Source organism: Caloenas nicobarica, chromosome 2 (genome assembly GCF_036013445.1).
Source record: "Caloenas nicobarica isolate bCalNic1 chromosome 2, bCalNic1.hap1, whole genome shotgun sequence".
NCBI classification, from domain to species: Eukaryota; Metazoa; Chordata; class Aves; order Columbiformes; family Columbidae; genus Caloenas; species Caloenas nicobarica.
Window position 1 is genome coordinate 7,217,470 of NC_088246.1, and position 118,086 is coordinate 7,335,555.

The 118,086-nt window shown below is 41.5% G+C and overlaps 1 protein-coding gene across 1 annotated transcript; it reads right to left on the minus strand.

The window, feature by feature from the left end:
* Nucleotides 1-24,375: 24,375 nt before the first annotated feature.
* XYLB (xylulokinase) lies at nucleotides 24,376-108,662 on the minus strand. The gene is made up of 19 exons (XM_065629024.1): nucleotides 108,607-108,662; nucleotides 106,113-106,195; nucleotides 105,162-105,231; nucleotides 103,654-103,734; nucleotides 101,690-101,776; nucleotides 100,375-100,503; nucleotides 98,788-98,853; nucleotides 94,891-94,963; nucleotides 89,063-89,181; nucleotides 87,826-87,907; nucleotides 86,790-86,830; nucleotides 86,270-86,385; nucleotides 84,006-84,121; nucleotides 81,684-81,757; nucleotides 80,186-80,282; nucleotides 38,605-38,663; nucleotides 34,775-34,862; nucleotides 32,454-32,548; nucleotides 24,376-24,606 (listed from the first exon to the last, which is right to left on the minus strand). Exons 1-19 carry the CDS (start codon nucleotides 108,649-108,651, stop codon nucleotides 24,523-24,525), a joined length of 1,605 nt encoding a protein of 534 aa, XP_065485096.1. The 5' UTR covers nucleotides 108,652-108,662; the 3' UTR covers nucleotides 24,376-24,522.
* Nucleotides 108,663-118,086: the final 9,424 nt, after the last annotated feature.

Genomic DNA, 118,086 nt, shown 5'->3' on the forward strand with positions numbered 1-118,086 from the left:
ACAAGACAAAACAGCCTCAACTTGCACCAGGGGAGGTTCAGATTGGATATTAGGAAAAATTTCTTCCTGGAAAGGGCTGTCAGGCATTGGAATAGGCTGCCCAGGGCAGTGGTGGAGTCACCATCCCTGGAGGGGTTTAAAAGACACATATATGAGGTTCTTAGGGACATAGTTTAGCGACAGTGTTAGGTTAATAGTTGGACTCAATTATGTGAAAGGTCTCTTCCAACCAAAATGATTCTGTGATTTTTACATCTTCTGTTGAATGGTTTTGCCCACCCCAGCCAGTCTCTGTGTAGAGTCTGTACTTGCTTCTTGGGTATGAAACCTCAATCACTGCCTGATGTAGGAGATTTGATCTGATGGATTGGTGTCTCAGGTGATGCAATGTGCCAAAGCCCGCTAACCCACAAAATAAGGATCACAAACGTGCCCTTTACCAGGGCAAGCCAGAGAGCAGAAAAATAGTAAGGCAAGTACTTAGGTTTTAGAGTTCTCCAAGCAGAGGAGGACTCAGGCTGTAGAGATCCTCAACAAAATCCAGGGTAATGATTACAAAACCATCATTCCAGATCAGAGTCACCTCTATAAACAAGGGGCAAGAAAACGCAGTAAGAGGGTTTCTCCATCCAATGTGTATTGCAACCCTCCAGACTGAAACTCCAAGTTGGCATAAGGAATGACAAATTATGCAAATCATGCAACTGAACCACAGCCCAGGGGATGGAGATGCCTAGACATCATGCTACCAAGACCAAGAGTTACCTTATTTCTTGAATGAGAACCCAGAGCCAAGTTTAAATGATCCTTGCCAGGTTCCTGTAGCTCTCATTCATTGCCTGCTCATAAGTGCTGGCAGCCACCTCACTAATTTCACCTCCATTCTGCAACCCAAAGCAGTGGGCTACCATATTTATTGCCCCACCACAACCACTTCTGATTAGCTCAACTAATTACTGGGTGCTAGCAATTGTCCCCTGGCAGGCCTCCTCAGGCTCTGTAATAGCTGTTCCCTCAAGATCAAACAGGTGAAGGCCAAAAGAAGAAAGCAAAACAACTAAACAAGTGGGAAATGAGGGAAAGAATTAAGAAAACCCTGAACAGGCCCAGGTCCCTTGAGACCCAGAGTAGCAAACAGCCCAGCTAATTAGCATGCCTGTTGCCTTGCTGGGATGCATGGAAATTTTCCCTCCAGCTCTTTTTCTTGCAGAAGTTCGTGATGTGGGATTCCTCTACAATACATGTACAAGACAAGATGCATTTGCACATTCTCATTTCAACACTGCAATGGCCCTCCAAAGCACTACATAATGTTTAAGTAATTTTGTTTAGAGAGTGAATTTTGGATCCTAGTCCTGCAGGTGGAGGGATTTTCTTTGCAGCTGACTGAAGACCTCTGACTATGGGAGGGATTATGGGAGAATGGAAATGCTAACAAAAGAATAGCCTTAACTGATGGGGAACATGCTTCTTTTGTGGATCTCAGAGGCAAAAATCCGTAGGAGGATGCTCTACACATTGTAATCGCAACTGTACATTTTCTTTTTCAGATCCTGCCAACAGAACTGAAAAGAAAATAAATTGTTAAAGACATTCACAGCAGTGATCTTGATCCATATTAAATTCTATAGGATGCAGAAAAAAAAAATCACAGAATCGTATCTGATGCTTAGAGAATGCTCTTGCTCCTATTGTCGTCGCATTTTATGGAAAACTCTCAAACAGGAAAGCACCCAAACAGTATCCGTTTCCAGGTGTGCCTTTTTTGCACCTCTGGTGGGGTTTTCAGATGGCTTCAGATGGTGAAGGTCACCTGAGGTGCCAGCACCATCTTTACCTTTGGCTTAAGTCAGTCTAGTTTGAACTTACTTTTCCACAGTAGCTGTGATGTGTTTGCTTTCCCCAGCTCTGCACTCACTTGGCTAAAAGCAGGCCTGGTTACAGGCAAAGCATGAAAGTTTCTCAAGACTGAAACAGTTCATCCTCTTTTCTCTCCTCTTCTTCCTCCTGGCTCCCCGCCTGGCTGCATGTTTCACCTCTGTGGCTCCCAGGTGGCTTGTTAACCAGAAGCCAGCTAGCCACAGACAACACGGCCACAGGTCCTGAAGCATCTCAGCATCCCAGAACCAGCCTCCGAGCACAGCTGAGACCTTGCCAGGAGGACTCTAACCCTGGGGAAGCTGCTGGAGAACAGGCATTAAGCAGCTTGAAACACAAAAAGTTGGTTCAGTGCCTTATACCACCCTTGCTCCAAACATAATTTTCCAAAATTCTGAATGACAGTTTTGCAAATAGTGTTTTTGCATTAGAAACACACGTTGTTTCCTGATTTGCCTCTCTGGCATGGAAAGACTGCTGCCAACACAGGGGAATGTGTCCAACACTTGGAGCCGAGCTGTGTCACAGGCGGTGATGGGACAACTGGAAGGCTGCCATGGGACAGGTTGCCTGAAGGACACTGATGGAAAACAGGACCATCCCGTGGACATCAAGCTTCCTGAGCATAGAGCTTGTCCCTGGGGATGGGCATTGGGCTTGGGTATCTGTGTGGGGTGGGATTAATCCCTCTCAAAGCCAAGAAAGACAGGATCATCTGCAGACCACAGATGGAAGAAACACCTGTCTCACATGTACAGGACATTATTACCCAAGTGCACTCCCTGCTTGAGTGAGAAAGGACAGCACCCATGATCAGATCCCTCACACCCTGACAAACAGCACCAAAAATGTCCTTTCCCCTTTTGAAGAAAAACAAGGAGGGAAGAGGGGCAGGGTACAGCTACAGCTAAATTGTCCCATAAACCATTTTACTACAACAAACCGATTAACATTTGACTCTGCTATAGAACCCGAACAATGCTGAACGCTGCAAAATGCCTGCTTGAAAAGGTGAGGCAAAACAATACGGTCACACAAAGAGCCCTTGCCGAGGAGGGAAGGGCCCCCATTACAGCCCCCCTGCCCAGCCAATGGGTGCCTTCATGCTCGTGCAAAATGCCCATGCCAAAAAGGCACAGGAAAGGTGTTTTGTTTCAAAGTAAGATCTTTCTGGACAAAGCGTGTGCTGCAGAAAGGTGGGGCACACGATGGCATTCCCCTTTTACAGGAACGACAAGAGCCATTTGCTCTTGCAAATCAGAAATACTCCCAAGGTCCTACTTTCTACCCTCTCCACCCATGCAGGAACCCCAACAGGCTCAGCCGGGGGGTTTGCCCCCCATCCTGCTCACGTGGAGGTGGGGAGAACGTGGGGACAAGGAATGCAGCTGCGCAGCCACCCCCAAAACTCAGCCAATCTGTTGTACACGGTAGTTCTTCTCCATTTCTGCAGGTACTTTCAACTTCTGCAACTTACATTCTTCTACAGTACTGGATGAGTTTGCTAGACCTAATGGGATTATCATGTGAACTGGATTGGAGAAGACTGAGTTTCAACTCATAGCTTTTTGCTAATAAATTCAACGCTTGAAATCAGCTGAGATTCAAGCAGTCACAACCATCTCTAATGTTAGATTTGATACTTTTAGTCAGCCATAAGCAATATTTTTTCCTACAGACACACATGCACATGACGCACATTTTTCCTTTAAACTCTATTCATACTTTTTCACCTTTTTGTTGTTGTTGTTGTTTAATTTTCTGCTTGCTTTTTATGATCAGAACTGCCAGAACATCTCCTTGCAGGAGACCTCAGGAGCAATATCTCATGGGGCAGATCCCTGCACAGGCCTTGCAGGCACCTCCAGCAGCAGCAGCAGAGCTGCAGGTGGCCTCCAACGCTTGGGGACCCATCAGGAAAGCGAGAGGAGCTAATGCACTGCCATGTCACCCACCCTCCAAAGCACAGCAGGTTTCGGTGTCCCAGGCTCAAAGACGAGCAGGGCTGGCATCCAGGACCAGCAAGCCATGGCCTGAGGAAGGTGGGCACAGGAATTTCCAAGAGTGGCCGCTGCCAGAAAATCAATATCGGTAAGAAGCCTCCTGGGTGGGAAGATGTCAGACCAGCTTGTCAACCAGAGGGCAACAGCTGACAAAGGCAAGTTTCTCGCTACATCTTACAGGGGAATTTTTTATTTTTGCACCCACAAGCAGAAATTCTGGCTCTCCCACATTGACCTCGAGGCACCTCTTGCAAAGCATCCTCTGCGTCCCACCAGGCAGGGAGCGACACAACAGTGGTCAGGTTTGACCTACCACTCTGGGTGTCTCCAAAAGCAACAGCAGAACAAGCGGTGCCAGATGGGGACCCATTTCGAGGGCCCTGTGCCTGCAGGAGGGGAGTTCTGTCCTTCAGAAGGGACATGTGCCCAAGGGAAGCCCCCCTGCTCCTCTCCACCAGCCCTGAGGAACACATGGCCATAGCGCGAATATCCACGCTGGTCTGGGATGTTGAATATCAACCAGAGATGGAATTAAGGTGTTTGGGTCTGTGACTGCATTACAGGTTAACTCCGGACAGGATAAAAAAAAACGTAACCCGCTGGTTTTGCCTTTATAAGCAATACTTGGCTTATTCTGTTCCTGAGCTTGTCTCCTGTGCAGTGTATTTTTTTGCTGATAAATATTTATGCTCCATGATTTTGATTTATACAAGGGGCTTAAATATTGTAAAGCTGGACATAACCAGCATAAAACAACATAAAACAAAGCGCTAGTATCCAGAATGGGGCGGACTAAAAAGGCCTGGCTCCTGCAGCGGCCAAATTTTACCCCAGAAATGACCTCTTCTCCCCCTCAGGACTGGCACAAATCGGCAGCATCCCCCTCTCTGCTTTACAATTGAGATTCCCAAACTGTGTGTATCAAACAGGAGAGGTGTTTGCAGTATTGCCAAGGTTACTAGAGTGAAAACATTGCAAATGGCATTTGCATGATTGTACTTTCAAATCCTAACTTGTAGCAACAGTGCATTTTAAATGAAGGTGATTTATAACTCAAACCAGAACACTAATCATATTCTGGAGTAATAGGATTTATTTGTTGGTTGTTTGGTGGTTGTGGGTTTTTTTCAGCTTGGAGACAAGCTATGTACATGAAAAGGGAGCTGGCTGGGCTTAAACCCTACTCCAACAACATTTTGAAAGGATTAGGAAAAAAAACACGAATGTGCTCCATTTTCAATATGCAGTTCAGAGTCTGTGTAGTCTTTAATGCTTTCCTGCTATGAGAACATCCTAAATAGCTAAGCAAGTTCAGACAATTGCCGTTTTAAATGAAAAACTCGGATTAGCACAAAAAAGAAGGAGTTGTCTGGGGATCAAGAATAGATGTTTAACCGTGCCCAGCTGTTCTCCAGCTATGAAATTCCTCACCCAAAGCACACTGGGCACATTACGGAGCAATGCTCAGTCCTCCACCAAGACTAGGATTTACAGCCCAATATCTTGACCAACTAAAAGTGGAAGCGGTTGCCATGTTCCCCACGACATGGGATTTCTGGGATTGACTGTTAAGGTCCTGGGGCACCTAACTTAAAGTCATGCAATATTTATGGGGAGAAAGAGGTCGTTTAGGCTGTGATTTAGGAGGTGCACTAAATCTCATGGCCCGTATCCTTATGTGGAATAAATGGATCAAGTCAATATACACCCCGCCAAAGAGCTTGATTTTAACCTCCATGCCCTGTGCACACCAGACTTACGGGGACAAAGGTGCTCCATGGGGGATTGAAGGTAACCACAAACAGTTCCAACAAATTCCCTGGTTTTTTACAAACAAACACACACATACACAAGCAAAAAACAAACCCAAAAGCTTTTCCAGGAATTTTTAAAATATCTCCACAAAACACACAATAAAGCCACCTTCTAGGGCTTGTTTTGATATAATATTCACAGTGGGGGTCTGTTAAGTCAACCTGTCAGATGTGGGTAACCAGGAGTGCTCGTGTGGTCTGTTACTGCAGCCATCTGAAGAGATGATAAACTTCATCTGACCTGTGGGAACTTCAAATAACACACACTAACCTGGTCACTCAAGTTGAACGATCATATTCATATCGGTGACTGAGTCTGGTTTAGTTAAAGGAGTGTCAAGTTAGGCACCTAAAAACGGCACCTAAAGTCTCTAGCTGTGCTTGGAAATTTTGGCATTACGCATATTCATACACACACTGACTTTATACAGTGTGTATATATATGTTTAATTTCACACGCACATATACATACATCTATAAATGAAAAAAATTAATCTAAAATATGTCACCCTGCAATCTGTCAAATAAAGCTGATATAATAAATATGTCACTTTATTTAACAACTGATGCCGAAGAGAACTAGGCAGAATGAAAGAAATCAAGACAGGGCTTACTAAAAACACTGAGGAAGGCAGAAATTAAAGCAATCAATCACATTCTCATGGAACGTCTACATCACTCGAAATAATATTTTATTGTCTACTATTGATTGGATGCCACTGAACAAAATTGCAAACAATGAATTTGGTGTTATAAACAAGAATCACAATAAGAATAAGTTATTTCAAAGCCTCGGCGGCACAAAGGTTTGCACTCTGCAGAGCCATGCGTGGAGCACTGGGCATCTACTTGCTTTATCGCTGTAACCTAAGAAAACATCCCTGCTCATTAACAACAGAAAGGCTGGTGTGCAATGGTACCCAAAATAAAGACACATTCCCCTTTTGCCCTCCTTTGCATTTTAAGCGTGAATATTTAAAGCTTGCAAACTTTGGTAAGACTAGAGAGAAGGACCAGGATGCAAAAGAGAAGTGGCACTTTGGTTTTTTTAAAAAACAGTGAGATCTCAGTTCAGGAAGGAGGAGGAGAACATCTTGGATTTTAATCTCCCATTGCAATAATGAGAAAAATCAAGGGAATTATGCTAAATCAGAGAGCAAAGCATCGTTGTGGTGGGCAGCCAAAGCCAGGCAACTTTGGGGAAAATGAAAGGAAATTCCCACCACCCTCCAGCAGCCACTGTTCCCAAGTCTCTTCCCAGGTGCTTTGCCCTCATTGGGACGGGATGCTGCAACGTCAACTGGACAAACAAGTGAGACGGGTCGGAACCCAATCTGAGCCTGATGGAGAGAACTGGGTGCAGGACAAGTCACGAGAGGCTATGTCCTCTCACTGCTAACCAAACCACACATTAATTGTCAAACACCTCGTCTAACACCAGCAGGACAAGCTGGGAAGAACGGTGCTGCTCATGCTGGGCACTGGTCTGAAAGATTTGCCTCTAGGAAGGACGAGTTGCCTCAATACTTTACAGCAGGGAGGAGCAGGACCCACAGCTGGTTCCCAAAACCCTCTGTGCTTGGCTTGTTTTAAGGAGAGCAATTAATATGTGGCAGGGCTTTTTGTGCAACTGGGGGAAAGTTCTTGTTTCTTTACCCCTAAAGCTCAGAGGATGGTAAAACAGAGCACTAGGATGATAAAACAGAGCACTACAAACACTTCTAGAAAAACCAAATAGGACTGTGTTTAGATGAGCCAGCTGCTCCTCATAATACTCAGACTTTGAAAGTGGGCAACTATGAATGCAAAATGCTGGATGAAGGAACAGGCAGCCAGGATGGATTAGAGGACACGTCTCCTCTTCCTGAGTTGTCCTATGATGCCAAGGGTTGCCACACATTAGCCATTTACAGACACATGCAAATGGTATGAAAACACTGGGCCAAATCCATCCACAGCGCAAATTCATCAAGTTCCAGCAGATCTACACTGGGTGCTAATTTGGCTCATTATGTATAACTGAACATAATTCTAATTGACAGGTTTGATTACGCCTCGCATCACTTCTGCTCTAATTTACCCACACAGAACGAGAAAGAAGTAACACGCAGATTGAGGTCCGGCTCCACGGGTGGCAGTAACAGGAGGAAGAAGGAAAAACAGCCCGGACCTGTGCACGATGGCCAGGGATGGAGCTGGAGGCACTCCCCTGCCGAAGAAACATTTACACTGCTGGCACTCAAGAACCAAATCGATTCTATTTTGCCATTACACAGCTGTACCTACCCAACAGTTTGCTACCCACCCCTGTAATATTCAGTCTCTACTATTACTACAGATTTTAGGGAGTTGGAGTCCCTCTAGGAATTTGGGGCATAAAAAGCTCTGCTTGTATGTTAGAGACTGTTGGCGCATGGGCGGGATTACAGTTTGGGAGATTTGGAGTTTATAATTATTTTCTCCCATCTGTCTCATATAATCCCCTTTCTCTTACAGACTCTTCTTGTCTCACATTAGGAGACAATTTCCAGTCTACAGGGATCCGTGGTGCCAGTCCCACCTTTAAGGGGAGGAGAGGTACTTCCAAGGGCTTTCAGTTCACGTGGATGAGAGCCTAGTACATGGGATATACCCACCAACCAGTTTGGGAGGAAAAGCTCTTGTCCTAATGAATTAGAGTTATTTTAGAAAAGTCAGCCTAGACCCCAACCAGGATGGGAACATCCTCGCAGGGCTGGTAGTGTCCATGGGCACATCCATGGATCTTGGTGAATTCGTACTATGGTGAATTCATACTTTGGACCCAGAAAGCTCAGCTGATAGCCCCAGGCTGTAGGAAAAACTAAGAAGGAAAGAGCACAAGTGGTTGAAAGACAGCATGCAAAGTGGTTAGCAATGGCTCGCTCCCAAAGCTGCAGAGGCTTGCCTCAAATCTGGGTCTGGCCAACATCTTGATTGATGTCCTTGATGAAGGGTCGAGAATGTGCCTGTGAAATGTGTGGTGGGACTAAGCCCAAAAGGGGCGCGAGACTTGAGAGGAGCAGAATTCAGACAGACCACAACCTGAAACGTAATGATTCAAAATAAGCAATAAAAAATACAGAGAAGCAAGTTCAACCTCCTGCCCTTGGGAAGGACATCTCCAGGCACAACAAGAGGTGCTGGTTTATGGCCCCAGGGGCAGGCAAAATGGCCACAAGGAGCCAGCAAGGAGAGCAACATCCCATCACAGTTGTGGGGTGTGCTGACTGGGAGGGGTACACAGGAGGTACATGAACCTGCCACGGTACAGGGGTACAACCCCCAACCTTTCTGCTGGGGGGCCTGAGGGCAGCTGCTCTCATCCCAGCCTCAGGTCTCCCTGTCCAAGATCAGGGACACTTCATGCCACCAGGCCAAGGCACATCCCACAAACAACCCGATTTACTGCTCGATCTCTGCTGAATTTCAAGAAGCAGCTCTGGCTTTGGGACGGAGCCAGCCTGTGCAGAGGACACCACATGTCCATGGCACGGGTTTCGGGGTGGTCGGTGCCCTGCCGCGGGGTTATGCATGTACAAGAAGCATTTAAAGGGGTGGAAGGAGCTCATCCATACGTACATAGCCAAATCTGTCCAGACCTGTGCGAAGGAAGGCAGCGGCGCGGAGGAAAGCAATCTGGCACCCTCTAGTGTGATGCTCCGAGAAAAGCTCGTCCCTCCCACGCCCTTCACCGTACCTCAGCCGCAACTTTCCTCACAACCACACAGGCTGTCCATGCCCACAGGCTCGGTTTTCATCAGCCCCTCTTTAATTGCCATCCACTGTAGCAAGACACGAAACCCATCAGCATGAGCAGCAACGCATCACAGTGAGTCTGTCGGGCCATTTGCCTCCCAAGACTTGCACAAGCCTGATCTGCGGGACATGCGCAGCCCGGAGAGGCTTTACAAGAGATTTTCAAAGTTTCGGGGATGTGGCATGGCTGAGAGCGAGAAGGTGACCATGCCAGGGTGCCAGGGCCACCATCGCACGCAGCACCGCGTGTGCAGGGTTGAGCAGGAAGGCAGACGTGTCCCTGGGCATGCACTGGGAAATGAGGTACATCACTGTTTGACAGCATTAAGCCGGGAGAGAGCTGGTTCAAGCGACTGCATAACATCTGGGGTAGGACATTTGTATTAAGAGTCTCTGAATTACACAAAAAAAAAAAAAACAAGGATCACCCAGGGCCTCCCAGCCTGTCCCCAGTGGTGTGGGCACAGCTACAGCCACCCGAGAACATCTCGCCTTTTATGACTTGGCTCTCAAGCCATTGGAACAAAACCAACTTTCTTCCCTTCCTAATCACCTTCACCGTTCTCCAGTGAACTTTTGGGTAATGTACACTGTGTCATCAGAGCAGCACCGCTCCATGAATGGTAAACAGGTGCCTGTATATATTTCTCAGGATGACAGTTCACATTATCATTGAACCCAAGGAACCAACGCAGAGCACAGGCAGGAGGAAACAAAATACCCCCAAGCCAGAGAGCACCATTCTCTCCCAGGGACCAGGACTGCTTCCACAAATGCTATTGGGCAAAACCCACTCTTTTCCCAGTGTTTTGCAAGCAAAAGAGGTTTGGGGTCAGACCATGCAGCTGTGGGACAGTTGGTGGCCTGACCTTCAGCACCTGGGATGGTGCAGGTGGGACGGCTGTCCCAGCAGCAGCTGCCACCTCTGCCAGCCATTGGAGACAGGACAGGGCTAAGCCTCAAAAAACCACGGTAAATATTGCAACTGGTATTACAAACACATTATTGTGAGTGTCCCTGTCAGCCTTGGAGAGCTGGCATCTAACCAGCTTTCATGCCACTGAAGGTCACCCCTTCTTGTTATATCCTTGCTGGTGTTTTTACATGTCGGAGATTTCTATGATGTGCGTAGAGCTTTGTGTTTGGCTTAGGACAAGCTTATCATCACAAAACAGTCCTCTGTCCTCATCCCTTCTACCATGCTCTTGTTGTCCTGTTAGTCCGATACCGAAAGACCCTGCTCAGGCAAGGGGCAACCCAGGGCCACGTGTCTCCTGCATCACCTCTGACATCCCCCACTGCCCTCCTCCAGGTCCTGTGCTCCCCTGCATCAGCCAGGTATTTCCCACAGAAAACAGCTGCCGGTAACACAAGCCATGGATATGGCTCAGCTCTGGTTAAGGCTGGGTCCAATTTTGCAAAATCTATCTCACAAGCAAGTTCACTTCCTATAAATAAACGCAGAACCTGGGATGTTTGCCTGGCCCCTGAAACAAAAGGATTTTTGCTACACGGCTTAAAATTTTATTGCTAGTTAGGATGAGAGAGAAGAAAACACAAAAAATGCAGGCTGAGCCAGGATCTACACAAGCTTTTGCGGGCACATCAGCCAGTGTATCCCCCTTAATGACCTTTAAAATGCCTCTTGCCTGTCATGCTAAATTGCATGGTCATTTTGTGATGTGGACACATGTTCACAGAAGACTAAGCTGAGCCCATCCATGAGATAGATTGCTCTCAATTTATATACATATTCAAAAAGTGAGGTTTTTCTCCCTTAAAGATGTAAGAGTCCTTCTTAAAATCAACTTTTCAAACCATAGACTCACCAAAAATTAATATATTGAATTCAGCAGGCTAAATTTTTCAGAGAGGTGACTTAAGCCATGATGAAGACACTAGAGTTATGACCAGATCACCAGCCTCCATCAGAAGCAGCAACTTTTTTTGGAGGCAGGGCAGGAGGACAAACTCCCCGTACACCAGCCTTTCCACTTGCAAACCGCGGGTTCCTTGACAAATGTGATGCTTGAACCTTTTTGGAAAACCACAGAAAGATATGGCCCTGCCATAAAGACATTACAGGAGTAGTGCTTCATTGGACATCACTTTAAAAACAGGTCTTGATAAAATGCAATGAGGATAAGTACTGCCCTCCCCGCTGCACACCAGGCTGATGTTGTCACAGCAGATACCGAGGGAAGAGCAGCAAACAGACAGCTCTGAGAGTACAAAATTGGGTTGCATTTTCTAGTTATGCAGTAACAGAAGACACAAAAGGAAGATAAACAGAGGCCCAAGCAGGATACTTCATCTACATTTGTACAACAGCTCAACATCTCTCTTGTCCATGTCTACAGCTGTTCAGTGCTATCGCAGCAGGAAAACTAATACGATAAAACCCGAGTCAAATGAGACATCTTTCATTTTCCCCCTACCCTCCCTAAAAGTTTTGAACGAGAACCATTAAAGGAAAGCTGGAGGGCAGGTCATTGCTCAAGGTCAATCGATGCATCTCCCTCCTGGTCAGTGAAGTTGCATCTGGTGAGGTCTTGGCCACAGAATCTCAGGACGGTTTGGACAGGGGCTGTGTTGGTGAGAACAATGTGAAATCAGTGACAAGAGCCAAGAGCCTGAGCTCTTGTAAAACTGAGGAGCTGAAACCAACTATCAATTCATTGTCCCTGCTTCTCAGCTGGGAAAAGACAAAAGTGCGCGAGCAACAGCACATAGCTGTGTTTGTGCCATTAGGCTTTATGGTTAACACATTATTTCTTGGTTTCCAATGATTAATGAAACAGATAGATTTTTCTCAATATCCCTATTACCTTATTTTTCTTGCTTGTTCTTTAGCCATTACTTAGTTTGACTCAAACTTACTGCTAAATGTACTCCCATCAATGCTGGTCAACAAAGCATTCAGGCACGTGCTTAACTCAAAACAGATAACTAAGGCAACATTCAGCAAAACTCACCCATATGCCTCACTTTTTTTTTTTTTTTTCTCTGAATAGGAGTCCTGCGTCATTTTAAAAGCTGTATTTCTTTTCAGCATAAAGTAGTGCAGTCGCAAAAATCAATGCGCTATGCTCCATCAGCGTGCATTTGTCACTCGGCTCCCGGCTCAGGAAAAGGGAGAAGCGCACACAGAAAACGCTCACCCAGTCCCCTTCCTTTAAGAACAGCCAAGAGTAAAAAGATTCATAATTTAGTAGAATGGTTTTATTTGTGTATCGGGTTGTTTTAAATGTCAGCTAAGGTTATGCTCTTGTCTCCAGTTGCTGCTGGGTGTTGTTTCAAAGTCATTCTGAGTCACTGCTCTCCATCTTCATCTACTGATGGGCCCCCAGGTAGTGATGGAAACATAACTTCTCTTGACATGGATAACCTCCAATAAAGGAGCGACTTCTCTTTTGACGTACTAATTAAAATAAAAGAGGTGAGGGGGAAGGGAAGAGGAAGGGGACCGTAGCTCTTGAAAAGCAAAGAAAACGGGTCACATCCCACTCTCTGCTTCTGTGGCATCAGATTCACTCCAAGCTATTTGCAAAGCAGCAAGAAACTCATTAGACTGCTGCTAGGGCTATTGATGGAAATGCAAATCTTTACCTACAATACCTTATTCCACAGCAAATGAACAGCAGGCTGGGGAAAACCAGAAAGCTGCAGTCTCAGGTCCAGGAGTCTGGCAGACTGAAGTATCATCTCTGTTTTTCAGATCTCAGTCCAAAAAAACCTCAAGGTCTGACTTCACTCAAATTTTCCATTAGTTGCATCAACACTGACTTTAAAGAAATTCCTCCAGGTTTCCATGAGCCTGAATAAGGTGAGGATCAGAGGCTGAGCGTTCAGTAAATCAGCCTCAGCCTGGTGCAATATGGAAGGGCTGTGCTCAGAGGGATACAGCCTGGCCAGAGCTCTGCAAGACCAAGGGAAGTCTCCTCCAGAGTCGAGCTTTTGTTCTGGCCTGACACAAGACTTGCCAGAGCCAGTAATTCTTTCCATTATCTTCCATGGGCTTCGGATTATTAATAGGTTGCTTATAGTGAATTCAGCTTTGGCTGCCCAGTGATACTTCATGAGATCATCTCGCTCAGAAACCAGGTAGAAAGTTTCCAGAAAAATCCTGCCCTGGTCTTCCAAGGGATCCTGCTGAGACAACGACTAAGTCATTGCACTGGTCCCAGTAAGGCTACCTGCAACTGGATCACACGGCCAGGGGCTTCCAGTCTCTAAGAAAGAGCATTAACACCCCCCATCTCGACCCCTCAGTAGAGTCTGCACTCGCCGTCACATGCACATTTTCCGCAGAGCGCCAAACATTGTCATTTACACCCATAAAAAGCTGAATTCAGCACTCTTTCCATAAAACGGATCGTGAACCCTTAACACCACTTGCCTCTCCTTGGAATAATAAATTATGAGGACAAATGGCAGAATCATTATCAGTTTCAATATCCAGTCATAAATAGTCTTGTAAGAACACTCAAATGATGGTGTTTTATTGCATTAGATATCACTTGCCATTAATTACAGCATGAAACTTTTGTACTTTGATGAAAAGCATTTTAGCCAGCTCAGTTATAAATTTAAAACAATCTTAAAACAAAAGTCACCTCAAGTTGTTTGGGGTTTTTTTGGTTTGGTTTGGTTTTTGTTTTGTTTTGGGTTTTTTTTTCTCTCTATAGATCTGAACACAAAATAGCATTTTAAGCTTGGAATGACACAAAAGCAAGGTTTTATAAAAGCTATTTTATCGCATCCACATTCAGCTTTAATGCTTAGAGCAAAGTAACAGTACCCATGGCTATTTTTTAAAATCACATTGTTGGCAGCTGGATTTCACTGCTACAGAGACTTCATAGCTTGTTTGGTTTAGTAGAGGCTTTCTTACTAATGATGAAGTGCTCTTGTGAATCAGCGTGGTCTAGTTTACATTTCTGCCCTTTTTCTTTTGTTTGGATCTTCCTCCTTCTGTCACTGTAACTCACCAGGCAGGACAGAGAAGCCGCAAAGCAAGCCTGGTGTCAACAGGACCTGATGGGTTCAGCCCCTAGAAAACCTGGGATACCCAAAGGACCTCCCATACAGAAGTCAACTTCGGCCCAGCTTCAGTGGGACGACCCACGGGAGTGAAGCCAAGATCTACATTTTCAAACAATTGTGGGATCAGTTTTCAAATTTGCAGGTCAAAGGGATTCAGGCTGCAGGAATTTAAGTTGCTGTTCCTGTGGAACAGGGTGTCAGGCCATGGCATTCATCACATTTTATGTTCATTTGCAAAAGGGATTATTCCATCCTCGTTCTGGACATTGTAACCTTACAGCCACTGCAGTCAAATCCCCCAGAGACCAGGATTCAGAGCCTCTGCTCAGCTGAAGTCAGTACACCTATTATTAAACCCAGAGGGATTGCTAATGCCCCTATATCAACGTGCAGTCCCAAATCCAGAGGCGCAGCACCAGCTGTACTGGCTACCATAGATTTTTAAGTAGATTTGGAGAAGACATTTTGCTTTGCTTTCTCAACTCTCCAGGAAGAACTACGGGTGGCCAAGTTTTTCAATTACTCTCATGAGGCCAAGGTTGGGCTCTTGTTCTGCCAAAGGCTCTCACTTTGCCCAGGGCCACAGAAAAAACACCCAGCTTCTCAGAGGTACGGTGGATATCTGCTCAAGCTTAAGAGAGCCAAGTTTAGGAGTCAAATTCCCATGACAGTCAATGGAGATCAGGTCCCTGCATTCAGCGGTGACTTTTTGTCCTCACGTGCCTGGAAACAGCCCCTGGGAAGATGTGCTCTGTAACCTTCCTGGAAACAGAGGTGAAGCTGACCAGTTGGCAGTTTTCTTGGCTCCTTCTTACTCTTTTTGAAGATGACCCTAACATTAGCCTTTTCCCACCCATTGGGGACTTTCCACAATCATCACGACCTTTCAGAGATGATAGAGAGCAGTCTCACAATGACATCAACCAGCTTCCTTGGCACCCTCAAACACATCCCATGTATGCCCATCTTGCTTCAGGAGTCCCTAAATTGATCCTCCTCTACCACAGGTGGCACCTGTCTCCCCTAAATTCTGCCACTAGGCATAGAGATAAGGAACCTTGATGACAGACCTTGCCAGTAATAACAAAGGCAAAGAGCACCTCACCTTTTTCCATGCCCTTTGTCACTAGGCTGGCCAACCCATTCAGCAGCAAATCAATATGTTCCTGGTTTCCTTTTTTCTGGCCATTTACCTACAGAAATCCTTACTCTTGCCCATCACACCCCTCACCAGTTTCACCTCACTTTTGGCTTTTTAAATTTCATCCATGTTGGACCATATCTGAGATCCCAGGACAAGTGACATTCCCCAGGACTCATCAGCCTCTGTAAAAACAGATGTCATTGTCGCAACTCAACTGCTGCTTGAAATGGTGACCATTTGCTTTTTGACACAAAAGTGAGAAATTGAAGAAAAACAGTCTAATTGCTCATTTAAGGCAGCCTGTTCTTTCCCTTCTGCTTAGCCAGTTAAAACCTAATTTGACAATCTGAGAGTTTAGCTCCCAGTGCTCTTGCTTAAAATATAACAGATGGCCTCTAATAAGTAAATTGAAAAGTGCAAATAAGGTTAAAACAATTTTTCTTTATTGAATATCATTAACTTCAAGGCTGTCCACTTTAAAATGCTAATTAAACCTCACTTCCTTTTGCAGGGTTCTAGTGAAGAAAGATCGCTGTGGGGTAAATTCCTCTTGTTTGTAGAGGACCAGCCCAACAAACAGATAGAAAACTGGGCTATTACATGTCTCAGGCTTAAGAAGTAGAGTTGGAAGCTTTCCATTTATTTGTCCCTTCCGTACTAGTTCCTTCCCGCAAACCAAACACAGTCAAGAAGGAAATTCAAAAGAGGCCAAGTGTGAAACCCTGCTCTGTCCATGTGGCAAACAACAGTTTCTCTAAAGGTCACTACCAGTCCAAACCAAACGCAGTTTTCAGCACAGGATTTCTGACACCATGTTATAGCCCTGCAAAATGTCATGTGGCCAGTACTGGGCTCTATATTCCTGGCATGACACACAGAGTACAAGAGGTCCTTCAGCATCACGCACCCACCTCATTCCTAATTTCCAGTTCAAATTTATTCCCAATCAGTATGTGCCACTTGTTCGTGTGCCAAGACTGTGCTTTGGCTTGAATAGCTTTTCTCCTGCTCTTTACCTCCAACCTGAAGGATTTATACTGAGCAATGGTACCATCTCCCAGATTCCACTTGCTAGGCGAAGCAAGCTAAGCTTTTAACCTCCTCTCCTAGGACAGGCTTCCCTTCCCCTGTTTGATGTATGACCCATCTTCCTTAGCTCTTCCAGTTTTAATTCTTCTTTCCTGAACACAAGAGAGCAGATTAACGAAAGCCCTCCCCGACCAGATCTCACCAAAGCCTTGCACAAGGCAATGCTCCCATCTCAACTGGAAAGGCGCAGGGGTAAGCTCAAGGACAACATTCACCTTCTTCATGGTCAGGTCATACTCACGGTTTCTACCCACTGTGTAAAAAAAAAAGGGGTACGCTGAAATCTTTCACTTCCTCTACCTCTGCCAAAGGTTGAGTTTCCAGTCCAATACAGGTCCAAAAGGCACCACAACTCATCCCTGAAGACAGCCTCATGCTGAACTAAAAGCACTGGCTGTGAAGCAGCCAGCTGTTTGGCCAATGGCCTCAGGACATCATTGGGAGCAGAGAGCTCCCTCTGCCTGGTGGGTTCCCAGTTACCAGTTTGCAGGTCAGCATCCATAGGCTGGTGGAAACTCAAGGACGGGGCAGTTTCCATGTCTCCCATGATCCTGGGCTGTCGTGGAGGAAAAAACCAAGATGTATCAGGCCAGAAGAAGAGGAGCTGGAGTGATTACCTGGGTCCCCTCACCAAGAAATTCCCAAGTATGGATGTATTCTCCCTCCCCCTCTATAAACATGATTCTCACTCATCTGAGAAAGTTAATTTACTTTGTCCCATAAAGATTCAGAGTATACATTACAAAACACATAACTTGATATAAATTACCTGTCCAGTCTCACCTCAGTGATTTCTCACTGAGACAACGTGGCTGAACATCAACAACCCTTACCCCAAAATCGCGCTATGGACAATCCAACACCACCTGTCCAATGACTTGATGTTACAGTAATATTTCTGGGCCAAGAGAGAAGAAGAGGCTTCTTGACATTTACTCTGGTCTTTACAGAAAACACTTGCCCCATGGTGGCTCATCTCTTTTGCTGTGGAAGCCCAGGAACCATGAGGGTTCACTACCAACAGGCAGGGCAGTTGTTAGCCAAGCTTGTTTAACTGGTCCTTTTATAAACCACGCCAAAACTGCACACAACACAGATCAAAAAGAAAAATCTGCGTTCACTGGGCGAACAGCAAAATGAGTCTATGCTGAAAGGCTTTCGGGAGAGTCTGCCATGCTGCAAACCTGGTGAGATGGAATCAAACAAAACACCATGGCTGTATCTTCTAAGCCAAGAGTCACTCTGAGGAAAAAAACACTTTCACAGGAAGGGAGTCTTGAAATGCAGTTTATTTGCTTATTCGTTCAGTTGAACTGTCTGACTAGATCACATATTGGATTAGCTGCATTCAGTGTCTTCTCTTCCCTCTGCTTGAGTATGCATTTCTTCTAAGGGACAACAGTGGCAGGGACCAGAATAATTAGGCTGAGAAATGGAAACTGGGGAAAGGTATTGTTGCCTTTCAACAACATCTTTCTTGATCAGAAGGATATTTCTGCTCCATGCAACTGTCCACAAGTAGGGCAGGGATCTAGCAAAGAAATTACGGGAGGAGTGCCAGGGGAATGTCCCGTCCTACCCTAACACGCTATGGCAGCAGTGTGAAGAGATGCTCTCAGGAGGCGTGAGCCGTGATACCAAAGTTGTGTGAGAAACCTTTGCTTCTTATTTGTTTTCTGCAATGTTTTATTTTAAGGTAGAAGTTCCCAGCTAAGAAGGAGCTCTTTTTCTGCCCTATTTCTCTGTCCGAGCCCTTCTGTTATACAACTTAGACCATTTTTCAAGGAGAATTCAATCTTCCAATACACCAGTATTTATCAGATCTGGAACAGAGTTGAGGTTTCAGGAGGGCAGCGCGTATTTGTCAGTCAAAGAGTAAATATTGTCTCCAAACAGCAAGTTGAACAGACCTTTGTTTTCCTGTGCAATGCTTGTCTAAGTCTTAAGGGAGCTTGTCTTGCACTGCACTGTGGTACCAAGCTTGCGGGCATAACACAAATGTCTGAAAGAGTCCAGCTTGAAGGGTTAAACACAAGCAAGGGCTCCAACAGAAGGGCAAAAAGCAAGAATGTCAGTAAAAAAGCTCCTGACCTACAGCTGCTGGATATCTCCAGGCAGGTGTACGGAGAGGGCTGTCTGAAGGCAGTTGAGGAGGCCAATCTCATGGATTTGACAGTAAAAACAGAGCAGTCCTGGGACAGGAAAGCTTTATAGTTGTACAGTTGTAACTTGGAACAAATCCTGTCTCCAAAGTTGAGACCAGCTTTCAACCAAGTCTTCAGGATTTTTGGTGCAAGAAGAAATATGGGCTTTTTCTGTCCTCTTCTCCACACCACTGCCTTTCTACTCAGAAATGGCTCACTCAGGAGACATATCACCGGATCTGCTGCAGACATCTGCCGTAAGACAAGATGAACAACAGCCAGGAACTCCTCTCCCTTGTGGTCCTCTCCTTTGATTATAAAAGGAGCCCACATGAGAGCAGACACAGATGCCTACACTGGTCAGATGAATCCCGCACGTGAGTTACCAAAGATTTCTCTGTTTAGCTGATAAGAGGCTAAAAGAGAAATGACAACCACATGGGTGCATTACAGGGTACTAAGGCACAATATACCAAATCAAAGCAGAGCTAATCACAGCATCTTAACAACGAACATATAAAAAAATACCTGTCACCTAAAGAGCTTAGAGCAAGAAACATTGTATGTAATTAATAATATAATTAATAATATGCCCAGTTCTTCTAATGGGCAGGCCGACACAGCAATGGATGAGGCAACTTCGTAGAAGGCAGAAATCAGAGATCATAGCGGTGTCCATAAGCAGTGACAGCTGCTCCTTCACCCTTACCCCTCAGGGTATGTGCTTCAAGAACAATGAATAAAATCATTGGGTTCCCACAGTGGTCGAGATATTCCCATAAGTCTGGGATCACTGCAGAAGTATCATTCTGCCAAGGCCAACTTTAAGAAGCAACAGAGGAGCAGAAGAACGAGTACAGCAAAATGAGTCTTGTGGCTGGATCTCAGTTCACTCAGGAAAGTATCACATAAGAGAAGTTCTCAGCATCCCCTAGAAGTGGAAACAGCTAATAAGGGTGAGCAGGGGCTGCAACCATTCTGAATATCCCAGTCAGAGATGCCCTACTCACACACTATGAAAATATGCTCAGAAAAAAAACATAGTTATGAAAAAAATTCATCCTGAGTTCTTTTGCCTTGCACATCACTTTGTGATTTAGACCTGCACAAAATCCATGTAAAGTAATAACAAGGTAAGATCCTTTGGTGCAGATGTGATTTTGTTTTGTACCCAATTTGTACAAGTGAAAAACACCGTACTGAAATTTCAAGCCAAGTGGAATCAGGACCACAGCCACCTTCAGAGAAGCTTCTTAAGGAAATGCTCCTCATGGGATAGCGATCTCCTGATATCTGAAGGAACATCCACCCACCTGCCAATCATCCTTAGCCATATTTTTAACTTATTTGCCAATTTCAACCCAATTTTAACTGAGGGTTGAGACCTATCTAAAATCAAAATCCTAAAGTTCACATAAAAAGTCAGCAGCTGGGGAGAAGAAAAATCCAAATCAGAATCTTTCTGCTAGGGAAAGGAGTATAACTTGGCCCCACATTCACGACAAGAACCAACAGCAGACAGTTGAGTTCTCTTAAACGTTACCCTTTTTCTTCCCCCACCCCCTAACCTGCATGTGGCAGTCTGGAGACCAAGGTAATAGAAATACAGATAAAACAAATGATTTGTTGAAAGTTCTGCTTTGGCTTTTTGTGGCTTTAGATACACATCCTTCACTGCACTGCTCTGTGATCTGTGATGGTAGCCGCAACTCCAAAGGAAAAGAAAGCTGAAAAACAAAAAGGTCCCCCTGGGATCGCACATGGCGGTATTCAGCTCAATTACTTATTAAAGCACCGACAGAGCATAGACTTTTTTCAGTACATTACTTATTCAATCAGAGCTCCAGCTCTCTCAGACTGATCCCTTAAGAAAAAGTAAACATCTTTCCCTGTTTGTTTCCAGCTGCATCACAAAAGACTTTAAAGACTTCAGCCTGAAAAGAAAACTGTTTGTCTTTGGGTCATGGTACAGCAAGAGCTTGAGGATGAATCCAGTGCAGCTCTGACTAACTGGTGAGGGCACAGAGCCATCGAGCTAAGGAAGCTGCTTGGATTTTTCCATGTAACTCCATGACCCACCTCTAACCTCAAGTGGCTTTGCTTGTGCAGGACAGGAGCTGCAGGTCAGACAGTGATGAACTACCTCCTTGTGGCAATAAAGGCTTTGTTTGGGGCTTTGGGGTTGTTTGTTTGTTTGTTTGTTTGTTTTTCCCCCAGGAGTTGAGATCAATTTTCCAGCAGATTGGTCTAGACTGGGAATGGCTCAGCAGGTCTTTAAACAGAGAAGCGAACCTTTCATCTAGACAAGATGGGGATACCACATTGCTCACCTTGAAGAACAGGAAGGTCTCTCCATCAAATATGTTGAGATAGAAAATATTGGCTTGCCTTTAGATTTCTGTTAGCTAAGATGTTAATTAAGTCAGTAACCTCTCTACTCCAGACAACCAGATTAACACAAGGTAGACAAGCTGGCAAAGAAACACATGATTTTGGAAACCAAAGAGCACCAGATCCTTCCATCACTGTGCCTGGGAGACCAAGAAGCCTGTGGTTCCTTGGCAGGCTCAAGTGCATTCCTGGAAAAACAAAAAGAAAAGAGTGGTGGAAGTCTTACAGCAGCATTTCTTCAAGGGACCTTTCTAGGAGGAGATTTATTGAGTCTTATTCTATCTGACACTAGTCAGTGAACATGTGCAACTTTGGTGAGCTGGAAAGAAAAAAAAAAAGAGCTTGTCTATAAATTCTTATACTCCAGACACCATTCCTCAGAGGCCAGCCCTAATAAACCCATCACCACAGAAATACTATAATTCAGTGGTGCTCAACTCCTGGCCCTTCAGAGCTTCGTATCCGAGTCTTTTCTCAGGGACTCCTGCAGTGAGCACACACTGCATCAGCTAGCCCAGAAAACAGCATTTTAATGCTAACGTGGGACACATCGGAGAGCCCCAACACGGCCCAACAGAGAAGGAAATGTTTCCTTCTCCTTAGCCAGAGAAAAGCTCAGGCCCAGAAAGTAGTTAAACCATCTAGGCAATACCCTACCAGCACTACATAACATTTTGTTAGGAGGCAATGCATTATCTAGAAAGGTTCTAATATGTGCTATGAGCTGGGAAACGTGAGGAACACAAGAGGTTCCACTTAAATTTGAGAAGAAACTTCTTCTCAGTCAGGGTGACAGAACACTGGAACAGGCTGCCCAGGGAGGTTGTGGATTCTCCTTCTCTGGAGACGTTCAAAACCCGCCTGGACGCCTTCCTGTGTAACCTCACCTAGGTGTTCCTGCTCTGGCAGGGGGATTGGACTAGATGATCTTTTGAGGTCCCTTCCAATCCCTAACATTCTGTGATTCTGTGAGGCTTAACCTTCTTCAGCTGAGTAAGGAACTGACCCCGAGTTTCCCATTTCACAGGCAAACGAAGCCACAAAGCTGCAGGAGATGTCAGTCTCGTCACTCTGATAACTCAACTGGGCCACTCAAGAAATTGTCACCAAAACTGCACAAAAGTAAAACACCTCTCTCAATCCCTTCCCTGTGTGGTTTAACCTTTGTGTTAAACCAGTACCCAGGCAGAACTAAAGACTAATGATGATGGTGATACTGCTTGAACTAGAATCACAGAATCATTTTGGTTGGAAGAGACCCTCAGGATCACCAAGTCGAACCATAACCTAACTCTGGCACTAAACCATGTTCCTAAGAACCTTGTCTAAATGCCTTTTAAACTCCTCCAGGGATGGTGACTCCACCACTGCCCTGGGCAGCCTGTTCCAATGCTTGACAAACTACTAGGCATTGTTTAACTCACATTAATGAATCCTTCTGTATCCCTCTACAGCCTTGCTCAATGACAAAGCAAGTGCTGACAGCGAAGGCCTGTGAGAAGCATTATACATTTTAGCACTGTACCTTGGGACCCAGAATAATAAGCACATAAAAGAGATAGATGTGTATTTGTAATGCCACCTTTTAAAGCAATTGCTTAAAAGAAGCCTGCTTTAGAAACTCAGAAACGTAATTCTTGACCTTCCTGAGTAATCATGCTAATATCAAGAGAATTTATAATTATTCTGTTGTGATCATAAAAAAAAAGGCACTGTCCGTACTTGCAAATGAAGCGCTTACATATAAAAGGGAGAGCAAAGGAGGAACGTGCCCATTCCCCTGCCACTCCAGGGGTGAGTCACAGCAAGGGGGTCCCACCCTCGCTGCAGAGACAGGGATGGTGCTCCCAGGCCACTGTCATGTCAAGAATACAAATCTGAGTCACCCACCTCCAGTAGGGACATAATCAAGCTCGCAAATACTTAATAGAGAGATCCTCTTACTCCCAATTCCCTGGCTTGCTGCCTAGGCACATTACGGCTTCTACAAGAAAGGCTTCAGTCACTCTCATTAAACAAGTCTGCTTAATTCCCAAAAGAAATTGTATCCTAAGGGAAACATATTGGCACTACAGAATGGTGCAGTAAAGCGTTCCCACTTGCACAGGGTGATTTAGGATGTTCATTCAAATTCTGCGACTTCCAGATGTCTCTGTAGAAACATCTCCTGGCTTGTATTTTCTCCAAGATTTTCTCAGCCAGAGTCTACTTAATCTGGACTAAAACATTTGAAGTGGAAGAGCAGCAACAGAGCAAGACCAGTTCTGCTCAGGATCTCTGAGAAAGAAATGAGATATTGGTGGTATAAAAAACCCAGTGACCTTCATGCCTTCCTGGGAGCAGAGCCCTACTTCTGCAGTCACATTCAGCACGACACAATTTCATAGTCGTGACACCTGAAGGAGGAAAGGAAAATAGTATAACCTCAAAGCGGTGCACAAATAAACTGACTCTACTTTTTGAAACAGGAAACACGTAAAACTTCACGTTTGTTCCCTTCTTCTCTTTTTTACAAAGCTAATGACAAGTAAAGCATTGTGCAATGGTGTCTATCACGTAAGGCCTCTGTGCTTTCCACAATTTATAAAATCCAATCACATTCATGTTTTATCACACAACGGACTTTCCATAGTGTCATGGAACAAGAATTCCCCTTCTTTGAGGATCCCAGGGAGTCTTTAAAGACTTTAATCAGCCTTCACACCACAAATCTCCACATATTAAAGAAAAATGGGATTAAGTCAGTGTGCTTGCGCTTTCTGTTGGTTTCGTGTAGGCAAAGATATAAACATCGACAAGGTACAGATGTACAGAAAGATAGTTTCAAAAGATTTGAACATGAGAAGTTGTGGAATTAAGATACTGTGCTAGATAGGTATGCAGAGAGGCCGGCACGCTAAACACATGAAATCAAAGCTGATAGAGATGGGTAGAGTGATTTATATGAAACTGAACTTGATTCTGTCACCCAGCTATTCCAAAACAGCAAGCACCCGAAGTATCCAAGAAAAACTGAATTCACAAACACACAGAACAACATGATGCTTTTTTTAATCAGGTTTTCAATCACCATGTAATTTTTTCCACTGACACACTCAAACACAGAGATTTAAAAATTATTTGTCTGCAAAGAGGAACAAAATGATTTAAACAGCTCCGGTAAAGTCTGAGCAAATCTTTTCTGATCTTCTCCTTGGGAGTCCACTCTTCAGACAGCTTATAAATTTCATTTCCTTCTATTTCACAAGACAAGAAGAGGTTGGGCTGCAGACAACCTTCTGTTCAAGCTCAGCATATCTTTTCAGAAGTGGACGATAGAGCTAAAAAGGAAAAAGAAATAAATATGTCTAGGTTGAAAAATCAGACTTTTAAATCACACTGCTGTTAAAAAAGATCTTCAGATCTGAAAAATGCAGCATCTTCACAGGTACCTGAAGGTTTAGGATTTTTTCCCCAATTTGCTCAAGAAAATGTTGCAGAGTCTTCCTTCTTCAAATGTCACAGTCCTTTTTACCGTCTCCTTCACGGCTTAATTTTGTGACACATACACGTTTGTGCCAGTCAGGTGTGGTGACTGTGTTCTTGCTGTAAGTCATCGCTTCCAGGGGAAGCGGCTCTGCTGAAGTCACCTCTCCCTGTCTGACACGTCCCCTCGTCCCCTCGTAACAGCCGTCCTACCCGCCCAGGCAGAACTCCTGTCCTTGCCTCCCTCCGCTCCCTGGGGACAGATCATCGCCTCTGTCCCCTCCTCCTCTGCCCTGCTAATGAGCACAGTCAAACACCACCCTCAGAAAGGTCCCCCTTGGCCAATCTGCTGACCAGGCTTTCTGAAACACACTTCCCACTCCCTCTGCCGCCCCTCTCATATACTCCTTTATCTATTTAACTTCTTCGCGTCTTTCACAGCCACAACTTTTTCCCATCTACAGTCTGCTCCATGGCCAGGCTCCTCGCTCCTTCATCCCAGGCCCAGGGGGACAAACCCAACTTCTTTCCACAACCACGCTGAGTATCAGGGTTGCTTTTTTTTTGTATTTCCCTAGCTAGACTTCTGCAGGAATTTTTAGATCCAGAATTGTTACAACCATAAAAAGAAGAATCAAGACTCAAACGTATTTAAAACCCCAGATTCAAACACGCGCTATGCTTTTGGATATGGGAGAGATGTTGGGATTTGTTTCATTTGTTACTTTTCTTTTCCCCCCCCCCTCTGCTTCAAATTCATCGCAGGACATATCGCAGAAGATGAGCTGCTTGTACGTGACCAGGTTACACAGCAAAAACCCTGAACAGAGCCCAGCCCTACTGCTGGCTCCAACCCAAAACTGTACTTCATGTAGATCTTAGAGATGCGCTTTCTTCCTTATCTCCTCCCCCTGGTTTTAACTGCCCGTCTAATAAAATCAGCAGCTTGACAAGCCATACCAGGACAGCTTCACCCATTTGCTGGCTCGAGCACAAACAAGGGACCGCCAGGAGCCAGCGCGGGGTCTGGTGCAGGCTCGGGCCGTCGTTTGGAGGATGCCATAAGGTCGTATCTCTGCCGCAATGAATCCTCGGGGCCGCCAGTCTCGTCTACAAGCCCTCTGCACTGATGTTATTCATAATCAGGGCAGTCTCGCTCCTGGCTTCAGGTTCAGAGAGGTTATAGAGCCATAATGAATCATATCCAGTAAACTGAATTTCTGCTCTCATCAGTGAGATCCAGCATTTAAATGCATTTTATTCTTTTCCAGATTAAAGCCATGACCAACAACTGTACGTGCATGAGAAATTCAGGAGGAAGATGTTTCAAGTGTAAACTATGAGGCTGTAGGAAGAGATAGGGTGGTTGTTGCGCAGTTTTATGTACAGTCCTACAGTTGCCTTGGTGTTTCTAACAGCCATACTTTCTCAGATGAAAGAAAAAAAAATAGTAAGAGCTTGCAGTTTTCTCATCTAGGAAATAAAGAATTAGCATTGTTTGGTTCTTGTGTTTCAATTGTTAGCAAAATACCCAGTTTCTGTGTTTCCCTCTTCAGAACAAGAGTTTCAGTCTGAGCAGTGAAACCTGGATTTATCTCTTCATCCCCACTTCCACCATGGCAGGTGAGAGTGACTTAATGGACAAATTCTGCAGAAAGAGCCTGTTTTGATCAACTCTTCCTTTTTACCAACCAGGTGTTACAGAAGCTAAAGCACATTTCTTCAAGAGTTTAAGTACATTAAGGGGAAGAAGGGAAGGAGCACCTACAGCAAATGCAAACAGTTTGCTAGCCAGAGCCTCATCAGGACAGTTTTTAAATCCATCTCACAGTAATTAACTGAATCTTACTGATTAAAACAGAGAATTTACTCACTCCTATCTCTGCAACAGATTCATTCAGTGACCCTAGGCAAGTCATTTAACATTTAAGCACCCCAACTCCTCCTCTTCTCCACAGAACAGGGATACTGAGATCCATGGAGGTTTATGTGATTAGAAAATAAAATGCACCACTATTATGAAATGCTACATGACTCAGCATGGTATTTTTAACCGACTACATAAGGGGCCTTGAGGGTTCTGTAAAGTACATATATATACTTTTCATGTTCCCAAAGGGTACTATTGCTCTCATTTCTGCTAAATATGCACATCAGAGTAAACAAAATACTGAGCAGGCAACTATGGTTATACTTGGACTATCAGTATGTCAAACAAAAATGGCTCCTTCATTCACTGAAGCATCTACATTTAAACCTTGCTATTTCTTACTTTGCTATTCTGTAAATTTGGTAAACCCTAGGCACTTCTCAACAAAAAAATCAGCACAACAGAGCTGCTATGGTGAGCAAGCTCAGCCACTGAGAAAGCAGGCTCCATATTACTAACCCAGGAGTATTTTTACAAAATACACAACAGCGCATTTACTAGGAAGGCTGGGAAGTATTATTGTTAATACATCACCCTAAATTAAAATGTGTCAAAACAAATGAACAACCGTGTTTACTGGTACAGTTTCTTTTCCTGTTTATTTGACTTAAGCAGTTAGCTTGCTAATCGAGAAAATTCAGGCATTTGCAATAAGCTTCCCAGCCATTAGTGTAAACAAATGCTACATTATGGACCATTTGAAAAAAATGAAAAAAAAAAAAAAGGATATTCCTTGTATTCTATCCCTGTTCATTTCAGGCAAAGCCAAAGTCTTAAATTCCTCTTCCTCAGGGAATTTGGCTGTAATACCACCAGTACATCATGGCTGATACGCACAGCAGTAGCACGAGCTTTTCACAAGCAGTATTTTACATGCCAGCTTGACACCAGCTGAAATTTGGGGCCACAGCAGTGCAGCTCCTCTGAAGTGCAGAGAAGAAAAGCCGAACTGCGCTGATCGAGAACCCGGCCTGAGCACATGTGGCTGTGAAAGATGCTTCTCCACATCTGCCGTGACTGAACTGCCCCCGCAGAACCTCCAGCAGCTCCTCCTAAGCGATTCCAGGAGCCTTTTTCCTGAGGCAGTTATATAGATTTATTTTTATAATTGAGGCCCAAAGGGAATAAAGAACTCTCAATGATGCATAAAAACTCAGGAACATAAATTCCCTCTCCGTCATAGCCTCAAACGTAATATATCAAACCACGATATTTAACAAAAGTAATTACATGTATCACAACATGAACCTTATTATTGTCCATAATTTAATTGTCTTTGCTACATTATGGCCTTTTCTCCTGCTTATCTCTATAGCCTACTCCACAACATAAGCAGTAATCTGATGGCTTCATTTACAAACCCTGAACTTCTCCCCTGGGACAACTTGGCCACACTCCGACAGTCCCATGAATAACTAAGAAAATGCTAATGATAAATATAGCATTATAACAGAGAATAACTTAACCTGCCCTCCCTGGAAAATGCATTCAAAGAAATGTTACCTTGCTCTCTACTCCAAATCAAATATGTCATCCTCAGACTGTATCTCACCATCGTACCAGCCTATGAACTCAACGGGGATTTTACTGTCTCTTTGTACAATGTCTGGGACAATGGGGATGTTGTCTCTGCCGCCCTCCAAAAGCAAAACCAGCTACAAATTATTACTACAAGTGACAATCCACATGGATCCTTCTAACTCCTGCAATGCTACATTAGCCAATGATTGGAGCAATTCAAAATTTACAAATTAAAAAGATGATGCTGATGATTATCTAATTTTAATCTACCCGAGTACATTTAATCTACTCTGAATAGATTTAAATTAATCAGTCTCTCACAAACACTTGCTACTTTTGATAGGTTCCTTTTTTTTGTAAACCAAACTCAAATTACTCAAAGAGATTTACTTAAGAAATCAAGAGACACAGATGTTTTATTTTTGCATCATAGCAGTTTTTTGTCTTTCTTAACACAGAAAGACTACTCTTAAAGCAGAAAGAATGTGACAGAGTCCTGAAATACTCTGAAGAGTCCTCCAAGGAACCACACCTCAAACTGTCACTTTATTTTTGTAAGCCTACATTAATCAGTTTAATAGATTTTAAAAAAATTATTGGCTACACAAATCACCTTAATCAAACTCCCATCAATACCTATTGTATTTCATGGCTGTATTATTATTACCTACTTTGCACAAAATTACTAAACTAAACCAATTCTAGAAAACAACCTCCCCCCTTCAAAATCTAACTCAACAAAACTATCATTATTTTAAATCAATAATTAGGTCATTATAACCTTCCTGGGTAATAGGGTCACTTCTATACATTTACCTACTTACAAGGCAATTCACCACAGTAAAGAAAACCTGTTAGGTCTACATTTTCCTTTCTTGAATTTTTGCAAGATTAATACGTCTCAGTAGAGCAAATAATGCAATCAAAAATTATACATCCAGAGGTAGTGAACTGCACTACACCTTCTCCCTACAAAACCCTACATGACGCTATTACAATAAATCTGACAGTACAACACAGGCACGCAGCTTGTATAAACACAACTGATCAACTCCAGATAATCATGTTCACTCTTGTGCTTTTTTTACTTAATTAACCAACTAGCCAACCATTTCTGTTTTAACAGATTACTAAAATAGAGCTGAATTCTAATGCTGGAATAATAGATTCTTTCTGTCAGTTAACATATATTTATTGCTCTAGAATCTCCTGGTTATTTCTGTCATGCTTAGTGGTTCTGATTAATCCTCTTCCTTGAGGGAGAGAGGAGGCTCCAAAGGGGTGAGATGACTTGTTAATATTTTCTCTTCTGGAAACAGGGGAGAAGGATTCATCAGGTTAACCCACAGACAACTGACTTCAACTAACCCAGTTGAGTAAGTGACCAAAGCCTACCACCATGATGGTTACCACCAGAATACTTTATGACTTGTCTGGGTCTTGAAAGAATTAGGAACAAGTCCAACTTGGGTCAGCTCCCACACCCTACAAATACACTGTGCAATCAGGTTCAGCTCAGAGACTTAAGGTCATAGCCACAGAGTGGGATTTATCTTCTTGGAAATGGTCTCTTCCAGGCAGGCTGGTCTGCTACAGGATGAAGTCACCTTTTTGCCTGACAAGTTGGAACTTACGGGACTTCAGTTGCTACTAACTCATCACCCATCACAAGCTCTAGGTTTCCCATCTTGTGACTTTGTTTTACCTGCCCGTCAGCTTGATTGAACCAGAAGAGCTGTTTTGCGTGCCCTGCTTTTCCTTTTTGAAATCACACTCATTGCAAATGATCCTTCAGCAACCAAAGAAACACTTTTTGCATTTTTGGTTCCTGGAAAGCCCTACTGCATGCATAGGCCTTGGCTGTGAAGCTGTATCAAACTGTTGTTTGACCTCTGTCTATAAGAGATTTTCCTCCCTCCAATGATTTAGCACATGTTGCCTCCAACCTATAGCAGGAAGAAAGGATGAAACCAGAGCAGATTGCTGTGTTATGACCTGTTTTTTCTTCATCCTGCCAAGATTTAGCTGTAGCCATCCAAAAAATGCGGGGAAGGGGTCCGGGGAATTTCACATTGGTTAGCCAGGCTCTTTCAGAAGAGCTCCTCAGTGAGACAGAACTTAACCTCAGGATGACTTTGAAGTTTATAAAAAGAACCGTCATTTAAGTGAAAGCCTCTAACCTCAAGAGAATGAAATTGGATGGACAGGGAGATGCAGCTCTGTAAAAAACAGAATCAAACTGACTCATCACATTATGAATTTTTACTGCAGTGTTCATGCTAACACACTGTATTACTGACAGGCCCTCTGGCTTCCTGCAGTTTCACAGCCATGAAACTAGCCTGGGAATCCACCATCAACTGCAAAGTTATAAGAAAAGAAGGAAAAAAAATGGTGTGGAATACGTAACTGCAAGAAGCTGCTTTTAATGGAATGAAGCTGGCAAGCTAAGCTAAGGAGCAGGAACACTTATTCCTTCACATGCTGTTTGGCCACTACCTTCTTCATCATTCACTCCTATCGACTGGGGCAATAATTCACTGCTGTACATCATTTAAAACCAATAAAAAGATGTGCTATGAGAGCCAGGTCTAACCAAGTGGAAAAGGAGAAGAAAAGTATCGAGAGGGAGGTAATTAACTCTTTTAGCTTCCAGGCCATTTTATGCAGACGGTAAAACAGAAAGAGGTAAATGAATTCCCTGCTGATCCTTCCCGTTGGGTTTGCTTGGCCCCTGCAAGCGTACAAGGTCTTTGCTGCTTGTGCAGGTCCCTGTGAGTGACAGCTGTATCCCCTGTCCTTGAGTTTTATAGCTGAAGCAGCACCGGGGGGGTCACAAACAGGTCTCTGAGCACTCCCCACCTCCACACAAGCCAACCTGGCAGCTTTTCGGCAAACAGCATTTTGGGGGTGAACAGGGCAGCAACGTGAGGTTGAATCAGACACAGGGGATCTGCTCCTGAAGTGTATTCCCTGCGGAAGGCTTCAGCTGCAACACACACACGACACAGGCCACTGCTGTTAATTATTTTATCTTTTAAAATGAGGGGGGAAGGTTGAGTAAATGAGATCAGATCAATCAAGTTTAAATTATTCAATGTCTTAATATTTCTGAAGGGGACTTCTATTCGATTACTGAGCTCCTCCATCTCAGTTAATAATTAAATAATACGCTGGCAGGCACAATGCAGCATGATCATTTCTATTATTACTCACAATGATATCTGGCGCTCCACTACACATGTAGCTGGGAGTTAGTAGTTTTGGCAGATCATTAATTTCCCAGTTTAAATAAAAGCTTTAAAACCTTGTTGCCTGTAGTTAGGGCACATCCAAATCTCATAAATGGAGAGTGTAAGGCTGTGTTGATGTAAAAGAAGTTTCTGCACAGCTGAAGACAGAGGTAGATTCACCTTTGCTTATTTAAACATGTGTTCTCTGGGAATCTTGCTATATTGCATTGTTTATTTATTACTAGATGTTATATTTCAGAAGCTGTTGTAAACTGAGGCCTTTGGCATCTTGTAGCGAGATGCGCAGGGCTGCACTGGAGAGCCTGAGGCAACAATTCCTTCCTTCCTTGGTTTTACAGGGCCCAGAACCACGTAGTTAGCAAAAAATGGCAATTTATTTTGCTTTACAATAAAATATCTAATTTATATTTTGTCCCATAAAGCACGAGCTTCACCTTCAGATGCGCTGAAATTCCCAGGATGGGTACGATACCAAAGACCTGGGCCTACTGAATCCTCCCAGTTGGCACACTTTTCAACTGGGAGCTACAAGTGGAGATACACAATTGCTGACCACTGTTTAATATCGGACAGGAAGGATTTTGGGGAATGTTTTCCAAGAGGCCCAAAAGCATCGTCACTTTGCCTTTTTCCATGCTGCCTGCTGCAAACAAGTTAAGACTATTTTGTCAATATTATCAGTTACAACTTGACTGACGTGTGTCCAAATTCAACTATTTTATAACTTTTTCTGTCCCTTAAGGAACAGATTTTGCTCTCTGATTACACCCAGTTAGGAAAAATCACTGTCACAGATGTGGATGGAGTGATCAGATTATTGCATCATTAAAACACTAAAGATCTCCCAAAAATCAAATCTATCTTCATAACAAGGAGTAAGAATTGCATAACCAAATATTTCTAAAACTAATCTATTTTACTAGAAGAATTAGTAAACCGCTACATTTTGAAGCAAACAGAAAATGAGAAGAAAAACGGTATTTCCAAGCTTGCTCACCTCCTCAGCCCCAGCGGTTGGTGTAACAGCCAATCTAGGCTCTGGTCCTAATTTCACGACATCAGCCAAGGACACATTCGTCTCAGCTACAAGCCCTGCAATGAGAATCACAACCCTGATCAATGCAAAAAGCACAATGCGGGATGTGCCTTGATTCCCTGGCAAATTAATACATTATATTGATCTTCCCTGGTCAGGTCAGCATTCAGGATTGAAGGATAAATGGCAGAAGATCTTACATTCCTACGCGCTGGCCTGGGAACTCTGTGATTGAGTTTTTGCCAATCACTCAGTTCATACCCTGGAGAATAGGTAAGCAGCAGAAACGCTACTCAACAGTATCAGTAATTATTTATGGTTATAACAGTACCGTAAACAGCAATGAAAATATGTGGAAGCAAAGGATTCAAGACAAAATGTGACTAAACAAAAAAGGAAGAGAAGTGAAAACACTGTCAAGAAAATATGCCACAAATTCTGAAATATATTTATGTAAATGGAAACAGAATAATACGGGAGTTCTGCTACTACCACAGGTTGCTTTACAAGTGAATTGCAGCATTTCAGGAGCTCCTTGTACATCTGCTAAGAACTCCAGGCTAACTGTAGAACACTCTACTTGCAGATGTACACTCTAATATTATTAAGGAGCCCTTGCCATCAATATTTCATTTATATTAGCAAGTCTTCACTTTTACTCAATCCCTTTGCCTGGCCAAAAGTGAGTCAGCTGAAAGCATCAATCAAAAATGCCATTTAGAAAGGCACACAGCACGGCCCTGGGGCTCAGCTGGCAGAGTACCTGAGCTACGGAGTCCCGCCATCAGCCTGGCATCTGAAATCTTCACTCAAATGCTCTGTCAACCAAGCCTCAAGATTTCATATGGCAAGTTGGCAGAGGGAATACACTTCTGTACATACAAAATATCTGCACAAACTTTAATGATTCCATGTTTCACATGCATTCACGGGCAAGGAATCTGCCTGTAGCATTAGGGAAGCTTCTGGTGGCTTTTGAAGCAGTAGACAAAGTTTGAGTACAAAGAAAAACAGTTTGGAAACTTGGGCCCCGAGGTGGAAAAACAGTCTCACTGTGGCTTCAAATATACTGATAATCTAACAGTAGTGATTCCACTGTCCTGCAAAAGCATGTTTTGCCTGACAGAACCCTTGTGTCTTCTGGAAATAGAGGAGAGCATGCTGTGTGCATTAAACACATCAGGTTTGGGTTGTGCAATTTTCTGTGCTGTTTTCAAATGCAAGAGAGCATGTAGGCTTCAGATGCTTTAATGTGACAGTAGAATTTGTTTCCAAAATTAAAACTTAGCTGATTTCTTCTGATGGCTGATGCTATCTTTCCCATGCTTGTTGCAATCCCATGATCTTACAGAAACTTGTACAGAAGCTATCCATGTATTAAGGTCCAAATTCTAAAGCTTCTAATCACAAAAACTGAGGCTAACAAAAGTTGGTCCAAATAAGGACTTCAGAATTTGATACATACTCCTTGATTTGTTTAGCTGTAAAACATTAGAAACTGTTTTAAAATATGCAGATAAAATGTCTTTCCTGAGATCCAACTCTTAAATGGCTGATGGCCCCCCCCTTAACATACACCTGCATGCATTAATAGATATAAGTTAATTAACACTTTAAACCTGGGACTTGGACTGTTGCATTACAGTGAGTGATGTAGTACAGCAAACAAAGTGACTGGTGGACCTTGGCATATCCCAAGATTTATGCTTTTACAAGAGAAAGCGCATACTCAAGCATGGAGCCCAGGACACCTTGCATATCCTTCGTCTTGACATTTAAGAGCTGGAAGATACATATAGGTTTAATAACATTTACTTGGTCAGCAGTATTACTGGTCCTGTCGTCCCTGCCCTCTCTGATCTTCTTTGCTAGGACTGATCTCTTGTTTGACTTGACCATTTCAGATATCCAGCTTACAACCTGCTCCACAAACCGGGGCCGCAGGCTACACAAACACCTTTATTTGGCTCTGTTCTTCCAGGAGCAGCACATGGAAGTACTAACTCAACACATTCAGGTCCTAGACCTTCCCCTGTCAGTATCAACACTTTCCACACCCTATCCCTTGGTTGAGAAGCAACCACCAGACTTGAATTATAAGGTAAATGTTACTCTTGACCTTGATCCAAGCATTCTAAAAGCAAGAAACTCTCTTTGACCTGAGTGACCTTCCAGTCAGATCCACACAGCTTTGTTCTCCCCTCATTTTCAGTAACGTTAATCCAAAGTATTAAACAACTTAAATGCCCGTACCGCTCAGAAGTATCTCCTTACAGTCTTACCGTGAATTGCTCTGTAAGCACTTCCTAAACAAGCAGAGTTGGCAGTATCGATGGTGTACACCGGTGCGTTGAACACATCAGAGAGGACCTAAGAAGTATCAAAGCATCAGTTACACGTGTCCATGAAAGACAAGGGATAAGCGATCCCCTACCACATCTTAGGAAAACAAACAACTACCGTACACCCCAGCCAAGTATTTGGGAACCCGCAGAAAGAAGCGCCGCAGGCAACAATGAGTCCTGAACTTGTCACACAACAGAATACTGGTAAATCTGAGCTAGAGATGGAACTGCAGCCAGGAAGCAAAGTCCCATGTCTCTTCAGACCTCTTTATCACAAGTTCAGAGAAGTCTGGGCTCAAGCATCGTCTCCCTCATAAGCCCACACAATCCACCCATGCCAAGGGTTTACAGCAGGGCAAGGAGATCTGCTCAGGAACCACAACTGGTGCCCGTTTTCTTCCATTGTGTTTATGGCTGAGCCAAGTGGGAAGAAGAGAGGAACCAGTCATGGCTCCTCAGTTCTCAATTTTGATAAAATGAAAGCTCCAGCAGTAAGAAGGCCTGCTAAGGCTGTCACGTTAGGTTCGCAGGAAGAATGACACAGGAACTGCCTGTACAGCCTCTACATCTGCCAGGAATTTTCCTGTATTCAAGGGAGCCTTAGCTACAAAGATATACCAAGACACTTCTCAATTTGGCTCAGGCAAGACAAAGAAAATTTTACAGGCAAAGAATTTGTAATGGCATCCAACAGATACTAAAGTTATTAGACCACACGTCATTCTGCATTGAAATCAACACCAGGCATTCCCAGAGTACACGTGCTCTTCCTCACACTGTAGGTTTAGAAAAACTGATACAGAAGGGGAAAAATCAAGATGTATTTGGATGGGGACACAGGAGGTTCAATAACACTTTTCCAAAAACATTCTCAACAAACTCCTTCCATTTCAGCTTCATCACCTCTAGGACTGCAGGTGCCCCTCAGGCTGAGCAACACAAGAAGCACGTAAGGATTGAGACTTAACTTGTGCTGGGTTTATTACTTTTGCCAAAGGGAACATTGTATCAACAGATTTACAGCCACACAATCAAGTCTAAAATAAGGCCAGAGTGTCCAGGAATCCAAACCATTTGGATCAGTGATCTGCAATCCCCATCCGGGAATTTACAGCCCTACTGATCACGGGCCCCAGGGCTTCACAAAAGATGACTAAGAAATTCAGTCCATATATGCTATTGAAAAAAATAGTATGTGACATTTCTGAAGGATTTTGCCTCTTTCTCTGAAAGTCTGTGGGGAATCTGCAAATCAAAACCTTTGAAAATCACCAATTTTCATCATTTTAAACAAAAGTGGATGGTTGTTAACTAGAAGCCAGTGAAAGCCTGAGCTTAAAACACTCTCTTCTTGTAAGACAGCCAAGTCAGTATCGCGTAACTTCGCTTGTAAGCAAGCATTGAGCAACACATGAGCTTCAGTGCTAGAGGACAAATGGAAAATTAATCATGATATCTATTAAAAAGCCCTCTGGAAATTATAAGGTCACACGGTGCTGGTTCCACAGCCCACCCTGCCAGCCAATGCTACCGTTTTGTTTCAGCACATTCCCCATCTGCTTCTTCATCTCATCTCCAATAGGTATTTTTTGTCTTAAGCTTGAATTGTACGTTCCTTTGGACAATACAGGTCCTTATTTTTAATTTTGCATCTCTGCAGAGCCTTATACAATATAGCTCTACTCTATACTGAATACTAATAAGTGCTGTAATAATACAAATAACAACTACCTTTTGTGCCACTTGATTATAAAATTCATATTATTCAAAGTTCGTATGTTTAGAAAGTCATTTGAAACTGTAGTCTCTCTCATGAATAATTTTAAAAGAAACTGTTAGAGGTTTTACTGTTAAAAATATTTCACTGTGTTTCATGTGGTCATTAATCAAGCACCATATATGTTGTAAAAAGCTTCCGAGAACCATGGAAAAAGCTGCCCTACTATATTTTCTTAACAGATTTTCCTAAGTTGCCTTCTTTGCAGTGTAAAATATAGGAGTTACTGAATGTTGATTAATTAAATGATAGTCTTTTGTAGCCCTCAAACAAATTATCCAAAATTGACCATGATAAGGGTGAAAGCTGTTATTCTTCATGCAACTGATATGGTTTCTGAGGTTTTGATTAAATTAAAAAGGACGATCCAATTAACCAGTGATTGAATTAAGTAAATGACACTGTATTGATCATATTATTTTAAGACACTTCTAATGAGTTTTAAAAGCAGCTGTATTGTTACACGTGAAGAAGCAGCACCACAGCCACCACTCTCCCATCTCCACAATTTTTCAGCTGTGCATGTTGCAGAATTAAATGTCATAAGAACATTCAGTTCTCTACCCTCATTCCACAGCAAGGAAATCCTCCTGGCACCTAAACTGGAAATACAGCTTTAAAAACAAACTCATCTATTAATCCAATCTCTCTCCTGACATATTCTTAGTAGCATTGCTCCAGTAGGGACCAATGTTTTTAGCAATTAACCTATCAGCTAATTTTCCAACGTCAAGTTCCTAAAGCAAAACAACCAAAGCAGATGAAGAGAAGTGACATCCACAGGCAAAACATGCCAAATTTGTTGTGTCCCAATCAGCTGTACAACCAATAGTTATACAAACGGGTGGTTTAGATGCCTTAGGAGAGAGAGTTTTTTCTCTTCAATTTATTATCCATTTATTCCAGCTCAGGTTTTGCAGAGCAGACGACCTTTCTTTCATATGATTGCAATGGTCAAAGAGTACCGTGTGGAGTTGATGTTGGCCACTAGATTCTTTCTAGCTGATGGAAAGGGACCTTGTGTTGACTAGTTTCAGTGCCAGGACTTAGCCCAAGATTAAGACAGGTGTAAATGTCTGCCTCCAGGCTGAGTGTCAGAGCCTCCCATCAATGGGGAGCTTGTTGAGGCAGTCAGTGGAGTACAGAGAGCTCTTTGGCTCACCCAGAGGGAGACATCTACATTCGGTAAGCTAAAACACCACCTGGTTTCCTTTGCCCTGTCACTGACTGGATCTCCCCTGACTGTTACAGGATTGACAGATCATACACCACATCACGGATAACTGGATTCCCAACCCAAATGCCCTGCGATAGCAAAAGCCGGGTGAGAGGCCTCTTGCCATTCGTGAGTTAGGCTTTGCCAAATCTCAGCGGGCAGAAACAGAGAGAATGTGGTTCTCTCTTGAGAAGATGGACGAAGGATCTTAACCAGGGCTGGATGTGCAGCAAGAGCAGCAGAAGAGGAAGGTGAGAAGAGGGAGGACAGACTGTATAGAAGTATAGCCTCCTCCCAGTATGGGACACAATGCTAATAAGTAACAGATACTCAGAATAACAAGGGCAGGGGTTTGGGGTGGGGTTTTTTGAGTGTTCAGCACCAGCATAATCCTTTTGTCATTGAAATCCATGGTCCAACTTTGATCTGAATGACAAAGCCTACAAAAATCTCGGGTATTGTATCAAGCCTTTTCTCAGTTTCTTTGCTGATTGGTTTGATGCAAGCAATGAGACCTGGAAATCATCAGTGCTTCAGACACACTTTCATAAAACTAGTTGAGTGCAAATAAACCTTTAAAGTCCAATACTAAATTAGCATTGGGCTAATGGTTTTCACACTAAACCTGAGGAAAAGCCCCAAAGATTGGCAGCAGATTCACAATCCCATGTCTACACCTTCCTGTGGACCTGCGGTGATTTGGGTTCAGTACATCAAAATAAAAATACACATGTAACTGCAAGTTCAGTCCAATGGATTTCATTTTCTACTTACCTGCAAGATCTTTTTATTGTGGGATGCGCCACCAGTAGCCAAAATCCTTGTTCTGGGCACTGCAAGGCAATACAACATACAGATCAGATTGAAAGTGCATGTTGTCAAGATTTGCACTACTGAACCAAGCAATGAGAACAAGGAGGTGGGAGTCAGATGGTCTGGGTTCTCTCTCTGTATCTCTAATTTACCTTCTGTAAAAAAAGGAGATAAGACTAATTACCCACCTTTCCAAGGCACATTAGAGCACCTCCTTAGAAGAGGTAACAAAAATATTGCAGATCTATTATTATTATGGCGCTATCAAAGTCAGGGGGATTTGCAAGAGAGATATACAATAAGAAAGGCAGAGTGTTATTATTCTACAGCTCTGATTTGAGGTCAGATTGGTTTGGCTCCTAGCTGTATATATACAAACTGACAGATAACCTTTAAAATCAGCAGTATCTTCCCAACTTATCTCTGTGTGGTGTTCACAGTCAGAGTTCACTGAAGCCTGGGCAATCCCCATATGCTTGAATGACAAGGAAGTGTGTCAAAAGGTAATTAGAGATGGTCTAAATCACTTTAATAAAATCAAAAGATATCTGAATCTTCATCCAAGCAAACCCACAGCTTTGGGGGTGTTAAAAAAATTATCCTGCACTCTTTAGCCTTTAAAGAAACCCACTCTTTTTGGCACATACCTGAGTATCTATCCTGTGTCTCTTCATTTATTTGTGTGCATGCTCCTCTGGAGCACAGCATGCAACAAGCCATATATCTACCCATAAGCACAATTCAGTAAGGCATTATGAATGTGAGTAGTCCAAACGATCTCACTGAAATTCTTTAAAGGCGCAAAACAAAATAAATGCATAAATACTTTGATATCGCATATTAAAAAAATCTAGACACTTAATTACCCTGATTTATGACATTAATAAGTGATATCATCATGTATACCCTCCCAAAAGGGGAATTTTATTGTGGTTATTGTTCTGTTATTTTAACCTCCTTTTTAATAAAAGCTGGAGATAATTTCTTTCTTATAAGACAAAGTTGGTCAACTCATACTGATGCCCTAAATAACTTAGTCATTTATTCTTTCAAGTACCTTAGTGACAAAAGCCCTGAAGACAGAATTAGAAACAAAGAGAAGATGCAGCTCACCATGACACTTCTAGACCCACAGCCGGGTGATCAGGTGGAGTCTAAGATCCAGACAAAGCATTGCATGGGGGACCCTGTTTTACTGATAAATTGAATTTTATTTTCCTCTTTGGAGGATATTCAGTGATGCACAATTGGGTTTTAAAAGCCATTAGAATCTCTGTCAATGTCAGTAAACAAATAAAACAAAGAGCAGAGTGATTCCTCGGGGAAAACAAGTTTCAATTATACCAACAAAGAGTGACAGATCCCTGCCAAGATTATCACAACAACATAATAGCACAGAAACCAGTAAAAAATAACTAGTAAGTCTCTGTGCCTGGAAACCAAACTGAACTCCAACGGATTTGCCTAGTAGTTGCAATTCGGTCTTGCTAAACCTTGTCGTGAATATAAATTCTTGCAGAGCTACCATATCCAACATCAAAACACAACATTTCAGCGACAGCCAGCAAGACAGATTGAGAAACAAATAGACATGTTTGCTACACTTTGCAGCAGCTAAAACCAAAGGATAATGCACGGCTGCTCTGAGCTGCCTCTGGAAAGGGGCCTAATAAACTGCTGGGCTACCACCATCAGGAATGAATGGTGGACAATATAAAAGTGGTAAAGCCAAGCAGGAACCACAGTGGTAACTGCAAACATATCTTAGCTCAGCTGCTCCTCACACTTTCATCTGCATGCCAGCTCCCTGTCTGAGGGCTTGTGTGCACAATTTTCCAAATGTTTCGGGGCTCTGTCAGTGTATTTTGCTGTCTGCTTTTGTTGCACTGTAACCAACTGGCCAGGTAGGGCTAGTTGGTGCCTCTCACTGGCTCCAGTGCCCCTGGAACAGACAACATGTTTGCATCAAAAAATGGAGGACTGGACAGGAGACTTAATGCTTCCTAGGTGAGAAGATTTGGGTTTCAGTTACACTATCAATTTATAGAATCATAGAATCGTTTTGGTTGGAAAGGACCTTTAAGGTCACCGAGTCCAACCATTAACCTCTAACTGCCAAGTCCACCTCTAAACCGTGTCCCTAAGAACCTCATCTCTGCATCTTTTAAACCCCTCCAGGGATGGTGACTCCACCACTGCCCTGGGCAGCCTGTTCCAATGCCCGACAACCCTTTCCGGGAAGAATTTTTTCCTACTATCCAATCTAAACCTCCCCTGGCACAACTTGAGGCTGTTTCCTTGCTTGTCACTTGGGAGAAGAGACCAACCCCCTCCACGCTCCAAGCTCCTCTCAGGCAGTTCAGAGATCAGAAGGTCTCCCCTCAGCTCCTGTTCTCCAGCTGAACCCCCAGCTCCCTCAGCCGCTCCCATCACACTTGTGCTCCAGCCCCTTCCCCAGCTCCGTTCCCTTCTCTCAACTCGCTCCAGCACCTCAAGGGCTTTCTTGTTGTGAGGGGCCCAAAACTGACCCCAGGATTCGAGGTGCAGCTCAGAGCACTTCTGTTTACGTTACCGGAAGAAAAGTAGGGCTGAATTTACAGTGCATTAGCTATTCTATGGAAATCATTCATGACTATGCATTCACCCTATTATTAGTTGAGTTAGATATCTACAAAGAGGGGAAACAGACCTTAAGCCTGAAAGCATTTAACACCCTGATTACCTGCACACCCACCTTAATCCAGGCTAATTCTTCTGTAGCAAAATACTAAGAATTATTTCAGTATACAGCTAACCTACTTGATAAAAGAAACTAACTTAATTTACACTGTGAAGTTTCTTGCGTGGGTTGGACAACTCAGGTTCTAAATTGGATCAGCTTGTGAGTATAACAGCACATACACAGATTAAAAACCAAAACAAAACCAAACCAAACCTAGGATAAAGCTACGTGAAGGGCAAAATCATTCGTACTCCTTCACTTTGAATAATTAGGAAGGCTCACTTCACCAAAACACATCCCAGTAGGTAACAGCCTGGTGAACTTCAGCCAGCACTGTCTGACAGCTGGGTCTGACCCTCTGTACTGGTGGGACTGGTCCATCCAGACCACGTGGAAGAGCGATCCCAGGTGAACCCAAGTGCGCCGTGTTCCCAGATTTAGATCTGCGTGCGGCCCAAACAGAGACAACAGCTTCCCTGGCTGAGTTTCAGCCACTGCTTACAGATGAGGAGTTGGTCCCAAAAGAACTTACTTGAATTTGCTGAATTTTAGATTTATCTCTAATTTCAACCTATCTCCATAGAGCGAGGAAAATGCATTGGTCACTGATTTCAGGGATTGTCTTTTTAATGCCAATATTGTGTGCTTTACTGAACGGTGGACATTTGCTCTGAGATGCGTAATTGGATACATCTTATAAATAAATAAAGCAAGCCCATCATTTATGTATACAGAGGCACTAACAAAGACATCGTTCATCCATCACTAGTGGTGTTCTCAGCCAGCTGTGTTTGAATTTGTCAGGAGCTACCATCTATCCCCCACGGCAGTGCACAGAAAGAATTTAAATACAGTGTTACTTAAAAAAAAAATATCCTGTAGCAAACATATTTCATGAATTCAATTCTTTGACAGTTGAATCAGGTTTAAACATCTTTTAATTAAAAGCTGCCTGAATAGTACCTAACCAACCAGTTTATTTCCTTCCTATTTAAAAATTAATGATTTTTAAAGAGCTGATAGAGAATTTTAACCCTGTCTAGAAAGCGTTTGCAGCTGCACGTGCCATGGTGTCACCCTGCAATACGCACATCTTCTGCAGATCTATTACCTGCTGTGGAACGTGGTGACTGATCTAATTAAATTCAGTTAAAATAATAACTCCCACTGGACAGGAGGAGAGGGGAAGACCCAAGTAAAGAAGTTCACTGCTGTGTGAAGACTGAGCATAAGGCACTTTCCCACGCGAGACTGAGAAGTCAGCCCACTCGATGGGTGTTACTACTCACACAACGACCCCCATTCTGCCTTTACCATGATTCAATTCTTGCCAGGTCTGTGCGAAAGTTCACTTCCCGGCTCTTGTTTTCAGCCAAAATATTGCTTTCCTTGAAAGGCACATAGGGAAAAAAAAATAAATCTGTCAATGAGAAGAGACAGAAATTACTGTTATTTGCATTCAGTTGTTGTGAGTGGTCTAAAAAATACTGAAGTTCTGCACCACTGTGTATTTACAAACATGGAACCTTCCCAGAAAAGCAAGCAGTTTGAGCAGAGTAAGACAAAAAGTGGTGGGAAAAACAAAGATTTTAGTCCAGACTCAAAAAGCATTGCCCAAGGGGATTCAGCAAGTGAGACAGTGGAACCAGTAACCCGGGGCGAGTCTCTCCTGAGCCGCCCGGCATCCCCTTCATGCTCTTGGCACAGAACCGCAGCTATTAAGAAAAATAATCACATAAGCAAACTCTCATCAATCAGAATGTTAGCGCTGATAATTAGCACCAAAAGTCTGCTGCCACATCATTTGTGCAAGGAGACTGGAGGGACCCCCCAGGAGCGGGGTCAGATCATTCTGCTAAAAAGGTCCGGATGCCAAAAATCGATGGGATGACTCCTGACCTCAGGGCTTTTGGATCTGGCGATATTTCAGCTGGACGGTGACAATGTGCCTCTGTCAGTCCAGAATTCTGCTGGCTCATGCGCCACAAAGTCCGAAACCAGAATTTGACCTTCCATTTTGAGGCTGAAAACTCTTCAACTTTTTCATCTCAATTTCCAGTGCTACTACACGGCTTGTACCCCAAACTCCAGGCACTCGCTGACTTTCAGAACTCCTAAAAGACGTTTCCAAGGCTTCATCCAAACAACTTCATAACGTCTTTCTCATCACAACTGAATCCATAAATAAACAAAACAATAGAACATGCATTCAAAAAGCAGCTGATTATGCACATGAACCCACGCCAGCTATAAGCATGATTGCGAATAACTGCAATTTACAATTTGCAAGCAACAAGAAAAGTATCGGCCCCCTCCTTTTTTTCTCTGATTAACTCCAAACACTATAATTTCCAAAAAAGTATTTTCTAGCTTTTTATTCAAGAAAAACAAAACAAAAATATGTGATTATTTTGTCCCATTTATAAAACACATGTTCCAAAATCATCCTCCTTGCATATCAACTCTTCCAAAATTCATGCTAATCTTTCTTATTCATATAAAGACTGTGAAATTAAACTCCCGCTATGGTAAAAGGTTTCTCCTGTCTATATCCTTTTAAATATGAAAATGTACAAGGCACTGAGCGCCCTTTATGTGCCTGTGAGTTTGAGGACTGGGTCCAAAGGCATTTGCTTCTCTACCTCCCTGTGCTGCATCACTTCTGACACCTCCACGTATTTCAGAGCACAGAAATAAAAGGCTGCCACGAACCAGCCTTCAGCATATTAGAAAGTATCTACCTGATTGAGGTAAAAGTAATGCAAAATGGAACACACACACTCTTTTTTTTTTCTCTTCCTTTTTTTTTTTTTTTAATTTAGACCACTACAGCTGCCCAAGTGAATAAGCCACAAGCTTGAAGTCGAATATTCAAACAAATTCAGCCATTTTTTACCATTCTAAAAGCAATCCAGTTATTCATAAAAACTACTTTTTAGAAGTGTCTCTGACTTTCACTTTGAAGCATCAGCAAATTTATTCCAGAGAAAAGCAAACGGTATATGCCATATAGGTTGGCTGTTTCCTTAGAATCATAGAATCATTTTGTTTGCAGGAGACCTTACTTTTAAGCAAAGATGTTTTCAAATATCTTAACGTGCTTTAATTTCACTGAGGATTTCAATTGCTCAAATGTACATCAGAAATTTTCCAGACATAGAATGTCTTCTTATTTATTAAATGCAGTGCCTGGGGAAGAAAAACAACTTTTAAGGATAGAATTGATCATCAGCCTCTGAGGCTACAGCTCCTATCATACCAGCTGTAATTCAACAGGGGAAAAAAGCCTCGATTTTCTCAGAAGCAATGACAAATATGGGTAATATTCTCAACATTTATGCTACTTAGATAGATAAAGTCTCTACAATGATGCAGGGGGGAACTGCATGATTCTTCTTGATCACCCTGCTGTAAGGCAAGACTACCACTAAAATGGGTAGATGCGCACACACCTATGTAAAACAGGGTAGGAATAGTATCTGTAGTCAAGACTCTCATGCTACTGTAGTCTGGGTCACCTTATGTTCTCAAGCAACTTCTAATAGCAGAAATTGTTATTCATGAGGATGCCAAATTTGGCTTTCCTGAGACCTTGCTTCAAGAAAGACAAAACTTTGTATTTCACAACCTGTTTAAAGACAGCAAATCACCAAACTCTGAAAATCCTCTTGGTCAAGCTCCCTTCAGATATGAATTTAAAATGTAATGTTGACTCAAAGCTTTCAGAAAAAATAAACATAGAAAAACACGTACAGAAATTCTCTCTTAACAGCACCTTAAATAATTGCAGATTACCCAAAACCACACGGACCCTAAGATGTACCATAGGAAACAAAGTCTACTCAAGATACAACCCCATTGGGAATTCAAATTCATTGACTTCAGCAGAGTTATACAGCAAGGAAAACTTTGGTACGTGAACGTTAAAGACTTATTTGGGAACAAGCAGATCAATAGTCATAACACTGTTATAACACATACATCGACACGCTAACAACAAGACCTCTGAAATATTTGCACTTCTTGTAGAAATACCACCGAGCTGCAATTGCTTATGAATTCGCTGTGGTTTGGGGTTTTTTGTTTTGTTTTGTTTTGTTTTTGAGACACAGATCTCTATTTGACAGAGTATTTTAATGAAACCTGGGATAAATTCCAATGCTAACGTATAAAAAAGAAAATCCACAACTCAGCGCTAGAGTTTACAGCAAGGGGAAGAGAAATGCAGCAGATTCCGACCAAAAATTTTTGTAGATATAGGTTGAATATTTTGGAAGACTATTTCTGTGAAAGGAAAGAGATGAAAGACAAATTAGAAGGACCACTGAAAATCTGTTTGGTCAAACCCAAAAATCTATTTGGGGAAAAGTCCTCTCCTGAAAACATTATTGCTAGAAGTAATTTAATAAACCCTTGTTGTCTCTAACTTGTGTAAATTCTTGGTTCTGAATTAATTCCTTTAAAAAAAAAAGTAATACAATTCATGAATTAGTAAGGCAAAATGGGTTCACGTACCAATGGAACTGGCTTACATCAGGTTTAATTTTTTATTTTTGGCCACTCCAAGTTTTCCTCTTTTGATATCCAAAGTTTGGATATGGTAAGAACTGTGAAACTCATATGTGTCGAGAAAAATACTCATTACCATGAAAACTATTCAGCAAATATCCAAACATTCATGAAATAGCGGGGGCTCCAGTTAAAGGCTTAATATAACAAAGCACAACCTGCTTTGATTTACTCCACACTTCCACAGTTATTCATAGACTCTTGGCAACACTTCTACCTTCACCTTCCGCTTTGGAATTCCTGCCATTCAGCAAATAAACATGAAATCTGGAACCAATATGACAAATTAACTGACTCTCAAAAAATGTTCTGAAATTGGTGGTACCAGTCTGAAAACAAGATCTAGAGGGGACCCAAACTGGGCATTTGAATTCTGGCCATCACACCCAGCTATTTAATAACCTACCGAGAGCTCAAAAAATGTGAAAGGTCAGAGTGGACACAGAATCTCAGCTGAAGGACTCAAAGCGACAGAGAATTTACTGTATCTACCAGCTATTTTCATGTTTAATGACCTATGAAGTTAAATATTTGCACTTTTCCCATAATTTAGATTTTTATTATTTAAACTTCTAGTCACTTGATCTTTGTGGCTTTTACCTTCCAGTTAAAACATTACTTTAGAACTGGGTTTCCCCTGCACGTCTTGGCACTTACAGACCACAGTTAAATTGCATCTTGTCTTTCTTTTTGATAAGCTATGGATATTAAGTTCTGGTACTCATTAAAAGGCATAATTTCAAGACCACAAACCACCGATGCTCAGTGCTGCTGGTATAATACAAGTGCCTAGCAGAAAAGTCTTCACCACTGAAACCACTATAAAAAAGAGCAGAGTTGGCAAGAGAATTAAAAATGTCTGTCCTAGGTGTATCTGACAGTGTATGTTGTCAGTTTGCCTACCCCAAAATTTAGTAGGAAAACGCCAGCTTATAAAAACTGGCGGTTCAGGAGGGCTCTGCACTGAGCTACACACCAACACCTCTGGCATCCCTGGAGATGCAAACTCAAAATTTCTGCTGCTCAGTTCCCAGGACTGGAGGTGAAACATTCACCCAAAGTCAGGAGCATGCAAGATGTTCCCAGAAATTTTGTTGTTTTGTAAAAAAGGTCACTGCTACGTGAGATGTTGTCCGCTGACTAAAAACAACTTTTTTTTTTTTTAATGTGCTCTGTTGCCAGCATTGCAGCAGAGCTCAGTATTTCCTCAAAATATTCTGACACATGAGAAATTTGTGCTTGAAACTCAGCAAAATATACACCCTCCCATGCCTATCACAACTCCGATGTGTATAATTACCATGTGGCTTGACAGATCACACCATCAGTAAATAATGCTTGCTACTGAGTTATTTAGAAACACAAAAACCACCATTGTTTCATTTTTTAAAACTTTTTGTCCTCATACACAGCAATATTCAGCCTTGCAAATCTTTTAAGGGAAACAGAAAATTACATTGGCAAATCAACATATGACACCATCCATCAAAGGTTAAAATAAGAGAAGCAAGGAAGGAGATAAATGAGCCACCCAAGGTCACACAAAATCAGTGGAACAACCAAGAATAGAACAAAGGCCTCTTCATTACTTAGATCACAAATGCATTCGATTCTGCATTAGTTAATCTGCAGAGTATGTGCATCAGTAGCAAGACATGTCCACGGGAGAAAATATAATACTAATAATCAGCTGCAAGTTCAGCATCAGCTAAAGCAACAGGGTATCATTAAAAGGCACAGGGTGCCATGACCCGACCTTAAATGTCACTTGAGTGAAAAGAGGAAAAACATCCTAGCAGGTACTTTGATTTTAGAGAAACCCAAACCACCACAAACTTGGGGAAAAATCAGTTTGGGATCTAGATTTGTCAAGCAGATCTCCACCAGATCTCAGGATTACTCTGCTTCCCTCAGCACCCGTCTTTGCATCTTATCAGCAACATTAACAAAGGCCTCTAGAAACGCAACACAAAAGAGTCGAGGCCCAAGTATAATTTTATTTTTGCAAAGGATAAGCCAGTTGAAAAACAGAAAAGAACTTACAAAACAAGGCAATTTGGATGTTTTCTTTACAAGATTTTTCAAAATAATTACTACGTTAACTATTTTGGCATCCAAAAATATTGACTTTAGCTCTTCTTCCCCTAGTGCTGTAAGACTGTTTCAACGTTTGGTGTTGCTGAAGAACTTTTCTTCTTGCTTTTTCTTTTTAATACCTCCTACTCCTCTCAATAGAAATAACCTACCGGTTGTAAAGTAGTTGGCAAGAATCAAATTAATTGATAGGAGGGTGTACCTGCTCATAGAACACCAGGCTGAGGCAGCCAAAAAATTTGTTTATTTTGTTTGCTCAAAGAAATGCCATATGCCAAGAAGGGAAGCAAATACATTGAGTAGGAAAGATGTGCTCCTTCTTCTCCCTAAAGACTACACAGAACTTAGTGTAGGAGAAAAAAATCCCCCACTGACCTTCTATATGTGACTACAGCGCGTTATTTCATGCCTCTGAACCTCTCTTTCTGTATAGTACAGCACTGGGGACCATTTGTACTAGTTGAGGCTCCGAACACTACTAAACTCTTCTGTTATTAATAAACCTCCTGCTTTCTGAGTGGACTATTTATAAATTAATTTTGTGACCTTTGGCAGGCTAGAACTAAACATAGAATACAGGGGTTTTTTCCCCTTTAACTGAAAAATAAAGGCTAAAGAAAGATGAATAGAGAGAAGCAATTAATATTTCCCAATGATTGTCATGCTGAATGGAAGAACTGCTACATTTCTCGGGGTTTCTGTGCAGAAAGGTTCCAGGTAACTATTCATTCACGAGGCTGGGTTCATGTAAATCGGATGCTGTTGCCAAGCAACTATAGGTGCTAAGGAATGAAATAGAGTCTGCAGAAACCTAATAGCCTGCAGAGAAAAAGAACTACAATCTGAGATTTATGGCATATATAAAAGGAAAAGAATCATTCTCCCACACACAAAGAACACAGATACTTTATTATAAATGTCCTTAGTGTGTTTTTCTAAGGCATAATTAAGGAATAAAATCCCCACTCCACCTAAAATCAAACAGGTAATTTTTTTTTTTAATGTTTTCTTCATTAAGCTTTCCAGAAATAGATCTTGAGAAACTAGTTACCAAGACAAAAGCTAAAATTTAACGCAAAGATCTTTCTTTTGCACACAAAAAATGTTAACTATACAGACAGCACTGTAACTGCCAATCGGCTATCTACTTTCCCTTCTTGTGTTTTTATACCATGCTCATTAACATTGCATCTGATCATCAGAAAGTCTCTTTAAGCTTATTAAGATTTTAAAATATTTTTAGCAAGTTAATTAGAATACATTAACAGAGCTCATCTGTGTTCACCCATCATGCATATTTTATTCAGGCAAATTGCTTTTAAATGAAATATTAGACCTAAGAAGGGAACACTGTTGGGTCCTGAACAATACAACCCCTTGGCACAAACATCCACTCCCAAACACCCTAATAACTTCATGCCACTGGAAAGCGAGGAAATTTTCTGATGGCAAAACAATTTTTTTTTTTTTTAGCGCACACAGACCTGGTAGATCAGCCTCGTATCTCAACCAGCCTTAGCTGCCATCATAGAATGGTTTGGGTTGGAAGGAACCTTCAAAGCCCATCCAGTGCCACCCCTGCCATGAGCAGGGACATCTGCACCAGCTCAGGTTGCTCAGAGCCCCGTCCAGCCTGGCCTGGGATGTCTCCAGGGATGGGGCATCCACCACCTCTCTGGGCAACCTGGGACAGTGTTTCACCACCCTCAATGTAAAAAATTTCTTCCTCATGTCCGGCCTGAATCTCTCCTCCTTTAGTTTAAAACCATCACCCCTTGTCCTATCACAACAGGCCCTGCTAAAAAGTCTGTCCCCATCTTTCTTATAGGCCCCTACACAGCAAAGTCCAGCTAAGGAGAAAGAAAAAATGTCTTTGACCCCTCATACTGTACTTCAAAGGCTTTTACAAATTCATGTTTGTTTATTTTTTCTCCTGCTGACAGTCTCTGAAGATATATTTGATATTAAGGCAGGAGCCCAATTAGAAGCTCTGGCCTGGTGTGACACAGGTTTCTAACAGGCAGAGGTGCACACGGATTTGGCAGAACAGCAAGAAAAGCTCACAAAGAACAAGCCTGAAACACCCTTTGCTTTAGATAGCGTTATAAATTCTTCCCTTTAATGTGCATTAAATGTCACTAAATTCAAATACATAAAATTAAATAACAGTTTATGAGGAAAAGAGACAGCAAAAACTATCTTGGGGTATCTTCACCATGCCATTTCCAGAATTTCACTCAAGTGAGATGAAGTCCATCACTGGATACTGAAAAGCAACTATGATAATACTAGAATAAGACATTCCTCAAGATCCTTCTATTCATCCACTCAATCCAGTCAAACATGACATCTTTGAAATTGTTCCGTTAGACTCCATACAGCCCAAACCCTTCCTATCTAAAAAATATGGAGAATCACACTAATTTCATCAACAGTTCCCAAGCTAAGTGGTTACTTTTAGAGATCTGCATAAATAAAAGGATGAACGAAGTTTTCCAATCTCATGCTCGATTCAGATTTTGCACTCTCACTGCATTTCAATTAACCTGCCACAGATTGCGGAGCTGACATATTTGATTCAGATAGTAAAGAAAACAACAGGTCTGAAGCTTTTGATGAGCGATCATACAATTCATATCGAAACACACATTTAAATCTCAGTCACCACACATTTCACGATCTGCGTCATTAACACTGTCTGCTTTGAGGGATTTTGATAATCTCTTTTACAATCTCTAACAGTTCTTTATCTCTGAGGCACTGATGCCTTTTAACCAACGATCGTTATTTAGGTGTTCTTTGCTCCTGCAGCCTTCCTTGAGATGTTAATCTCTTTAGTTCTAGAGGCTGCTCTTTTATAAACATGTTTTCTCCCACCAAAGAACCACCAAACTGGGTGTATTTCATTTAGCATCTGGCTGAACACATCAGCCACACTGGCACAGGGAAATTTTAATCACAGCTGGGTAATTCTACAGTGAGCTCTTCCAAAGGCCAAGAGAACCGTATCGATGGGTGGAGTCCCTTTCCTCTGAATAAACCACTATCGATTGCACTGAATCCAAACCTGCCCCCTCATAACCTGTTCCTTCCATTCCTACATTTATTAGTCAACTCAAACATCAAAAGCATAAGCTGCAGTCTGCGCTTTTTCCTCAAGCTTGACAGAGCAGAAGTCTTGATTTTTAGAGGAATTCTCTGCCTTCGGTGGCTGGAGCAGAGATTTCACCTCCTGCACCAGATCAGCCGGGATCACCCCCCCGGCACTCACTGCACGCTGAGTAACGAGTCAAACAATCCCAAGAGCCTGTCTGTTTGCATTAAAAACCACAAATTCCCTTGGTTTATTTTGGAACATTTAAGCAGAGATATGTCCTATCCGCAGGAAAACACCCACCTAAAAATCAGTATAAGTTTTTAGCAGCATCCCAATTGCAAAGAGTAGGGCTTGAATGAGCAATGAAGGCAAAATGACATTTTAATGTCATTTAGAGTGACCAAAGACACTGAAATACGTTTACAATTAAGAGTACTCACTAGCAAAAGGAAGGCAGGAAGTAAAGCATGACTACCAGACAATAGTAAAATAAAATGAAATTTAGCAAAGCACGTTTTGTCACTGGCCTACTCTGGTGCGCACTCGTTGTTCCTACAATGGAAACAGTGACTCCATTATCCAAACCAGCACGACTTTAACAAACCTCTGTAATATCACCATCAGAGCTGCCTCTGTAGTACAGTGACGCTCAGGCTCACCTGCCTTGGGATTTTAATGAGAACCTGGAGCTCCCCAGTGCTTACAGAAACATCCCTGTTCACCCAGCCATCCCCAGAGCAGCTCGGAGGGCGTCATCCACCCTGATCCCCCGGTTACCTTTATTAAAAAGCTGCAAAACTCCTCACGTCCATCCTCTCTCTTCACCCGCCCTCAAACTCACGGCACAGAGGACTCATGACCAGTTTGTAACTTTACATTTTCTTTTGCAGAGGCCAAAACCTTCCACCACCTAAAACCCAGCCCCAGCTAAGTAAGGGACATCACTGAACAGCCACTAACCCTATCAATCAATTATTTTTTTAATCATTATTACTATTTTAAAGAGGCTGCTCATGTTTTCCATTGAAATGGCAAAAAACCAAGGTTTTCCAGCCTGGGTGTATCCTCTGGGTACCTGAGATGTGGCTCGCCACATGCACCAAAATACAGCATATTCCCTGCGTCCCATTCACTACGTTATATTCAACCCTTGCATAAAACAGCAGTCAACAAAAATGCACAACATCTTTTCCCAATTCCTCGCAGTTAACACATTAAGTGGCAATAAAGGGTGCAATGACTTTCCAAGGGCATGTACCTGTTTAATTATTCAAAAGAAAATTGACTCAGGCACCATGGCATGAAACACTAAAATATGCAAACGAAGTAAATTATGGGGGAAAGCAACAAAAGAGGAAAAAAAAGGGATCATGGCGAGAGGAACATATGGGGGTGGATTCTGATCTCCTTGTGTACTTCAGTATCTCTTTATACTAGTGTATAACAAGAAAAGGTTTTGAAGTGACAGAGAAATTATTATTTACTCATTTCAGTACTCTAACTAGAGTCTTGAAACAATCTAACCATGCCCAGAATTTCCTAAGAGAGTGTTATTTTCACCTATATACATGAAGCAATTTCAGAAAAAGGAATGTTTACACCTTTCTAGGCAATCAAATATTACTGCTGGGAAAACACTTACTTGTTTCAGCAGAGGCTGTATAGAACAGAAGATGCAGGATCTGATCCATGAGCAAATCTTGTTTATTCTAAATTAAAGGCCTGAAATAACTCACTAAAATAATAAGAGGTTAACAGAACTATATCATAACACCAATTCTAGTTATTTGTCCATAAAACATGAATGTCCCATTAAAACTAAGAGCATTTGATTTTCGCTTGGACCAAAGCAAATGTCTTTCCAATCAAGACATCTAGTGAATTGAATATCACTTGTAAGCAGGTGCTACTGTGTTATATTTTCATCCAAACTGCTGAGAATAAGCTAGAAGAAAATGACAAAGTAAATTGAACAAGAAAGTGTCTGAACTTGATGAATAATTCAATGATGCAATGCAACAAATACTGATTTTTTTTCCTGGTAGAGGCAGTTTACAACTGTCCTTTGCTTAGAAAAATGACCTTCTCGTTGTAATTATGCTTTTGTCTTTAGGCACTGGATGACAGTCTCAATAATACTCTTGATTCAAGTTCACAGTTCCGTTGCTGATCCATTCCTGCTATATCATCTAATCTTTTCTTTAATAAGATAATCCAACTACTGAAGAACTTCAATATAATAATAGGCACCCTGGTCACTGACAGTTCTTTAACTATTTTGGTCACCTTTCTCGGGTGTTAAAAAGCATGGGAGTATGTTTTAACAATGTCATCAGCCAGGAATACGGCAGCTCAGTGGACACTTGACAACTTCTCACAGCAAGAGGGAGAACCTGGATGCTCAGCATTTTATGATCCACATTCAGGATCATCTGAACTCTAACAAAAGCACGTTTTACCTACTTTTGTCTTCTGTATGATAAAAGGCATTAGACTAGAACTACAAAGCAGGATTTAGGGTTGTTGGATTGTATTTCTGCCCTACACTGTCCATGACTTCTTGCGTTGCCTTGGGCAACCTTCCATCACCCTTAAACATAAAGCTTCTACTTCTATAAATGGCCAGTATTAACACTAAACATCGTGAGAACATGGTAAAAAAACCATCCACAAGGAGAAATGGAATAAACTCTCCTCCCCACAGCCAGGATGGACAGAACAAAGCCTGACAGTGTTGAGCTGTAACGTGCCACCGTTTGAATTGTTGTGAAAAAGGCTTTTTGATAGTCAAGATAGCACGACATGGGAACAAGTTGACCATCACTCCCATTCCCCGAGGCACTGCCCCGCTGCATGTCCAACTACAGTGCAAAACACAGACAACCATCATTCTTCCCTTATAGAAAAATTACCGCGCAGCCAGGACCACCACAGGTCCAGAATAACCATGGCCATATAGTCTAATGAGAAGAGAATTTACTTGGGAAAGGGCTGAGCTAAATGCCAGTCCCTGTTCCCAAAAGCACGTCTTTTGTTCCCAACAATTAAAAAACGCAAATAAGAATTCACCTGTCAGCTCTGTCGTACCCACGATAAAGACTGCATCGGAAGAACCTCATCACTAGAGGGGGGCTCAGCCTGATGATCTAATAACCAGATAAATCTTCCTGAGAGTAGTGGTAAAACACACGGTATTCAGGTCCTTCTGTAAGTGACACTTGGCATATAAGTATTAAAAAAGGGATATTCTTCACTAGAAGATCATGACTGAGAAAGGCTCATTTTGCCTTCTCTCATTTATTCTTTGCTAATTGTGCTCTGTATCTCTTGATGCATAGCCTTGTTGTAACGAAAATATACAGCAAATAATCCAGCCTACAGTAGAATACAAATCCAGCCAGAAGAAAACAAAGCAAGAAATTAAGAAAAAAATTAACCCTATGAAAATCTGCGATAGGCATAACCAGTAGAACTGGCCTAAATGCAAATAAGGACCCAGGCACTCAGGTGCACATTTTCTGTCCCCTGCAATATATCAGCATCTCTTGCTCATGGGTACTTAGATTACATTTGGCTAGTTGGCAGCACTTCTTAACACCTAACAATCTAATAAAAATATTTTTTTTCCCTGTGCTAGACAAATCTGCCCACCTTCAACCTCTGCTACCCATAAAACACACGATTTATTCATGTACCTTTACTCTGAGTATAATTAACCTTTTCAATGTACAAAAGCTTCTGTGCCTCTTAAATGAACAAAAAGCTATTAATGAACAAAAAAATACTCTCCTGATCAAATGCTTAATACTATTTCTGGGAATGCAGAATATAATAATATTACCCATACACTGTATATAATACAACATAGCTCATGCATTTTCTCCCAAAAGGTTTCTGTTTTCCAAGTATCGTTCTATTAGACTGATTTTTATACACCACGAGGATACTTTAGTCAGGTTACTGCAGATTTACACTGACAATCAGAAACAGAATGATACAATCATGAAAAAAAAAAGCCCATTTGTCCTAGTTTCAAAGCCAAAGGATGAATGCAAGAGGAAAACAAGATTAATTTGATTTTATTCCTTTCAAGGTTAAACTGCAAGGAACCTTAACATCACATACATGGACATAAGTTTTCAACGCATGGTCCGTGAACTCTTGGCAGCCCATAACGTAAGAGAAGCAGGTCGGTTGTCAAGGAAACTTGAATTTACCACCTAAGAGGTCCAGTCCCATACTGAAAAATTTATGGAACCTACAAATTTTAAGTTTGAAAATCACTGACCAAGAGGGAAGAAGGCGGCATGTGAGTGGTTTTCATCCTCCTTTCCCTAATTTCTTACAGGGATGACAGATGAGAATTGGACTGGAAGGCTTAAATTTGCCAGTGCTCCAAGTCATCTGTTCTGTACAGACATGTTACATCAAGGCAAATGCTGCCTTTAGTTCTGTATTTTTAGCTGTATTTTAAATGAAAAGAAGCAGGGAATTCTGCAGTAACACAACTGTTGATCACACTCTGTTTGGTAACAGAAGTCCTGTCAGATATTTAGCCTTAGTTACCAAAAACTATCTTCAGGGAGTACAAACATTTCCCCTCTGGCATCCTGTCAGTCACAGCAAATCTGTAAATAAACTGTCAAACTCCATTCCAATCATTCCTGAATCTGCAAGGGAAAAAAGTAGTAAAATTGGTGCAGCTGGTTGTAGTCCCTGTAGAGCAGGGCTGATTTCACAGCTTTAATACGGTTCACTACTTCACAGCAAGTCTGATCTGATATACAGCATGCAGAAATGAGTGACACCTTTGCTAATCATTTTCTTAAACTTATCACATGTGGAGGTAATAACGGATGCAATGACTTTTCAAGGGCACAGACTGGTTAATTTTTCAAAAGCAAATCGACTCAAGTTCTGCAAAATTAAAAATCCACTAAGACACGCTGTCAAGCTACCTAAATTATGGAGGATCACACAAAAAGGCAAAAACAAAGCTCTGGTCATCAGAAAGACAGTGTTAGATCCTCTTCTTATATTGCCATATACAAAGCAGGAATATAGCAGCTGCAAACAAGCCAAGGATCTAACCAGAGATGCCGACTTTAGCAAAGAATTATTCAATCAAGCAGGAAACCCTATGTACTATTACCTAGAACACAGTGGCACCCTTGTTCTATAATTCATAACTTACTAAGTAATTCTGAGACAGCTGGTCAAGAAATTTTCTGCAAGATATTTTTTGTTGGGCCTCAACAGCTAATCAAAGAGCCTTTCAGGGCCACGACAGAAAACAAGCTACAGAAGAAAGATCAAAAAGAGAGCAGATAAATGCTACCACCTCGCTGCCTATGGACTCACTCAGGATGTAAATCACTTAATTTAGAGCAAGGACAGAACCTGAACTGGGGGGTCTGCTTTATCCCACAAATTGTCCTTCACTATGAAGTTATACAAAGTTACACTGTCTCTCTGGACCAGTGAATATTTCATAAGAAGCAGAATAGCCCCAAGCAGAAGACAGACTGACTCTAAACCCAATAGCAAAGACAGCAGCTTGATTTATGTCAAATTTAGGTTCAAGACCCATTCCTGTCATCAGTCAGAAAAGAGATCTCGATCTTGGTCTCCAAAAGGAGATGCATCCTTCCTGTTTGTTCACAAAAAAGCTCTGAAATGTGACTTTAATTATGAGACAGTTTGAAAGAAATTTTGAAAGCACATCATTTCTTAAGAAACAAAAATACAGGTATTTGATTACACATGCTCACTCAGTCTTTCTGTTCAGGAGAGCAAACTTTTCATGGGAATAGCTGAATGCACCATAGGAAAGAGCAGTAAGGTCAGTATGATTGCAATGAGTTTGAGGGTGAAAAAATAACATCACCCCCTTAATTAGGGTTGCCATATGCTCAGATTTCTGCTTTCATGTTTTCTTTTTTGAGCTCAAATCTTGACTGGCTGAAAAAACAGGAATACAAAATGCATCAAGATTTACCATATGTGCCCTGGGCTCCTGTGTGCTACATGTGTCCGAGATCTGACATATCAGAGACATCATGCTCACCATGCAAAGGCTACATGGTCTGTCAGCTACTATTTCCTTCCACAAATTCCCAGAAGAAACAATGGAAGCTCTACCCCACATCTACTCTTTTCCTACCACACAGAAATCCAAACCATATGCTACAAAAGTTTTCAGCAGAAGCAACAATTGCTGCTGTCCAGAATTGCATGTCCAACTGGTTTATTCTCCTCTACTTGTACACAAGCATCTCATCCAAGGGGCAAATAAACCACTGTGAACCCGAAAACTTCAGTGACCCTGGTGCAGACCCCTGTACTTGTTGGTGTACAGTGTCCTTAGCAGATCTTTCATCTGAGAATTAACCACAAAAAAGAAATCCCTGGGCCTGAATCTCATTTCCCATATAACAACTGAGTTAGTTTATAATCCCAGTCTAATAACAGTTAATTAATCCTCAGAACGCTCTTAACAGATAGGAATTATCATCATCCTGTTTTCAGATATGTAAAGAAGACACAGTGAAGATACTCATCTAGATGAACAAGGACTGCAGGCCAAGTCTCCCGAGTGTCAAAGCAACACCTAAATTGCACAACATTTTCATCGTGACCTACAGCCAAGGCTTTGCTTTAAAATCAATGAGACATCAAAATCCAGCCTGCACACTTCTTTCCATCCAAAAAAAGAAACATTATTTCAATTTCCAATTAGAAAGAAAATGGTTTATTGGATTGTCCTTCCAGTATAAAAAAAGAAATTACTTTGCATACAAAAGTTTCAGCCCTACAAAAGCCCGCAGTGAAATACAACCCTCTCTGGCAGACAGCACAGCACAGCACAACACAACTCCTGACATGAAATGAACCCTAAGATAACAGCTGATAAAAAGGGGACTTTGAGTAAAAATAATGCAATTATCCCAATGGGAGTTGCTCCAGGGCACCTGTGTTAGCGCCCCTGCCAAAAGTATTTTGAACCCTCTAATGGCTACAAATGATAGGAAAAGCTATGATGAGAGAAAGTCCGTGAGGCTACAGCTGCAAAGTGAAGTATTTTTAAGAAAAATGCTTCAGATACAGAGACGGAAACAATTAAAAACCCAAAAGAAAAATGTGTACTGCTGTCTTTGTTTTCACCCAAGCTGAACTTCCCCTGCAATTGAATCGCTGGCTCGCAGGGCAGCCGGCTGGGATCCTGAGCCATGCACAGGAAAAGCTTGTCTGGGAAAGCAGCACAAACCTCAGGCTTGTTTGTTTGGAAACGAGCCCACACGAAAACACACTTACACACATATACAGACCAAGGTCTACAGCCTGTGATTGCAAACTAACAGGACCTGGTGAAAAAGGACCAAAGTTCTAGATGTTGTCTTTACCTCAGTCTTTATCGCTAAGATTCACTTTCGGGAATTACAGGCTGTGAGGAAAGTACAGAGCAGAGAAGACTGTTCCTCAATAGAACAGACCAGGTTAGGGAACATTTATATAAACTAAACATACACAAGTCCATGGGAACTCACTGGATGCACCCATGAGTGCTGAGGCAGTTGGCCAACATCACTGTGAGACCACGCTTGATTATCTTTGAAAGGTCATGGCAACTTGGGGAGGCCCCTGAGGACTGGAAGAAAGTAAATGTCACTCCTATCTTCAACTAGTATCCTAGGATACTAGGAACTCCACGCCAGTCAGGCTCACCTTGATCCTTGGGAAGATGGAACAAAAACTCCAGGAAACCATTTCCAAACATATGAAGGATAGAAAGGTGATTGACATTAGTCAGCATGGCCTTCTAAGATGAGATGACTGGTTTGGTGGATGAGCAGAAAGCAGCGGATGTTGTTCACCTCAGTTTTAGCAAGCCTTTCGACACTGTCTCCCACAGTATCTTCACTGATTAGCTGATGAAGTACAAATTAGATATGTGGACAGTGAGGTGGACTGAAAATTGGCTGAACTGCTGGACTTAAAGGTTGTGATCAGTGGTACAAAGTCCAGCTGGAGGCAACTCACTAGTGCTGTACCCCAAGGGTCAATATCAGTCTGATACTTTTCAACACTAATGACCTAGATGATGGGACAGAGTGTATCCTCAGCAAGTTTGCAGATGATACAAAACTGAGAGGAGCACTGATACACAAGACAGTTGTGCTGCCATCAGCAGGACCTCAACAGGCAGGAGGAATGGACCGACAGAAACCTTATCAAGTTCAATAACTGGAAATGCAAAGTCCTGCACCTGGGGAGGAAACACCTCACACACCACTAGAGGCTGAGGGTCAACTGGCTAGAGGCCATCAGCTGGAAAGCGGCTTAGCAGAAAAAGACCTGAGGATCCTGGTGTGCACAGCAAGGTCAACGTGATCCAGCTTTGTGTCCTTGCAGAAAACAAGGCCAACAGCATCCTAGGTTGCATTAAAAAGAACATTACTAGCAGGTTCAGGAAGCACTGCTGAGCACATGTGATCCACACCAGTAGTGCTGGGTCCATCTGCGGCAAGAGAGTACAAGAGAGACATGGACATACTGGAGTGACTGTGAAAGGCCTTGAAGATGATAGAGGGACTGGAACACCGGGCATACAAGGAAAGCCTGAGAGAGCTGGGACTGTTCAGCCTGGAGAAGAGAAGGCTCACGGGCTATCTTATTGATGTGCATAAATACTTGATGAGGGAGAACAAGACAACAAAGCCAGATTCTTCTCAGTGCCCTCCAGTGACAGAAGAAGAGGCAAAGGGCACAGACTGAAATACAAAAAATTTCTTTTAAACAAAACCTTTTTTTTAAAACCATACAGGTGATCAAATACTGCAGCAAGTTTCCCAGAGAGGTTGTGGAACCTCCATCCTTGAAGATTTTCAAAACCAAACTGGACACAGTCCAGGGCCACCTTCTCCAGCTGGCCCCGCTCTGACTAGACAATCTTCAGAGGTCCTTGCCATCCTCATCTATACTGTGATTTTAACTACTCTTACTATAACTTACTACATGTAACTGTAGACAGTGTAAAATACTCTGAAAGACTACTTTGCAAAAATCAGCCTAAACTGAGATACCAATTTAGAAAGATCCATTTTTCACCATCATATGTTTCAGTCTGTATAGACAAAAATACTAAACCACGTGTAAGAAACTACAGGGAGTCAGAGCAAAACAGAAAACTGGTCATATGCCTGTAATTTGATGTGCATCTTTAGTAGACCTAATGAAGTCAGGACAGAATAAGTTCAAGATGACAAAATTACTCAAGAAAGCACCATTATGAAGGTAGTTTTTTGACTAGTAAGTAATGACACTCTTGAGGACATGACAGGTATTTTGTGGAGCAAAAGTTTGTGAATGCAGCCACCTCTCCATTTCATCAGAAAAAACGTGGTACATCCCAACGTGCATAACACTATGGGTTTTTAGTGAGAGAACGGGGGACAGAATATGTACAAAGGACATGACTAAATTAATTTTGAGAACCTCCTGATTTTCAAGTGCCTGGTATTTAACATCATGATAACTCCGGGGAGGAGAGTTGCCCATAACTTTATAAGGAGGAAACAAAAGGAAGCACTTGGATATCGTGAAGAAACAGAGGGATGGACAGATTTACTTGACGTGCTCTCCAGAAGCCCTGCAGGCTTCAGCAGCAGCACTTGTAAGGTCTTTGAAGTGTGGCTGTTGCACAGCTTGTAAGTCCCTTCCTCTGGAGCGAGCAAGCTTGTGGTCTTATAAGCTACTTAAGCTCCTTAGTCTAGATCTAAGCAAACAGCTTGACGCACTTACAAGCTTCACTCCCTCTTATTCTGAAGATGTTAAGCTGCTTAGCTTACTGTCTTCAACTTTCAAACTCCTACAACCAAATCCTACCCGTACACCATGCACCCACCTTTATTAGTCCGATTCTCCCCTCTACAGAGGATTCTGAATGTCTTGTGCCAAGTCAACAACGGAACAAAATGATCTTTTATAGCATAGTCTTTCCAAAGTCCTAGCCATAGCCTATTGCTTTGGCAACACCACTCTGCATTTTCAGTATCCACAGATTTACTGTAAATCAAACATTTTATCTATTCTAACAAATATTTTTCCATCAATAAAGTCCATTAAATATTTCATATATGATTTAAAACAAACAAACAAACAAACAAAAAACCCAAACAAACACAAAAACCCCCTCCATACTGGCATAACTCTTTTCTCACATACGTGAGTTTTCACTATTAAATTTTGATTCAGTAGGAACTGCAGAAGCTTTCGGAAGAAAGGCTGCTTATACAGGAAGACAGTTTTCATCTAAATCAAGCCGGTACCAGACTACTGGCATTTACAATTAATAATATTACAGGAGAATCTTTAAGTGCAGTAAGGCTGGCACAAACGGACATGACACATTTTCTAGGGCTGAAATAATTAAAACTTTGTATTTATAAATAAAAGATAGGGCAGACATTAATAAAGCTGAACAGGAAACCACAAAGAAGAATTAATTCCATTTTAATCATAGCACAAAAAATAGGCTACTGAGCCAAGCATGGAATTGCTACTATACTGATACTAGAAATACAACATATAAGATAGAAAACCTTAAAATGCCTCGTTTTGGATATTGACAAAAGCAGCTTACTGGTGAAAGGCATACAATCGTTACATGCTGTAAAATAAAAGAACAAATTCTATTGCAAAGATATAGGAAAACCACAGCAGTGAGTGCCGTTAAACATTAATGAAAACCTGAGGTCAGAGCAGACGAACAAGTTAATTGTACCAACTTGTAACATAATCCATATGGTTTGGATGCCACATCAATATTGGCACTATACAACAAACCACTTGCCCAGAATGACAACAATGACTAAAACACACACGAAGATATCAGAGAGGCTGCCTGGACAGACAACGCAGGAACAATGAGATACTAGTTATCCCTGTATGAGTTTGGGTAAATGTCATACATCTCTATATGAGCTATGGTAAACATCATGCTCACCATCTGCTTTATGCTACAGCTTCTCAAGAACCATAGAAAAAAAAGCAGCAACTCCTGACCTGTGGGATCAGAAAGCAACTACTGAAGAACCACGCTAACAGTTACCATGAAATACTGAGTTGCGGTTGTTCACCCTGGAGAAGAGAAGGCTCCGGAGAGACCTTATTGTGGCCTTTCTGTACTTAAAAGGGGCCTGTAAGAAAGATGGGGACAGACTTTTTAGCAGGGCCTGTTGTGATAGGACAAGGGGTGATGGTTTAAAACTAGAAGAAGGTAGATTTAAACTAGCTATAAGGAAGAATTTTTTTTACACTGAGGGTGGTAAAACCCTGGCCCAGGTTGCCCAGAGAGGTGGTGGATGAACCATCCCTGGAGACATCCCAGGCCAGGCTGGACGGGGCTCTGAGCAACCTGAGCTGGTGCAGATGTCCCTGCTCATGGCAGGGGTGGCACCGAATGGGCTTTGGAGGTCCCTTCCAACCCAAACTATTCTACGATGGAAAAACCCAGAAACAGCGTTATGCCACCTTTTAAATAAAATGTTAATCTCTGTTTGAATACTCAGTGCAGTGCCAGTCCTACATCTCAAAAAGAACATCATAAAAATTGAGACAATACAGAGAGGCACAAGATCAAAGGTATGGGACAGCTTCCAATGACACGGGTAAGTCCTGATTACAGTTCTTCAGCCAAAAAAAGAGGACAGGGGGAGGCCAGCGGGACACAAGCAGCCAAGGAGATGACAAATACAGAACAACTATTCACCGCTTTTCCTAGCACAAAACCTACAGAGCAGCAAATGAAATTCTCAGGTGGCACGCTCAACACAAACAGAAAAATAGGGACTTCTCACACAATACACAGCTCAGCTGAAGTACTCAGTGCTACAGGATACCAGGGGTGCCAAAAACCTACCTGCTTTTAAAAAGTGATTAGAGAAGTTCATGGGAAAAAAGACTGTCAACAATCGTTAAATAAAAAAACCTCAGGCTCAGGAAATTTCTGGTGGTAGCTGGGATGATACAATAGCTGTGCAAGCCTTGTGTGTGTACTAGAGACTGGCCACTGTCAGGGGAAGACTCCAGCCTAGTTGGCCCTTAGGCCTGACTCAGGATACCCGTTCTCACCTTCACCAACTGCAGCAAAACTATTTCAGCCTTAAGCACTCTTGAAAGAACCTCCCCTTAGTTCTCTGCCACTTTTGAATGAAAGCCCACAAATCAGGTCAAACCAGAGGTGGTCCAAAAGAATTCTCAGTGGGGAAGACACACCTTGCATGTTTTTGCTTTCCCTACCACAAAACACATGAAAGTATTTTAAGCCAAGTGTTTAAAAAATTCACCATCAAGCCAACAAATAAGGCACCTTCAAATCTTGCAAACAGACGTTTGATTGTACCAGCTCTAAATTTCCAAGTATAGCCATTTCCCCAGCCCAACGTATTTGTTTTAAAAGTTATGAGAAGGCAAAAGTCTTAAAAACGTAATTATATTTATCATAATTCTGGAGACTATAACAATCGTGACCTTTTTTTTTCCACATCTGAATGCAATTTGAAATTAAACTTCTCTGCTTAACAAGAGTTATCAAATGCCACGTGGCATGTAAACTACACCTTGCTTGCCGAGAAAACATCTCTTTGCAGAACATTATTTAGGCATGCGTTTCCATTTCACTGACCTCACAGGTACCTAAGCACTTTCTTGCATCAGGTATTTCTAATCCTGACAGCACCAAGAGTCAACAGGAGCTGAAAGCCTGTACTTCAGCCCGGAGACTCTCAGTCCATAATATCCTATGCAAAGGGTGGCTGGTCAAGATGCTGCTTTGCGTTTTTCCACTGTCGTGAAGGGCACAGCACAGCACAGCTAAAAAGAGAAAGCATTCTCTATTTGTCAGAAGTAATTAAACATGTCACTGACTTTCTGCAAAACTCAAGAGCCATCTGGGAAAAGAGCAGTATGTCTCCACATCCATCTGAGTGACAAGGTCAGAGCATCCCTCACTTCCTTGGTTGCATCTCCATCACTGACTCTGTTCATCATGCTGTAAATTAATCCATAAAAATTTGGATAAAGTACCTACTGTAATTAGCTCTATCTGTCCAAATGAGATTGGGTGGCAGCTGAGGGGTCCAATTGGCTCGTGGCTGCAGAGTGACAGAACTAGGTCAATGTACCAACTTCATTCAGGAAAACAATATAAAATTAGCCTTGTCGTCTTACATTTCTGAGACAAGGTTTCAAGACCAGTTACCAAGGGCTCACTACTAAAATGCTTTATATTTATATTCCTCCCTGTGAAGGTTGTTTTTTTTTTTTATATCCCATTAGAAACTTTCATCTCTCAATTTATGGACATTGTCTTACGTTCTTCTGCCATGTGAACGTCAGCAAAGAGCACCTCAGCAGGCTGCCATTGCAGAGGGAAGCACAGGAGGTTCCATCTAAATATGAGGAGAAACTACTTTGAGGTGCCAGAGCCCTGGAACAGGCTGTCCAGAGAGGTTGTGGAGTCTCCTTCTCTGGAGACATTCAAACCCACCCGGACACATTCCTGTGTGATCTGCTCTGGTGACCCTGCTTTAGCAGGTGGGTTGGACTGGATGATCTCCAGAGGTCCCTTCCAACCCCGACCAGTCTGTGATTAGGTCCCCCTGAAACCTCCTCTTCTCCAGGCTGAACAAGCCCAGCTCCCACAGCCTCTTGGTGGCCTTCAGCTGTGCGTGGTCCAGTTTATCAACACATTCCTTGCATTAAGGGGCCCCAAATTGGGTGTAAGGCTCCAGATGTGATCTAATGACTGCTGAATAAAGGACCAGAATTCACTCCTGGTGGTACAGCCTGTGTGTGCTGTCGTCAGCCTTCCTCCCTGCAAGGACACACTGCTGGCTCATTTTTAGTGAGACCTCCCACATCCTTTTCAGCAGAGCTTCCCCCCAAGATTATTATCAACGCGGGGAATTTATGTGCCCAAGGTGCAAGACTTGACATTTTTCCTTGTTGAATTTGATGAGGCTCCTGACAGACCATTCCTCTGTTTAACATGCAACTTAAATGATTTATTCAAGTCACAAGCATGAGCATCTCATCATCATATCAGAGGATAAGCCTGGAGATAGAGCTGAATGTGTAACACAGGATTAGGTGTACATTGGATGAAGCAGTGTTATGCACAACTCACCTCCTTGGCCTTTTCTCATTATATCATAAGCCCTTTTCTCAGTGTTTATATTGACAGTGACTAACACACTGGAAGTCTCTCCACTAATAGTTCTCTGTTCTGAGAAACATGGCCCAAGCCACATGTCCCTGTTTAAGGGATTTCTGCCAGGAATTGCTAAGCACACACTAGGTCACAAATGACACAACTCTGTTTTCTTGCTGGGTCTCAGCAGATGAAAAATTAAAGCCAGGAACTTAGGAAACTGCTTCAGAGCACGCTTGAACACAAGTAGCATCACTAGCATCAACAAAGTCAATGAGATGATAATGTCTGTATTGAAATCTAGACATAAAAATTTGGCTGGACTAGAGATAAAGCCCATTGATATGAAAATACATACGTTTTCTTCTAAAGGTGCTTTCTTAAGTCAGGGCTGGGACTGATGGGTGGGGAAGCTTTCACTGCTGCAGAACCTGTCAATGTCTGTGCAGAACCTGTTCTGCAACCAAAGCAGCAACTGCAATCTCCACCACTGCTGATCCTACAGAAGGTGCTTTTCTCTTTTTTTTAAGAGTCTAGAAGACTTACACAAATAAGTGTGAGAGAGAAGGTACTTTACTTTACTGACAAGTAAAGGAAGTGTATGTATTTTTATATTTAAGCAAACCCATGGTTACTTATGGATATGAATCAAGTGTGTTTCAAGGTAAAATTAATTCTGCCACTAAGATCAGAACAGCAGGACACCTATGTAATTTAAATACCAGTTTCAGAAGGTTTAAAGACACCCTTTTCTCTAAAATAAGCATTCCAAAATAACTTCCCCAGGATTATTTATTAAAATTATTAATAACGCTCATAAACTTTGAATTCCCTTTGAATCTTTGTCAAGACTTATATATCAGACAACTGCTCTGCTTGCAAACTAGAAGCACTTTGGCTTTTCATGCCTGAGTGGCACTAGGTCAGGAAGAGGTTAATGTGTGGAAACACAAAATGGATTTGGCAAGAAGAAGAGGAAACACTGCACTTCAGCTGACAAAGATGACATTTCAGCACATGAGGATACTAAAACATCAGCTATTTTCTTTCTAGGCAACAAGGGAAGTGCACTGTTAATATGCTCTGTACCTTGGCAAACTGAATGAACACTACAATTTTCAGAAAACATGGAAGGGAATACAAGAATCATTTCTCAATACAGCATAGGATTTGGATGAGCTGGTATCCAGTAAGGATCTGGAAATGTCCTTTTTATCTCTTACAAAACTATTTTAAACATGGTGGGAAGGAAACAGTTATTCCCATCCTGTTCCATAGCTGAACCATGAATTAAGACCTGAGGTGTCGATTTACCCTCAAGAATCTTTTGTTGCAATTTAATTTACTTGTCCTATGTAATCCTGGTGTCACCTTACTGTTTAATATTGCAAGTTATTGACAAAAGAAATGCTGATTCATGCAAGTAAGATTTTGCTCTAATGTATTCATGTGAAAACAAATGAGCCTGTACCATTACATGATTCTTCCTCTTGCTCACATCTCAATTCAGCCCTGACAGAATTTCAGATGGGGTGAGTGAATCCTGCACAACCCCTGCAGAAGTTTTTCCTCAGTCACAGGCCAAGGAACAAATTTGATTTCAAAGAAAAGCTTCATCCTCAGTGCACTAAGAATTGTCCTTGGAGCATAAAAGGGCACAACTACTTACACAATGAAGTAGAGCTGCCTCTGAAATTATGGAATCTGTTTAGCTTGTTTCCTATTCATACAGCACATTCTGCTCCATAGGTACATATTTGCTGTGGCTTAATCCTGATTAAGCTTTATATTCTAATCTAGCACTACTTATCCTCGCTGTTCATTGATACTGGGCTTGATTGCCTGGGCTGCAAACCCCTTCAGCCACCTGAAACCAGCCTGTTTTGCAGGAGGAAGTAATACAAGCTCTTATTGTGCAGCATGGTCAAACCTTAACGTTCAATACCAACTCACTCCTCCTCCATGCCGGTCCTTCCAGGACTTCTCCATAATCGATTCCCATTTAACTACTACGCATTGAAAACAATCCGCTGTTTGCTCTTCCGGGATGCAGAGATCCTCATCCTTTGCAGATTGCTGCGGTGCCAAACCATTCCGTTCAGTTAGGTACAAGATGATGCCATCACAACATGGTGCTGGATGGCCAGAGGATTGATCATTCTGTAAGTCTAGTGATAGTTCAATCACAGTGTGGTAAAAAGACTCACAAGTTTGGAAGAAGCACCTGAAAACATCTACATAAGAGCATTTTCAAAAATCTTCCAGAAGAGAAGCCCAAGCAATGTCAGCCTCAAAACCACAACATGTCTCCTGCAAGGTCAAGATCTCTGTTTGCAACCCAGAAACTCCTCATCTACACGCCACCACTGCAAGGAGACACTCAATAGGTGGTATCACCTGCATCAACAAACCCAGCAGAACATATGGGACGTTTCTGAGCTAGAATTTTCAGACCAGGCACAGAAGAGGGATTCTGATGACCATGGGAAAAGAGTAGCAGAATAGACTAAACTGATAGACAGAAGTGTTTCAGGGGACATTCTGGAGCCACACTCCAAGGATTTGTGCAATGATGGGCATGGGAGGAAATCATCAAGAAAGGGAAGAAGCATTTTGCAAACTGCAGAGTACCAGTTACCGAGCAGTCAAGTGTGTGGAACAAAGCACCGTGGCCAATACCACAAGGTCCTCATCATGATGCAGAGAAGAGGGGTTTTTTTTCATTCATTCCAGTAATGAAACATTACAGTCTCTTTCAGTGTCTTCACAGAACCATTTTTAGTGACTTTGGATGCAGGCTCATCCAGAACAGAGAGAAATTGAAAGAGGAGGAGAAAGAGGACAGAGAGCAAGTGGGGGGAAAGGACTGGTTTCCAATATTTGGAGTAGAATGGGTAGAAGTTTCTCTGGGCACAGGGTGAGAAGGCTGACAACCATGCTCAGTGCTCAGTGTCTTGTCCTACCTCTGCCACATGCTCCCCCCATAGACAGAGACATCGCAAAGGATTTAACCCCAGCATTGGAATCCCATCTCCCAAAGCCAACTAGCACTTTGGATACACTCGCTATGCCCACAGAATCACAGAATAGCTGGGGTGGGAAGGGACCTCTGGAGATCATCTAGTCCAACCCACCTGCTAAAGCAGGGTCACCAGAGCAGATCACACAGGAATGTGTCCAGGGGGGTTTGAATGTCTCCAGAGAAGGAGACTCCACAGCCTCTCTGGACAGCCTGTTCCAGGGCTCTGGCACCTCACAGTAAAGAAGTTTCTCCTCATATTCAGATGGAACCTCCTGTGTTTCAGTCTGTGCCCGTTGTCCCTCATCCTGTCATTGGGCACCACTGAAAAGAGTCTGGTCCATCCTCTTGACACCCACCCTTGAGATATTTATAACATTGATAAGATCCCTCTCAGCTTCTCTTCTCCAGGCTGAACAGATATTTTGCACAGACGAGTACCTTGACTGTGCACCAAGCCAACAAGCCCAAAATGCCACATATATTTTACTCTTTCCTACCTAGATTTCTACTGATTTATGTCAGTTTAGGATGCAGCATTTTATAAAAATATAAACCAAAGGATAAAGAACGGGGAATAATCTAGTGCTGATGCTTGCAGAAATGCTTCATTTATTTTGGATGATTTAATCATATAGGGAGACACATCATGTGAAACTAGCATTTTCCTCGCTAGCTACTAGTATTTAAAGTTAGCGTTGCAGAAGCCACTGAACATTTATTCAGGTGAACTCATGTATGTAATGGAGTTGCCTTTAGCAACTCTCCCTGGCTCCTGGGCCCCCTGTGACTACGCTACCTAAAGTTTACATTTATTTTTCTCTGATCATCACAGCTGGGCAGGATTTTAAAACTTTAAACTAGAACACCTTGCAGCCTGCATTAAACACAGTGCTAACAGCCGAAAAAAAGAGGCAAAAGCAGCAAGAGGTTTATTGTAATACTGGTATTTTCCAAGCTCTTATCGAGCAAAGTGTTTAATCTAATGTATTACATTTAATGAAGAGTCAGGAACTTGTACTGCAAATAACAGATCAGATATAATTGGAATTTGTTCCACACCACTAGCCTACATATATCAATAAAAACAATAATCACATCGGATTTTGGGCTCACTTCATTTGCATTTCTTAATTTAGTGTTTAACTAATTTAACAATAGTAATGATTTAATTCAAATTAAAATGTAAGGAAAATAAAACAATTTTAAAAAGCCATTAAAGATTTCATTAAGTTCCATCTAAATTAATATTAGCTTTCTTAATATTTTCAGTAAATGATTTTTTCTCTCACCACTGAAACAAACATGAAGTTTCCTCTGTGCAGTCAAGCTTTAGACAAACCTTGTTAGATTTATTGGTATTATTTCAAGCAACTAATTAATATACATTAGAGTTATTTAGAGGAAAAGCACAAAAAATGGCAGGAAAATGGATAAAGCTGTTTTTAAAACACTGCATTCAACTTAGATAATTGTTCTTTGAGCCTTTTATGTGGAGCTCTTAGGCATACACTATCCATTAGATCACATTTCCCATACATTTGCGGTATTGCTCTAAGCATCAGACACACATGAGTTACCCAAGCCACAACAGTTTTACAAGACATTTTCCTGCATCTCCGCATGTCACAGTTACTTGCACATGAGTGACTACTCAGACAAAAGAATGCATTTCAGCAATATGCCACTTATAACAACTAAAAGGTTTCTGTAAGTCTCTGATATCTTGCCTCCCATCCTCTAAATGATACAGAAAACCCATTTGTATGACAGAGGCACTACTATATCTATATATAGTGTGAGTGTGCATATGTATAAATGAAAACTTTATAAAACCAGTAGAATACAACACATCCCTCCTCAGTCCTCAACATAGTTTTGCTTTTGCAGTTTCCTGGCATTTGCAGTTGATTTTGGGGTGTTGGACGTGCCATCAGGTGACGTGCAGAGGAGGTAGATGCAGGAATTCAAACGGAGGCCTCTCTAATCTGGAACTACTCTTATCAGCTTAATCCCTTGGTTAAAGTGAAAAACAGTTAAATGGCCAGGCCTCTGAGGAGCTATCTGGTTCATTTTCAAGCACATAACAAGGGTTGGAAATCAGGGTTGTAGTCCTGCACTCTCCTGGTTCTCATAATTAACCTTTATTCATGCAAATGGTAACACTGAAACAAACAGGAATGCCCTTGCAGTCATTACACTTGCCCAGATCAGATTTAAAATTTGTATTGACCTGTATCACAGCTCATAGCAGCTACTGTAGCTGAAAGAATTTATTAATATCTTTAAGTAATTAATAAAAAAAAGGAATTTAAAACCCAAAAATAAACATGAAGCCACTAGGTCCTGCAATTTACTTAAAAACAAAATTCCACCTTTTCAAATAGATATGCCAGCAATTTTTTATTCTAATGTGCCTGTGGCTTCAGATGTTCACCTGCATTTCAGTGGGTACCAGGGTTTTATGTTCACAGACAAAATCAGGTATGAAATACAAAGCTTTGTATCACTTTCTCTGCAGCACAAGTGTTCACTTGCAGGTAAACTTAAATCATTTAACTAGAAGTGCACTTAATTTGAAGAGATTATTTAAGCAGCTCTCCACTCGTACATTTGTATTACCATTATAATTAGAACTACTTCAAAATAACAAAAAGTTCATTTTTGACCAGAATAAACAGAGAGGAACAAGATCAAGAGCATCTTGAGTGAAGAGGGTGAATGCTTTTGAAAATATCCTTTAAAATCCCTCCAGCTCTGTGACCAGTGAGGACCTTCATTCCAATAGTACCCACAGGGCTGCTACTACACAGGCTAATATATGACATTATTTTCTGCTAGTTCGTATGTTTTAAGTTGGCCACTGAGAAGACTGAAATACTTTGCTGATTTGTAACAATGCTGAGTGCTCTCCAGCCTTCCAGAATTGCTTCTTGAGATGCCTAAATGGACATTGCTATGTACAGATAAATATTGACATTTAGCTGGTCCGTAATAAATACCAGCAATAGAGAGGGAAGGAACTGAGCGACCCACTCCTGGAAACACAGAGAAGGCACAAAGATGTGTTGGAATAAAGCCCCCAGACACCTTCCTTCAGCACAGGGATACCTCTAGGATCCAAAGCCCTCTAAAAACAAAGCCCATCTTTCAAACGTAACAGAAGTTATCTTAATCTGCTGAAAACAAGACATGAGAACACTCTGAAGAAAGCCGCTATCAACGATGGAGTCCATTGACTAAATAGGTAAGTACGCTGGAACTTTGGCTACCAACTTTAGGCTCAGGAAATCGAATGTACATCCAAGTCAGTTCACTTATCCAAAAAAATAATGTCATTTGATAATACTTCTGTAACAAATACATACTGTTTAGTAGTGTTACCTTTGTTAATATTGCTGCTTTGCGTAAAGAAAAACAACAACATTATGTGTTTATGCACAAACATCTTCTAGTGGAGTTTTTCAGACAGAGCATCCAGCTCATCCAAACTTGGAGGCAGTCACTTCTTTCACTGTTACCGCAAAAGTGGAAATAAAAAAGCGCGCAGATTTATATTTTAGAAAGACACTAGCTGGTATCAACAGGTGGGCTAATCAAACTTTCATCCACCAGAACTTCTGAAAACTTCTAATGATTATGCATTTCAGGAGCACTGAGTTTTCACATGGAAGTGAACTACCAAGCCACACTTTAGTAAAATTTCAGATAAAGATTCACAAGTGCAGTTATCTGCAGTAGAGGCATCCTCTAAAGAACTATTTCACTTTGAGACACTATCAAAAATAAAACCATCACAAACGCACCCTTTGCTTGTATGTATATACACAATTCAATTTTTAATTTCAAACTTTCAGAGATGTCTTGAAATTTCTTACTAAGCTTCAAATGTGCCCAAAAGGAAGACAAAGACTTTAAAACCAACCAAAGAGAAGAGGCCATTTTTAAACTCACTCTCTACTTGAGCAGTAATTGATGTACAACGCTCAGCAGGGACTCCCGAGTTTAGTTTTACTTTAAGTCTGTTTGATGCTGTACAATCACTGTAAGTGCAGTTGGAAAAAGAATTCCAGATTCAAGCAAACCTTTTCTTTGTGTTCTTTCATCCATTGTTTAGATTTTCCAACTAGGAAAAGTACAGCACTGATGAGCTGAAGGCCATTGTAAGAGCCCATCAAGTCCAGCCTTTTAAACATTAAAGAGAAAAATTATATCAGTGTCCAGAAGCTGGGATCAAGAATTTCATGTCACCTACCATATCATGAAGGGACTTAATTCTGTGGGTGCATTAATCTCACTCTTCCACACATCTGATTTTTCTACTTCAGATCAGTCCTGTCACTGATCCCAAATTCCAGCCTGCAAGTGCAAAGCCAAACAACTTCTGTTCTCACGTCAAAGAGAGAGCTTTAGAAGTACGCACTGCACTTGAAGCTGATTTTTCATGAACTTCCCATCCTTTGCCACCCTTTACACTTGGACTAAACTGACATTATGAAAGCCTTGGGGCTGAGACCTGTCATTTTGTATGTGCCATGCATACCTTTGCTAGTGTATAAATTAGGCACACCACATACAGGCTAAATAACATCACAGTTTAAAGGCAGAAAAAAGAATATCCTTCATGTGTGTTCCTGAAAACCACAGGCCAGAAATAAGAAAAAAAAGCTGCCCAAATTAATTCTTTCACGTCTGAAGAGAATTAAAGTTACACAAGTAGACTGCAAAATTCCCCTTGTCCATAAACGTGTGAACTTTTACTTGGTTTTCACTTAAACAAGAAATGTGGAGGGTGGATGTTTTTTTCCCCGAGATCATCAGAATAAGTACTGAACAGCTATCCTCTGGAAATCCAAGCCTGGATGAAACCAAAGATTTAGATACTTAAAAATATTTTTAAAACTTAGGCAATACTCCCAAACTAAGGCAAATCTGTCTTGCCTAATCTCATGCAATAAACAGAATCACCACTAAAAAAATCACTGTACATGGAGGAAAATAGAGCAGGTAAGGAAACTAGTAGAAGCTAGTAGAACTTCTGTTAACACTGACAAACCTCAGGTGTGAGCTGATGCAGCTGAAAACACTGAGACACTCAGTGCTCAGAAGTGATGCATAATGTGAGGTGTGTAAGAGAGGCTGAATCACAAATCAGAAAAAAAAAAAAGGGGGAAAGACAGCTGGAAAGACTGGGGAATCTTGGCAGAGTTGGTTAGAGTTCACTAACAGGCCTGTCACATTTGAGCAACGAAAATGAAAATACAGAAAGACACAGGAAGAAAGATTTTAAATAATAAATTCGTGGTATTTGACTAAGTGTCAACTAAGGTAAATGCAGTTATTTTACAAGCAGAATGATCATCACAATGGGGCATCATTTAGAGTGATACCAGAAGTGGCTCTTGGTATAAATAATTAATACAAAGCAACGTATTTTATATATATAGCTGTGAATCAGATGAGCTTCCTAGCGATGGCATCTCTTACAGATTCTTATGTGTCTGAGACAGAATAGACCACGATGATGCTTTGAACTCATCCTTCTGTAACATAATTTCTCTCTTTGGACCAGAGGGACTGTTTTTAGAGAAAACAAACGAACAAGCAAACAAACCTTGTTCTTAAAACAGCAAGTGCTAAAGAATTCACGGCACCATGGTCAATCGCTGCACTGTTTAATTTCAGTTTCTGTTAAAAAACCGCACCTTGCTTGTCATTTGAAGTTTGCCCACTTCAGCTTCCAGTTACCAAACCATAATGTTTCTGTCTGTAAGGCTCCAGAGTCCTGTACTGTTAAGTCTCCCTTCCACAAGAAGGTACTTATAGACTGCAATCATGTCATTCCCTTGCTAATCTAAATGGATTTAAAACTATAGATCAGTCCCAAAAAACAAGTGATAAAAGGAGACGTATCAGACAACTCAACTGATCTTCAAGTCTCCAGTTTCTAGAGATCCATGAAGGTCTAACAAAACCAGCCAGCTGACAGCTTGACTGTTTTTCTGAATACAGCCTGAACATTACATCCACTGAAAGAGTCATAAACAATCGCTCCTAAGATAAGGGCACAGGAATTGAACCATTTACATACTTGGTATTTTGCTGACCAAACATTAAAAGTGATTGTTCGAACAATGACAACATTTTATCATTGTGTCAGGAAAGAAAGACAGACAGTACCCCTTCCAATCTTTTTATTAACTCTTCAGATTTTCTGTCTTCATTGTGTTTCCTGTATATGTACAACAACAATAAAACGAAATAAAAGCAAGACAATAGCCACTGCATGAAAAATTCTAGAGCACGTAAGCAGCTTCCTTATAGCACATTAGGTCATTTCCTTCAGAGACATTTTATCTAATCCTCTAAAAATTATTTAAACTAATACTGTACTCTCCTGAGCCAAGCAATAATAAAAAGCCCTTTTTGTAAAACACTTGGTCAGGGAATTTATTATGAGCTAACCAACCTTTCACTCCAGATCACTGGCTTAAAACCAAGCCTTGCTTGATCGTGCCTAGAAGACTCTGCTACGTGATGAAAGTCTGATGCTCTGTGGGAAATACGAGAGGATACAGCCAAGTTCTTGGCAAGGCCTTGCCCGTCTCACACTGGCACTCTTATCAGCCAGAAGTTTCATCAGAAAATACAAATATCCTCTGCAGCAGAATCACTGGCTTATCTGGGAGGAAGATCCTGCCTTTGATGAATTTGAAAGTACTTCTTGAGTCAACACTCCTCCCTCAAAAATATAGGCTTAAGATCTTATGGCAAGGGTGGTATTTATGGCCTGTTTGTACCACATACCAAGCGGCACACTCTGCCCCATCACTATTCATATATGTTCCACTCTGTTACCACTATTCACTGTTATTCTAAACAGAGGACTTCAACCTCCCGTCAAGAGCACTATCCTCTCATTATTTTTAAACTGTTTTCCCTCACTTGCTGAAGCACGAGGCCTCTAACAAAGCCGTCATCCGTGTGCTGCCGAAACACCATCAGCACTCTCAGCAGCGAACAGCAAGAGACAAGCATGAAGCCAACACAACATTTTAGTATTGATTTCTCTAAGAAATTTAAATCCCGCAGGGCATAAACATCAATTTAATCTGGATGCAACTACAAAATGGCCTCACTCGCAGTGTTCCTTATTTCAGCCAAAACACGGCTACAACTGGAAGAGAAACACAGCCGTGAAGGCAAAGGCGACGGACAGAACAAGTACCCCAACGTTCCTGATAATTCAGAAGAATTTTGGAGACTACGATGACAGAAACCAGTCAGTCAAAGACAACAATCAGCAGAAAAACCCATCTCATCACCTGACACAAAGCCATACGGTGGGTGTCCCGAGGACCGGTGGCATCCAGCCTTGCCAAACCAGAGTCACTTCATCCTCCAACAGACCAACACTTCGCTGTGAAGCAGCAGCCTCACGCCTCGCCTTCAGGTTTCTGTGCCTCCTCATGGCAACACAAACAACGAAATACAACCACTAGCTGATATTTTCTGAGCTCCCCTCGCTCTGTCAGACTGCCTTTCCAAGCAGACAAAGAGCCACACATTATTATTACCTTCAACCTGTCAAAAAGAGCATCAGAAGAAAACACCACCTGAAGAACAAGGAAATTTGGCACCTTGGAGTTTGCTCTCGTGTAATCTTCCACTGAGCTCTTCAGAAAATATAAGTTCCCCCTCTGACCGCTGTCAGAGCCCAGCATGCTCTGGCATTTCCCTTTTATTCCTTGCGCTGCAGGACTGCCGTTTTGTTTAAGAATGCATCTCGTTGTATAATAAATCCAATCAGAAAGACGTAGTTTCACACATTTGAAACACTCGCAACATGTAACACTTAAGGAAAAAAATTGGCTCATTCTTACATCAGTGCAAAGCCATGTCTGTGTCATCCCAGCCAGTACTTCAGCACTGAGGACAGTCAGGAGAATTCAGGGAACCAACGTTATTTGCACGTGATGGATTTATGTGTGTAAGAAACTATAAATTACATAATAAACACAGACGCAGGACTTTATGGACAAAGCTTTTGCTTGTAAAATTTGGCACCTTCTATCCATCTCCCCCTGCTGATGACACTTAGGTGGCAGAATCAGATTCCTAAAGGCATAAATGTGACACGAACAGCCCATCAGGCAACTGGAATACCATGAACCCACCGACAGGCACAACAATGTGCAGGCAGAAAGCCCTGTCCAAAGCTCACAGCTTCACCACAGACCCCAGCCCAGATAATCAGCCGACCTACAAGGCAGGATTTATTACTTGCTGCTGCAGTCCCGCAAAAGCTTATTTAACACAATTCTAGCACACACCTGACCCAGTATGTATAGATTAGTGCTCAGATTATCACTGACATGAAGGTTTCTACACTGTAGATCAGCACAACACTTAAATATCTATTGACTACATGTGTGATCAATACCAGAACCCCTACCTGTGTGCTGTTCTCCTTCAGCACACATAACATACATCACGGCAATATTTGCTTCACCTATCAGCAGGCAGGGGGGTGGATTTTGCTCCCAAGAATAATCAGTTTTGTGGGTGTTCACAGGGTCCAAGCAAGGACCATTACAACGTTCTCCAGTCATCGTCAATATGAATTCTAGGATTGCTTGGCCAGGAATAGAAGGAACTCTGAAGTGATCATAGAGATTATTAAAGTACATCCTGGCAGATCAATCTGAACCACTGACAGCTTTATAGCTGCTGTGATCACCTGTGTCACTGAGCTGCAGACGCTGTCATTTCTCTATAAAGTTGCCATGGGTTTGACTTCAGAGTCCTCAAATCACGCAGTAAGCATGTCTGTATGACCAGCCTCTGAACCCCAGTTGTGAATTCAGCTTTCAAACAGGGATGGCTGCAAGCAGAAAAAGGAAGTGACAAAACAGAAGGTGTTTATGATACAATCAAAATCCAGGAAAATAAAGGCAGAACAGCAAATCTTCACCTTATCTACATGAATCTCTGAATCGGAGGATGTAAACAACAGGGACAGACCAAACTTTACTTGTTTGTCTCTAGATCACAACGCTCTATCCGCCCCTTAAGTACATAAGCAAAACAGGATACAGGGTGTTACTGAATGATTTCCCCTGAAACCTGATTGAGAAAAATTAGAGCAATCAGAACAGAGTGACACTCACTTTTAAAACCCTTAAATCACGATTAATGTAAGGTTTAAATTTTCTCCTCAGGATCATCTGCTGACTCTGTGCCACTTTCAAAACAGGGCTGGCACACACATCCCAGCCTCAAAGAAGAAAATCACAAGAGAGAATCCCCTGCCCTCTACTGGCACATGGGCCACACAAACCTGTGCACAAACACAAACAGCACCTGAAAAGCTGTTTTAAGCGGTTTTTTAACTATTATTTGTAATTTATATTAGATCTATAAGGTACCGGACACACCAAACCGGGAACAGAACCTCACATATAAAACACCCTCTCAGCACCATTGCACTTCTTCCCACAGAGCTACATAGACCAAAGATTCAAAACACTGCTCCTAGCAAGATAATACATTCATTAACTGAAAGTAAATTCTAAGGGATTATCTAATGTTTGTCATGTTCACAGTGCATAACCAGGAATTGTATGTGACAGACTTTATTTATTTTTACAGAATTTTCTTCCGCGGCCGCTGCTGCTTTCCAGATTACAGTCATCCATGCTGCGTTTGGCCCAAGAAGAGAGCAACAGGTTCACGACTCTGCCAAAATGATTTTCCAGCACCTTGGTGCCAGAGCCAGAGAAATTCTCAGCCAGGTTTCTGACTCATTTGCACCACTGAGATGGCACCACACAAACCTCAGGACACCGTAGCAAAGCATTTGTTGTGACTGGCCATGTCATCATGCAACTCTGCAGATGTTGTGAGCAGTTATTACTGTATTCTGCCATCGGTGTAAACAACAAAAACAACCCAAAAAAGCCAAGATTTACACTGCTGTAATTATATTTCTGAATGTAAATCAGTTTGATTCCTGAAAAAAAAATCAAAATAAGTTCCCCATGTAGATAAGGCCTAAAAGGAATTGAATAGACGCGATGGTTTTGACTATTTATTTCATCCAAAAGATAAATAAGCTTTTAAATCACATTAAAAACAAAAAAGCAGCCTGAAAAACAGCAGCTATTAAACAAGAGAAGGTCTGGCAATACCAGAGTAATTCCCACAATGCTCCTCCATGCCCTGAGACACGTTCAGAACACACCCTGTTTTCAGAGCTGTCACACAACAGATGCAGATGTAAGCCTGCCATCACTACACAAATAACAGAATATGACATTTAAATAATACCACTAAGGAAAAGTGGGAGATGCGTACAGCCTACACTACGCACAGCAGTTATTTTTTAAAGCAACTCATCTGTTACCAAATAGCTAAAAGACCCTTGGGATGCAACAAAACAAAAGCATACAGGGTTCCAAGGAATCTACAGGAACACAACACAATCATACTCATCTTCTTTTTTTACTATAGACACCTGCAGCATTAAAAAAAAAAAAACAAAACACACACCACCAATAACAGTTTTTAAAGCTTATTAAGCCACATCCTCAAACTACTTGGCTTAAATGTATTTACAGACAATTTCTACCTATTTTTTTCTTTGTCAGAGTTGTTTGATACTATAAATAGTCAAACACCACAGTGCAAGAAGAGCTAAGTCCTGACATTTACAGAATGCAAAAGTATCCTCTTCAGCCATGGGCTTTATAGGCTATATAGGCCAAGCTTTTGGTGCAGCAGAATCTAAGAATGAAGGATAAACAGGTATTTTAAACACTGCCTGTCTCCATAAATAACCTCCCCAAATAAATATGGTTTCAAGTATATAAGAAAATATATAGCAGGAAAACCTTTAGAGTGCAAATTTGTAAGGTGGTGTTGGCAAGCCTTGTGATTTGTTCTAGTATCTCTATTTTCTCAACTTTCAGCTCCTGAAGTTCTGTCTTAAAAATAAAAAATACAAAAATTCTATCTTCCCTGATTATTAATAAAAGCCTGGAGGTTGGAGTCAAGCAATGGCTTGTAAAGGAGGAAGTCTGGAGTGGCTTGTAAAGATCAGGATGTAAATAAAAATTATTTTAAAAAATAAAACATGAGTTAAAAACCCTCAAGGTGATCTAATTTGGGGTTTTTTTAAGATGCCACTGGCTGATACACTGACAGAAAATGCCAATAAAACATCTAACCAACTTGACTGTACTCTTTTTATAGAAGTGAACAACTAGTAATGATCTGATCCCACTTCTATAGGCCCAATACAGGCTGATTTTTTTGTTCCAATGTGCTAAAAACTATTCATGTTATAAATTCTAGGGAGCAGGATCTCTTGCTTCCTAAATCACAGAAAAGGAAAAGGCTTCTGCTTTATTAGAAAACTGAGGTAAAGAGGTAAGTGACCAGCTTATCCAGGAACCAAACATAGATTTCAGATTTTCTGAATTCCAGTCTTCTGCTTTAGGCAAGTCTGGTCTTCTTTTCACTTAACAAGCTACTGAAGCCCTGTTATTTAAAAATTGACAATGCAACTCAGTAACAATGAAACAGCAAGAATACTTCAAAAAGAAGTCATCTTGAAGTTAAACCGTTGCTCTTTCTGTAGTCATCATCTGCAAAAACCCCCAACAGATCATCAAATTTTTTTCCAGGAGGCTAATTTAGAATACATACCAATTTCTGTATCCACCAGGCAGGACAAGAATCACAATACTGCCGTTACTGTCGGGACTCCTACCTTTGTGGTTTTGAGCTCTAGTGCCATTAGTTCTGCAGCTTTTTCATTACACTTACTGACTTTATATCCCAGCTTTTCAGCATGAATCCTCTTGGCCATGAGCTGCCCTTCAATCAGTGCTCGTATTTCCACCTCCTTCGGAAAGTCTGAAACCTGTATCAAAGAGGGAATGCGCTGAGTTAACAAGCGCCTTACACAGTGCGCAATGCCAAGCTGGAGACTGGTTAAAAAGACAAGATGGATTTATAATTAATTATCCCTGTCTTCACCCCGAAGTGTGCTTTCAATTAGGCCCAGTTCTTCAGTCATACACACAAGATGGACCTAAAGACTCGTGACAGAGAACGCAACCCATAACCTCAGCACTGGTGGCAAATCCATCAAACTTGAAATCAATGCACGATAAGAGGTTCTAGCGCAAGTCATAAACTCTTCTCTATGCACTTCTGAGCACCAAAGGCTGCTTAAGAATAAATATCTCAAAAATATAACAATAAAGCAAGTAGATAAAATTCAGACACATTAAGCAATGTCACAAAAGTTTTGAACTATTTCTGTCTGTGCAAAAGTGAAACTGTGTAGTCTTTTCATTAATGAATTTAGTTGCTGTATATAACATTTTTCTGTCCTTTCGTCAACCAGATAATGAGAAAGGCAACAGAAACAGGAAACTATTGAAGTGCAAATACAAAGAATCTTTCATAAAAAGTTGAGTTTTTCCATGCACTACAATAAGTGCCTGCAACTTGTATAACAGCTATAAGTGATTAAGCGTTCATTTAAACAGCAAACATTGAAGAGACCAGTGCTACACTGCAAACACAAGATAGCATCTGTCTCTGTTCACCTAGGTGAGGTCTAATCGACCAGGAGTCATGATTGATCAAAGACATCTGTTGAGTTTCAGTACCACCCAGAAAGCCAGACTTTTAAACAACATCCATTCCTCAAAAGAAAAAAGAAGAGATACAAAGAACTTTTCTTTCTATAGCATAATTTCTATTTTAATTCCAATTGGACTTGAGCCTGTGTTTACTTACATAGCACTACATGGCTTGTAGGTTATTCCAAAACACGCAGGGCAGCCAAATGAGATCTTGTCTTTACATCCACATTCAGAGCAAGATAAAAGACAAAAATATTATAGCCCAAAGTTTCAACACATCCTTATCTGTGTGTCTGAAACTTAGAAGATGGAGACTAAATCATGTAAGTGCACTAAGCTCTCAATAAGCTTAAAGCTAATCCTGTTTCAAAAATAGTGTTGGTTTCAGTAAATCCACATTTTCCAGTAAAGGAAATATTTCCTCAAAAAAATACCATATAAGCTCTAGTTCAGACTTTGCACTGTAGATACTCTCAAGCTACAGACCAAATACTTCCTTGCAAAAATCATCCCAGGGACTTGCATCAATAAATGAAACTTGGAAGCAAGTATCTCAGATTAAAAAAAAAAAAAAAACAACACACAAACAAAAGAAAATATAATGGCAAAGATTTCAAGCCTTGGCAGTACTCCTTCAAGGTTTGAGATGTTAACTAGATTATCACTACCTTTTGGTTGTCTCTGTTGAATCTGTGAATCCCAACTGCTTCAGGAGTAATTTCCATCACATCAAAGTAGAAACCTGCATCAAGAAACATTAAAGAGTGTCGTGCCTGCTATTAGCCCAAAGTTGGAATCTTATTTTAGCACACAGCTAAAATGATAATAAATGTTTATCACGTATTTCGAAAGACATTTGAGTCACCACACAGCCTGTTTCTTAACTATTTTCAGTCCAGACTTTTATCGCATTTAACTACTTTCAGTTTACAAAAATTTGGATCTTAGAGCATGTCTGGCTCTAGGCATCCAAACAATATAATAAACAAAAAGCTGACAAAAGAGCGCACGTTCACCAGAACACAAACATGCAAGTAATGTAGATAATATAGAATACATCTCAGAAATAGTTTCAGTAGGTCACATGCAAGGGTGAACTTAAAAAAAATATATAAAGAAAAGGGTATTTTAGTAAGAAGGGTACAGGAATACTGGAACACTTCATGCACTGGATTAGATTTCATGAGCTTATTAGAGAACATCAGATATTTTAAGTCATGAAGCAGAGCTGGTCTCTGAATAGTTTTGATGAGATCTGAAGAAACCCAGCAATGCTTTGTAGACAGCCAGACAAAAAACATGAAGATTTCTTTTGTGTTGACAGCAAGAAAGGCTGGTCAGAAAAGATATTCAAAAAAGGAGACAAAAAAACGACTGAAAAACTGAAGAGAATACCTAAGAAAGTAAGGAGATTTTTTAAGGTTCAGATCTTTGGAATAAGAGTATTCTGTCCTAGCAGCCCTATTAATATTAGCCAAAAAAATAAAAACAGTACTATGCTTTAGCACACATGGTCTAAAAAGACAAAAACGTTCTGCAAACCTGCCAGTAAGCAACGCTGTGGGTTACAGGTCTGCAGGGACTGTATATCCCAACATTTCCTTTCTGAACCTGGTCCACCAGGAGCATCTTCTCACACCGTGGCAAATGGGTGATAAAAGGGACGGTGCCTCATCAGTGACTTCCTTGCTCTGCTTCCCTCAGGAACTCAGATTACCAATAAATATTACTGTATTTTTACATGTATACTATAGCTTCAGGTAACCCAGAGGTTATCCAAACATGCAGCTTATCGAGTGTGACTCTCAAACATCCATTTTTGCAGGGGACTGAGATGTCCAGGTGAATATAACATAATACAAATTTTAAAACTTTAAGGCAGCGTCCTGGTATAGCCCTGAAACCAGTAAAAATACTTTCATCAATTTCCAATGTTTTTAATACTGCCTAAAGTGGCTGACTTCTGGGTTTTGGAATAACTTCTTCCCACTTTCTGAAACACCTGAATTGATTTGTCTTCTAGTGAAAAGAGATTCCTGGTCATTTTAATACCCTACAGAGACTGGATTTAATAGACAACAGAGCTTCTAAAAATGAAACCAGTGCTCACTTCACAGTGTCAAGAAACTGTATCTTAAATTCTCTTTCCTAAGGAATGAAGTCCTCTATAGCTTAAATATCTCCATTAAAAAAATTGGCTACCTACAGGTTTTTTATATCAATTTTAATCATATCAGTTCAGATCTAGTATGATTGCAATGATTTTAAATCCAGCTCTGCAACAGTTAATTCTTCATCTTGGTTACAAGTATGTTCACCTTTAAATAACTTATTTCAGAGCTATATACTACACCAGTGAAAGGTTAAACTGTGAGAAAGAAAATAACTCAGAACTTCGAATACATGGATTTATTAATATTTTTGAGATATTTCCAACATCATTTTGTTTGATCTCATTCACTTAATATAATGCAGGAAAAACAAGGATTAAATTACACTGTGACAGACATTGGGGAAAATGCAGGAAATCTAGACACCATTTGAAATTACTGCCTTGTTCACATGCACTGAACAAGGTTCTAGAGTATTGTTTAGAGATCAAAACCAAAGAAGATTGAGAAAGAAATAGTATGTAGAAACTTAACCCACTTGGTTTGAGTCTTCAGCAAAAAGAAACAAACTTTAATGAAAGCCTCCTTCAGAAATCACTAGTTTTAAATGTTCTACGGCTAAGATGCTACTAACGCCCTCTAAATGACCAAAAGAGCTCCATAAATGTCATTTTGTTATTTACTGAATATTGAAGAAAATAGTATCATGATACTTAGAAATGCTCTGTTGGCAAGCTAAGTACACATTAGGAACTTCCCTTCCTCTAGTTAGCTTAATTCTTGGTCTTTATCACGACACAAATAAAAAGTAGGTAGAGCTCCCACAAAACCATGTGTCTAAGCAAACCCTGGAACTCCCAGCCCTGCTAAGGCTCATACCCAAGTTTCCATTGTTTCCAGCAACCGTAGATGATAAAGCTTTGGAGAATTCATCCCAGGAGCCTGAAGCACAGTCATCTCTGATCCTCTCTCTCATCAGAGAACCATTCTTGAAACTGAAACACACAAACATACCATATGCATTTTCCAAAACATTTAGCTCTAGATTTTTAGAGCAATTTGTTGTTTTACTCAATATTGGAGTTTATTGCATCAGCGGAATACAGCTGGGCAAGCTAGAATATATTATCATCTCCTCATTATAGAAAGAGATGCAGAGGTAGAAAACTAGATAGGAGAGAAAACAAACATTACAGGATGTTTTGAGGAATGCAGAGCAGAGATGCTGGTATACATCTTTCCAGAGAGCAAGCTTAGACCCAGCTTGGCAGGCCATGCTAAACCCAGGTTATCTCCGAACAGAGTTCAGCCCACTGCCTGACTTACTGCCGTCTCCTGAAGCTCAAAGCGCTGGAGAACGCATGGTACACATTGGTGGAAGAGCAGAATCACAGAATGGTTGGGGTTGGAAGGGACCTCTGAAGACCATCCAATCCAACCCACCTGCTAAAGCAGGGTCACTAGAGCAGATCACACAGGAATGTGTCCAGGGGGGTTTGAATGTCTCCAGAGAAGGAGACTCCACAACCTCTCTGGGCAGCCTGTTCCAGGGCTCTGGCACCTCAAAGGAAAGAAGTTTCTCCTCATATTCAGATGGAACCTCCTGTGTTTCAGTCTGTGCCCGTTGCCCCTCATCCTGTCATTGGGCACCACTGAGAAGAATCTGGTCCATCCTCTTGACACCCACCCTGGTCCACTGCCAGCAAATCGTGCTGTCAAATATGCATCTGTTCAGTGTTTATGGTCTTTGTACCCTCTATGCAGTCACCTCCTTTGCTTTCTCTGTGAATATAACACTCCTGCAAAATACTGCAACATTGGACTCAGACCCAGAGGAACGCAGTTTGAACACTCTCCAGCACAGAGAGTTATCAGGGCAACTCAGCAGGAAAAACACAGAAAAATCCAGAAAGAGGGCAAGGAAATTATTAAACTTGCTCAGCAGCTGAAGTTACTCGAGTTTTCTGTGCAAATACTCTGCCTGGCAGCTCAGGTACTCTTTTCTACTAACTCAGGTAAGTCTCCTACTAACTCCAGGGGACAGGAACTCCTTATATCTGCACGGCTACAGAAATACTTCGTGTTCTGAAAGGCAGGTTTAGCCTTTTGCAATGTTAAGCTGCAGTAAAAGAATGGCAGTATAACAGTTATTCAGAAAAATGCCTCTGCATCTCCTTTCCTATTACAAGCAGGTTGTTTATATAGCTCTTCTACATAGTAGAAGTGGGAAAAACAATGGGCGAAGAGAAACTTGAATGCAAAACTTCAAAAACAACCAACTGCTGGAAAATCATACAAAGAAACCCAGTAACTTACACTTGACATCGCGCTTTTAACTCAACTTCACAAGCACGGTTGCCATTGTCAGCTACAGCATCTTTTTACTGTACAGGTGAGACTCTACAGTTAAAGGGCAGATTTGAGCTTTGCTGAAGTTACAAGCATCTACAATCCAGCAGATTTAGACAAAAAGTTTATCTGCATATGACTTGTAAATATTTGCCTAAGCACTATGACCTCTTTTGGAAGTTTTTGCCCTGAATGCAGTGACTCAGTGAGGGAAAACACAGCTTCAGGCCATCTTTCCACCTACTAGGATGGCAAGGAGCCAAACAATTCCTGAATCCCAGCAGCCAAAAGCTACCATGAGGATCATTCTCTCAGCTGGGTTTCTGGAGATCTCGGTCTTTTCCACATGCACAGCTTAATACATCCCTGAGCAGCACTCCACCTGCCCCGTTATGTCCCCTCTGGACTGCTAGAAGAGCACAGAAGTTACACAGCCTGGTCAAGCTTCTGACATTTCACGTTATTATATTTCAGAAAATTGTTATTCCTGTACATTAAATGTATTATTATACCTTAGATTCATAGAGAACTGGCTCTATGTATATGTAAAATAATTTCAGGTTTTTATTGCCATGAGAATTTATTCTCCGCAACTCTGCACTTTCAGTTACTCAAACTAAACAGTAGGAATGATATAACGTTGATGCAAATATTTCAGCAGTAGATTGCCATATACTGTACAGAATGTGGAGTGTTCTATTCATTATCACTTTGCAAAAGAAATAAAAAACACTATCGCAGAGAAAGAAATATATGTTATTTATCCCAGATGTGCAAAAAAGAAATGATATTACCATAAAAGTGCCATATATGTTTGAGAATCAACAGGATTGCAGAAGATATGACCTTCTAAGGCAGGAGTTGGTTCTTGGATCCACAGAAACAATGTGTCACTTGTGCCAAGGCTGATCTGGAGGGGGGAAAAAAAATAATTGAAGCGTTATCACAATGTGCATGGAAAGCAATACAGAAATTAAATTAAAACCATTTGTTATTACCACTAATTGTTTTTAAATTACACATTAAGTCAGTTGGATTCGTGCTGAAGCTAGCTCTGACTTGGGTTGTCACGTCACTGAAATACATCCTAGATGGAGACGTAGGTTTTAATGTCTGGAGCATTACTTAAAAATAGTCACAAGAGTTTACTTAAAATCCTTCAGGCAGCTTACAGATTGATAGAAATAAAGCAAGTGTGAATCCAATAAACAGAAAATCAACACTAGCAGATAAATTTAACTGATGACCTATAGCTATCTGATATTTCATTTATTTGGGGGTATGGACAGTTTCTGGGAGTAAGTTTTGACTTACTGCGATGTCTCCCTCTTGAAGTCTCATCCCTGCCAACGATGCTGAAAGCAAAGGGTCAGAATACCAGAAAGAAAGTTACTCTTTGGATTCAATTATAGCATGCTGCATAAGACATCATACTACATCACATTCACCATCTCAAAGTACAATATAAACGGTAAATTCACTCATGATCACCTTGACCTATACACTGTAAAAGATGGGCAAAACATTTGGGTGAGGGAGTGATTTTTAACAGAATCAAAACGCTCAACACAAAAGATACAACCACATAATTCTCTAATGTTTTGTGTATTTGGGGTTTAAATACAGTGGATCCTTGCTTAACACCACACTTCAAAGGAGAAACCTCCCACTTGCATCAGGCTACTCACATTTATCGGACTAAGCTGGATTTGAATCTCTGGAAGAAAAACTGGACTTTTGGGAAATGCAGTGTTTAAACATCTCCAGAATATGAATGTAAAACAAACAAACAAAAAAAAATCTGCGTATGCTACTGTAATACGGGTATTTTATTTTCACAGTCTTGAGAAACTTTGTTCTACACTGAAAGAGTCTCCAGGATTCAAAACAACTGACCCTAAATTAACACCTTCCTTTATACTGAGATCAGTCTGACAAAAGGGCAGCTCTAATTCTTAACAGAAAGCCTATGAGGTCCATCTCCACCTTTTTGCTTGAGAAGATGCAACAGCAATTTTAAGTTCATATTTTCTAAGTTTAAGTGTTAGCAATTCATAGTAAGAATAGCCCCTTAGGGGCAGGCAAACCAAAATGGAAGTTATCAAGAAGCAAATTAAGTCATCTCTACTACTATGCAAAAGAGAATTCATCTGTCAGCCCCAGTTTATGCAAGATGTCTGTATCTCAGAAGAATCAGTGATGGAATGCTGTTGAAAAAAAGGTATTAATGCTGATAAACACGATATTCTTTCACTGTATAGGGAGCATCTGAAAATCAATCAGATTGATCTGGTGTTTTCGTACATACATAATCATATTCACTGAATCTTATACATTTAAATCATCTCACCTGGATTGTCTCCTGTAAATGCTACTACTTTACAGTCTGGGCTAAACCCATAACGCTGACTGTAATATGGAGAAATGGGCCCCTAAGGAAAGAAGGAAAAAGAGAGGAAAAAAATCTCAAAAAATGGAAAATAATCTCACCATGTATGACACAATGTGTTGTAACATAGAACTGATAAACCCTGAAGCATCCGTAAAAATAATTTCTGTGTATTTAAGGTAGGAATGAATATTTTCAAGATTTTGAACCCCATTTTTTTTGTTGTTGAGAGCCTCACAGAAATACCCTCATATTAGATTTTGAAAGAGGATAAGTAAATAGTAGCATTTTAGCTCTGAGTCTCTCTCCAGTTATTCACATCAAGTAACACAAAACACATCCATCTATTTTGCACATATACATGAATATTAATATACAGAAATTAGAAATTCAATGCAAACATAAGAGGAAACACAACATTAATATACAACACAACATCAAATCCTGGAATATGACCCCTATTATTTTAGGGGTCAAGAATGGTATTGTTTTAAGTCACATTTGATAGCCATAGAGAAAAATCAGAAGAAAACTATCCATAAAAAATAGAAGGACATCTATAAGGATTATTTCTCCATTACAGAAGATTGGCACCAAATTCAGATGGATATTTACACTGTCTTACATGTGCACCAGCTAAAGCAATAGCTCTTTCTGTGCTGGGTAGTAAGACTAAATTCATTTACTCTGCGAGATGTGCGGCTTGATTTGATTTCACCATTATGCTACGTGAACTGAGGAGCTTTAAATATACCAAATTATTCACAGAGATTACCTGATTAACTCCACAAAGAGTTTAAAACCAGGTCACTATCAAGAAATGCAAATCTTGGGCTCTGTTTCTGCAGTAATAAACACTGTGCACAGCTTTGCAGTGACCAGGTGTCTGTGGGCATGAGGGGTGAGCCCAAAGATTCTTATCACTGGAGCATCTACCAAAACTTTTCTCATCATGCAAGAACCCCAAGTGATCAATGATGAAAGCTATGACAGACAGCAGTTTTCAAAGGTTTCTGTTTCTGCTCTGGCATGGATATTCACAACACACCTGGAAATACTAAATCCAGCAGCGTAGCTCTGAGGATAACTGTACGCATGCCTGCGCACACACAAATACACTCCAAGATGGTGCTATTAGCAGAACTCTCAGCACAAAGTCCCATTCGTTGCTTACAACTCTTTCTAGAAAGGCACTTACCAGGACTGAATGGGATGGCACAGGGCATCCTAGTTTTTCCTCTAACCCAGGCGCACAAGCATCAAGGCAGGACGCTGACCACACCTTTTCCCAAATCTGCAGCAAGTTCATACCAGAACCTACGAGACAGATCAGAACAAAAGGTATCTAGCATTAAACACAAGACGGTACTGTAACAGAAAATTCCACCTCATTGCAGGCAACAGAAAATTTAAGGATGCATATTTTAGAGTTATAAGAGAATGGTTCCAGCTCTTCTAAGCACAAAAGACACTGATGATTCAGCCTCTGGAAAGCATGCACCTGTACAGGTAACAGAAAAAGACTTCTCTGATGCACAATGCACTGGACAATGCAGTTATTCCCAAATTAAGAGCAAAAGGAAGAGCGTGGATAACTCCCCATCAACTCCTCCCCAAATTTTCAACCTCAGACAAAAACTTCACTAAAACTATCTAAAGGTGACGCAGCAATGTCACTCGATGGTGTGAGATGCTCACCTGAGGCCTAACAATGAAGAAATTCCCCCCTGGGTGCTGCGGCTTTACACTAATCCTACCCTTAAGTAGAGTATCATATAAGCATCTAAATCCATGCTGACTAATACTCCTCTATATTAATGTTTCCTTCCTCAGAAATTACAAAAGAAGGGCTTAGAAGTCAAAAAAAAAAAAAAAAAAAAAGGAAAGAAGTCAAATTGGAAGAGACTCTCAGGATCATCGAGTCCAACCATAACCTAACTCCAGCACTAAACCCTGTCCCTAAGGACCTCATCTAAACACCTTTTAAACCCCTCCAGGGATGGTGACTCCACCACTGCCCTGGGCAGCCTGTTCCAGTGCCTGACAACCCTTTCCGGGAAGAATTTTTTCCTAATATCCAATCTAAACGTCCCCTGGCACAACTTGAGGCCATTTCCTCTTATCCTATCACTTGTTACTTGGGAGAAGAGACCAACCCCCTCCATGCTCCAAGCTCCTTTCAGGCAGTTCAGAGATCAGAAGGTCTCCCCTCAGCTCCTGTTCTCCAGACTGAACAGCCCCAGGTCCCTCAGCTACTCCTCATCACACTTGTGCTCCAGCCCCTCAGCAGCTTCATCGCCTCCTCTGCACTCTCTGTAGTCCCTCAATGTCCTTCTTATGATGAGGGGCCAAAACTGAACACAATATTCAAGGTTTGGCCTCACCAGTGCCCAGCACAGGGGGACGGTCACTGCCCTGGGCCTGCTGGCCACACTACTCCTGATCCAAGCCAGGATGCTGTTGGCCTTTTTGGCCACCTGGACACACGCTGGCTCATGTTCAGTCACTGTCAACCAACATCCCCAGATCCCTTTCCCCAGGCACTTTCCAGCTGCTCTTCCCCGAGCCTGTAGCGCTGCCTGGGGTTGTTGTGACCCAAGTGCAGGACCCGGCACTTGGCCTTGTTAAACCTCATACAACTGGCCTCAGACCAACCATCCAGCCAGTCCAGATCCCTCTGTATGGCCATCCTACCCTCCAGCAGATCAACACTCACACCCAATTTGGTGTCATCTGCAAGCTTACTGAGGATGCTCTCGATCCCCTCATCCTGATCATTGATAAAGAGATTAAACAGAACTGGCCCCAATACTGAGCCCTGGGGAATACCACTCATGACCGGCCGCCAACTGGGTTCACCACAAACAATTCTCTCATTCTAAATGAACCCACCCTATCACCTCCCAGCAGCCTTTTTCACATAGGCTTGATAATGAATTTAATAAAATGTAGAAATAAAGTATCTATTTGAGCAGTCCAATCCTAAGCAGCATGAGCAAGGTCTGGACCTAAAGCTTCACACAGTGTGATAAACAGAAAGCATTGCACGTCCCAGCTGAGACACTGGAATAACCCAAGCCAAACTGTAGGATATCTGGGTTACACTTAATAACATATAAAACAGAATTAAATATATTAAATTAAATCAATCTCATTTCAGGCAAATTAAACACACTTAAACTACACACTGTTTTATTTGGCCTATGATGCAACAGCAGGAATTTGACAGAGCGGAAAGGCAACGTGCCTCCCACAGACAAAAACTGCATTTCCCTTTTCTGCTCTCAAAATCGCTACCACCCACAGAAAAGGAAAGATGGCAAGATTTACTCCAGGTTCTCTCAGTCCCCTACATGAAGCCACTCTTAAATCTGGCCAGCCTCTCCTTCCAGGGGTAAATTGAGTCCTCCAAGGGTAAACTGAGCCCAGCATCACTGTCTGCACCTCCCGGAGGCACCGGGTGTGAGCAGCTTCGTGTCTCAAGCTCTCGGGCATAACAAGGCTTTCTATGAGTAAATAACCTAAATCTAAAAATTTTCCTGGAAAAGTCCCAAATTTAAAGGATCAAGAACTCCTTCGCTAAATTAAATTAACCAGTAAGCAACAGAAACATTAAATAAATAGAAATTTTACTAGAGAAAGATTAGTTGTTGTTTTCTGTGTTTGTTTTGTTTTTTTTTTTTTGAATCATTCCCTCCTCCACGGAAAGTCTAGAGAAATATTTAACCAGTATCCTCCAATGCAATTTTGCAAGACATAAGGAGAGCCTCCAATCCTTTCTGCATAAAACAGGAAAAGCGCTGACCTTTATATCTGAAAAGGTCTAAGTTTCTATTATATAGAAGCAACACTTCAGTTTATTGACTGGTAGATATAGCTGCACAAAGACTTTAAATATGCCCTGAGAAAAGAAAGATGAGCTAATTTACCCCACGCTCAGAAACTCATTTAAAAGATGTGAAACAACTATTTTACAAGAACCATTAATCTGTTGCCCTGGCTTCATCCCATCCAACTGGGGGCACTTGCACAAGAATCTCTAGTTGGTGGAAAATAAAAACCAGAGCTGGACGCTCCCTGGAACAACTTCTGTTTCTCCTTTGATTATACAGGGAGTGATGCTCAGCGAATTCCTAACTCCAGCACCTCTGGTCATGATCTACGCTGCGAAGTTTAACAAGTAACGATCTGAGAATTAAGGAGAGAGGAAAAAAAAATGAATGAATAAGTAGAAAATCAAAGGCAGTCCTTTGACTTGTCACTCCGAATGGAACCCTCATCAGCAACCAAGGTCAACGACCAAGGCCACAGTCTCGTAAGGACAGAGGAAAGGGGCAATACGTGGATGAACAGCATTCAGTATTTTCCTGCAAGCACCACTGACTTTTAACATAAAATGACCAGGAGCGCAATCAGGCCTTGCTAATATTTACTACATATACAAAAATATACATGCCACAATGCTGGGCGGAAAAAAAAATATTAAAAAGTCATTACAAAGACCAAACAACGCAGACTAACTGGTTTTATGAATCAACAAATTAAATATCAATATTTGTGTACATTTATAAACAGTTAAGTATGCCCGTGTTCCAGCGCTCTGGAGCTGAACTCAAGTAGTGGAACTGCTGCCACCTCCCAAGCTACAGTAGGAGAAAATTCAGTTCAAAGCATCTTTGTTTGATAGAACAACAAAAACAAGTATGCTAAGCTATGATTTGCCTAAGGCTCTTAGAACAGCATTTCAAAAGATAAAGCTTCTCCAGGTCAAGAGCTGAATAGCTGCTCTTTAAGGTGTCTTCTAAAAGGAACAATGCCTCAAGTGTTCAAGTTGTTTAGGTCCCAAATGTATCTTACTTTTAACTTCTGCACAATATAAATGAAAATCATTCTTCATTCCATCAGAATGTAATTTGATTTTTTTTTAAATCAATCACCCAGGGTGTTCAGCTATTCACAAGGAGTGATTTGAACCTTACAAGATTGGACCTTTAAAAAGAAAAAAGAAAATCCTAAAACTGAATAGCACATTTCCTACAATAAACTGCAAATGTAAAGAGATAAGTTATTGTGCAGAGCTAAACAATTTGACAGAGTCTTTTAAAGACAATATGACCTGAAGTTAAACGTACAGAAATGAAGAATAGGTCTATTATCTGAACATTATTTTGAGAAATGCATTTTAAACTACAATATACAGGTGCAATGTAAAAGATCAAGTGAATTGCAAGAAATCATAAATGACAAGAAAACAAGTTTTTCAGCTGGATGCAAATAACTACTGCATACATTATAATTATATTTTATTACTGGAATTAGAATTCTCTCTCATTACGTTAACAGAAGAAAGAACAAATGAGACAAAATATAGCTTACAATGCCCAAGAATCTTTTGTCTTTTAAAGGGAACTATAACATCCTGCTTAGTTCTCTTCTCTTTTTTCACCAAAAAAAAAAAATTAATAATCTTACATGCTCTGAACAGTAGATAACATTTATTCAAGTTCTGTAAATATCCAGAGGTGTAACAGAACAGGCTCTCCCAAAGCTGTTTGAATAATGCAATACATATTCTAACAACATTTTCCAATGAAGCAAATTTCCATTTTCTTTAGTTTAAAATGTTTTGGCTTTCAACCAAACACAGAAATTTTCATGTTCTGAAACTGAAGCAGCACAGCTTTCCCCACTTGCTTCTAAGTAGAAAAGGCAGAGGTAACATTACCAGAAAAAAAAAATGCTTATAATTTTAAACATTTGAATGAAATGCTTCACTTTCATTGAAAAATAAAAAAATTAACATATTTATCAGAAAAAGCACCTTGAAGGTCTCACCATCTCTCTTTGAAATGTAGCACATGGGGCAGATCCGTGCGCTGCTGAGTGCCTCAAGTGCTCAGTATTTGGGCCCACTAAGGAGCAAAGTGCAAATCTCTGAAGACTTATTGTTGCCAATAATACACGAAGAAATAAAATTCAGCTGTGAAAATACATGGCTAACAGAACAGGACCAGGAGACAGATGTAATCATCGCACAACTGCTGCAAAATAAGCACGGATTGCCTTGCAATTTTTAGGGTCTCAAGTACAACTGGGAGATTTGATGTTGGAGAAGTTGTCCATTAGCTAAAATGGAGGTGTCTTGCTTTTTTCTATGAGCTTTGATAGAACAACGAAAGAGAAAAAATGAGCTGGTCTTAACACGTGGGTATCAACTATGGCTCTATAATGCAAAAATTCCTTTGAGGGCCTTGTTATCTAACCTTTCAGCTCTGAAATATATCTTCTTTTAGTTTCAGAGCAGGAGTCAAAAATGCTATTTAGAAATAACAGCACAGCTCCCAGGAAAATGCTTTCCTTTGTAATTGCCATTTAAAATTGCCATTTAAAAGCTGGATAACTGAGATAACACACAACAGAAAAGAGAGACACTAGCCTTGTCATTTTTTTGTCTTTGTTTTGATGAATAAGAGAGATATGGAAGGTTAATTTTTTTTAACTACGTTCAGGATTTTTTTGCTTGGTTTATGCTTTTTCTGTGGTCCATTTTGAAAAGATATTTCTATTGCAGATCCATATTCCACTTAGGTGAGAGGAAAAATAATCACAATACACATATTGTTGACGTCCTGCACAACACAGAGCTGAACCAGCAAAATGAAAGAACAAACATCAGAACTATGAAGTCAAGCTAAAGAATCCCCAAGTTTTTCATGCCTTTAAATAGACATTTCAACATTTCTCTATATATCATAAAGTAATGAGAAAAGGTACAATTTCATTTCAGAATATTTTCTATTTTGTAGAAATGGGAATCCTAGTATGATGAGGATAAATAAGCACAGCTGACAGCACTATCAAGAGTAGCAACAAATTAAAGCGAGTAACTTAGCTTAAAATCTAATATACTTGTGTTAAAGGCTAAAAATAAATAGCAGAGACCTTGCCCTCCTTTTATGCAAGGTGAGAAAGGAAAGAAAAATTTGCTTGTTGAACTGTTACTACGAAAAAAGCCCACACACTTACCATCACTGTAATCGATGGGTGCATAAGCTCCTAGGAAAAGGGAAGCTGCAAAACTACTAACCAAGGAGATTCTCTGAAAGAAAAAGTGTGACATAGTGAGTCTCATCAAGTATTCACTTCAGAGAAAGTAAATAATTAAGTAATTGGAAGCAGCGAATGTTAATAGATGCTTAATGTTAGGCACAGAAAGCACACAGAAATACAGCTACAAGGATTATTCGGTTCTATTTTGCTGCCTAAGTAACACAGCAGATATCAACCTAAAAGTAACCTCATGATAAAAGCTGTTAATAGCTTTGCATTCTGAAACATGCAAAATACACCTAGTATATTAGCATACTCTCTGTTATCACAAATTAATTCCCAACATGGGCGTATCACAGCATCACATGTCAAGGAAAAACACTAAAATTAAAAAAAAAAAAAAAGTCTTTACGTTGACGGAAGGGGAAATGCACGGGGTGACTGAGAGCACAGGTTTTTAGCAGCTCTGGCAAGGCTCTGCCAGGACCTTTACATGAACTCATACTCCCAGCTGAGAGCCCAGACCTCCCAGGAGTTATAACATTCCCAGGAGCTGGTAATAATCAGCTTTGCACTGAACCGCTCCCTGCAGCTCTGCCTCAGGGTGTATTCCAACAATGCGTTAAATCCAGCTGTAGGGCTTCTAGTACTGCCCCAAAAATGTCCCCACCACACGACACAAAGCACTGATCTCACAAAAACTCACCTCCACTACAGATCTGTTAGAAAAACTACCAAGTTAACCAGCTACCACCAAGATTTCTGCAGGATCAAGTATTATCCATTCCTGAGAAGCTGGCATAAAAGCTGACAAATTCCTCACTGTGTGCTCTCACTAATCCCGAAACAAATATGATGGTCACCCAATAACTAATCGGAATCAAGTCTCTACTGGTGGAGCAAGCCAGCAGCGAGAGGTTTTTTATTAATGATCACAAAACCACTGCTTCACGCAGCATTCAAAGACGGGCTATAGCCAGAGCTCTAAGAGGTGGTTATAATGGCCAGAAAACGACGCACTTGTTCTTCATGCATCTCTCCTCAAGAATATATCACATTGTGCTTAGATAACGAAGGCCTACCTGCTGCGGTGCCCCAGTGGGCACCAGTTGCCTGAAATGGAAGGAAAAGGATGAAGTTAAATTGTGAATCAGCCAGTTTAGCAAGCTGACCTAGAGAAGGAAAAACATCCACCTTCCATACAACATTGAGACTGCCAGGCTGCTAAGAGCTTCTTGAGAGTCCCCAAAATCAAGTCGGGCACAGAAGTATTCTGTCATTAGAATCATAGAATAGAATAGAATCATTTTGGTTGGAAGAGACCCTCAAGATCGAGTCCAACCATAACTGGACACTGGCACTAAATCATGTCCCTAAGAACCTCGTCTAAACACCTTTTAAACACTTCCAGGGATGGTGACCACACCACTGCCCTGGGCAGCCTGTTCCAATGCCTGACAGCCCTTTCCAGGAAGAAATTTTTCCTAATATCCAATCTAAACGTCCCCTGGCACAACTTGAGGCCATTTCGTCTCGTCTTATCACTTGTTACTTGGGAGAAGAGACCAACCCCCTCCACGCTCCAAGCTCCTTTCAGGCAGTTCAGAGATCAGAAGGTCTCCCCTCAGCTCCTGTTCTCCAGGCTGAACCCCCAGGTCCCTCAGCTGCTCCTCATCACACTTGTGCTCCAGCCCCTCAGCAGCTTCATCGCCTCCTCTGCACTCTCTGTAGTCCCTCAATGTCCTTCTTATGATGAGGGGCCAAAACTGAACACAATATTCAAGGTTTGGCCTCCCCAGTGCCCAGCACAGGGGGACGGTCACTGCCCTGGTCCTGCTGGCCACACTACTCCTGATCCAAGCCAGGATGCCTTTGGCCTTCTTGGCCACCTGGACACATGCTGGCTCATGTTCAGCCGCTCTCAACCAACACCCCCAGATCCCTTTCCCCAGGCACTTTCCAGCTGCTCTTCCCTGATCCTGTAGCGCTGCCTGGGGTTGTTGTGACCCAAGCGCAGGACCCAGCACTTGGCCTTGTTAAACCTCATACAATTGGCCTCAGACCAACCATCCAGCCAGTCCAGATCCCTCTGTATGGCCATCCTACCCTCCAGCAAATCAACACTCACACCCAATTTGGTGTCATCTGCAAGCTTACTGAGGATGCTCTCGATCCCCTCATCCTGATCATTGATAAAGAGATTAAACAGAACTGGCCCCAATACTGAGCCCTGGGGAATACCACTCATGACCAGCCGCCAACTGGATTTGGCTCCATTCACCACAACTCTTTGGGCCCGACCCTCCAGCCAGTTCTTTATCCATTGCAGATACACCCATCCAGGCCATGAGCTGCAGCTTCTCCAGGAGATGCTGTGGGATACGGTGTCAAAGACCTTACTAAAGCCTAAGTACACATCATCCACAGCCTTTCCCTCATCTACTAGGTGAGTCACCTTGCCATAGAAGGAGATCAGGTTGGTCAAATAGGTCCTGCCTTTCATAAACCCCACTGCTCCATGACCTTGCCCAATATCGAGGTTAGACTGACAGGTCTGTAGTTCCCAGGATCATCCTTCCGGCCCTTCTTGGAGATGGGTGCTTGAACACAACTTCTTGCATATTGTGAAACACTGGAACAGGCTGCCCAGTGCAGTGGTGGAGTCACCATCCCTAGACGGGTTTTAAAGACGCGTAGATGAGGTTCTTGGGGACATGGTTTAGTGCTAGACTCTGGTTATGGTTGGACTTGATGATCTTAAGGGTCTCTTCCAACCAAAATGATTCTATGATTCTTTATTGGTAAAAAGGTGCCATCGGTGCAACCAGCCCTCAAAGCCTGAGCTTGGTCTGACTAATTCTCCATTCCACAGACCCACTTCCCATCCACTAATCCATTTTTCTCCAAATTTAGTCTTAAGCTTATGATCAGACTGTATTAGTGTTCTGTTTCACCCCCTCGCCTACTACCATACAGGCTGTAGAACACGTACTTAGAAGAAATGGGAAAAAAGCATTGTCCCACAAAATACAACTTCACAACTCACTTCCCCAAGAAGTCCCCAAGGTGTCAGATTTTAAAAACCACCAAAAAATTATGATCAATGCTATCAAGAATTGCAGTAATACAAAAACACGAGCAGCCTGACTTCACTGGTCTGGATGTTTGGCATATTCTAATCACAGGACAGGAGCCCTTCCCTCATTTACATTGTATTTCCATGGAGTTTTCACCTTGCTTCAAACCATGGCATTTCGGTCACAGCCAGATGCAGACTCAACAAATTGAAACAACAATAGAACCGCAAGCTGGTTTCTGAAAATTAAAAATCACAAGGAAACCAGCTACACAGTGTAATTCATTTGCAGTAATAGAATCAAAGTAGCACCTCAAGGGAAAAACTATGAAAAAAGTATAGCATCGATTGCAGTTTTTTCCTACGCACATCTGCAAGAATGCCAGCGTGGTATGGCAGAGCAATCACATTTCCACATGCAAACGACCGGTTTTAAATGTGAGAATTTCAACTGTGTGCTTAACTGTTCACTTGCATTAGAACTGCTGTACACACAATTTATTACCGCCCAAATTAAAGTCTCTTTTTTAAAACTTTTTCCACAAAGGTGAGATCCAGTGGAGCCCACTGTCTTAAGTGTAACATTCAAGACAGAACTGAACAGATGCTCGATTTTTATCTGCCCAGTGACTAATAATTTAACAAAATAAAAAATAATGAAATTTTCAATTTTAATCTTAAAATCAAACAAAAGAATCAAAATACTCTTTAGCAAAGAAAGTCTCACATCCCCACAAAATTCATTTCGAAAGATTTTCAACTATGTTTTCCAATAAGTGTATTGAACTTGAGCCAACCTCAGTTTGCTGGTAGACCTCAGGATTCTGGCTGTAAATCTTTGCTATCTGGTTTCCTGTAAAACGCTGAGAAAGAAATGCAAATGCTTAGAAACACAAACCTTAAATGGAGTCAATAATCATTAACTCTGTGTAATGAGTTCAGTACATTGCACTTTGGATATTTAATTTGCCTGATGCATGATGAAAGTCAGTGCGCAGCAGGCAATCTGCACTGAACAGGCTATAACGTGTAGTCTCATTATGAGAATTTTGCTCACCTTTTGAAAAAAAAAAAAGCATGTGAAAAAGCATTACCATCCATAATTTACCTTTCAGAAATGACAGTTCAATGGCATGAATCACACTCACTCTGTTCACAGGAATCGGCACAATTCAAATGCCGTCTTCAAATCCTCAGAAGGATTTAGGCTATGGACCTATGGACCTCTGGAGGTATAGGTCCTATACCTATGGACCTCTGTGAGGCAGATGAATTGGGAGTAAAGCAGGAAGTTTCATACTCAAAAAAGCAGTTGTAAGAATAATTATTTTTCATCCATGTATTATATCAAAACACTGAAAACTTCTACCACTGAAACCTTAACCTTTAGCAAGTTAAAAATAAATCGTTAGTGGTACGCAAAGTCTGATTTTAACACTGGCTACAAACCTTGCATGATGATTCAAAAACAGAATCAGCAATTTGGGATGTTAGAGCCTTATTCTGTTGAACGAACAGCAAGAGCAGCCAGGTGCTGAGGTGCCTGGAAGGCAGCCCCACTCCCACTGCACAGCTCATTGACACAGTTACATGAGAGGGAAGTGCCAGGAAGAAGACATGAGTGACAGAATAATCTCTAATAGCATCCCAAACTCCTAAAACCCTCTTTTCTTAGGCCAACAGCTGCTTGTTAGCCTTCAGGGAACATTAAAAGGCCAATCTTTTAATTGCAGAAGTAACCTAGAGCAGTGATCTACAAACAGGGGGGTCATAACTCAAAGAGGGGAGATTCAAGCTGGACATGAGGAAGAAATTTTGTACACTGAGGGTGGTGAAACCCTGGCCCAGGTTGCCCAGAGAGGTGGTGGATTCCCCATCCCTGGAGACATCCCAGGCCAGGCTGGACGGGGCTCTGAGCAACCTGAGCTGGTGAAGATGTCCCTGCTCATGGCAGGGCTTGAACTGGATAAGCTTTGGAGGTCCAACCAAAAATGTTCTCTGATTATATGATAACTATGACAAGTAAACCTGTAGCACAAACTGGATTGGCATCCCACTGGAAATGTGGCTGCACAGGAGCACCCAGGGGAGAACCAGGCCCTGACATCATAAGCAAGGCACCAAAGACTATTTTGGAACACTGGCCAAATGCAACAGCTCAGCCCAGCTGCTTCCTGCAACAACATTTTCAGTGTTTGTCTAATTTCACTTTAAACTTCACGCATCTTTCTTCGTGAAACTACTGCAAAAGCAAAGTTTCATTGAAGTTTCTTCAAAAACTCTCATAGTTAATGGCTGATAGTTTTCTGCTGTGGTACCACTGCAAAGGCAGAATTGCTTCTCTGAGGAAACCGCTGAGGACTTCATTTCTGTCTACTCCTCACCTCATAGGCTTGAGAACCAGTGATGCTGGCCAGGCGCTGTGCTCCCCCCACGGCTTTCTCCAGGGCGCTGCACTGGGAAGCTGTGCTAGAATCCATCCAGATGGGGCTGTTACTGACAGAAAAACAAGCCTGCAATGAACAATATCTGTCATTAGTAAGTCTGACCCCTAAGAAGTCCCTGCTAGAGTCATAGCACCACAGCAGCCCTACGTATCAGCTCACAGTTCAGGTCTCTGACATGTCTTCTGGTCTCAATAATTACAGGAAAGCGGATACTGGGCAGCACGTCGGTCAGTGGTGAAAAGCCCAACCCAAACTTCACATCAGAGGGACGCAACAGGCTTTTTCTGCTCTGACTTGATATAAACTGCAGCACAATGTGTATTTCACATACTGTGCAGCATGATGTCTCAAGTCCACTCCTTTGGCAGCCAAAGCCCCAGGCCCTTTTATACAAGTTCAGCCCCACTTTTCAGAACTCCTCTCTAAAAAAAAAAAAAAAAAAAAAAAAAAAAAAAAAAATCACATTATCTTTCCACAGCTCTACTAACAGATTTCTTTTCGATGACTGGCATAACCATTTGGAAACACAACTGAGGCTTAGTACATCAGCAGAGAGTATTTTAATTTCATTTCCATGAGTTTCGCACAGATATTTCCAAAACTAATCATTTAACAGATCAGTTACACAAATGTCTCCCTTTAAACATACAACTGCCCTTTCTGATCGTGAAGTAAAGAAGGTAAGGGTCTTCAAGAGGAAAGCTGATTCCTCTCCGCTTTTATTTTTAAATAAAAGTCTGTGTTCAAAAATTACCAACCACACACACACAAAAAATGTTGAGGTTCAACAATGTACGAGTTTGCGTCCACACAGCAGAGATTAGTGTAAACTGGTCTTTTTTTAAAAAAAAATATTTTCTAATTAAATCACAAGCACTGCAAGGAAAGTCAGGTGCAATACTATTTTCCACCACAATTTTTAAAAAATACAAATATATTTTTAAAAGTAAAATATTTACAGGTTGTTTACAAAAATGTTACATTTTGTAAAACAGGCTGTTACTCTGACACAGAAAGATTCTGGGACCCCCACTGGCACCTGTAAGCTTTTAAAGCAGCAAATACTGTTACTCAGAAGAGGAAATGTCAAAAGCCCTGGAGCTGATGGAATAACCAATACATTTCACTTTACACTGCAGGGGCGTGAAACTTGGCCAAACAAGAGGAAAGGTTTGCAAGAAGAAAAGCCATGTGTAAGGATCAGAAAAAGGACAGTGTTGCTCTCCCTTCAGGGCTCTTTTATGCACGTTACCTTTAGCGACTGATGTAAAGGCAGTTTGGATGATGCATTCTTCAAAATCTGGATGCTCCCTTTTTTCCAGTACACACTTCCATGTTGCTGTAGAAAGCACAGAAAGTTGGAGATCCCCTCCCAAGCCATGAAGTTCACATCCTGATCTGAATTTCTAACTCTAAGGTTAGACAGAGAACTCTCTCCAAACTAGGACCAAAAAAATGCAACTTTTCAAATCAAGTGCCCTATTAAAACTCTTTAAAGATTAAGCAAAGCATATACGAAATCAGAAAATGCAGGAATCAAGAGACGATTTTGAACCACAGCATCTTCTAGTGGGAACTACTATTCTACTGCTAATGGCATCAGATACTTCTTTGAGGGCTCTCTGAGCTGTAGCCAGGGTTTCACAGCCAAGACTATTCTGTGCTCTTTCAGTACAGCCGCCAGATTCTTCAGCTCCATGCCTGTTCCAGTCACCACTAACAAACTGTAATCTTGAGAAGGTTATTTAAGCTCCATCTCCCTTCCTCGAGCCAGGCACCTCTAGTTCTGCACCTGCACGAGCCCTAGGCAAACTGCAAAGCACCATCCAGTGACCCACACATAGTTCTGATGACACCAAGTGCACACAGAATCCCCTGGGCACAGAGTACTTGACCACAGTGTCATCCAGACCGTATTTTACATCTCTCTGCCATTTCTGCAGACAATCGAGACCAAGTTTATCCCTTCTTTGGGACAAATGCTGGCACATTAATGCACCTCTGCAGTGATCTGCAGCATAAAGACATGGCTCTTCAAACAGAAAAAGGGGAGAGATGATATGGGTTGGAAGGGGTAATAAATGAAATCTGTTCTGAAAGAATCTGAAGTTGATACTCCTGTCTTGTTGGAGGACAGGTAAAATAAAGGGAATACATGCAATCTGGAAATGCACTTCTTTCATATGAGCAAGCTGGGGTTACTTGGCAGTCCCTAACTTCTGTTCCACCAAAGAATTCATAACAGAGCCTTGATACTGGCTATGATTTTCAGACATTTTGCACAGACTTTCAACTGAAGCCAATGAAATATGGAGATCACAGCAAACGTTTTGATTAATTAGTCCCAGATATATCAAGAAAAATAAGGAAAAATTTCTTTACTTTGAGGGTGCCAGAGAGGTTGTGAAGTCTCCTTCTCTGGAGACATTCAAACCCAGCTGGACATATTCCTGTGTGATCTGCTCTGGTGACCCTGCTTTAGCAGGTGGGTTGGACTGGATGATCCCCAGAGGTCCCTTCCAACCCCAACCATTCTGTGAACCATTCTGGGAACCTAAACCTCATGTGTCAGAATTAGCTATCGCTTTCTTGCTGTCCTCACTCTGAACATCGTCACCAGAGTACTAGGAGACTGACTAAATGTTAGGATGGGTTGTATAAATGTCAGAAAAAAGGCACTGTTGTGCACTACAGGCTAAATCATGGCAGCATCTTTGCCATTTCAGTATCGAAGACTATCATAATTTGGGTTTTGTTGTTCTTAGGCAGATGTCTATCCCAGGCAACAAAAACTGTGCTCAACAGGATGTTACTTTGCCTTTAGCAAACTGTGCTCCTCGCTGCTTTTTCTACTCCATTTCCACAAGGATCTGGATATGCTGAAATTCAAAATGACCACGGTCATTTCAGAATCTGTATGACCAGAGAATTCACACAACAGGAAACCAACTAGTTATGCACTATACTGGTCTAAACAACTGCACTGTAAACCTCATCCTCCACTGCCACTACGTTCTAGCGATTGCTCTGGGTGCTTCAGGTTTTAAGTTCCCCTGAGCAACGTGCCTTCTAATGGATGACTATATAGAAGCTTTGGTCTTACTTGATATCATTATGGTCTTCTCCAATACAATTATTTAAATGAAACATATCACTATACCTTATACTCTATTGAAGAAATATAGTAAGACTGATTTTTTTTCTTTACAAACTAACCTGGCCAGCACCAGACAAAGCTCTGACTTGAGAGAAGTTAAAGCCCGAAGACTTCATCTTTTGCAAAATCATATCCAGAGCCTAAGAGAACAAACAGAATCAAGAATGACTGTAACGAGCTATCGAATTATGCATACACACAATCTCTGGAATTAAACAGTAAATTCATGTCATCACAGATAAGAGTTCATTGGCAGATAATGAAAAATTAGCTAATGACTATGGACTTCTCAAGAAGCTGCATAAATTAATTTACTAAGTAAGAGGCCATAAAAGAAAAGTTGAATCACACGGGGGAGGGGAAAAAAAAAAAAATCTTTAAATAAGCTGAATCACAAAGATCCATTATTTGAAACCTAAATAAAAGGCAAGAGTTGAAGAGTTGCAATTCATTAAAAAGCCACTTTTAAGAGTGCCAGGCACAAAGCAGGATTATGTTCTTCTGTTCTTACTTTTGGAAATGGATGAAATCTAATCGGGTGCACCCTGCACCCCATCCTGCAAGATTTTAGGTATCCTCAATACCGCTGACCCCCGTGCCAGCTGAAAACTCATGGTCTTTTTAATATAAGGTTAATTGAAGTGAATTTTAGCTCTTTAAGCCACCAGGTTAACTTTGTTCATGCCACATTTTACTGAAGTTTAAAACCAAAGCTTAATCTATCATCTTTGCATAGTCTCATTCATGTCAGCATTTCCCAGGCTATCTTGACACATGGACTTCAAAATTTCCCAAGAAGCATCATATAATCTTATTATTAATGTAATAATTACAACTATTGGTGTTCATTAAGGTTCAAAAGACCAACTGCAACCAAATTTACCCAACTTCTGTCAGCTGCTGTGGATCACCAGCTGGGGGTTCTTTGAACTTTCAAATATCTTAACTATTCAAATCACACTTGTAAGACAAATTTACATAGTACCATGTGAAAGCAAGTGTTGCAGAATCTGCACAGAAGCAAGGAAGGCCTTCTATTTAAAAGAATACAAAAGAATGTTGTATGTCAAAACAAACACCAAAGTGACTGGAAATCACTGAATAAATTGCTCTTTAACCACTTATCACCTGAGACATCAATTGGTTACCAAAGCTTATTCTAAAAAAATAGCACAAGTAATGTGGATGCTACAAAAACACAGATTTAAGCCAGGCAAAGTGACAGCTGCTCCTTTGACATCTGAAACAAGAAAATGAGGAAAAAAAGAACAGCCTTTTTCAAATGAGGGAAAGTCAGGAAGGGATTAACTACGCATACAATGCTATGACAGTAAAGAGTGAAGAAACAAATGAAAAACATCCCAAAGTGTTAGCAACTTCCACAAGGTTTGTTGATAACATAAATATTTGCATATCAAAGACACAGAGTAACACTTAAAAGAAACAGAACACAAGCAAAAGGACTTTGTTGATTTCAATGATGAGTTTCACTATTGCTCTGAACACATTTCCATTTCAATAACAGCAAGGAAGAACTTGAACTATAATATATAAAGCTTGTTCATACCTTGACCCACATGAGCACGGGAGAAGTGACTGTCAATCTGTCACTGTGAATATAGACTCCACCTTGAGTCCTACAAAAAAATGATATTTTCTCTTGGTAGATTAAGCATTTTTTTTCCCCATCAAGCAAAGTTCTTCAAGTTTATTAGTAACCAAAGTAAGTTTGCAATGCTTTTATGTTAAGAGCAAGGATACCGTCAGTTTTTGAAACCTGAAAAAGCAAAAGCCAGCTCCTAGGAAGTGATGTTAAGAGATGTTTGAGCCAATTGCAAAGTAAATAACGTGCAAAGAATGGCTCTAATTCTGAAGTAAGGTCTGTAATAGACTCCAATGCTCATTGGCTCCATATAATACATAGTTATTTCTAAATTTCCTAACTGTCACCATTAGTGGCTTGAATCTAGAAAATGAAATTCAATTTTTGCTGTTAAACCATTAAGTAAATGAGTGTACTTCACTGAAACTTGTGACCACAAGGGATGACACTTTTAAGTTCTAGTCTATTAACTGAAGTGAACAAATACTGTCATCCTACATCCTATTGTGATATTTGGAACCACTGAATTTGTCTCCAAATGCCTTTTATAGAAATTCCCCTAATGCAATTTGCTTGCTGTTCTCATAGCAGCCCACCCTGACACAAAGGTGGCACCCACTTATGTCCACAAGTCTAAAGTCCCAAAGGAAAAAAAAAAAAATATATATATATATATATATATATTTATACATAATATTTTGGGGTAGATTTTTTTTCCCACTTATTTCCTCTTGGAAGTTCTTGCCATATGTACATACCAAGGAAGGCAAGAGCACCAACTACAAAACATGAACACGGCATGAACTTTTCCATGTCTCCACACATATCGATGAGACCAACAAAGGCAACAGTCACCCTGCCCCAATCCCCAAAGTTTCAAATGATATTATCCAAGTAAAACACAAGAAGTCTTACTTAAATTCCGGAAGGTCTTTATCAAAATGAACATTATCCTCATAAATGACTCTCAGCTGTTCATCAATAGCAACGACTTTCAGCTAGAAGATATGAAACAGGATGTTAATAAAACTAAGAATAATTAAATAACACTGCCAACTCAGAATGATTTAATTCTCATAGACAAAATGGGAAAGAAGATCACCCCAATCCACAAAACTTGCCGAAAGTATAGGCAAAATTTTACATTGAACAAGTTATGTTAATTTCCAGCATGCCACCTATTCAGCAACATGTCTCTTTATTTGTTTGCATTTCTCCCCTCATTTTTTTGTCTCCTTAATCACACAAGATCCAGATGCAGGCATACGCTAAAGAACAGCAGTTTACCAGGTTTGTCGATTGCATCATGGTAACCAATTTTACCAATTTTTCCAGTTTCTCCAAAGAATACACAACCTTAAAGATGCCATATGGGGGGGGGGGGGAGGGGGCGGGGTTAAACCTCTACTTTTTTTTTTTCCTCTATCTTACCAAGGAACCTAACAGACCCTTAGGATACCTTGAGAATCTTCCCTGCTCCCCAAATGGTAAATCAAACCACCAGTCTGGCAAAGCTCAGAGCACATTACGCAAGTGTATTCTGAGCTTCTGCAACATATAGAAAGCAACATCACAAAGAGGTAACTCGATAAAGCTGAGCTTTATTGTAAGCCCATATTAGAAGAGTATCACAAACCTTCCTTCTCTGTCTTCACTCAAGTCCACTCAGTACAGAAGAAAACATTAACAACCTAGAAGAAGGTTGTGCACATTTTGCACATATTTCAACTGCAAACTGCTGCTGAAGGAACAGACAAAAAACCTGCAAAGACTAAGTCATCTCAAAGAGTTGTATTCAAAAAACAAGGCCAACTCCATTTTAGCCAGACCAACATAGGGCCATTATTTATGCACTAGCATAACTTATTACTGATCTGATGCCCTGTACTGGCTTAAAAATGGCTCTGACCCGCTGCAGCTTAACTGGCTCTCTGCTTGCAGCATGGCCCCCTTAAAAAACGCTTGATCAACTTAACCTGGATGTATCTTTTCCCGCTCCAGCACAGCCATAACGAAGCGATTTATTCCCACACACCTATTTTAAACATATTCAGGCCTACACACAACTTGGACAAAGTTTCTGTTCGCAGTGTAGTAATACCCAGTTGTGCCAACAAATCAAGATTTCAACCTGAGCACCCAGGTTCACAACCCTTGGCTCACACGAGGACATTAGACAAGCTGGATTCGGGTGCAAATCCCGGCTCCCAGCCTGCCTGATGCCGCAGGCAGAGCAGTGTCCATGCAGTCAGCGTGCAGAGAAGGGCCACAGCAGCCCTTTCCGCGATTAAATGCGCCCCTAGCAGGATGGGGAAGCAGGACATACGGGGACATGCAGCCTACAGCTGCAGACAAGAGATGAACAAACAAAAGGATGAAGGATGCGCTTACGCAGGCAAAGGGAAGGAGGCATGTGAACAGTCAGGCACTGTGGCCCACAGAAGCCTTAGAATCATAGAATGTCCCAAGCTGGAAGGGATCATCAAGTCCAGCTCCTGTCCCTGCACAGGACAACACCAAAATTCACCCCATGTGTCTGAGGACGTTGTCCAGTCTCTTCTTGAACACTGTCAGGTTGGGGCCGTGACACCTCCCTGGGGAGCCTGTTCAGTGTCCAGCACCTCTGGGTGAAGAACCTTTTCCTCATGTCCAACCTAACCCTCCCCTGGCACATCTTCCTGCCATTCCCTCGGGTTCTGTCGTTGGTCACTAAAGAGAAAAGTTGGGTGCCTGTCCCTCCTCCTCCCCTTGTGAGGAGCTGGAGCCGCCATGAGCTCTCCCCTCAGTCTCCTCCAGGCTGAACAAACCAAGTGACTTCAGCTGCTCCTCATACGGCTTCCCCTCCAAACCCTTCACCAACTTTGTAGCCTCTTCTGGACACTCTCCAGCAGCTTTATCTCCTCTTTACCCCGTGTCCCCAGCCCTGCACACAGTGGATGCTCCAGGTGAGGCCGCCCCAGCGCAGAGCAGAGCGGGACAATCCCCCCCTGCCCGCGCTGTGCTGGACGCCCCCAGGACACGGGCGGCCCTTAGAACACATGAAGCACTAGGAATTGTGCAGCAGGCTGCAGGCGTGCGAGCCCCCAGCGCCGCCTGAGGAACCCGCGCAAGCAAACCCGCCGCTGGGCGGAGGAGACGAGGCGCGGCGGCCGCGGCCCGGAGCAGGAAGGCCCGTTCCGCTCCTGTGCCGCGGGCAGCGCGGCGGCCGCTCAGCGGGACAGCAGGGCGGCCGGCCCGGCCCTTGTCCCCCCGCAGCTCCCGAGGCCCGGCGGGGTGTAGCCGCCCGCACCCCCCGCGCTGCGGAGCCCTGAGAGGGGCAGTCCCAGCCCCGGGAAGGCGCCAGGCCGAGCGCAGCCGCCGTCAGCCGAGGGAGGGGAGCGGAGGGGCGGAGGGGAGGCGGCCGCGGTACCTGCTGCGTGCTGAAATCCCAGCCCAGGTAGCAGGGAGCGGCCATGGCGCGGCGGGGCCCGGCCGGCCCTTCAGCCCTGCCCCGCGGAGCGGGGGCGGTGGTTTGCAGGCCCGGCCTCCCCGGGCAGGGAGCGGCGGAGTTAATGAGTGTTGGGTGCGGGCGGGATGGCGGGTCGGCACGGAGAGGCGGCGGGAGACCTGGCGGGGACGAGCACTTGTGTGCTGAGGGACGGTGAGGAGACACCACAGCAGCTGCACAGTAACCGCCGGTGAGGAGAAAGAAAACCCAAAAAAAAAGGAGCAACTTCAAACCGCAGTCCAAATAAATTCACGAAATTTTGATGTACATATGAATGGTATCAGTCCTGTTGCGATATTCACAGACTGGCTGGGGTTGAAGGGACCTCTGGAGATCATCCAGTCCAACCCACCTGCTAACGCAGGGTCACCAGAGCAGATCGCACAGGAATGTGTCCAGGGGGGTTTGAATGTCTCCAGAGAAGGAGACTCCACACCCTCTCTGGGCAGCCTGGTCCAGGGCTCTGGCGCCTCAAAGTGAAGAAATTTCTTCTCAAATTTAAATGGAACTATTGCTCCCTGGCTTTGCACAAACACATTTCCACAGCATTCCATTTAAAAAAAAAAAACACAGCAAAAAGCAGGGCTGTTACTCTGGCTGTAGTTTTGGTTTGCCTTTTTTTTTTTTTTTGGGGTGAGGGGAGGTTTTAGGGTTTTGAATTACCTGCCGTAGCATGTTACAAGCAAAGTGGAATTGCTCAGGCAAAAGAAGGCTCGTCTAAAATACGCTTTCTGTCTGCAATCAAGGCGGTGTCTGGGCACAGCCTTCATGAAGTCAAATAGGGTTTGCAGACCCAGGATCTTAAGCTGTTTTAACAGCACAAATACTTAATTTGAAATGCCATTTAAGCTATAAAATATTACTAGATTTTGGCATATACTGACTATTTTAAATACATTAAGTATTCCCAGTGATTTCTCAAAGCCTCCTGTAGGTTAACACTTTTAAGAATTCTAGTTATTAAAGCAAAGAAAAACCTTTAAAACATTAGCCCTGAAAACTCTCAACCTACAATGGAAACATTCTAATATAATGACTTTCAAACCAATCTTTATCATACCACTTTTGAATATTCTGTATTGAGAGTACCTGTATTAGAAATGTGATCACAAAAATCTTTAAATACGACAGGGTTTAAATTAAAGTTGTCTGAAAAATATTTACAATGTGGGAATCCCTTCAAATGTGTAGTGGTGCTGGCCCGCATTTTAAAGTCTAATCCTGCAAATTTATCTGATTAGTTTGCAATCAGGAAACATCCCAATGAAGCAAGTTCATTTAAAACTAAAGGTGTGTAGAATTGTCACCGAGTTTGTCGTTTGTATTCTTTAAATCAGGTGGCCACCAGGTAGTGGTGGAGTTTCCCTGTCCCTAAGGAGCTCCTGTGGGATGGACAAAGGTCTCACTTAACCCAAGAAGCGGCTGTGAAAGGAAATAAAGTTTTTTAAATGTTACCAAAAGCTGTTTCCTCAGTGTAGCTCCTACCAGTCAACCAAGACCCAAATAACAGGCAGAGGCTGTTTTTCCATTAACAGGGAATGTGGCTGGTGAGCCAGGGAGCAGAGGCTTGTTCCGCACCTTCACTTGCTGCACATTCCCTGTAAACAAGTAACAGAGGCTGAGGCCTGAAATGTTGCAATTTTCAACATATAACTACTCACGAAAATGAAAAGAAACAAATCAGTTCTGAAGAAAGCAATAAGAATGATAAATGGCTTCAGAAAGAGAGACATTAGTGGGTTTTAATTTTTTTTTTTTTTCAAAGGAGGTATTGGGTAGTAGAAAGGAAACAACAGTTTATAAATAAAGTGATCTTATCAGGATGCAAGAATCAATTATATTCTTCAGTCATCAGATTGGAAGACTAGTCCTGAATAGCAAGAAATACTTTAAATAGCACAGCAAAATTGGGGCTGGAATAACCACCCTGGTGTTATCAGATCTCTTTAAATTAGAAACAAGGGGGGCAAGACAATAGGGTAAAGAATCCACGCAGGGACAGAATGGGAATATTAATGTTGCTACTTTCACTCTTCATGTTTTTCTAAAGAAAACAGGGAAGTTTGGAGAATCATTGCCTTACCCAGTCACTCTGTTGCCCATCCTTCCATCAAGGCAGCGTTCTCTCAAATTGAGTTGTGTACGGAAAATGTGCGTTGCTGATGTTCTTTTTGCATTAAAGTTTATGTTGGCAGATATTACCATAACCTCCAAAACTGTTTCTTGAAAGCGAACAAGATTTAGCTGTGCTGTGATCAGTGAAGCCGCAGTCACGTACTAGTGATGCTTTAGCACTGACAAATCCAGAATTTCCAGAGGGGATGGACAAAATGCCGCTTATAATTGAAATGTCACCACTGCAGATTAACAGCTTGAGGCAGAGCACAGATTAATCACTCAGGACACATGGAGCAGGGTAAAAGGAAAAGCGAGTTTATTCCCCTTTTCCTATTAACTAGTTTCTGACCTGATGGAGAAGCAATACTTCCATGCTCTCCTAGGCTTGTGGCTGTTTTGATAAGTTATAACTAGTATGACAATTAATGCTTTTTTTTTCTTGCTCCACTGTCAAGTTAACTTCAACTGCACATTCATTTCAATTCATTGCAAAACAATTTTAACTGTATTGCATATTCCTACATACTGAGGTGTTTCACTTTTTATTCTGAATACCAAAATCTGCCTCTCATCTCAGTTGCACCCTGGTATAAATTTAGATTTAACTGCATTCTTCAGCTTGACACAGGTGAACTCCTTTGAAACCAGTGACGGCCTAACTACTGTGCTTCATTATCATCATGTCATCTCAGACCTGCCAACAAGCTAGAGAACAGATAGACCAGAACTTGGATATAAATTAGGATGAGTATATTGACAGCCATCCAGCTATCCTGATTTACACTGGCTACATAATTTAATGGGATGTGAAAATACTCACACCTTCACAGGAAGCAACAGAACTCCATGGGCAACTACAAAGCTCCCAATCCTTTTGCTTCCAGCAGCAGATTTTGGGCATATAACTAGTTATTTGAAGTAGCAGAATAGTCAAATATTTCTAAGCCCCAAACAGGTATTTCACATTTGTACAGCAGCACAGGTTGGCACAGCAGAAACAACGGGCCAGGTAAGAGTCACTGCACACACAGACATCAGTTATACACGTGAAATAAAACCGCAGCAGACCGTATCAGACCTTGCACTGTTAGACCCGCTGGCACAATTACCCTTTTCCCAATAAGAAATCTTGTGGGTCTTTAATTAGCCGCAGAAACATTAAACATACTAAGCTGGGTCAGAGCAAAGCCAACCTATTTGCCAAGTAACCTGACAGTCACGCGCAGTGCTGCTAATTAGGTGGGAGATGTTTACAATGTTAAGCTCCAAGTAACACAACAATAACACAATCTTAAAAAAAAAAATAAATCTCAGCTTGAGCACTAGACCTACCTACTGAAAAGATATCTGAACAATGACACTGCTCTAAAGGTCATTTCTACTTAGCATTGCAGGTACTCTGTTATCACTAAATCTCCAGCAATGTTTAACCAAGTACCACAGTACCATAAATTAAAAGATAAAGCTGCTGTTCTTTTAATTGAGATGGCATTACAACACCAAAATATTTTCCTTGCCCTAAATATGCACTTATCTGTTGAAGTTGCGGCTGCACGTGATTTTGTGGTAACCATTGTGTTTGTCCAAACCTCCAAACGCTGTGGAGTCTCATTATTCGCTCTGTAAGAACAAGTACTTGATGTTTAAAAGCAATGGATCGAGGTAGCTGTTATCCACTGTAATTTTACTGATTGTACTGATCATGAATGAAAGGAGGTATCAAGATCCAGCAAAACCCTGTGTGCGAGTTCCACAAGAGCATAGCAATTATTCTACATACTTATTGGTTGATTTAATTATTGACATGTTCATATCCAAAATCCCAGGTGTGGTGCTGCGTTAACCAATTAAGGCCCTTTACAGAGACCTCATGAAGAACTGGCACAGGATTCCATATAGAAGCATATACACACACACAAACAATGGGTACAAGAAAAGAATTTAAATGATGGCTCAACTACACAATCTCAATTATACTGTCAGTTCCACAGGTATTGGCCAATTTGCAGCTTTTATTTAATCATGCACATAAAATTCTCCAATTTCACTTCTATTGAATTCAGCAGAACATGTGTTGACTTCAGTGGGTACTGACTCAGGCACTGTGGAATTGTATCTGCTTTTACATACTCTAGTTTTACAGATGTAATTTCATTGACTCAATTAGGCTACTAGTGATTATGAAGTGCAGTACAAATTCCTCATGAGATCTCCGGATGGAAGTGAAGTGAAGGATGTTTCTGAATAGCAAGTTATTTTTAGGATACTTTCCTCTCCTGCACATATTTCAAGTCCATATTCTTCCTCACAATACTAATAGTACTTCACCGTCCTTTTTGGAGGACTATCTTAACTATAGTCATTTGCAAGGCTTACTAAAGTTAACTTACACTTCCAGCAGATTTCCTTGAAGATGAATACTGAAGTGGTTTGTGTCCTAATGCTCAAAGGCAAATATCTCAGAAGCAAGATGTTGTCATCTAGATAAAACTTTTCATTAACAACAGATTAACCAGTTCTTTCATGCTGTACTTGATTCTTATCAAACTCCACTTACAGATAAGTACATTTTATTGATTAAAAACAATCAAAGATAAACTCATTCCTACTCAAACAATGCCTGAAGTAGAAACTAATAAGGGCCAAGCCTTGCACTTTTCAGCACCATCCTGCAAGGAGCAAAAATCATTTTGCACTCAAGAATGAATCAAAATCATGTAGCTTACAGGTGGGAAAATCAAGGTGGAAAATTTATATAGCTTATCCAATTTGGTTTAGACCCTGCTTGAAATTCTCCCAGAGTTCTATATGCATATTATGTCTGTTGGGAAAACAAACCCAGAGCTGTAGCCATCATAACTGTATGGCTATCAAATAGTCAGAGAAGTAGGTGGTATAGAAAAGATACTAAGGTAGCAGTACCAGAAATGTGGACTCTGCTTATCAGTAACTGGAATTATGGCATCTGTAGGATCAAGGAAGCATCAATGAATTTCCACAATCCTCAAGAAGACTATTCAAGGCCAGTTCCCTCACACCCTTTTCTTATGGACAGTTTTATGAGGTCAAAATGAAGGAAACCAACCATCTCGTTTGTCACGCTAAGTTACGAAACCCGAGAACTAAGGAGGAAGCAAAGGAAACGGTAAGGAAAGATGGCAGGGTTCATTTCAGATCTCTAACTGGTAAACAACTTCAGTTTCTTCTTAGACTTGCCTCTGCACACTGTCACTTCTGCAAGGGAATCTCAGATGTTCTCAGTGGGCAAGGACAGCAGAACCACAAAAGGAACAACTCCTGACCCAAAGTTTTGGATGCTGAATGTTTACACAGAGGGAGTAATAATGCAGGCAAGCAACAGAGTGAGAAGCCCTCTAACAGAGCAAATTCCAGCATTTTAGTTCACTTTCCACAGCAAGTAACACCCCAAAGGAAGGTTACTTAATGCTCAGCACCAGAGTCAAGACAGAACAGAGGTTTTTAAATGCTGCATGTGCCAGGTACAAAAACCACATATAGAACATCTGCCACATTTAACTCCTCACAACCAGCACAATTGAATTTGACTTAGATGAATCCAGTGATTTCAGTGTGACGGGACTTACTGTCCCCAAAATAAAACGCAGAATGTGATTCTGCAAAGGGAACTGGATAGCACCAAGTTCAACACATGCAAAGCCAGGTATGTGAGTATTAAAGGTGAAGCTCAGGGATTTAAGGAATAGAAATCTGGAAAGCCATTTTACAGCCTGTACTAACCAGGCAATCTTCTCAGACCAGCTAATAAAATAGCATTCTTGATTAATTTTTGATACACAGACTATTGATAGATACCTACATGCTCACACATGACCTAATTAGAGTTACATAGAGACCCCAAGGGACAAAAGGGGGAAAATAAAGTGTTAACACTATCAAGGAAAAGGGAAGGTGGACTACACATGACCCAAGCTCGCCAAATCTTCAGGGGGACTTGAAGGACAGCTGAAAGCTTGTGAAATGTCACATCAGAAGAAACATCTCAAGATTGTATTGAAAACTTGCATCATAGGTGCCTTTATCCCATTAGCTTGGACACACAGAGAGCACCAAAAATAATCTTGCATTATCAGGAAGCCTTGTGCTTCAACTACTTACACCAATCCCTAACTGTGGCATGCTTTAAGGTTGTGCTTTCAAATAATAGAAATACACGTGCTCTTATAAAAAAAAAAAAAATCTCATTAAAGAGTAAACAATTACTATTGATTCTACTAATACTGTCTGGAACCCAAATATTGGCAGCCACCCTCTTTCTACCTCTCTTTTTATTATTATATTTTTTAACAATAAAAAAGTCACTTTCTGACACTTCAAGTCTGCATTTAAATTTAAAAAACCCCACAACTCTAGAAAGCTCGAGAAAGAGGATTATCACAGTAACTTTGATTTTCCTTCTCAGTGCCAGTTAAATCTACAAATATTTGTATTTTATCTTTGTAATCTACAGAGTTGGACATGTCTATAATTCTGCACACGAACATGAATAATCATATATACCTCTGGTCCCAGGTGTGCAGTAAAATCCAGTGTTACAGGAAGTGCATTCAGTCAGTTAACCACTATAAGCACTTTTAATTATCTTTAAATCAACAATTATTCCTATAAGGTCCTCCAAACTTTTTTTTAATAGAAAACTAATTTACTACTCACAAATTAATGAGATAAAAATTAGTTGTATCTTTTTAAATGAGATTTTTCCAACCAAGGTCAAGGGCAGTAAACATCTACTTCAAGTTCTAACAGCCATTGCTTTTGGATTATGAAGCGTTCTCTACTTTTTTTTGCCTCAAGGAAATGAAGAATCACTTCCATTGTGTGATAGAAAAACAGACTTAAGGGAAATATGGCACTTCAGTGGCTAATCAAACAAAAAATCACTTGCAGATGATGTTTTTGACAGGAATTTGTTCAATTAAAGACAGACAAGTTTTTTACACAAATCTAATCATGGCAATAAATTTTCAGAACCTATAGTACTGTTAGGAAATACGTGTATCAGTGCTAGGAAGTGGCTTGACTGCTTATATTCCTCAGCAACCTACAAGCCAAACAGGGGCCTCTAACATTTAAGACTGAGGAAACATCGTCATCCCACTCCAATAGTGCCACCTGCTGCGTAGTTTAAAAGCGTACAGTGGACTGCAGATCCAAGTAATTCAATTTAAAGACGACTGAACAAATAATTTTTTTGTATGTATGACAATATGAAAAAAATATTTTTCTTTTTTATTAGTAATACCTAAGCAGGCCAGGGGTAGAGAGGAAGTTGTCCCACTAGGGTGTAAGAAGAGAACCCATAGGTAATTGATTTCCAAGTTTGTGTCAGTGGCATAACAAGGATTAGTTACATCAGCTCACTGCACATCAAAACCACAATTAACCCCATGTACTTAGTGACATCATGTAGACTGGACCTGCAACTCATTTTATGAATCATATCCTGGTTGCAGATTATTCACAAAACACACGTGTATATGAGTATGTGTATATATAGACACGCACACGCCTTGATAACAAAGTATATACACACAAGCACATATATACACAGAAACATATATATACACGCCTCCTGAGACTGAATCAAGATGCCAGTTCACAAGCTTTCTCCGAAAAGGAAACATGCTGCAATGTATATGGGATTGGTTCAGCAAAACAAAAGCTGTTCCCGTTTCCACCACTTTGCTGTACCACCTGGGCTCAGGCACTTTATTTCACCGGGAATCTGGTTTCTTTTCCCGGTTTCTGGTTTTGCTTGGGAAGAGCCTGCTCATATAACGCATTCATGTAACTAAATGTGATGGCTCTCCGATGATCCTGAGGGAACGCTATAGTACAAATAATTAATAATGATTTCCGATCAGATACAAACTCATATTTTAAATGGCTCTTCTAATGAGAAATTAAGTGTACATCTTTTAAGACAGAGCCTACATTTCATGCTCAAGGATGCGATCCTGGTAATTCTCTCTGCACCACACAGGTTGCACAAGGCACTTTCACAGGAGGTCAGTGAGTCAAATAGTGTGACTGGAATTTTAAAAAGGTCGGGTAACTTTTATGACCATTAATAACATTTGTATTGAATGCCAGCTCAAACTGTAATGAACTTAATTAAATCTCCTGCCCCAATGTATAAACCAGCTGCCTGAAGGTCCAAAGGAGGACTCATGTGGCAATGACTCAGAACACTGAGCACAGAACGCAACTCAGGTGCTCCTGCCTACAAAGCACTCAATATTCTGCCTTTAGTAGTGACAAACACCAAAATAGATCTACCAGAGCCAGGATACATCAGAACAACTAACAGGACACGTGCTTTTTCCAAGGTAAAGGGAGAAGTGAACTCGAAGAGTATCTATGGTGTCTGAGGAAGTATTGCTGAAGACAACTGCAGCTGAGGCAGGCGACACAATCTGCAAAACACAAGCATATTGCGAAGGAAAGCAATTATTAATAAGTGAATTACAACTCCATGCGCTGCATAACTAAGGTCTTGTCACCTGCGTACGCACAACTTCCCAAGGGATTCCCAAGATCTGCAGGATCTGAGCCTGATTCAGTAAATCATTTATGATGCAAATCGCCGCATAATTTCTGCCGGTAACTGGAAAAATACAGCACACCGGCATTCTTTCCACGCACTGCCCTTTCATGCTGTTTTTTATGCAATGTTTTTCACTGCAAGGAACCTAGCAGATGCACAATTATATTAAAACTACTGTTGAACTGCATTATTTTTCGCATACTCTTGGGCCCTTGCAACAGCCATCAGATGGGCCTATTTCAGGGAGAGAAACTTGCAGTTCATACTCCAGACATAGTCTCCTACTGTATTTGATATAATCGAAAGCCATGAGTTTTTAAAGATTTTGCCTCATTGTTAGATAATACTATCACATGCACGGCAAGTTTCAAAATGTGGCTTACCATGCATTTGAAGAGTTTGTTGAGCTCTTAGGAATGAAGCAAATACTTCTATAGTTTATTTTCTAGAAAGGCAGAAAAACGGAATGACTGAGCACGGCATTCCTATCTCCAGCCTCCCAATTCCAAGTGCCCTTGGCAAATACTGTTTTGACACTGCACCCAAGCCTGAATACCTGTAACACATTCTTAAAATGGAGCAATAAGCAAAAAATTAAGGCTTTGAATCCTCTCCTCCCACATCGCTGCCCCAAGAAGCAGCAACAAGAATGGAATTGGATGGAAGTTAAGGAAAGGGAGAATGGAGGGGAAAAGACA

Excerpts from the sequence above, each read along its gene's own strand:
- XYLB (XM_065629024.1), bottom strand. The coding sequence starts at position 108,651 with ATGGCCGCTCCCTGCTACCTGGGCTGGGATTTCAGCACGCAGCAG. Across the intron at positions 94,964-98,787 it reads AGGTCTACCAGCAAACTGAG|AGAATCTCCTTGGTTAGTAG; the intron begins GTTGGCTCAAGT and ends TTTTTCTTTCAG. Across the intron at positions 34,863-38,604 it reads ACAATAAAAAGATCTTGCAG|GTCCTCTCTGATGTGTTCAA; the intron begins GTAAGTAGAAAA and ends GATACTTCTTAG.